Source organism: Dipodomys spectabilis, unplaced genomic scaffold (genome assembly GCF_019054845.1).
Source record: "Dipodomys spectabilis isolate Male_0828 unplaced genomic scaffold, ASM1905484v1 ptg000001l, whole genome shotgun sequence".
Classification (NCBI taxonomy): Eukaryota; Metazoa; Chordata; class Mammalia; order Rodentia; family Heteromyidae; genus Dipodomys; species Dipodomys spectabilis.
This window is the reverse complement of record NW_024870678.1, coordinates 14595193-14739371: the sequence shown is the minus strand read 5'-3', so window position 1 is coordinate 14739371 and position 144179 is coordinate 14595193. Positions and strand designations below refer to the sequence as shown.

Below are 144179 nucleotides of genomic sequence, written 5' to 3'. Positions count from 1 at the left end.
AATTATAATTGTGAAAAACCAGAGATGTGATTCACTCCATTTGGCTAGTTAATCAGCTTTTGAGACCTTTTTAAAACTAGTTTACTTTTTTGACCCACTTTGCATACATTCACCTGCTTGGGAGGGGTGCAGGATGGGTCCTGAACTGTGTCCTTAGTTAAGAGCATCTTGGTGTGGTTACCAGTGCTCTAGCTACAATGTCTATGGAGAGAATTTGGCATATGTTTTACTTACTAGTGTTCTGGAGTACCAAACCGGATGGTGGGCATAGTCTGCATCTCAGCTCTGTATGCAGACTACCTAAAGTGTTGTAATAGCATGGTATGGTTGGTATAATAAAGATTGTTTAAGGGTATCAAGAAGCAAGCCCTGACAAACAAATCCTCTTCCTTTTCTTCCTCCTCTTCTTCTTTCTTCTCTTATTTCCCATTCCCCTTCAGTTCTTCTCCCTTTCTTCTTCTAATAACAGTATATAATGAATTACTTATCACTATTGATATTTAAAAAGAACAATGCTTTCTACAGCATTTCTCATTCAAACTATAACTCATTCAAACTAGAACCACAGTGTCATTTAAGTTATTATTTGCTCTTCCTTTTGTTTGGTCTCTTATTTCAGGATATACTTTGTCAGGAATGTGAGATGATACCTCAATAATCAGGAAAGCTCAGAACCTTCCATCAGATTTCTACAAGACAAGTTGCAGACCCAACTGACATCCCCAGGGTGGCTCTAATCCCAGTGACAGACAGTAACAAGCCTGTGCATAAACTAGAATCCTCAGTCAGCGCTGCTGGTAATGTAAAATTGTGCAGCCACTTTGAAAAGCACTTTGTCAATTTTTAAAATGTTGAACAATAAAGTTAAATATATCAATGCAAAAGAAATAAAAAAGCCAGGCATGGTGGCTCACACCTGTAATCGTAGCTACTCAGGAGGCTGAGATCTGAAGGTCACAGTTCAAAGCCAGCCCAGGCAGGAAAGTTTGTGAGACTCTAATCTCCAATAAACCACTAGAAAACTGGAAGTGGTGTTGTGGCTCAAGCAGTAGAGAGCTTGTCTTGAGCTGAAGAGGTAGGGACAGTGCTCAGTCCCCAAGTTCAAGCCCCACGACCAGCCAAAAAATAAAAAATAAAAAGAAATAAAAAGTATATTCACATTAACATTTACCTGCAAAGTACACAGCAACTATCCAATGAGTCAAAAGGTGGAAGAATTATAGTAATAGATAAAGATATAACCATACATAATTGATATAACAATTATAGATATATCACAGTTTGCTAATGCACCCCTCAATTAGCTTGGCATGTACAAAGGAAGGAGAACTATTTAGCAGTAAAAAGAAATAAAGTACTCACACATGTCACATGAGTGAAACTTAAAGACCTTAGGGTAAGTGAGCAAGTCAACTTAAACATCATAAAATAATCTCAATGGTATGAAATATTCATTAAAGGCCAATCCATAATAACAGAGAATATGTTAGTATATTTCCTGGAGCTGGAATGGAGACTATTGCAATAGAAGAAGGCTTCTTTGAGGTGATAATGAGGGTGTGCTGAGGGTTGTACAACTATGCAAATTTACTGGAGAGTCTTAAGTTGTTCATATGAAACAAGTGACTTTTTGAAATTTTTGCCATTCTAGACATTGGATTTAGATTTGTGTTTTACTACTTGAGCCATGTCTCTGGTCCTTTTGCTTTTTAGCTTATTTTTCAGAGAGGATTTTATGCTATTGCTGAAGCTGACCTTGGACCATGATCCTCCATCTCTACCCCTTCAGTAGCTGGGATTACAGGCACCACCTGTAATGTGCACCACCACATCTAGTCTAACAAGCACATGTATATTATGCAAATTACAACTTATGAAGGGGGAAGGAAGAAAGGAAGGAAAGAAGCATGGAAGATAAAAGATGGAGGAGGGAGAGAGGTAAAGAAAGAGAAAGGGAGAAGAAGAAGAGAAATAAGATGCAGCTGCAGTGAAGCATCTCTCTAAGTGATAGTCTGGCCCTACAAGCACTACATACAATGCACTGGAAACTGAAAGACCAACACTAGACTTGCCTATTTCTGGAGAAAAGAGCAAGTTATATCACAGAGCTAAGGAAGTTCACAGATTTCAAAGGGTGTGTGTAGGGGGAATCTTTCCTTTCGTCTATTTTTGTAAAAGTACCAGGAGCTATAAACATCTTCTCTTTTATGGGCTGGTAATTTTATCCCTCATGACCTGTCTTTAGCCCTAGACAAGAGAGTCATTTAATTCCAGCCATGAGGACAGAAAGGTACCTCGATCTCTCAGTATGTTAGCCAGCAACCCTCTGTGGCCACATTTTCTCTCACCTGCTCCTACCATTAATCTTGCAAGAGAGGACAGAGAACTAGTAACCAACACAGTGAGCTGACCCGGAGGCCTCCAAGCAGTTTGCGATCCCTTGCTCAGCGCTGACGAGCAGCTTACATTCTGAGATCACTCTCAGGCCACCATCTTCTGAGATCCCAGATGTACACAGCTGGGGAGGAGACCAGACTCTTCCAAAACACTCACTATCTGTCCCAGAAGCAAAGGGAGAGCTCCTACAGGGTGAACCTCACAAAGCCTTGTCAAGTTGTGGCTACCCAGAATATAGTGTGCATATTCAAAGTCAAGCCAGGGAATGTTCTAGAGCTAAGTAAACCAGTAAGGAAGTGACCTGTGAGAGTTCTGTGTCCTTCAGTTGAACATCTGCACACCTGTTCATGTGTAGTTAGGGGCAAGCTCATTCTATCTGAAAACCTCCAGTAGAATGTAATGTGAAGTTTATGTGTCAGCAGTGTCACCTTTAAGCCAGAGCAGTACTGTATTGTCTATGTTAAGGAATAGTTTCCAAGAGAATATTTTTCTTCTTTACAAGTCAAATATCATACTGAGTGTGTGGGTTGGAGCAGAAAGAGAGGTGAAAAACATGAGATTGTTTTAGATGTCTTGTTACTTGCTTTCTCATTTTTGGAATCATACAGAGATTTCTTTAATTATGTATATACTAGAGGCTCCATGAGTGTTGGTTAGCTCAGTAGGAAATAGGAAAGCGATCTTTCACCTTACTCCCAGGGGAAGAATGCCAGGTGACAGACAGAATGGTGCTACATTTAAAACCAGCACAAGGTAGTGTGCCACTTCTTAAACAGACATTTGGTCAAATTGCACAGGAAGTACATAGAAGATTCTCCCTCTCCAGACACAGAGGCTCAGTCTAACTTTTCTGGAGGAAGGAACACAGGATAGATATGTCATATATTAATATATTCTGGTAACTTCAGTCTTTAGAAGCCATTACGCTATGTTCTCCACCTACTCTTACAGCAACTGCCTCCTTTCCACTGATCTTCTGTAGAGCAAACTTTCTATTCTGCACTGGGAATATTTCCAGAGAACTTTTGTCCTAAGAACCTATTAAACATACTCTTGGCAAAAGTCAGTAGAGACCTTTTGGGCTGAAATATAACAAATGCTCTTTTATCTTCCTCTAACTCAAGTTTGCAATAATGTCTGACACAATTCATTTCTGTTGTCTTCCTAAACCTTCTTCTCTAAGATTTAAAGACATTCGAATCTTCCTGGTCTCCACTTCCAGTGTTTGTCTTGCACTTTAAGTTGAAGAGTCCCATGGATTTTTATATTGATTTTTCTTTTCATCTTTAGAAAATCCCACCCATTCCTATGACTTCTACTGTTACAGAATGCTAAGAACTACAACATTTATTCATTGTCACCTTCATTTCTTTCCTGGTGTCAACTAGCACGACCAAATTCCTAGTTGAGTCCGGCACCTGGTCATCCACTAGGAAGTCAAACTATATAGTCAAAAATGGAACTCTTGTTTCCTCTTCTCTTCTCTCACCCCATTACCAAATCAGTATCTTCTCAAATCCCTTTCATGGCAGTGACTGTCCCAGGAGTGTGGCACCAAGACAATCAAGCGAAACTACAGAATCATGCCTTGTCTAAGTAGGGTCTGAGACCCAGCTTGCATGTCCCTTAATGGACCGTATGTCCTGAAGCAGGCCTGCTTGCATCTGTCTAGATGAAAGAGGGTATCTTCTTTTGTCAGAAGTACACAAGCACTGGTTTTACCCATAGAGACACCATGTTTATCCCTATAAAAGATCTGTGTAGGAAGCTATAGTCCTGTCATCTACCCAGTTACCATGGATGAAAACCTAAAGTCTTCTTTGACACCTACTAATCTCTCAAGAGAAAGTCCTAGTGATTCTCCGTCAGAGGTCACATACCAGGTTCATACCACCACCAGGTGTTCTGAACTTCACATACTCCTCCACCGCGTCACGAATTATCATCCCTGTTTCTTCTGATGTACTTTTTACTGAGTAGCCAAATTTATTGCTGAAAATGTCTCCCTCTTCCCTGTGTAAAAATCTTTTAATCATCCTATAATCCATGGAATTCATATGAGTTTTTAAAAAGATCAAACTACAAAGCCCTCTATGATCTAGCTCCCCACCATCCCTCCAACCTTCTCCATTTATGGTCCTCTCCTGTCCTCATCATGCACTGGAGATGGTCATCTTCTGTCAGTTCCCCAGAAAGCCAAGCCTCTTCCCTGCTTCAGAGCCATGCTACTTGCTCTCATCTGCCTGGAACATTTCTTCTCTGCTGCTCTTCACAGGGCTAGCTCTTTCTTAATCTTAAAGCCTCAATTTAAATTCCATCCTGTCTAATAATCTAAAGAGTGTCATTCCCACAGTACTTGATTCCAACACTAAGTTTACTTCATAGTACCCAGACAAATCTCTAGTTAATGTATTTATTTGTTCACTATCTGCTTCCCACATAAACTACAAATTCCTGAAAACAAATCCTTCTCCCCTCTGACATTCCAGACTAGCTTCTGAACTGGGGCTTTCTACATCCTAATAGGCACTTCAATTTTTTTCCCTGTTGAATGAGAAATGAACTGACCTAAGTTTGGAATGATAAAGAAGTTATCCAGATTAGATAGTGTTGGGAGCTATTCTAAGTAAAAGAAGCAAATACAGAAACTCAGAAGATAAGAGCTCAGAGCTGCTTGAGGAAGGCCTTTCGTCTGTTTGAGTAAGTACATAAATAAGGTCGAAATGGAAACTGCAAGCATGACTGAAAATAAGCAGACAGAGCTATTGTGTCTTAGACCCAACTGGAGAGAAACGTTCTGAATGAACTAGAAGAATCACAGCTAAGTGGCTCTTCCTACCCATGTGTAACCAGTCTTCTGATTTTACTCTCCTGTCATTGGTCCCTGATATACAGTAATTTCAAAGTAGGAATAGGCAAAGCACTAGGATGTTTCTTGATGACTTGTAACACCATCACTCATTTTGTTGTTGAATATATGAATGTGTATTTCTTTAGGGATTTTACTTTTGATTAGAGAACAGTTGCAAATTTAATATCAGACTCATGATAAGGAGAGAAAAGAAGAACTCATGTTCTGCTGGGCTGCATATCAGCTGTATATCTTAAGTAAGACAACATCTTCAGCACTTTTAGGTGGATGGACAGGGAGGAGTTTGGGGATGGTACCTCAGAGATTTGGAGAGTAGTGGTATACTTGTGTTTATTTGTTATCCCAAACTGGAAACTTGTTGTATACATTATGCAACATTGGGTTAAAAGGGAGCATGATTAGTTATATCTATTTGCTTGTATTAGTACAGAATGCCTCCAGAAGAATATACAAGAAATCAATACAGTAACTGCTTCAATGGTGGGATCTGAATGGATTGGACAGGGCTCAGAGATGGAATTTCACAGTATGCCCACTCTCTTTTTCCTCCATCTCTGTTAATCTTGTTGGTAACAAACGTATTTAAAAATGTTTCACTGTCCTTTGTAACTTTCATCTGTAGCTCAGGACTCTCACTTTTGCCTTACATAAAATATACAGATCACCTTCAGACACATTTGTCCATTTATGATTATTGTCTTTTGTATTACCTGGTTTGAAACTAGATTTTACTTTCTTTCCTGTCATTCAATGGACAAACTCTCTCTCTCTCTCTCTACTTCTGTTCCCCCTCCCTCCCTCTCTTTGTCTTGCCATGGGCTTCAGTAACTTTTTTGTCTGGTTAACCTCAAACCATGATCCTTCTATCTCTATTTCCCAAGTAGCTGGGATTGTGTGGGTCACTGAACTCAGCCTTCTCCTTTCTTTCTTGACAGTGCTTAAGTGTACTATTCCTATCCTTAAGAAAACCTCTCCCTATTCTAGTCCCCCTTAGCTGACACTTTCCTTCTTAAGCTATCCCATGTCTTCTCTCACTACTTCATCACTTGTGACTAAAATCATCATATATCACATATTATGGGATATGTTCTGATTGTGAGAACCAAAAGTCATGTTTGAAGACAGCATCACAGATATAAAGGATACAAAGCAAAGATGCAGTCTGGATGTTAAGGAATGATTTAATCTCCTCAAAGAGCCTGCAATTGATTTATCCTTAGTGGCATTCAGAATATTTCTACAGCCATAATCTTAAATGAAGTTTTGAAATAATTTGAATACCTGAATGTATGTGAAAGAGTCCAGGCTCATGTATTCACACTGAAAAACTTGATAAGCCAGAGTTTTTCCCATATAGGCGTACTACAAATTGATTTAACTATAGGCTTGACCCATGGAATTCCCTTGCACGCTGACAGCCATGAGAAAGCCCACGCTTGCAGTGTGACACTCCTCCTGAAAACAGAGCAGGCGCGTCTTGCCCTTTCTCACAGTCCTCGGCACTGCATGAAAACAAGTATGCTCTTTGTCAGGGCAGACCAGGAGAAGCATATGAGATCTCCATTTTCTTATGGTGTAGTCAAATAAAAAGCAGTGAGGATAATTCAATTTGAAATATGCCCAAGTGCTCCTTGTACCATCCCTGTGTTGTGGCATGCTTCTGAAGCAACTGAGGTCACAAGAAAATCAAATATGGAGAAAGGCAGCTGAGCATCCAAGGTCTGAAAGCACTCATTTATAAAGCTTGCTGTGGCTTCTCTTTTATTCTTCCTTTCTGCAATCATCACTTCAGCTCCTGAGTCAAAGAAACAAAAAAGAATGGTTATCAGTTCATACTCAGCCTCAACCTGTCTCAACCTATAAAGTAGCCATTCAGAGGTCTTAATATTTGATTCCCTTTGAGATACAATGAATAAGTAATCAGCTCCAAGAGGGTTTTAGTTGGAAAAAGGGGGCTTGGGCCACCATCCACCCCAAAAAAAGCCCTCAAAGGCCCTGCATGGGAATCTATAAAGTAAGGGTACTTTGTGCTATAGTCATCCTGTCCAAGAGATTTGGTAGAAAGTAGCACTTTCTAGGACCTGGCCAAACAGCTCACTGTTGCTCTTGGCTTTGGTCCCATGTGTTACTCTACTGGAGGACAGCATGTAGTAGGCACTTAGATGGAAACAATAAGGAGTGTGCTGTTTGTTTTTAATTAAACTGTTTTGTTTTGTTTGTTATTTTTATTTTATGATTTCATTAGCATGCAAAGGAGGGGGTTCACTGTAACATTTTTTTACGCACATATGAAGTGGACACATTTGAGTGGACACTATATATTTGTGTATATATGTATGTGTATGTATGTATGTAAGCATTTTCCAGAGTTAGACATGGAACCCAGAGCCTCATGCCTGCTGGACATGTCCTTCACTGCTGAGCTACACCTAATCCCTAAACACTATCTTTAAATGAATCATGAAGTACTGTACATTTTGCTAACTAGAATTTCCCTATTGTTTATACATCAAGATTAGAAGAACAGGCGGAGTAGTCACACTGCCTAAGATAGGATCACACTTCTGCCACGGTAGCGGTGGGATCATGGAAAGCCATTTTGCCCAGTCGTGCTTGTTTCTTCATTTGTGGTAGATGAGGATGGGAATAGCAGTCCTGACAGAAAGTACTCAATAAGCACAGTTATACGCAGTGGATGGCAAAAAGGATACAGAATGAAAATTCAACTGCTTCCCCCATGGATGAAATCCCATTGTAGCAATTAAAATCTATGTGTATCCTTCAAAAAACAATTAATATCTGTGAATGAGCTTTGGAGCCCAACAATACAAAACTCAGTATATAAAATATTGTTAACTCTATCATGTCAAATAGTCTGATGATTATTTTATTTGACCTGCGGCTAGGTATTACAGAAGCAATTATAAAGACAGACTAAGAAGGGGAAACCAGGACAAAATTTACACATGAAAAAAAAACCACCTGCTGACCTTCAAAACACCACTTCAATAGATATCTTTGTATGTTTATTGTTGAAAATATTCCTGATTCTTCTGCTTGGGAAAGCTCCCCAGTGATAATTTTTTAATCAAATCCATTTTTAGGATAGAACCCCCCCCCCCAGCCTCATATGACTAACATATACTAATTAAAATGTCTTCTAAAATGTGCTCCGATTATACATTGACTTTTTATAAAACTATTTATTGAAACAACAGCAGCAATAACAAAAACAACAAGTGCGTCAATTCCCACTGACTAGGGAGGCTGAGGCCTCCCTAGTGATCAGGATCACTTGAACCCAGAGTTGCCCTTGGGCAACAAACAATTTCCAGACCTTAGAGTTGATCTCTTCCTCCCAACTGTAAACAAAGCAAAACCTTCAAACAATACAGGAATGCTCTGCTAGAGGAAAAGCAGACGTCCTCCTTGAACCAGGGGACTTGCCAGAAATGGCTTGTGGATGGTTCTAGTCAGGGTTCTGGATATTCTTAACTCCAGGAGATGTTCAGCAGGAGGGAAAAGGAGACTATAAATACCTTTGTGCCATCCAAGATGGTACAAAATTGCTAATATAGGTTGGGTTGGGAGTGATGGGAGAGAATGATGAAAAGGAAGATATTGATCACTGATCAAGAGGTATTGTACTTATAAATTGATCTGTTGAGTGGCAATTCCTTTGGACAACTACTTAAAAGTCATAAAACATAATTTGAAATAAATAAAATGTGCTAGAAGGATAAATTAACTTTCTTTCTTTCTTTCCTTTTTTTTTTTTTTTTTTGGTGCAGGCCTAAGGCTTGAACTCAGGGCTGGAATGCTGTCCCTGAGCTTCGGTTTGCTCCAGGCTAGTACTCTACCAATTCAACCACAGCTCCCCATTTAGCTTTTTACTGGTTAATTGGAGATAAAAGTTTCATAGAATTTCCTGCCCAGGCTGGGTTTGATCCACACTCTTCAGATCTCAGACTTCTGAATATATAAGATTACAGATAGGAACCACAAGAGTCCAGCTAAATTGACATTTTTATTGTGAGGCTATCTGCATTCAAATAACATATTAGTTAACTAGAATTATATACTTAAAAGTAACTAGAATTGGACTGGGAAGGTGGCTCAGTGGTAGAGCGCTTGCCTTGCATGCCTGAGGCCCTGGGTTTGATTCCTCAGCACCACATAAGCAAAAAGAAAAAAGCCGGAAGTGGTGCTGTGGCTCAAGTGGTAGAGTGCTAGCCTTGAGCTGAAGAGCTGAGGGACAGCACTCAGGCCCAGAGTTCAGGCCCCACGACCGGACCCAAAAAAAAAAAAAGTAACTAGAATTATATACTTAAAAGTAAATACAGGATAGAGGGAAATTTTAAGAAAATTCATTTTAGTTTCACGTCACATCTGCCACTGATTTGTGACTATTCCCCAAATCATAACTAGCCCTAAAAGGAATTGTTAATGCAAATACAAATCTGCAGAAGGAATAATAGACCCAGAAAGCAATGAATGAATTATTCTTCATTCATTCATTCAGGAACCTTTGCTGCAATGCAGTACTAAAATTGCTTCTACAGTATCTGCTCCATGGGTTTCAGTGACCTGTTTTCTCAAGTGACACTTTTGATGGGAATGTGCATAAATTCCCATGTGTGCTTAATTTAATTAAAGCTACTCAAATTACTTTATAGTAACACCTCAAAATAGAAAATCTTCACAAAGCTGCTATTCCAATGCCATGTGAAAACTGTGCTAACAATATGTTTGTGAATAGGTATGAAACATTAGATATTGGTGAAATTGAATGATGTGCATTTATTATCATTTAATATAACTTTTTAGCTCCCTATAGTATTAGTTTTCTGGCAATGTCATCACTAAGTACCACAAATGAGTGCTTAAAGCAACAGCAATATATGACCTCATAGGTCTGGAGGCTGGAAGCCAAAACCAAGGTGTTGGCAGGTTTGTGATACCACCAAAGGAAGGAGACCTTTTGCTTCTTCCTGCCTTCTGGTGGCTTCCAGAAATCCTTACGTTCTTTGGCTTGTAATTGCTTGACAACTACTCTACTTCCAAGGGGAATCTTCTACTTGTGAAGTGCTGTGTCAGCTACTGTCCAAAAGTTTCTGCCTCTTTCTGAAAACTTTCCCTACAGATTTCAGATTTTCCCAGAAACCTGTTATAATCATGTAAGTCAAGACCTGGCAAAAATGTCTTAGAAAAGATCTATTTACCTCATGAAAATATCTATTTATTGCATATGTTTACATTAAACATAGACATTCATTGGTAGTTCTGTTTCTCTGGTGGAACAGTCACTGATACAATACTTAAAGGAGTGATATGCTTCTTGAGATCATCATTTGCTCATCTGTGAGCAACCGCACTACTGCCTGCAGTCTAGGGTTGGGGTTCTGTGTGTGGGCTCTGGATTTGGGCAGTTTGGGCTCAAAACCTGGCTCTGCTGTTCACAGATTCTATCACCTGAAAGTGGCACAATTTCCCTCCATGGATGCCTTTTTCTTATGTGTGAGAGGGTGAGCAATAATGATGTCACTTTGTAGATTAGGTAATACTTGTTTGTATTTTAAATAGTTTTAATACAAGCTAATAATTACACTAGTGGTCTGTTGCAGCTGACTTGTTCTGGCTCAAGAAGCCAATCAGGATAATCTGGTCTCAACCTTCCAGTCCCAAGAACTTTAGTAGCGGACATTGAAATGTGGTGGGAATGTTTACACCATAGAAACTGGCAGACACTATCAATCAAGGATTTTGTTCCAATTTTATAAGTAGCATAACATTGCTTGTAGCAGTGTTAGAGACACTAAGCCTCTGGATGTTGTATGGTCATCACAACTAGTATTGGGACTGGAGGACTAGCATCTAATTTGAAGCTAACTCATTCAAGCAATGACCCAGCTAAACTAAGGAGAGGCACCTAAAACCTCCCACAGTGGGTATAGCAGGTTGTTCTCAGCCAGGACCCAGAGACAGGACACTCTTACTAAAGCACAGCTCATATAAAATGGAGAAGTAGAGGAGGTCAGGATGAGCTGAGTGACGCCTTCTAGAGCTGAGAAATGCTCAAGGGTTGCCTATAGCTGGGCAAACCCAGGGAAGTTAAAGAAGTGAGAAATGTGGAAGAAGGGACTCACTTGTCAGATCTAGAGAGCAAGCCCACGCTGCACGTGCCCTTCTAGCACCTGCACCTATGCAAGGCTGCATGAGATTCGGATGCACCATCCCATCTACCACTGCAACTACTTGCTTTGCCCCTGGGGCATCCTGCAGGTCCTCAGTGTCTCCCCCTGAAGCTTGCTCGCCTCCTTACTCCACAGAGACCCTGTACTAGGGTCATCATTAATAGCTCACTTCCAGGCCCTGGCTTGAGTCTCTTTCTTCTCCATAGCTACCTTGCTAATCCTCAAGCTATATGTTTAAGACATGGACTGCAGATACTCTGGCACACTACTGTCCAGGTGGAACAGAGTAACACAACTTTCCCTTACCTAGCAGGTTCCTGTGATGCTGAGAGACAAGGAGGGTCCTGACATGGTTTACCATGAACTTTCCTCTTAGATGCTAAAAAGCATCTAGTACTGCTCCTCTGTGTGTGTGTGTGTGTGAGAGAGAGAGACAGACAGACAGACAGACAGACAGACAGAAACAGAGAGTGAGAGACAGAGAGACAGAGGAGGGAGGGAGAGAGAGATAGTTTTAGGCCCATTCCATGCCTCCTTCCTGCTTTATCCCATTTCTGCAGCCGCAACACATCAGTGTCACTTGGATATTTTGGCAACTCAGGAACCTTGTAATGATCTTGAACTTTTGTGCTGTACCACATGCCCTGCACTATGCCAGATTTGGCTGTTGAATCTCTCAGGTGTCGGTAGAGTCACTTCTGCCTGTCATGATCTTAAGTGGTGCCCTCCCAACCTGAACCAAAAGCTGGGATCAGATTATTCCTGAGCCAGAAAAGCATCTACACAAGGCCTGGGAACCCCTGGCCTCCCTCAGCCACTCCTGCTCCACAGGAAGCCTCCGGCATCTCTTTTCACTTCCCCCATCCCACAGAAATATGGCATTCTTCCTTTTTCCTTTCTTGGTGTTACAGAGGGCAGATTGGTTCCATTTGTGTAGAGGGCAGAAAGGGCAATAGCCGAGGCTGAAGATTTCTAAGATTGCTCAGCTTCCAATGAATAAGGTTTCTGTTGAACACTCTGGGGTGGGGGAAGCTCTCAACAAATAGTAGTTGTTATCATAAGTACATTACAATAGAAAAAATGGATAAGATTTATTCCTTGTATGGAAAAGGAACCCTTATTGTGACTCCATGTCCCTCTTTGTAAAAATACAACACTTCCTAATATCTGCCACAATAATTGTCATATTAAATTAAATCTGTAGTGTGAATAATGAAACCACACTTTATGTAGCACACAAGCTAGACAATTGACTGTCATTGTATTCCTGTAAGAAACTACAGCCAGTGACTTCGTTTCTCATCATTGTTTTAAAGATAATTTTTCCCACTCAAGAAGTTGTTCTACTCTTCTCATCTTAACCTCAAATATCATTTTACTCATGTGAAGGAAACACGTGAGAGCAAACATTATTTTTCAAGTAAAATATAACATTTTCAATTCCAGGACATTTTGAAACATCTTTTCAGAAAGAAGATTGGAAAGAAAAATAAACAGTCACTGGAAACATAAATATAAACAGATGGACTGAAATTGGATTATGTGCGAAAAAAAATCAGCCACTCCCCCCCAAAAAAAGAGAAAAAGAAAACACAAGGAAGAGTTAGATAATGAAAAAAAATTCTGAGAACAATCTCCTTTGCTCTTATGCAGGTGTTACAATCTCCAGCACAAACCAGACCAGATCCAAGCTGACACGGGCCCACGGTAAGAACATAGACCCACAGCATGGACAAAGGTCCTTGGTGGCCCTCTTGTACAGGTAGGAGTCTGATAGTCACCTCGGTACCTTCTCCATGCACTCTTAGGCTCTGCTGTTTCCTGGGTCTTTAAGATGTGAAATAAAACCTCAAGGGCCACTTTATCAAGGGCAAAAAAGCACAGTTAACCAAGGCCAGCAGTTATGCCTCAGCATTCCCATGAGAAACTCTGGATCCAGTATATCTACGTCACCAGAGTCTCCAAATGAGACGCTACAAGAGTTTAAAAATACCGGCACTGCTTGAGATTTCCTGGGATATATTTAGCTCTTTCGTCTCACAGTCATCGAAAAGAGTCAAAGGAAGGTGAAGAAACGAAGGCTAGGGGCCTGCTCCATCTTTTTCCTGTCTCCCACATCTCCACCTCGAGCCACCCCCAAGGTTCTTCTGGGCTTGTTTTCTCTCTCTAAGGAAGCTGCATCTCAAGGTACTCCTCCACCACCCCTGGACATCTGCTTGGCTGGTCTATTTTTTGCTACAAGCAGAAGACAGGAAGGAAGAGTTTGTTTCCTGTAAATAGAGGGAAAGAAAATTACAGCTATTATTGTTTTGACAACGGAAGCCCGCCCTGAAACTGGTACTACAGTTTATTCCTGACAGGCATCAGCACAGCCGTTAAGGGCTCTCTTAGAAATTCCTTCTAAGAGGTGCTGGAGGAAAGCTGAGAGCCTGGATGGCTTTGCCTTGGGTGTCTAATGGTATGACCATGTAATTCTGGGCTATCCTGATCCTGGGCTGTGGTAGCAGAATGCAGCCTGTGTTTTGATGAATGTTTTGCTGAAAGCCTCTCCCACCCTGAATGAGCATGCTTCATCTTGACCCTGAAGCACACACCACTTTATAAAGACACATACACCCGAGAGTTCAAATGCCTTAGTAAGGCATTTGGTATTTACTGTTGAACTGTTTTCCCCTGCTCTGTGCTCTCCCTAACTTCTTTTCTTTGGAAGATCTTTTTAAACTGCTTAAACATATATACGTATTATAGGAAGAGCTATGATTACCCACTATATTTCCTACCTCCTACTTTCATTTCTTTTGGGGGGGGGGTCCGGTCATGGGGCCTGAACTCTGGGCCTGGGCGCTGTCCCTCAGCTCTTCAGCTCAAGGCTAACGCTCTACCACTTGAGCCACAGCGCCATTTCCAGCTTTTTTCTTTTTTATTATATGGTGCTGAGGAATCGAACTCAAGGCCTCACGCATGCAAAGCAAGCACTGAGCCACCTTCCCAGCCCCCTACCTCCTACTTTCAATATTTAATGTATTTACATAATTTCTGGGATATATTTGACCATGAACCTCAGACATGCATTTGCTATTTTGAGATGTTTTGAAATCATCTTTTAACTGGTCAGTATTTGTAATTTTAAAATAAAGAAGCCAAGGAGGTAATTGCCACCTCAGGGTTGGAAGGCAGAAGAAAAATCTTACATTATATTAAATAATCTTATACTGTATTTTCCTATAAATGAAGATGGTTTGTTACTCAAAGGGAGTGATTATCTTCTATTAGTTGGAGAAATACATTTTATTTTGATGATTGAAGTAGGATATATATTTGTTAAAATATTTAGAAATGATTGTTTAGATTTATTTGATGAACTTGCAATAAAAATGAAAGACTATGAAACCAAATACTTGTGGTTTATGCTTTTAATCTAAGCTACTCAGGAGGCTGAGATCTGAGGATCATAGTTCCAAGGCAGCCCAAGCAGGGGAGTTTGTGAGAACTCTTGTCTCTAAATAACCACCAAAAAACCAGAAGTAGAGCTGTAGCTCAAGTGGGAGAGTTCTCTCCTTGAGCACAAAATCTAAGGTACAGTACTCAGGCCCTGAGTTCAAGCCCTAGGACCAGCATACAAAAAGAATAATAAATAAAAACTTACTAACAGGAGTAAGGTAATGGGATCATTTTTTTTAATGGGATCATTTTTAATCTTGGCTATCTTGATATCATACCTACCACTTGACTTCTGACTGACTGCTCCTTTAAAAAAAATTTTTTTTTAGCATTATTGTCTAGTCTGCCATCTGTTTCCCTATTCTATGTAGGCCTACAACTTCAATAATATCTTTGTGATTTCCTGATCTGTAATTTCAGGCATCATCCGTCACCTGTTTCTTTGAAACCATGATCTATTTGACATAAACATTTTCCAGTCCAATATACTTCTCAACTGTCACATGCGCGAAATAAGACTCTTCCCATCTGAAACCCAAGCTTTTCTATTTACTCAGCTAAACATTACCGGACTGCTCAATCAGGTTAATTGTTCCTAATCTTTCTTTTCCCTTTAGTTCACATATTGGATTGTGCAGCACTTTTTCCTCGATCTACTTCCACCTATAGCATCTATTTTGTCTCCGCATTGCGACTCCCCTATTCTAAACCTCTTTCTCTTTCACCTGAGCTACTGCAGAAGGCTCCCCTTTGTAGCTGTATCAGTTGCATATACACTTCCAAGCCAGAGTCATCTCTGAAGATGATAACAGGAACAAGTCATTGCTTGCCTAAGGTCTTTGAGTGTCTTCCCAGTCACATTCAGAATACAATCTAAATGCATTGTGTTGAGCTACATAATCTTGTCCTCAATCATCTCTTCTATATAATTCTGTGCTCTCCACTCATGTATTGTAGCCATCTTTCTCTTATCTAGAGCCAGCCCATCTCTACTGCTATGTCTACAATGGATGCCCTTCCCATAGCATTTTTGTATTTGTGGCTCCTTCTTGACATTTGGGTCTGTCTAAGCTTGCATGTCACCCTCTGAGAGAATACAGATTAATTCCTTTACAAATTCTATCATTACACTTACTGCCTGGTGATTTCTTCTTTGTTTCCTTGTTTATTTGCTCTCTTTCTGATTATATCTTTGGCTTATTTATGACGAATAAGGACAGACACACAGTCATTTCCAATGATACAGCTAAAGTGCCTAGTGGACCTGCTAGCATGCAGTGACGCTCATTAATTGAGCCATGGATGGGAGAAAAACGTATCACCAAGGCTCTAATCTTTCCTAGGATGTCAGGACATTTTTCATAAAGAAAGATGGTGCACAAAATAATCCTGAATGATGAGTAGCAACTAAGTAAAAATATAGAGAGAAGAGAGAAAAAATTAGACAAAAGAAAAAATAAGTCAACTTGTAGTTGTAGTCAGTCAGGGTGGCTCATGCTTGTAATCCTAGCTATTTGGGAGTTGGAGATCAAGAGGATCATAGATCAGCCTCGGAGACTCCCATTTCAACCACTAAGCTGAGCATGGTGATGATTTTTGTCACCCCAGCTCATAGAAAGCATAAGTAGGGGATTATGATTCAGGCTGGCTTAGACAAACCACTATCTACAAAATAGCTACATCAGAGAAGGCTGGGGCATGACTCAAGTAGTAGAATTCTTGTCTGGCAAGTGTGAAGTTCTGAGTTCAGACCCTAATACTGTCAAACAAATATATAATGAAAGTAACGAGTTGGGAGCAGTGAGACATTTGTCACATGACAAGGAACTCCTCTCAAAGGAGAAAAGCAATGTAAGCTGAGACTTAGCCAAGTACCCAGGCCTTATAAACCAAGGCTAGATTTACTCCAAAGGCATTGCAAGACCATTCTGCAGTTAGGCAGGTGGAAGCATAAGTTTGGCTTTCTAATACTGTCTTTCAGGCTGTGGTGTGGAAAAGAGGCTGTGCAGACAGCTATCTGGCTATTGTCTTTCTTGCCATTTGATGGTGCTGTAATCACCTAGAAAAGATGATAGTGATAGCTTAGACTAACCTAGTCATGAAAGAGATAGAGAAATTGAGCCAGACATGAGAGATATTTAGAGACTAAAATGTTTTAAGCGAGATATCGATCTGGGGTAAAAGTGTGACAGAAGATTGGCATGGTGGCCTTAATCCCAGCTACACAGAAGGTAGAGATGGGAGGATCATGGTTTAAGACCATCCTGGACAAAGCAGTTGGAGAGACCCTATCTTGAAATGCAACCTGGCTGTGCTGGTATAATCCCAGCTAAGCAGGAGGTAGTAGTAGAATGGTTACTGTTGAAGGCCAGCCCCAGCAGAAAAGCTCTTGAGATTCCTTCTTGATCATGGCACATGACTGTTAACCTATGTGGGAGGCTGAGATTCCAGGCCAGCCTAGACAGAAAAAGTCCACCAGACTCTATCTTCAGGGAGGGAAGTTGGACACACTGGCACATACCTGTGATGCCAGCAAAGATGAGAAGCCTTAAGTAGGTCTGTGACCAGGTAGGAAGTTCTAAAAGTTACCAGTGAATTTTAACCCTTATTTAGGGTCCCACTGGTAGTTAAATAATAGAGTTAAACTTGAAGGATCACTATCTTGACCAGAAGTTTTTTTCTAATATGCTTGTGTTACTTTAAACTAATTCTCAACTATTCCAGATGTTTGTACATATGTGCCTAAAGAGTCTGCAAGGTGGCTAAATATGAGCACAAAACAACAGGCAACAAAAGCAAAAATAGATCAATGGCACTACTTCAAACCAAAAAGCTCTGCAGAGCAAGAGTAAAGAGAAAAGTGACAAAATGGGAGGGGGAACCTGATACTAACCATACCAGTGATAAAGGGCTAATATCCAAGATATCTCTCTCTCTGTATGTGTGTGTATATATATATATATATATACACACACACACACATAAGATCTCTTACTACTAAGAAAATAAATCAGCTAAAAAATAACTGGGCAGAAGGCATGGTTCAGTAGTATCATACCAGCCTAACAATCAAGAAATTTGGAGCTCAAAAGTCAGCTAGAGAAAAACCAAAACCCAAACCAGAAAGAAACAAACAACAGTCATGCAAATTAGTTCCATGTAACATACTACGTCTGCAAAGACCTTATTTCCAAATAATCTCACATCCAGAGGTACCAAGGATTAAAACTTCCGTGTATATTTCTTGGAGAACACAATCCATCCTATCACATGAGCCCTGAGTGCTAACAGAAATGTGTGTGAACTTGCCTGTGTGGGCTCAGATTATGAGTGTGTGGGGACTCTGTGTGAGTCCGCGTATGCATAATGAGGGACTAGAACCAAGTTCTAATTCGCTGCTCTCTTCTGCTTCCTGGTTCATGTTTTTTGGTGGTTGCTTAGACAGCTTTTATGCTGTCCCATGACTCCATTCACAATGAGTAATGGATGGTTTCCGGGCTCTCACTCCCACTTTTAATGAATACCAACACTAATTAACTGACAGTAACATGTAGCTGCTCTTGGCTGCGTGCATCTTTCACTGAGGTCATAACGGCTGTTGGGATTGTAATTTATTACTGGGACTCTCAGTGTGAAGACCATTTTTGCAAATGCCAGAGCAATGCAAAGCCAGCCTTTCTTGGTAAGGTAATATGTTCCGTTGCTCCTGGGCCTTGGCATAAGGAGCATCCAAGTCACAATAGTTCCACTGGAATGTGGTAAAGATTTCCAAACACCCGACCATCTGCTGGGAGGGACGGATGACTACCATTGGAAGGACTACTGCTCAGTGTGCTAAAATCAGAAAGAGCAGCACAGCCCCCTGAAAGATCAGGGCAGTGTCATCATATGATGATTCATGCTGTTTGCCAGAGCATTGTTCTGACAATGACAAAACTGCATCTCAGGAAGAAAAAAAATCTCACCACAAAAGCAGTATCAAGGATTTTTGTTTGGGGGAATGGCAGACACCCAAGTCCTTGTGTGCCCTGCAGTGAATGAGGTCACCCCGGCAGCCCACTTTAAGACCCAACTCTGCACTCCCCATGAACTCTACCAAATTAGCTTTACATGGTGGAGCTGTCTTGCTTCTCTAGAGGATCAAAGTAGCTGGACCCAGGCCCAGTGTTCTGTAGATAAGCAGTCACAGGATACGTTTACACCCTGTCCTGCGCCTAGTACATCATACTGCAGATTCCTCTGTATTTCCCAGTTTATATCTATAGAGGGAACTCAGTTCACGTATTTCTTTCTATTATCTGCACTAATCTGGTGACATGAGATCGTTTATGTGCCCAGCACTCCTGTTACAATGCCTCTGGAACTGTGCAACTTTTTTTTCTCATGTGTGGAGCTACTGTTCCCAACCAAGTACTTTTATCCTTCCTGTAACAACCTTTGTAACAGTAACAGCACCTCCTTGTAACACTTAAAATACTTACCTCACTAGGACAGCGTGACAAGGGTAAATATGTCAGTATGACTTTTTAAAATGACATTTGAATTGTGCAAATCTCAAGGCTCTCTAGCCAAAGTAATAAATGACAATGATAGTGAAAACGATATATTCACATTAAAAAAAAAGAATGAAGATAATGTAGGATAGAATGAATTTTGGCTTCTTTGGTGGTTAGTATTACTGATTGATATGCCCTGCTGGCATTCATGCTGTCTTCAATTGTTCAATACACATAAACTAGACTCACTCTCCATGTATACAATACACAGTTAACATGGCCATAACTAACTTTCTTAATGTCAAAATTAAAATATCCAAACTATTGCCTCCCTCAATCCTAAAAGCCCTGTGAAACTACTTTTTGAGAAACATTTGAGTATCATATCTGAAAGTTAAAAAATCAGATTTATACCTGGGCATGGTGGTTTATGCTTATAATCCCAGCTACTCAAAGGTTAGAGGCAAGAAGACTGAAAATTAGGAGTGAGTGGAGCCAAACATAGTGGCGTGACTATGTCTCAAAAACAAAATAAAAGCAAAAGGGCTGGTGGCATGGTTCACATAGTACAACACTTGCCTGGCATGTACAAAGCACAGAAGAAGAGAGGGAGAGAGGAGAAAAAGAGAGGGAGGAGGAGAAGGAGGGAGAGAGAAAAGAAGAAAAAAGGAAAGGAAAGGAAAAGGAAAAGCACATTAAATTATTGAATTATTTATTTGCCTTGAGTAATCTGAATACTTAACTGACTACAAATGACTTTTGCTGTTTCCAAAAATTAAGCCATCCCTCTTATAACATTTACTGTTATACTTTTAACCTTATTAGATATCCATGGTTATAAAAGTGCAATGTGCTCTTTGTAACAACTCAAAAAGAAATATAGAAGAATATTAGATGCCAGGTGCTGGTGGCTCACACCTGTAATGCTAACTACTGAGGAGGCTTAGATCTGAGGATTGTGGTTCAAAGCCAGCCCTGGGCAGGAAAGTCTGTGAGACTCTTATCTCCAATAAACCACCAGTAAACCAGAAGTGGCACTGTGGCTCAAGTGGCAGAGCACTAGCCTTGAGCTGAAGAACTGAGGGACAGCACCCAGGCCCCAGAGTTCAAGCCCCACGACTGACAAGAAAAAAAAAGAATATTAGTAGTCTCCATCCAATGTTGCTCCCCTACTCACTCTCAGAAACTAATGAAATACCTATGATGAAGAATAATGTATAGCTATATGAATTAACTGGGATGGATGCCCAAGGTATATATTAAAGAAAAAGAGAAGCTATGCATAGTGTGACCTGATATATTCCCAATTACACACACACACACACACACACACACACACACACACACACACACACACACACACACACACACACACACACACACACACACACACACACACACACACACACACACATATATTGCAGAATATGTATTGAGACAGAGAGACAGAGAGACAGAGACTTCCCGAAGGTACAGTCACTGGGTCAGGCTGTATATATCACAGTTTCCATTGTTCCTACAAAGAAGGAAAGATGCTTCAAAATAGTAAAACACTACATACATTGAAATAATAGAAAAATTGAAATCCCAATCTATCTTGTTTCCAGGACAAGAGACTATGAAGCAACTATTTTCCAGTGTTCGGTGAGAAGATATTTGATTGTACAACAAGTAATCCATCCCAGTCATGGTGAGAAATGCTTGATAAAGTTGTTACGCTTCCATTGTTTCTCATCATTCTAAATGATGTTTCTCATCATGTCTAAATGAAGCTGGAAAATACAAGTAACCAAGATACATGCAGAAAATGTACTATAGCTACTATATTAAATATAACCCAGAAAAAAGTACATGGGTGTTGGGCAAAGTGATACATTTTAATTCTAGCACTCAGAACACTGAGGCATTAAGATTGAAGATTAAGAGCGAAAACAAAAGTACTAAGGATATAGCTCAAGTATTAGAGTCCTTGCCTAGCAAGGTGTTATGATCCATCTCCAAACACAGATTTTTTTCTTAAAAAAAAATCAGACTCTGCCTCAATCACCTGTGCCTCATACAAGAGATCAGTTATAAGTTTGATCATCTTATTTTAAGACCCTAGGGCATAAGATAACCTAAATTTAATATATGATTAGACCATGATAAACTCTTCATGGGAAAAACATAGCACTCGTTTTGTAACATTTTCTGAAGTAATTCAATAAATAACCCCAGAGTGATGTCTATTTTTCACTGTTGTCACTCTTTTAGGCTCATCACCTTGTGTCATTACAACAACTTGTCATATACTGGTAAAATGTACAATGAAAAAGACTATGTGTCAGTTTACAAAAAGCACCTTACATCACTATGCAATAATGCATTCACCATACACATGTTTTCTTTCAGCTCAATATCTTTATTACAATTTAGTGTCTCCAGACACATGGAGGGAGAAGAAAAGCTCTGCACTTAGTAAGGATGACCAATACTGAATAAAAGTTCTTGTGCTCCAGAAAGCATATTTATTGAGTGTGTCAGCATAAAAAACATCGGAGAGGACATACTAGTCATTGGTCAATGAAGGCATGGGTCAACATACAGGGCATGAGCTAGTGGCCATATTTCCAACAGAGATGGAGATGTGTAAAAGTTACGCTGGAAACTCAGACATGGATCATCCTCAGTGATTGTCTAGAATACTGGTAGACAACAAGTGGTCAAGGAAGCAAACAGAACTGATATTCAGTAATGATATGTCGTAATGAAAGATCAGCAGCGCAGTAAAGTGGAAAGATACTATCTAATCCAAGAAATAATCAATTAGCAAGTTAAAAGTCCAGATGCCAGTGGCTCATGCGTGTAATCCCAGCTACTCAGGAGGCTGAGATTTGAGGATCACAGTTTGAAGCCAACCAAGGCAGGAAAGTCCATGAGACTCTTATCTCCAATGAACCACCAGAAAACTGGAAGTAGTACTGTGGCTCAAAGTGGTAAAGCACTAGGCTTGAGTGTAAAAGCTTAGGGATAGCACCCAAACTCTGAGTGTAAGTCCCATGACTGACAGAAAAAAATTCTTTAAGTTTATTTTTAGATCTTCATTTTGAGATAGACTGATGTATTTATAGTGGAAGCCTGGTGCTCATGATCATGTTTAGGGATACAAACAAACGTTATGTGATAAATCCGTTCATCACATTACATTCCCTATGGTCCCCTATGGTGTATCTGTATCCATGTGATAGTAAGATCAGACTATACGGGGAACATATAAGCCTTTCATTTTCATTTAGTTTTTGTTGTCAGGGACAGACTTTCATGTGACATAACAATTATTGTTAAAGTTCAGCTTCAAAGATGAGCTATGTAATAAAAAAAATCCCAGGGAAATTTTTTCAGTCAAGATAACCTGCATACTACAAGTAAAAGGAAATAGTAAATGATGTGGAATAAGAAATACTTCCTCTCACTGTTAAGTTTTTAATCTGAAAACACAATAGTATACAAAGGTGAAGTATTAGCCCTTGAGCCTTGCTTTTTAAAAATCAGGTTTTTGTCAATGTTCCCACTATCCTCCCAGAGGACTGGGTTTTAGTTCTTAAGTAGTGTAGTCATTTACTCAGCATCCTCTGATAAAAAATAATAAAAAGTAGTTTTCCCCTGCCTAGCCAGGAGCACTTTACCAGTCTCTAATGTATTCTCACTTAGCATTCATCACATACTAGTATAATTAACTTCCTTCCTTCCTCCTTTGTATCCTCCCTCTCTTCCTTGTTACCTCTCTCCTTCTTTCCTCCTTAATTCTTTCCTTTCCTTACTGCTTGTCTCCTTCCCTTTATTCCTTCCCTCTTTCTCTCCCTTTCTCTTTCTTTCCCTACTTTCTCTTTTTCCCTTTATTTTTTCTTTGTCTTCAGCTGTATAGGCCAGTAACAACGTATTCTACATAGGCTCTAAGGAGAGGCTTAACAAGTCATTGTTGCTCCACCCAAATATTTCATGGAGTAACGTAGTATTAGACAGCAAATACACATGATTAAGTCTGAAAAAATATTAGATACTTCTGATTCTACGCTCTTTATAATTTTATAATTTAATTGAAGTCTGGTTACCTAGGAGCCAAAACCATTTGCCTCTGCCTTTGAGGACAGGTTCTGAATGTCAGAGGATCATGGTAAATTGGAAATGGAGTCAGATGAAAGTGGACTCAAATTAGTGAAGAAAATCTTCATGCTACTTGAAAAGCAGAAAAATACACTGCAAAAGTAACTACTGAGAGTAATTTCCTATGGAAAAGAATGACAGGGAAATATCACCAGTCTTGACCTCAGTGAATACAAAACAGCTATTAACGTAGCTTAGAAGGAGTGACATTATTGGGAGAGAGTGGGATTTTTCACAAGTTGGGCTGAGTGAGAGATAGTTAGGTCTTCTCAATACCCACCACATGAATAAATTGTTTCTTTCTCAAGATACTGGGTTAGTTTTCTTGAACCTAGATTCAGTCTTCAGGGGAAATCTAGGTCTCAAGAGGACTAGACTATTACCACAATAGGTTACTATAAAATGCACCCCAAAATCTCTTTCTCATGTGTTCCTGATCTCTGCACACAGTTCCTTTCCATTATGGTTCTAGGCCATGTGTGATATAATACAAAGCCCTCACTAGAAGCTGAAAAGATATAGGACACATCATCTTGGACCTGTAGAACTGTTAGCTAAATAAACCTTTTTTTCTTTTTCTTTTCTTTTTTTTGGTCCGGTCGTGGGGCCGGAACTCTGGGCCTGGGCACTGTCCCTTAGCTCTTCCGCTCAAGGCTAGCACTGTACCACTTGAGCCACAGCGCCACTTCCGGCTTTTTTCTTATGTGGTGCTGAGGAATCAAACCCAGGGCCTCTGGCATGCAAGGCAAGCGCTCTACCACTGAGCCATCTTCCCAGCCCCACCTTTTTTTTTTTTTTAATACATTATCCAATCTCAGATTCTTTGTTATAACAACATGAAATAAACAAAAGCAAATGGATATGAAGTTCCAATTATGCAAGATGAGTAATTTCTACTTAATTCACTTGAGGAATAATTATCAATGGCTACTAGCCTGGGGTGAAGAAAGGAAGAGTTTGGCTAAAGGAGAGAGAGAAAGAGGGAGAAAGAACTAAACATAAAAGAAATCCAGATCTCAGTTTTCATTCACAGGTAGCTGATCAATCACTTCAAGCCCATTGCTATTTGTTGCACCTGCAACAAGTGGACAGAGAGATTACAACACTGGGCCCAATTATGCATATCTGCTCTGCCCTTAGTCACATGGTTATCCTAACTGTGAGGGAAACTAGAAATTGTAATCAGCTCTTTGCACAGAAGGAGGAAAGAAACAGTGTGGCAAGCACTTAGCCACTATGGATCCAAAATGTCAGCCTCACTCTTTCCCTATTATATGGAAATCTTGACCCTTTCGTCATGAGAAGTGACTCTCATACCATTTAGTTACTGCAGCCAGCCCAAGTCTTCTCCTTTAAGACTCTATGACCTTCATTCTAAGTAACAAGCTAGTCAACCCTTCACACAGTACTCAGTTATAGACAGGAATGTCACAGCCATAATAAGAACTCTTATTCTGAAAAGGAAAGGTAGATACCTGGTCAAACTTCTTGAATTCAGCCAGGCTTATTGTAAAGTTCCTGCTTTACTATGGACTGAGAGAGTGCCTTCTTCTATTGCTCTTTGCAACTTCTCCTGTGGTCCTTTTGGTGGGAAAGATTTTCCTTGTCATTCTTCATGGTCCCATGTGAGTTAGGAGACTATGGTCTCTTTGGGGGAGAAAAGAAGCCTTAGAGTTACTTCATGATGAGGCCACATGGAGTCCAAAGGAAGTTTTCAGTGACAAATGGTGAAAAACTTGGTTCTTTTTTTTTTTTTTTTGATGTGGGATTAAGCTTGCTTTGGTTATTTAATTTTCTCAAAAACTTAGTAAATTATTGGTCCATTTGCTTCTAATCAGTTCCATGTGCAAATAAGCACTCCTGGTTCTTTCTCAGCAGTGTTTCAGCCTGATTTATGAGCAAGCTTTCTTGCTTGATGCAGTTATCTTTCAACTTACTGGCAGGTTCCCAGTGCTATCTGAAACAATAGGTGGGAAAGCCACATCTTAATTTGTTCTTTCCTTAGGGTCTTTCCTTACTGCCTCGCTATCCCTCAGAGCCTCTTTTTGTTCTTATATTTCATTGTCGAATTTTGAAGGTTTTTTTTTTTTAAGGACCAGTCAGGTTTCCAATACACTAAGTTTTAGGACTGATTTCCCCCTTATTTCATTTCTGTTTATAATCAGTTCCCTTTCTGATCTCATCTCTAATTGTAATATTTTGTCAATGGCAGTCGGTGGTGGTCAACACACACCATCAATCATTACTTCCAGTCACCTCCACTAGAGAGCTCATTCAACACAAACACTGTCTTCCAAGTTATCACCAGCAGTAGTTTTAACAGGTGGCATAGCACTGTGGAGCACAGATCAGTATATTTCCTGCCTCTTGTTCCAACGTTATCACTGCCCAACATCTGATCTTTAGGACAATGCCATGTAGTCTAGCCCTCCCCCGGAGCTAATTATATAATTAGCTAGGGTAGATTAACTTGTGTAGAACAACACAAAGTAAAGTATAAATAGTCTAACAAAATGAGAGTTTATTTCTTCTCCCTACAATTGTCCAATTTAAATGGCTTTGCTTGGACAGCTGTCCTTTAAGTGGTGAGATTGGGACCTAGACTCTTCTGTTTCATAGCTTTGCTGCTGGACAGAGCCTGAGTCTTCTGGCAGTCTGCATTCAAGGATCAACGGGTGGGAGGATCTGACCAGGCCTAAAATGTCATCTCATTTTAGCATACTTTTCAAAGGCCTACTGAATGATCACTCTTCCTGTGTCTTAAATATGTTGCCAGTATAATCATTCCTCATGATGGGGGTGCCCATTGCATTAGGAACAACTGAGGAAATTTGTTCGATTTCCCATCAACCCCCACAACTGCTTTCAGAACTTAACAATCTGATTTCGGTTCTTTTTCAGAATTGTGAAGAACGGGGCGAAGAACTGAAGGGAACCTGCCGGTCTCAGTGGACAGACAGGAAGGATGCTTTTGAAATGGTAGTAGACATCCAGCAAGGACTTGTTTGAAACCTAGATAGTATAAATAGAGAAAACAAGTAGTAGATGGAGTAACTCTCTAGCTGGCCAAGCACTGGCACTTTCTAATGCAGTGACAGATTTTTATTTCATGTTACCAAATTGTTCTTTGAAATTCTTATCTTTTACAAGAGTCTTTAAAAAAATCTCCAGGGCCAAATTTCTCATGCCTTTTTAGCATCCAGGATCTTATCTGTAGGGCTGCATTCACTCAACAAAGTGATGGAAATCATCGAAGTGTATCATGAGTTTTGATTTGAGGAAACTGCACATTTGGTATCTACATTTAACATTCAGCTAAAACTCCTTGAGAAATTCCATGGAGACCAGCAGGGTAACCTGGGCTGTTGGTAACCTCTGAAGGTCTGAAAGTTCCTTGGTGCTTATGTTCTCTCACTTACTGGACAGCTAAACTTCAACACGAGGAACATCACATTGACATGTCCAGAAGTGACTTTGCTCTCAGCAGAGCTGTATCGTTAGACTAGCATGTGTAAGCAGAGGGAAAGATAAAGAGCTTCCATCTACCATTTATGAAGCCTTCCCTCTGCCCGACATCCACAGTTTCCTAATGTGTGTGCCTTGCTGAAGGTCCTCTCTGTTCTTCCCATGAGAAAGGTTGAGAATGAGAACTCTGAAAATGGATGTTTCTTATAACAGAGTAGAGAAAACTTTGATAGAGTAAATACCGAGGTGTTTAGCATTTCTGTGAGATATTTTCATATAAAATACGATCTGCATTTAGATGAAACCATGTAGTAAACTCTACACAACAAAATCAGCTAATTTAGAAATGGTGGAAAATACATAAGAAACTTTCACAATGGGCTTCTCTCAAATGTGATATCTAGTAGGAAAGCTGTAAGGTGTGACAGCTCATTTATTACTATCTTTGCTTTTAGAACTCCAGTTGATTGTATTAGCCATTAATGATCTGCTTATTTAAGTTGCTCCTGTTTGAACTCCCATGCTTGCAATACCTGTCTCTTGTAGACGGTGACATTGGATGTGTCCTGCTTCACCTCTAAGGGACCATGGACAGTAACACCCCTGGGACTTTTTTAGCAAGTAATTTTAGATATTATGGGACATCTATTATCAATATAGATCTAGTTGTCAGTTGATTTTATGATGAAATGAATTTTGAGGAGCTATGGAAGAAAAGAATACATTTAAGAAAATACTACAAGGAAGCCTACTGTTAACCTGTGGCTAGTAAGACTTTCAAGTGTAGTGTTAAAATTCCGTTATGGCAGCTGTGGGGAGATAGAAACGAAGGCAGGAGGATCTCAAGTTTTAGGATAGCCTGTGTTACATAACGAGATTCTGACTCAAGGAAACGGGAATTAGAGATATAGCTCTATGGTAAGATACTTGCCTAGCAAGTGGTAGAATACAAAAGCTAAGCAAGAGCATGAAGCAGTGAGTCCAAGTTCTGGTACAAGCCAAAAATAAAGTCAAGATGATGACATAAAATGAATTTTAGGGGAAGCAATGTAAATGTAAAGTCAATAGCTCACATGTACTTAGTCTAAATTTAAATAATACTTTAAAATTTGTCTCATAGAATGTTACCACGGGGAATATATTTTGTGGAATAGCCTCATTTAGTAGAGAATCTGCCTTTATTCAGATGCATCAGTGCATTAAACTCAGAATCTATGTAACAGATTCCAATGCAGCCCCCAAATTAGTCACACAGAGAAATACACTATGGATTGAAATGCAACCATTTTTTTCTGTTTGTATGTGTGGTAGAACACAGAAGCTATTTTGTTTCACAAGTACAACATGATGGTTTTTATGGGGGAAGTGAAGAATAATGTATCCAGTGGGGGAGGAATGTAATTAACTTGAATCCAGAGTACCCGGAATCTGGCCAGAACAATAGCACAGTCCTGAAAAGAAATAAAGATTCTACTACAAACTATACTCCAAATGAAAACTAACATAGTTTACCCTGGATACTTGCTTTCTCTTCATTTTTTCTTTCACTTTCAAAGGAACAACAACAACAACAAATCCTGTAATGATATAGCCAGAGAGTATATCAGGGACAGCATGTACGGGTACTCACCAGGTGATAGGGATCCTCTTCATGATACCTCTCTGCTACACTGAACAGCCACACCTCTCCCAATTCCCCCATAAAATGCTTGCCGTTTGGTCCCATCATGGGCCTGCAAGTGGTTGTCAATGGCTTAGTGCATTTTCAGAAAAACATCCTGGAGGAGGCCAGAAGTCAAGAATAAGCTTAGGCACACGAGAAGGAAATTCTGGTGTCCCTGACTGTGGCCTGAAAAGCAGGGTGTGTGCAGGGAGCATTGGACTCAAATGTTGGGTTTCTCATGAACCTGCATTTTCCCCAATTTGAGAGGCAGACACCAAGATGAGCATCTCTAAAACCTGAAGAGCTAAATCCACTCTGTCTGAGTCTTCATGTGTCTGCCCACCCTGTTACCTTGGTTCAAGGCTATGGATATGAACCTGGGGGAAAACCAAAGTTTCTGAACCACTAGACTGAATAAGCTCCATAAATATGACAGGTAGATTGTCAGCTGCACAAGTGCATGCACGAAAAACACAGATACCTTCTGGAAGTTTAGGAGATGAAACAATGCATATCATCAATTAAGTAATGAAACAATGCATATCATCAATTAAGTAAAACTGAAATGATTCTGAGCCAAAGGAACAAAAGGGCTCTGATAATCAGCAGGACCATACCTGTGATGTTTGGCTGGTTTTTTTTTTTTTTGTGACAGTGTCTGTGGATTCACTGTGGCAGCGTCTATGGTGACACAATATACCAATTCACAGCAGCACGGGGGAACAGCTCACTGAGAGAAGGCCTGTTCTATTCTTTAGAGGTGAGTTGAAAACAAAAGGACTGAAACCCACCTCATCAGGATCAGAAATTATCCTTAATTACCTCTTCTAGGTTAAGGTGCTGATCCAGTTGAATGGTGGTTAAGTAAATGCCCCTAAATTTATTGGGGATCGTTAACATTTTTATCTTCCTTTAAACAACAAAGTTTCTTTAAAATTAAGTTTTCCTTTTATAATTATAAAGTTAGTATGTTCTCTTAGAGAATAATGTTAAGAATGTAATCTCCAAGAACTCTGTCATATCAAATCTCCCTGAGCTTCAAATGAAAAACCAACCATAATCAACAACCATTGGTATTTTAGTACTTTGAGGTATTTTTCTCATTATTTCTCCCATAGCTTCTCTTTCCATGTAAGACTTAAATAATCTCATGCTAGCAGTGTCTTTCATAGCATTAATTTTAATCACTTCATGGTATCCTGACATGTAGATTTACTTAGGGTTGAAAATTCACTTGCTAATTGTCTTCATTTTGAAGAACTAATTGTTCTTATGCTGTTTGACATTTTGTTATTTCCTAATGTTTAGTGTTATTGTATTTTTAATTGATTTGTAATAAATACTCTACTTTCTAATATTGTCTGAATTTTATATTACACTATAGAAGACATGAATGTATTATGAAGGTACACACAAAATATAAGATGTATGATAAATATAAGTTTTTTTTTCAGTTGTGGGGCTTGAACTCAGGACCTGGGCTCCGTTCCTGAGCTCTTTTGCTCAAGGCTAGTGCTCTACTACTTGAGCCACAGCACCACTTCCACTGATTAACTGAGTGGTTAATTGGAGATAAGAGTTTCACAGGGACTTTTCAGCCTCAGCTGGCTTCAAGCTGTTATCCTCAGATCTCAACCTCCTGAGTAGCTGGGATTATAGGCATGAGCCACCAGCACCAGGTTCAAATATAAAATTTTTATCCAATTGCTTTTCTAAACTCTGGATCAATTTTCAACATTATATTGCCATTGCATCTCCCTCCAGCAGCATAGAACACTATGGATTATCAGATGATCCATTTATTGGAGAGTAAGTATGGCATCCTGGCATTATAATTTATACAAATGACAAAAGCAATTCAATAAATGAATCATGCCACATTTTTCCACAGAAGTGTATTTAAAAGACCATTGTGTCTGATTGTTAAAAAAATATTTCCTAATGTTGCATCACTGATCAACACTTAATAAATATTTCTGGCAGTACATGGTTCCTAAGCATTTCATCTGCTTACCGCTCCTATTCAAAGTCAGTACAGAGGTGCCATCCACTACCTTGGTCCTCAGAAAGGGAACACTTGTGGTCGTTTATTGAAAATTTAATATTGTGTTTAAATGATTCCTTTTTAGACCTGAAAACTCTGTATTTATGTGTCATAGTCAATTCCTTGGCCATCTCTGCAGCCTCCTAGTAACTGGAAATGTTTCTTTCTATATTTATGATGTTTCGTTTTGATAATACATCTAGCTCTCCAAATGCTACATGTTGTATGTTTGCCTTTTAAAACTCACAGTTAACACTTGAATAGACTTCAATGAGGATTGTGCATTACCATCCAAACTAATTGTACTTACACACACACACAAGCAGAGAAAGCAAGCATGTATGAGGATTACAGGTTTGAGAGGAGATTCTCTCTACAAGAGCCATCCACACACCAAGTTGAGCAGGATGTGGGATTTTTGCCACTGACTTGTTTCCATTCACCATCTCTCTTGTGAACAGTAGAAGCACAATGGGCTGGTTGGTGGTCTGCGCCTGTCCAGCCATTGCTGGGAAACTGTCAGGATTACAATGTTCCTTTGTTGGCCGAATTGGCAGCGACGCCAAGGGCTGAATGGGCCACAGACACTGAACCAGTTATGACGATGCTTGGTGCTTTGCGACGGCGAGAAGCCCTCCCACCTCCCAGGCCGGCCACCCGGAGGCGACAGTATGGATGCAGAGATGTCTCAGTGCCCTTCCAACCATATGCTGCACCAAACTGGCTAATGGAAGACTTGGCGTCTTGATCATCCAAACACAGGAGAAGCTTCCAGGGCGCCAATATTTGCAGAAGAGAGCAAGCAGATTAAAGAAGATTGAAAGCACATCACCAGAATGAGCTCATGAAATGAGATGGGAGGACCTCACAGAAATTGTACCAGTTATGGGCTAAACCCTTAAGAGGAGGAAGATTTTTTTTAAGATAATAAATCAGACCTAGTCACAGGAAAAGGAGTTTCCTTGCTGACACGCATGGGAAAGAGGAGGCAGGCAGCCGAAAGTCTGACCTGATCCACGTAGGCTGTAATGAATTTTAAGTGTTTGCTTTATCATATTAAATCCCCTCTGCCCCCAAATATTCAGATTTTGATGCAGCTGGTGGAGAGAAGGAAAATGAACATGTTGAAGCAGGTATGACAAAGTGATCACTAAATCTTAAAGAAGTTATTTTCTCTGCCAACAGTTCTCTGCTAGCCGAGATTCCTGGTTTTATTTAAGAAATCCACTGCCTTTGAAAGCACACTGGGTCTTTTCTATAGCAAAAGATCAAATGATGTTAATCAGGCCGTGGGGTCTAATCCTTTAATGCAACTGTCTCTTTGCATTATAAACATACCAGCTATAGAAGCTGGAATGATTTTTATCTTAGCTTTTTTTTTTTTTCCTTCTTCTGCCTCTGTCTTTAAATCTTGAGTCTGGCCAATCAGTACTAAACAGTTTCTTCTATTTCCTTTCCAACTCCTCCTGAAGGGACAATTTATTGCTCCATCTTCCTCCTGAAGGGACAATTTATTGCTCCATCTTTTAATGAAAAATTTCAAAAGAGACGGTACAACCACCTCTCCTACTCTCCTCTGTGGTCCTTACTCTTTCAGTTCACCATCTTAGGCTATGTTTTAGTGGAAAGCCACATCCCAGGGAACTACCTGCAGCTAGCTCCTACTTCTTGCTCATTAAGTGGGCTGCTCCTCAGCGATTGGTTGTGTCTGATGGATTCAGTTCCAGTCACCACAGATGTGTTTATAGCTGCTATCAATCACTTTTCTTAAGCCAATCTTTGCTTCAAGAATACAGCCATCATAACTTGAACTCTGTGGCACATTCAGCCTGAAGAAGACTATATTAAGGCTGGGTTTCTAGCAATTGTCTTTAGATATTCAACCTTCCATCCTGCTGGAGCAATAGTAAGCTTCCACAGGGATTTAGAGCCATCAAGGCTGTGATTATTAAATGGGATGTGGTGATAAAGAGAGTAGCCTTGTCCAGGTTTACAAACGCTCTATGCTGAGATACTAGCATGCCTTCCATAGAATGCCACTGTCATAGATAGCCTGAAGCTGATTTCCTGGGAAAGTTGTGATGAAAATCATTGAAAGAGCCATAGAATTGGACTAAAACTTCCACCAGATCAGCTAAAATACATGTATTCCCTTATGTTGTTTTTTTCCCCCCCTCACTTTCTGAGACCTAATCAGGCCTAGCACATTGCAAATGCTCAAAAATTCCTGTTTATACATTTTTAAAAAATCAGTGAAGGTAATTTTATTTTTCAACAACTAGAATGTTCTAATAAGTGCACAGTCTTAGGTCGGCTACTGTGAAACAGTGAGTCCTCCATTTTTGGATGTGTTCAAGCATATATTCGGGACATTAGTGTAGACACGACCAGATCTGATAGTTTGGCTCTAAGCCAATAGAAAATGCCAGCACTTCGTATTTCACATTTTATATTCATATACAATGATCATTAATGCATCTGTTAAAAAAAGGAAGCAATGAAAAAATAAAGTCTGAGGGCCTAGGTAGTACCACCAACCCCCTCCCCCGTTTTTTCTTCAATGATCTTTTGGTCAAGAGCGCCACCTGTCGGCAGTACACCAAAGTTGCCTCCTGCTGTCCAAAGTTGGAGCCGAAGTCCACTGAAAAGTGGACAGCCCACATTACATTTTTTCTTTCCCCCCCATACTCAGTTATCTTCTACAACACAGCAGGGAAGTGCTTGAGATTCTACTGGCTGACAGGAGTTTTTTATGCCAGTATTTTTTTCACCACTTCTACTTAACCTACTTCTCCATATGTATCGTTCTTAAAAAAAAAAAATGGATCCTCTACAGAACAAAATTAATCTTCACATTTTATTCAGGTTAAGAATTATTCTTTAGGAGTGGATGTATTACCTTACCTATAATCCTAGCTACTTCAGCATGGAGAGGAATCTGGTTCAAATCTAGTCTGGCCAAAAAGTATGTGTGACCCCATCTCAACCAATAAGCTGTACTTGGTTGGGTCTATGGGCCTGGTTATTCAGGAGGCATAGACAGAAGGATCTGAGTCTTGGCTGGACCAGGTGAAAATTTAACAGCTTATCCAAAAGAAACAATGAAAACAAAACCAAAATTATTCCTCAGCATTTCCAAGATCTCAGTGGTCTTAAAGGCCTGTGAGTTGGGTTCAGCTTCTACGGTTTGGAGTGGTGCAGCCGCTTCATGTAATTCTCCTGTCTACTTCATAACCTTGGGCCCTGTCTTTTTTTTTCTATTATTTTTCCTGATCTGGATTCCCAAAATTGTACAGCTTAAACCACACTCCAAATTGGGTGTTTATAAAAATGGGTTGTGATATCTTCAGTGCATCTAAATAAAGGTTTTATTTTTTTCATCTTTGATGTACTCTACTTATACTAATAAAGGGCAGATTTCTTGATTAACATGTAAAACCACCGATATTGTTTTTTCGATAGACATATAAATTACAGAACATGTCCATTCTGGTGAAAAAGTTTAAAATAACTTTTGTCTTTGGTAGAAGTGTTGAAGTGCATGCCTCACACTTGCTAGGCAGGTGTTCTATCACTTGGGCTATGCTTCCAGTTCTGGGTTGTGAACAACAGGAAGGCTGAACTCCCTGTCTTTTTTCATTGTACCCAAGTGTCAAGTTGCACGAAGGATCCAATGATCACAAATGCTCCGGTTCCTGTTGTGTCTCTATCATCTGCTTGTGGAGTATCCTTGGAAAAGTCTGCTTTAGATCTCAAAATCCCAGTTTCTTTGCTCTCAGAATAAATGAAAACAAACTTTCTGGGTTTGGGGGCTTTGTAAGTCATGCCTGGAAAGTCCCTAACACACCATGAACCTCGCTGATTATGAATACTGATACCCCCATGGCCTTCATCTCTGTGGTTATCACTAAGATTCTCAAAGGTGAAAGAAAAACACGGAAAAGGGAAATGGTGGAAAACACAGAGAATCATGGTGAGAGCACAAACATTTGCTAAATCCAAATCAGCAGACATAAAATGTTTCATATAATTCCATGCACCAGAAATCACTAGCTTTTGCCATGCTGATGAAAAAGAACACCAGTGAGACAGTGCCACCTAACGGTGGGACCCTGAAACTGCTAGCAGTCGATCAGCATTGAGATGTGAGGCTTGCTGCTAAACTTCTAATTTCTTTTCTGTCTTTATTGAAAAGTCCAGAGTCAAGAAGATATGCACAATGCTTCCAACTGTGTTACTTTTTTCCCATATCTTTCTTTCTCAACCATCCTGAAGGGACTGTGGAAAACAGGCACAATATTTTCAGCAGTACTTTAGATGTTGTTTCTAACGTTTATGTTAATATTTCTCTGTGCATGCAAATTAGCTCATTAATGCCTAGTCAATAATTAACCCACATAGCAATTTTTTTAATTAGAGCGAAAAAGGATGGTGAGATTTTTTTTGACATTGGTAGATCAAAATGTGGCCTTGATCTCCATTCATCTGAAAAGAAGGCAGATAATGATTCAGTGCTAATAACAAAAGTTTTATCTGATGTGCATCCTTCAATTGCTTATTTCCAGCTGTTAAACTCAGTAGTGTTAAATGAGGAGCCCTAAATTGCTCCACAAGCAAACAGTTAAGGACTGAATCCTTAGAGGGGGAAAGAAGAAAGTGATCAGGTTTAATTATCCTTATATTATTCATTTAGAATAGACTTTATGAAGAGAAACTAAGCCCACCAAAAAGAAGAAAATTCAATAGCCCATGTATAGTATAAAGTGTTGTATTGTGTTTTCCTCCACTGTAAGGAAATTATAGTTTAAAGGTTGAACTTTGAGAATGGAAAGGCACTATAAAACTTTGATGGTCCAACTCCTTCTTTTATAGATGACAAATAGCTCTGTGTTTATCTGCTTCATATTTTCGTGACTTTGTGTTGTAACCTTGATTGCCTTGTTTGGGTTTGTTACAGAGCAGTCTGGCTCTATTAACAAGTCAGGTTGTAAAACACCTTCCACAATATGTAGTTTACTGGGAGAGAGCAGGCCTGGAGAAATGAGAAACAGCTGAAGGCGCATGCCAGACCATTGCTGCTCCTGTTTTAAAGGCAGTTTAAAAGTTCCAGTGAGGAAAAATGGGAAGGAACAGAAAGTTAGCAAGGAACAGATGTTGCTCAGCGGTGGCTCTGGTAGAGCTGGGTTCTAGCCTTGGGGAAAGGAAGGCCCATTCTGGCAGTTTGATTTTTCCCCCTCTTACTCCAAACCTTCCCAACCTCACCTAGAGATGACAGAAGAGAAGAGTATCTAGGTCCAGAATACCTTTGCTTTATGGAAATACCATGGCCCTTGGACCAAGACGTTTTTTCTTGTAGCAGTGATTGGTTGTGCTCAATAAATTAATATTTTTAAGACACTGGTGGCTCAGACCTCCTTTCCTTTGGCCAACAAGATTCAGACCCTTTAATGGGTCTCCTTTCTACAGCGACCTCCACCATTTTCTCATCACTGTGTCTAAGGGAAAGTCATTCTAGTTTCTGGGGATAAAAGTTGGATCAAATATAGTGTACACTCAGAAATCTTTCCATCTACTGTCATCATAATAATGGCACCTAAGGAATATTCCAAGAACTTAGAGATATACTTCAATGGACAGTTGAGAATCCTGTGGCTTTGTGGTTTGCTATTCAGTTTTTTGATTTTCTAAGTCAAGTCAAACTTCGAAGTGATTGGAGCAGCCATCTAATTTGACTGAGTTAATGATACCTTGAAGAATCTGGTAGATCCCTAAATAAAGATCATTGATGTGCTTTGCGTTGAAGAACATACCTACTTCATATTTCTTTCCAAATTCTAAAGTATCATTTCCTGGCAAGACAGTCACTTCAGATTCAACAGGTTCAGTTTGGCGTTGCTTAACAATGGGATATGTGTTGAGAAATGTCTTTGTGTTGTGTAGGCATCATAGTGTATTTACACAGATCTCTGGAGTACAGGTCAGTCACATGTTATGGACTCTTGATGTCCTCAAGAAATGTAGTGAAAACAAGGCGTGTGGGGATTCTGCTAGCACATCGTGGCATATGATTTACAGCAAACTTTGTTTTTTCCTTGTTTTGATCGGTTGTGGGACCTGAACTCTAGGCCTGGGCGCCGTCCCTCAAAACTTTTTTTTTTTAATAAGTAGAAGAGTATACTCTAATGACACAAAGGGAAGCGTCCTACATATAGACCAATCAGCATTGTCATTTATTAGAACTGTCTAGTGTTTTTCCCTGCACAGAACTGCATAGGTTATGCTTTCCTGACCACCAGTTAGCATCACCACAAACAGGTAAGTCATACATGGTGCTATGAAGTGATGATGACTATGAATTCACAAGTTGACAGAACATTTTAGTTCCAATAGCATCTGCTACAATTTTGGTATGAAATGTCCGCCCACTGGCTCATCGCAGCTGGCTATGCTGTTGGTGAAGGTGGTGTAAAGTAGGAGGCGGTGCCTAGTTGGAGGAAATAGGAAGCATGCCCTATAATGTCATACCTTGTCTTTGTCCCCACGTCTTCCCACCTCTCTCTACATTGCTATTCAACTTCCCTTCAGGCCTACAGTAATGACTCCAGTTGACCTTGACTGACCTTGGACTGAAGCCCTCTGAAACCATGAACCAAATAAATCTTTCCTCTCTTTAAATTTTTTCTCTCAGTTTTCGTTACAGTGAATTAAAAAAAAATACACTAAAATTACATGGGCCTACTATATGATGACGTATATGATTATGTATATTATTAACTGTCACTATGTCTGTATTTGCATAGTAGTGAACATATATAGGAACATTTTTAGTGTATGTGTGTGTGAGAGAAAGACAGTGAGAAAAAGAGACTTGGAACTTGAACTCAGGACTTCAAGGTCTTGCTCAACTTTGTCACTCACTGCTAGTGCTGTACCACTTAGGATGCCTCCACTGACAGTGTTTTGCTGCTGGTTAATTGATGATGTGTCTCTCAGATTTGGCTGGCTTTGAACCAGCATCCTCAAATGTCAGCCTCCTGAGTAGCTAGGCTAACAGTAACATATTCTAACATAACTTATCTCTGTATGATATGATATCCCCACCCAGAAGATCTTAATATTTGCCCATAGTTTTTTACTTCAGCTTTGGAGAGTCCCAGGACAAATGTGGATACTGAAAAATACATAAGCCATAGTGATTGAAGATTTGAATCCTGGCACAGCAACTTAACAGGTAGTTGATGATGAGCAAGCTATTTAACCTTCCAATTGCAAAAAGCAGATACTAATATTCTGAAATATTGCTCAGTGGCTAGCAAGGGTGAGACTTGCCTGCCTAGCAAGTGTGAGACTCTGAGTCCACACTCTAGTTTTTTGTTGAGAAAACAAAACAGAAACGGTAATGAAATACAGGCAAAATGTCTGGTACAAATTTAGGGGTCCAACCAAGCACATCTTCATGCTCTCTTCCTGAAGTCCTCTTTCTAACTTCTGCAACCCTCTGCCCCCAATGAGATGGCTCAACTCCTCTGTGCTCTAAGTGAGCAAAACTCTACAGTTTACCGTTGGTTGGTTCGTTTGGTTGATTTGATCTTTTTCACTTGGGCTTGATTGTTTATTTTTAGGGATGGATCTCAGTGTTTCTCACTAGCTCTGCAGTTTCTGCAGCTGCTCTTTCAACTGTGTTCCTGTGCCAAGCTCTGTTGGGACCACTTGCAATATTCACCACTTGCTCCCTTTGTAGTTTGCCATCTCCCCCCCCCCCCCTTAATCATACGTCTACTCTTGGCTTATGTGCTAATGTGGTTTGCCTTTTGTGCCTTTCACAAGATATTGATGTGGTTCTATTCCTTCTGGATGCCAAACCAAGACAGCTCAGAGACAAGTGTCTTGTTGGGCTAAATCCAATTAGTACTTTTGCTTTGATGATTTAAATGTCCCAGACTCCAGACTTGCTTTCCCCTCCCCTCAGTTTTCATATTTTAAACTTTTTTAAATCCCATTTAATGTTCTAGATTCTACGCCACTCCAGATGGACAAAATTATTGCAATTTGTGCCTCTGGAATCAATAAGATTTTGCTGCAATATTTAGAAAGGTAGCTTTTGCTGTACTTTACTTAGCCCTAACTGCCCTGGAATAATGACAATAAATAGCATCTCCTTTAGCTACAGTGGTTGAAAGGTGAATATTATCAGGAAGCTTTCCTATTTCTCTTTTAACATAATTTACTCTACACATTACAGCTGTTCCTCTAAATCTGCACATTTTACACTCATGAATGATTCAACTGTGGATGTAAACACTTGGGGAAAAAAAGGTATATGATGAACATACGTTCACTTTTTTCTTGTCTCTGTCTCTAATTAAGGGATCACATATATAACATAGCCCTTGTAAGTAACCCGGGGGTGATTTAAAGTATGCAGGAGAATTTGCAGGTGTCATATGCAAACACTCGGCCTGTGCATTCATGGATTTGGGTATCCATGGGGTATCTTGGAACCAATGTCCTCCGGAGGCCAGCAAAGTGGATATATTCAACTTTGCTGAGGTTTTACAGGAGTAATGTTGTTTATTTAAAGCGAGAATGTCACTATTCAGGACAGATGATTGTTTATTTCTTTGAGTTTGGGGATGGGCTGTGCTACCAGATCTGTGATACCTGAAGGTATCCTTGGGAACAATATTAGGCAATCAGGTCCCCTGAAATATTCACCCAGAACACCCTACCATACTCCCAATGATAAAAGCAAATAAATAGGATCAAACCATAGATTTTATCACTCTAGAAGGAGAAAGTCTAAGCCTAAACTCTAAATGAAATAGGTGAGAGGAGGAGAGTTAGAGACTCTTGAACAATTATGAAAAGCTGTCATTGTTGCCAATGTAAAACAAAAACAATTCTATTTGAAAGGGAATAAACATTCTGAACAAATTATGCATGACCACGGACCAGGAACACAGATTCAAGTTCCCTTGAATGACACCCCCATGCTGACAGAAGTTACATGAACTTTCATATAGGATGGATGTTATCTCTGCAAGGTGGGAAGAGCTCTTCAAAAGGCTCTTCATTGCATTTGATGATTGGTTTTTGTGGTTGTTTTGAGACAGGGTTTCTCTATGCTGCCCAGGCTGACCTCGAACTCATAACCCTCTTGTTTCAGCTTTCCAAATACTGGGATTATAGGAATGTGCTAGCACATCTGGGCTATTTATTTTATTTTTTTTTATTTATTTTATTTTATTTTTATTTTTTGTCGGTCGTGGGGTTTGAACTCTGGGCCTGGGCGCTGTCCCTCAATTCTTCAGCTCAGGGCTAGCGCTCTACCACTTGAGCTACAGCACCACTACCAGTTTTCTGGTAGTTTATTGGACATAAGAGTTTCTCGGACTTTCCTGCCTGGGCTGGCTTTGAACCGCTATCCTCAGATGTCAGCCTCCTGAGTAGCTAGGATTACAGGCATGTGCCACCGGTGCCCAGCACCTGGGCTATTTTTATTACAGTCTTCAGGATAGTGAAGGGGAAATGTTTATCCATTTTAGCTATCCACTCCAACAGTTTTATCGAGTAGTCATGAAGATTCAGATCACATAGAAAAGTTGATGGTATATGACCTAGATAACTTTCGCCCTTTATTTACAATATTCCATCTTTCCGCAATCAAGATGTTAGAGTACAGGTTATTGAGTATAGATGTGGCTACTATGAGAACTTCAATTCACATCAGATCATCCATGGAGACGTCTTGAGCATTCGGAGAAAATGATTATTTATTTATGTAATTAAAAATGTAGAAGCCAGGCACTGGTGGCTCACATCTATAAACCTAGCTACCCAGGAGACTGAAATCAGAGGATTGTGGTTCAAAGCCAGCCTGGGCAGGGAAGTTTGTGAGACTCCTATCTCTATTTAACCACTAGAAAACTGGAAGAGGAGTTGTAATTCTAAGCGATAGAGTACTACCCTTGAGCAAAAGAACTCAGGGACAGTCCTGGCCCTGAGATCAAGCCCTACAACTGACAAAAGATAAAAACAAAAACATCAATGTCATGTTTACACATGCCCAACCCTTACACTGTAACTCAGAGAATCCAGGGGTTGCTCTACCCAAACTGTCCTTGTTGTGCTTAAGCTCAGGGTACAAACAAACAAACAAACAAGATCTTCATTTCCCTCCACTTCCACCTCCTATTCTTGATTTTCTGGTTGCTCCTTTGAGCAAAAAGCCCTGTCTTGGCTCTTTAGTTAAAAGCTGCTGTGCCCTTTGACTCTTTTTGCTGACTGTAATGATAATGCCACGTGCAAGAACGTGGCAAAACAGAACAAAGCCAATCTCTCCTACACTACTTAAAAAAGGAATGACCATCCAGCGTTTATTTCTTCCTTCAGTTTACTATAAACCCAACACCAGTTTTCTGCTGATTATAACTCACCAATGATAAAAGAAATGGAATTTCAAATATTTTTTTAAATGGTGTCTTAAGTCAGGATCTTACTAGGTAGCCTAGGTTGGCCTAGAACTTATGAACCTCCTGTTTTAGTCTCCAAAGTGCTGGAAGTCCAGAACTATACTATCATGCTAGGCTATTTAAAGTATTTTCTTTTTGAACACATAGGCTATACTTTCCTAATCTCAGCACTATTGATATTTTGCACCCAACAATTCTTGTTGAGGGTGACTCGTGCCACTTTATAGAATTTTCATAGCAGCTTTGGGCTTCTACTCACTAAATGAAGTCCCTCATTCCTGCTCCTGTGAAAATCAAAGATGTCTTTAAACACTGCCAGCTATTGGTGCAAAATGACTGTAGATTGAGAACTAGTGATATGGACCAGATGCTATTCTTTTTAATCTAGAAAGGAACAGCATGCAAGAAGCAGGCAGTATTTATTTTTGTCTTGATTCCTAAATCATAGTCAATGAATGTGTTCTGGGATAATTTTCTCAGATCAATCTAAGGTCATCTATTCCTTAACTCAATTTTTCACATTAATAACAGGAATTAAAAAACAAACTCACACGGAAACAACCAAGATTCAGAACATTATAAGGGAATACTTCTCAAAACTTTATGCTAATAAGTTTGAGAACTTGACAGAAATGGGACCTCTTCCTAGCAAACACTGACATGCCAAAACTAAACCAAGATGAGTTAAACTATCTTAACAGGCCCATATCAAGCATTGAAATAGAAACAGCAATAAGAGACCTCCCAGCTAAGAAAAGTCCAGGACCAGATGGTTTTACAGCGGAATTTTACAAGGCCTTCAAAGCAGAGCTCACACCAATTCTCCTCCAACTCTTCAATGAAATTGAAAGAGAAAGCTAACTACCGAACACATTCTATGAAGCCATCATATCCCTCATCCCAAAACCAGGCAGGGACTCATCAAAGAAAGAGAACTATAGACCCATTTCTTTGATGAACATTGATGCAAAACTTCTCAACAAAATTTTGGCCAACCGACTTCAACAATTCATCCAAAAAATCATACACCACGATCAAACAGGATTCATTTCAGGGATGCAAAGCTGGTTCAATATACGCAAATCAATTAATATTATTCATCACATCAACAGGAGCAAGAATAAGAACCACATGGTTATCTCAAGAGACGCAGAAAAAGCATTCGACAAGATCCAACACCCCTTTATGATGAAGGTTTTGGAAAAATTAGGAATCCATGGAACATTCCTTAATACAATAAAGGCTGTATATGACAAACCTACAGCCAGCATTATACTCAATGGTGAAAAACTAAAGCCATTTCCTCTTAACTCAGGAACAAGACAAGGATGCCCACTCTCTCCACTTCTCTTCAATCTAGTATTAGAATGCCTAGCTACAGCAATAAGACAAGATACAGATATAAAGGGGATCCAAATAGGGAAAGAAGAAATAAAACTCTCCCTCTTTGCAGATGACATGATCTTGTATTTAAAGAATCCCATAGACTCCACTCCCCAATTACTCAAGCTGATTCAAAACTTTGGCAAAGTAGCAGGTTATAAAATTAACCCCCAAAAATCAATGGCTTTTCTGTATGCCAACAATGAGAAAAGTGTGGCTGAAATTAGGAAAGCAACTCCATTTGTAATAGCCCCACAAAAAATAAAATACCTAGGAATTAACTAAAGAAGTGAAGGATCTCTATGATGAAAACTTTAAAATCTTGAAAAAGGAAATCAACACAGAACTTAAAAAATGGCAAAACCTCCCATGCTCCTGGATTGGAAAGATTAACATCGTGAAAATGGCAATACTTCCCAAGGCTATCTACAAATTCAACGCAATACCTATCAAAATTCCACCCTCATTCTTCAAGGAAATAGAAGAGGCAATCCAAAAATTCATATGGAACAATAAAAGACCCCGAATAGCAAAAACGCTCCTCAACAGAAAGAACACTGCTGGAGGAATATCAATACCAAATTTCAAACTCTACTATAAAGCCATAGTAATCAAAACAGCTTGGTATTGGCATAAGAACAGACCTCAGGACCAATGGAATAGAATCGAAAACCCAGAAATGAACCTACAGACCTATAGCCATCTAATCTTCGATAAGGGAGCTAAAACAATAGAATGGAAGACACACAGCCTCTTCAGTAAATGGTGCTGGCAAAACTGGTTAACTACATGTAGAAAACTAAAGCTAGATCCTTATATATCACCCTGCACCAGATTCAACTCCAAATGGATCAAAGACCTTGAACTCAAAGCAGACACTCTGAAAACATTACAGGATGGAATAGGAGAAACCCTAGGTCTCCTTGGCTCAGGCCGAAATTTTCTGAATAGAGACCCGGAAACACAACAAATCAAAGAAAGGTTGGACAAATGGGATTGCATAAAGTTGCAGAGCTTCTGCAGGGCAAATGACATAGCTAGCAAGATCAATAGAAAGCCCACGGATTGGGAGAAGATCTTTACTAGCCATACAACGGACAAGGGTCTCATATCTAAAATATACTTGGAACTCAAAAAATTAAACCACCCAACAACAAATCCTCAAAGAAACAACTGCCCAATAAGTAAGTGGGCGAAAGACTTAAAGAGAAGCTTCTCTGAAGAAGAAAGAAGGATGGCCAATAGACACATGAAGAAATGTTCAACATCCCTAGCCATAAAAGAAATGCAAATCAAAACAACATTGAGATATCACCTCACTCCAGTTAGAACAGCAAAAATCAAGAACTCTAACAACAACAGATGCTGGAGGGGATGTGGACAGAAAGGAACCTTACTTCATTGTTGGTGGGAATGTAAACTTGTTCAACCACTTTGGAAAGCAGTATGGAGGTTCCTCAAAAGACTTCACATAGAACTCCCCTATGACCCAGCAATCCCACTTTTGGGCATTTACCCTAATGTTTACAAAAAAGACCACACTAAAGCTACCAGCACAACTATGTTTATTGCAGCATTATTTACCATAGCTAAGATATGGAACCAACCCAGATGCCCCTCAGTAGATGAATGGATCAAGAAAATGTGGTATATATACACAATGGAATTCTATGCCTCCATCAGAAAGAATGACATTTCCCCATTTGTTAGTAAATGGAAAGGCTTGGAAAAAATTATATTAAGTGAAGTAAGCCAGGCCCAAAGAAACATAGGTCCCATGGTTTCCCTTATTTGCAATATCTAGTATATGTATGAGTCAAGCGGAAAAAGTCAGAGAATGTGATGTTAGGAAAACGAACCCTCAAATATGTATTTTAATGTTTTTGTTTCTTTCATGCATGTGTTTCTAACGCATTTATAAGATTATTTCTTTGTTGCTTTGTATGTCCCTCCCCCACAGTGTAACCCCCGCTTTCAGTATAACATGTGGAGGAGATGGGGACAAACAAGTCGTTTAAGGATTCAGGTGGACCTGTGGCAACAATGAGAAGTACAAAATGTCATGTCAAAACCAGCTTTACAATGTCGGTGGGGGGGGAGGGGGGTTTGATTGGGTGGGGGGGAGGCTGGGAAGGGAGGTGAAGGGTAAACAAAGGAGGAGGCTGCAATGCTTGATAAGAAATGTATGCATTATCCTGCCCATGTAATTGTAACCCCTCTGTACAGTATGTTCTCAAATAAAATAAAATAAAATTAAAAAAAAAACAAACTCAGAAGGAAAACAATTTCAGTGTACTTACAAATTCCCCTAAGTGCACACAGAACCTGAAGAAAGCATCCCTCTAAAAAGACTTCTAATTTCAAATATCTTTTCTTCCAATTGATTTCAAGCAATTGATGATTTCTTTGGCATTGCCTCTACCTTTCTTTGGAAATAAATTGAATCTTGTTTCTTTGGATGCTACCAGAAAGCTACTGTGAAGGTGAAAAATTATTGTACTGAGACTTTGGAGGCAGTGGCAAAAATCACAACCTCAGTGGGGCGCTGGTGTCTCAAGCCTGCAATCCTAGTTATTCAGGAGGTTGCGATCTGAAGATCAAGGTTCAAAGCCTGCGCAGGCAGATTTGAGAGTCCTTATCCCCATAAGCTACTAACACAACTAGCAGTGGAGCTGTGGCTCAAGTGGTAGAGCACCAGCCTTGAGCAAAAGCAGCTTAGAGACAGAGTCTAGCAGACCCTGAATTCAAGCCTCAAGACCAGCAAAAACAATAATAAACCAAAAAAAAACCAAACCCTAAAATAACAACAAAAAACCCACTAAAACACTACACCTCCCCAACACCAAATGCTGAAGAATCCTCTGCTAGAGGACTGGCAGCCTCTGCCTTGGGGTCTTCCTTGATTCCATTAAAATCCAGTGGTCCTTCTGCTAAAATGCTTGTAGATTTCTTGCTTTGAGATAGAGTTCCTTACCTTCTTCCAGCGTCGCTGCTCCTACACATGGAAAGGCCTTGAGATCCTTCCTAAAAGGCAAACTTAGGATCTAATATAGCATGTTCCTTCTTCCAGCCCCTGAAACTGCCCCCCCCCCACACCCCCTTACACACTATGGAACTGCAATCCCTGTAGAAGTTGGATAGAATCAGTTAAGTGGAGTTGTGGAGTTTAGTAAACACAGATCTGCCTAGTTTGTAAAGTCAAGCATTGTGTTTGTCAACGATAGTAAAACACAAAGCCCGAGTGGCAGTCACCCAGGCCTAGGCACTTGGACAGAGGGACTAGAGAAAACCAGCCTGAGGAAGTAAGGATGTTAGAAGCAGGGGGTGGGGGATTTGAGAAGGAGGAAGAAGGGAAGAGGGGAGGGAAGGAGTGGGAGGAGGGAGGAGGAGGGAGGGAAGGAGGGGGAGGTGAAAGAAGAGAAAGAGGGGGGAAAGAGCAGGGAGGGGGGAAGGAGGAGGAGGGTAGGGGGGGAGGAAAGAGAAGAGCAGGGGAGGGGAGAGAAGAGGGAAGGTGAAAGAGGAGGTAAGACAGGAAGGGGAGGGTAAAGAGGAGGGAGGGAAGGAGGGGGGGAAGTAAAAAGGGAGCTGGGGGGAGGGGACAAATCAGGAAGGGGGAGTGAAGGAGGGAAAGAGAGGAGTGGGTGGGGCGGGAGGGAGCGGGGAGGGGGGGCGGGGAGGGGGGGAGCGGGAGGGAGCCGGAGGGGGCGGGAGCCGGAGGGGGCGGGGAGGGGGGGGCGGGAGGGGGGGGCGGGAGGGAGCCGGAGGGGGCGGGAGGGGGCCGGAGGGGGCGGGAGGGAGCCGGAGGGGGCGGGGAGGGGGGGCGGGAGGGAGCCGGAGGGGGCGGGGAGGGGGGGGCGGGAGGGAGCCGGAGGGGGCGGGGAGGGGGGGGCGGGAGGGAGCCGGAGGGGGCGGGGAGGGGGGGGCGGGAGGGAGCCGGAGGGGGCGGGAGGGAGCCGGAGGGGGCGGGGAGGGAGCCGGAGGGGGCGGGAGCCGGAGGGGGCGGGAGCCGGAGGGGGCGGGAGCCGGAGGGGGCGGGGAGGGGGGGGCGGGGAGGGGAGCGGGAGGGAGCCGGAGGGGGCGGGGAGGAGCCGGAGGGGGCGGGGAGGGGCGGGAGGGGCGGAGGCCGCTGGAGCTCCGGTCAGCGCGGCGGCCCGCTCGGCCCGCGTGCTCCGGGGCCGCATGGCGTCGGCCCCGTCGCTTCTCGGGGCCCGCCCCCTGCTGCAGTTTCTGCGGCTGGTGGGGCAGCTCAAGGTGAGCGGGCGAGCGGGCCGGAGGCAGCCGGGGGCCGGGCGGGCGCTCAGGGGAGGCCGAGGCCTTCCGGGGCCTGGGGCTCCGCCGGCCCGGACCTGGGGCCGGGAGCTTGCAGGGGGCCGCGCGGCCCGCCGCAGGGCGGGGGCCGCGGGACCTCGGGCCCGGGGTCCGCCCGTGTACCCCGGCTCTCCCCCCGCACCCCCGCCCGCCCGGCCCGCAGCCGGTGGGGGCTGGTTCCCCTTGGGGTTATCTGGAGGGGCTAATCCCAGAGATGGCTCCCCTCCCCCGCCCGCCTCCCGTCCCGCCCTCCGCGTGGCCAGGCCGAGGCCTCGCAGCGTCCCCGCGCGAGGTCCCGGCGTCCCTCCGCTCCGCCCGGCCACCCCGGGGAAGCGCTTCGCTCTGGCTCCGCGGGACTCAGACCTCGTCGCGGGTCCAGGGTCACAGCCTGCACCCAGAACTTCTTTTTTAATTTGTGTAGGATAGAAAGGCAGAGGCCACAGCGATGGTAGTTAAGGAAAGCAGGGCATTGTGTTGTTCCCTCCCTCCTTCCCTTCCTTTTTCCAGTAAGACTAGGAAAGTCCTGCTATGTAACCTGGGCTGTGCTAGAGTTTAAGTCCTCCTGCCTCAGCGAACTAGTGCTGGATTTACAGGCATTCAACCCCCAGCCTTATATCCTTATTTCTAAAAGCCATGGATGGATAGACAGACAGACAGATAGATAGATAATGGGTAGGCCATAATTATGCTTCAGATAGACAGATAATAGATAATGGGTAGGCCATAATTATGTTTCAGTGTCAAGAGTTTTTCTATACTTGTAAATTACTTTATGCTGGTCCACTTTTTTCATTCTTTGAGCTCACTAGTTTGTTTCATTTCAGATGTTGATCCTTTCGGTTACTTTAGTAAAGCCTTCTGAAATCACGACAATGGATGTCTCTTGAAGAGCACAGCTTAGTTAAAACAGTTGTTATTTTAACCGTTTTCTTTTCGTATTTGTCAGAGAGTCCCACGGACAGGTTGGGTATACAGAAATGTGAAAAATCCAGAGAGTGTCTCGGATCACATGTACCGGATGGCAATTATGGCTATGGTCACCAAAGATAACCACCTTAACAAAGACCGGTGAGCTCTAAGGCTTTTGATGTCTGTGGGTGTACACCATTGTGTTTGAGGCTTCTTTCTTCTTAATAGTTTATGTGTCAAGAAATAGAATTTGAACCCAACCACACAGACTCGGGATGAGAGAAAGGGGAACTCGAGTTGATTGCTTGAGTTTTTGTGTTTTTGTTTTTTTTTTTTTATTGCCAGTCCTGGGGCTTGAACTCAGGACTTGGGTACTGTCCCTGAGCTTCTTTTGCTCAGGCCTAGCACTCTACCACTTGGCCTACTGCGACACTTCTGGCTTTCCACCACTTCTATGTTATTAGATTCTAAAATTCTTCTATTGTTTTATATGCTATTTACTTTTACCTAGGTTCTTTTGAGAATAGTAGTATCCATTTGCAAGGTGACATTTTGGAATTGTATATACAGGATGTAGTTGAGAAAGGGGCATCCTTTCCTTCAGTCAATGAACAAGTGTTTAAAATGCTTTTGGAGCATGGGAAGAGAACTTCAGTCACACAGTAATGAATTATAACAGATCAGAAATGACTTCTGTAAAAGTAAGTTTAGAGTAGAAAACTAGCAAGGTATTATAATAGGAGGGGCTATCACCTTGGCTTGGTTGGTTTCATGGAGGAGGAGGCACTTGAGTTGAGCTCCAAAGGGTTAATGCAGGTAAAGAAGTAGAGGTTCAATGAAAAGGGTAAAGCCCTGACAGGTAGGAAAATAAAGGAGTATGAGAAGGACATCAATTTAATTGCAGTTAAAGGTTTGTTAGGGAGCCTGGGAAGTTACTCAGCAAACAGTTCTGATTTGAGGAGATTTTTGGCAAACAACAAATGAAGTGAGAAAAAAGCAAATGCAGTGTTCCCTGCACCTCATGTATTGTGTTGAATAGTCATATTTTGGTTCAGAATTGATGTAGGCTGGTAGAATATAATTACTTTGGAAAATTTTGTATTAAAATGTTCTGTGAGGGTAGTAAAAATATATTACATAATTTCAAAATGGTATAGAAAAAATACCTTGTAATGAATATAATTCTGTGTAATTATTCGACATTTCTTGCCTGGTCAGATGTATACGCCTAGCCCTGGTTCACGATATGGCAGAATGCATCGTTGGGGACATAGCACCAGCAGATAACGTCCCCAAAGAAGAGAAACATAGGCGAGAAGAGGTCAGTGTGGATTGTTGACTCTGTAAAAGACCACTAAGAGAACCTGTTGGTTCATCAGACATATTTGTAGTAAAGGAGGTCCCACTTAGCCACCCTCAGTGCTGGTGTCTTAGGAATGAGAGTCAGTCAGAATATGTTTAGAGTTTTAAGGGCCTAGCTAGTGAATATGGAAATGGATCTTCTAAGATGATAGGCAATTAGCTGGGATGGCATAGAGTTTCAGACTCAATAGGTTTGGGTCATTGGCTAGGATAGGAGGGAAGGCCTTACAGAGAGATTTGAAGAGTAAGTTTACTGTTTTAGATGGTTTATAGCCTTACCTTTCCACAAGTGGAAATTTCCTGGAGTAAATAGAAAATTGGGCTTTGCTATTCTCAACCTTTCATACAAAATAAGAATGTATACCTTTTGAACTCAAGGACATACAGTTAGGTTAACATAAGGCTTCAGTTCTCACTAGTATGTGGATATACGTACACACACACACACACACACACACACACACACACACACACTCACATTCGCAAACATGGTGTTCATTATCTTAATGGAAATAAACAGGACATAAATTATTTGTAGAAATTCCACACTAGTTTTTTAGAGCTTAATCAAGAATATAATCATTATTATTGTTTGGTGAATTTTAAACGTAATCCTTTAACTTAGTTGTTGGAAGGTAAGTAAAGAAAAATTGATTTGCATGCTTTGTATATGTGTAGGTAATGATAAAATATTCATTGTCAGTGTAAGCTCTAAACTCAGAACCTAGTGCCAAAAAGGAAGACATTCATGTATGCATATATGTGCATATATGCCAGTCCTGAGGCTTGAATTCAGGGCCTGGGCTCTGTCCCTGAGCTTTTCTGTTTAAGGCTAGTGCTCTACCACTTAAGCCACAGATCCACTTCTGGCTGGGCTGATTTGAGATCCTGAGATCTCAGCCTCCTTAGCAGCTAGGATTATAGGCATAAGCCACCAGTGCCTGGCTTAGGAAAGACATTTTTGAAGCAGGTGATGAAAATTTAAGAAGGCTTTTGAAAAATAGTACTGGTTTCCAGTTCAGGGACTATTGTGAACTACTTTTATTGTAGGACTTAGAGGTTGATCCTAAACTGCTTAGTAAAAGTGTTTATTGTGGTAGTTTTACAGTATAGGTAGACTTAACAAGGTTCTCAGAGCTGATGGAGAATAGAATTCAGTAGGCAATAGTCTTTTTTTTCCCTCCTAGAGGCAAGAGGATCCACAAAGAAATTGAGTTTTAATTTAAAAGCTCCAACCTACCCTAAAATAGGATCAATCTTAAAGGAAACGTGAAGAATGCATTTCTCTTCCTGCAAAAATACAGGTCCAAACTAGGTTGGCCAGTATGATAGGAGAAAGGGAAGAAGTGTAGGAAATATTTTTGTATACGAATTAAACTGTTAGGAATCAAGAATTCCTAGGCTGAGTGGATGAATTAATGCCTTCTACAAGCAATGTAGATTTGAAGTTGCAGAAGGCAATTGGCACCTGAACCAGAGGAGGTGTGTCATAAAGGATGACATACAGAAAATAGAAGGTGTGGTAGGGGACAAATCATTCTGAGTTACCAGAGGATCATCAAAGACTTTAACATGAGATGACATGGAGAATTGTGCCTGAGTGGAAGAAGAAAAGACAGCCTACCCCTCTAGAGAGTGTGTGTTCCATAGAGAAGTAAGTCAGAGCCTTCTGGAGTAGAACCGCCATCAAGAATCTCCAGCCACTTCAGGTGAGGAAGACCTACCAGTGTTCAGACAGGAGCAGAATCCTGGCCAGGGTTGCCCCATGGATGGACCCAGAGAACTGAGAAACCTGCTGCTGTCCTTGTGGATGTGGTCAGATGTTGGCTAGTGTGAAAACCTTTCTGGCCTCATTAAGACTTCTGTCTGCTGCCTACTCCTTCTGATTCACAGAGGAATAAATGTCATAGGCAGGAGGGATGAGGGAAATGTCTTAAAGAACATCAAGTTCTTGGCCAAGAAGGCAAGGGCTTGGAAAGCACTGGTGCTCCGTTGCCTGTTCCTGCTGCTGGTCAGGATTTGGGAACAGATAGGAAGATCTGGCAGGTGAACAATGCTTTATGCAGATGATGTTGATGAATAAGACTCAGCTTTCTGAACCTTGCACTAAGATAATTAAACAGTATTTCTTGGCCTGAGGTAGACATACATAATGAGATCTGGGAAGAGTCATTTGCCCAGAGGCTAGCAGATACATCAGTTCCTTTAAACTGAAGGAAAAAAAGGAAGAAGAAAAATGCTTAATAAACTGGGTGATTGTCTTAGAAGACCACTATTAAAGATAAAGCAGAATATATAATGAGAGCATAAATGATAAATCCAAAGAAGGAAGCCAAAAGCAATGCTTGAGTCTGGCTCCCTTCCTAAACATGATCTGGTAAACTTTATTATAACCTGAACTGATCGATGTGCCTTACAGAATTAGAAGGCTGAGCCTAGAGACTTCAACATAGAAAAGGTGTAGATTATATGCCTTTGCAAAGGGAAAATATTAAAATGGAAGTCAGAGTCATTCCATGTATATATCTGTGTGTTAAAGTGGCTAAAGAGCCATAAGATAAGAGGAAAAAAAGGTGACATTATGATAGCAGGATGGAGAAAATGAAAATTACGATGAACATTTATAAAGATCTTATTTGTGCCAAGTTATAAGTACTTTATATATACATATATTTATATACACACACATTAATAATCACCACCACAATGCTATGAAGGTACTCTTTTATAAACAAATGAAAAGACAGCAGGACTAAGAGGTTAAGTAACTGGCCCTAGACTCTACAGCTAGTGAGTGCCAAGCCTGGCTTGAAAATCTGATCAGGCTTGAAAGTCTGCAGCTAACCATTACACTACTCAGTTCCATCAGGGCTGTGTGTGAATGATGGGTGCTGCATTTACAGGAGTGTAGCATCTAGCAGGGGTGGTGATGGTCCACTTCTGTTTTGTCTTGTTCAGACCATATGGAGATCTCTGTACTGGCAGCATCATTTAGAGCAGGGAAGTAATCCTTGTCAGAGCATAGCTTTTGTGTTTCTGTGCAGAGAGTTTCAGTTTTGTTACTTTTATACATGTCATTCAAACAAAAGGAATGGGTAACCTTGTGTTTCTAGAATAGTTTAGAGAAAAGTATCTTTATAGTGACACTTTTAACTTACCAAAATGCATAGTATTTTCTCAAGTAATTTGCTGAGAGAAAAATAAGGAATAGTTCAAATACAGAATCAGTTTCAAGCTACCAAAAGTGGTGTGAGGCTATAGCTCTGTAATTGAATAAGCTGTTCAAAACAAATGTTACTTGGAAGACAAGTCGTACATAAATTTGGTTAACTGTAAGTGGATGGAATCTGTAAAATTTTTATTCTTGTCCCTTTGGGGGCATGTGAACCTCTTATTTGGCTTTTGTAGACTAGTTGCCAACTTAGATAAATATAAACATAATGAAAATAACGTTATTTCAGGAAGCTATGAAACAGATAACCCAGCTTCTACCAGAGGACCTCAGAACAGAGCTCTATGAACTTTGGGAGGTAAGTACATATGTTAGGGAACTTTTTATTGGTACTGAATTTATATGGATCATTGATGTTTCAATTGGCTTGGACAGTCTGTCTCTAATTTACTGTTGTTTAACACACATTTTGCATATATTTCTAGTTCAAGTTCAAGAACCCATTTCAAGTTCCTGTAAAAAACTAGTATCTGGGATTACCTGGCATACCTGGCTGCTATTTTCTTGATTTTTATAAGAAGTCTGTATAAGATCTCACTACTACTACACTACCATACTATACTACTACTATACTATTCTGTTCATTTTGTTGTGCAATTAGTTTTTGGAACTTTCAAAAGGAAACTTGGTTCTAATCATGTTTTTTTTCAGTTTCTTGTTTTGTTTTTTAAATTGACATGTAAAATTATCTGTGGGTACTGGTGGTGCATGCCTGCTCTCCTGATTAGTGAGGATGCTGAGATTCAGGGGAGTATGGTGTGAAGCCAGCCTGAGCAGAAAAGGTAAAAATATACAGGAAAAGAAGAGCTGGGGCCATGCTTCAAGTGGTGGAGTTCCAGCCATGCACACAGGAAGACCTGAGTTCAAACCCAAGTGCCAGCAAAAAAAAAGTATTTATTTTGCATGTACAATATTTTGAAATATGTATATGTTGGAATGGCTCAGTTAATCTAATGAATATAAACATTACTTCATATAGCATTTTTTGTGATGAGAACAGATTGTTTTAGAAAAAACTGATTTTTTTTTAAATGTAGTGTTAGAAAAATACAGTGACATTTTTATTTTTAAATATTTCCATACTCTTTCCCCTTCCCCATTTTTTACCTGTGTTTTTATCTTTCTTTTAGCTCTAGAATTCTTTAATACTGAATTTTGGTTCTGTTTCAAAATTCTCATCCTGTGAGTCTCTGTCCTGGATGGTTGTCTCTGGAAGTCAGACTGAACTTTACTGTGTACACCCGGTGCTCATCCAGTATAGGTGTGGGCAGGATCTCCCCAGGGATTCTTAGTGACCACCTGTTGGCTATTTGAGGCTCTCTTAGTGTCAGTCCTTCATGCTCTCACTCTTCTGTGCTTTCTGCCAGACACACGCTGATCTCATGTCTGCCTTGAGGCTGTGGGTGTTTTTATACACTTACATCACTTACATAAAGTTTGGAGTTCGTGGGGATATCATGCTCCTTGGTGTCATTGAAAAGGGTACTCATGGGATTTTTGATTTCACTATTTCACTGTTAGTTTTTCCCTCTTTCTTTGTCTCCCTTTTTATCATCTATATATTTACCCAGGGCATAAACAAGGAAGTCCCTTTCGACTTTCCCTCTCATTCCTTTGCTTATTGTAGTTGACTTCATCCCTTCCCACATCTCCCTCATCTTCACCGCCATGACTGCAGAACAGACATCTGCTAGGTACAGAGTTACAGTCTTACAAACTGTAGGCCTTGCAGTCTCTTGCTTACGAGCGCCTTTTATTTCAGCCTTTTCTTCTCTCTTTCTGCAATATTCAGTGCTATCCTCAGAAAGTACTGGCAGTAATTTCTCCAAATGCCTTATCTCCTCATTGGAAAATAAAATTAGAGAATATCACCATTTTTTAAAAGGGAAAAATCTAAAAATTGTATTTCTTCTTGAAAAATTTACAAAGTTATTAGAATTTGCTATTAATTATGCTGTGTTTCCTAGTGGTCACGAAGCATTTTTCTCATTTTCATCTTTCAATAGAAAAGAACCCTTTAGATTGCTTTGCTTGGAGGTCCTTTGGTTAAATCATGAACTTGAATTTATTTAACAATACTATGACTGAGACATGTACTTAAATAATTTTTTTTTTTTTTTGGTCAGTCATGAAGCCTGAACTCTGGGCCTGGGTGCTGTCCGTCAGCTGTTCAGCTCAAGGCTAGTGCTCTACCACTTCTGGCTTTTTTTGCTTATGTGGTGCTGAGGAATTAAACCCAGGGCCTCATGCATGCAAGGCAAGCACTCTACCACTGAGCCACCTTCCCAGCCCTAAAATGTTATTTTTAAGTGCCTTTGAGATAAAGCAAAATATATATTAAGTTTCCTTTTTAATGATTTACCTTTGTCATGTTCAACAAATTGAAATTGTTGCCTTTATAAGAATAAGACATCTAATAAAAAATGAGAAGCCTTTAAAAGATTTTGTACCACATCACCCTACTAAGAAAGAATGGCAGGCTTATTATCAGAACACATTTAGGGTAGTATTACAAATGAGAACTTTGTAGGGAAAGCAGTTGGGAACCCATTAGTCTTAGAAGAATGATCCTTTATAGCATCGATTGGGACTTGTGGCTGTGGGAATTTGTCATGCTCTAAGACGCAGATTTCCTTTTCAGTTCTATACTTCTTCTTTTTTTTTTTTTGGTCGGTTGTGAGGCTTGAACTCTGGGCCTGGGCATTGTCCTTAAACTCTTCAGCTCAAGGCACTCACTCTACCAGTTGAGCCACAGTGCTACTTCTGGTTTTCTGGTAGATTACTGGAGATAAGAGTCTCACAGACTTTCCTGCCCTGGCTGGCTTTGAACTGTGATCCTCAGATCTGAGCTTTCTTAGTAGCTAGGATTGCAGGCGTGAGCCACCAGTGCCCAGCTAAGTTTGAAGTTCTTAACTGTGTCTCCAGTACTTATAACTGGAAGGATTTAATTAAATCCACACTGGGGGGGACGGTATAAGTCCCTAAGGGATTTCCAGGTAAAGTGGTAGCCAAAAGTAAGTGGTAAAGGTAGAAATTTGCATAAAGAGGAAAATGAAGTCTGATATTATATGAGAAGAGAAATATAACTTTAAGAAGCCTAAGATAAGAAATCATCTTAAAGTTAAAGGGTTTTCTCAGCTGGATTAAAGAATAATGGTACTGAAATGAATTAAATAGGATGAAAATAACTGGGATGTGTCTACAATGAACAAATGGGATTTACACCACACTGGGCAGGGTATGTGGCATGATGAGTGCATCTTTCTTGGTGGATTGCTGATGGGAAGCAGTGATATTATGTGAGTTCTCTGGAGGTTTTGTATTAAGAAATGTGACTCTAACTTAGGTACCAAAAATAGAAGTTTCCTGGAACCCCATCAGGTAGCCCTAATCATGTTGCTTCAATTGTTCCCTTTCTTAGGAGTATGAGACCCAATCTAGTGCAGAAGCTAGATTTGTAAAGCAGCTGGATCAGTGTGAGATGATCCTTCAGGCCTTTGAATATGAAGATCTTGAGAACAAACCTGGATGCCTCCAAGAATTCTATGATTCCACAGCAGGTACTCAAATGCTACTTTTTAATGTTAAAAACATTTATTAAATGCTCATAAATATATTTAACATTCCTAGTGTGACTGTAGATTTTTAAACAGTACTGTAATTTTATTTCCTGTTTAATTTCAAGGAAACTGCGGTGAGAGAGAAGACGGGAGGAAGGGACAGAAGCAGAGAGAGAAGAGGAAGAGGTTAGGGAGGTTGAAAAAAAGGAAGAGAAAGAGAGAGAGATTAACATCAAATGCTATTTTCAACAAAACTTGTAGTTCGGCTTATTCTTCTCATTCTTCTCAGTGTAGTAACTAATGGTGTGTTGGGCCCCTCTTCTAACCTTATCCTGTGAAACATCTAAAAAGAAAATGGTGGGATGGCTGGTGAGACATTGATGGTACTTAGAAGTATTGCTAAGAACATGGACACAGTGCTGCTAAGATAAGCACAGTGCTGGGACTGTATTCGTCTTCTTTCTCTACCACCTTCAAGCTTTGTGACCCTGTGTGTGCTTGAAACCTCATCTGAAAAATGGGGATCATAATTGTTTTTTTAAGAGACTCAAAAGAGATAATGTGTATGAAAGGGCCTTGTGATTTATGAACAATTTATACTTACAGGGTCATGGAGATGAAGGAAGAAGTAGAGGTTTAACATGGGAAATAGGCTGGGTGCTGGTAATCTCATGCCTATAATTCTAGGTTCTCAGATCTCAGAGAATTGAGATCTGAGGATTGAGGTTTGAAGCCAGCCTTCACAGGAAAAGTCCATGAGACTCTTATCTCCAATTAACTACTAAAATAGCTGGAATTGGAGCTGTGGCATAAAAGTTCAGGGACAGCAGCCAGGCCCAAATTTAAGCCCCAGGGCTGGCACAAAAAATAAACAAACAAATAAATAAATGGAAATCATCAGTGTAGCCCAGCCGTAGAGTCAAACTTCTTTGGTTGAATCCCAGTTCTGTAAAAAAAAAAAACACAAAAACTGTTTAATAAATCCAATGAATTACTTAGCCTCTCTGGACCTTATTAGTTTGTCTTTAAAGTGAAGCTAATAATAGCATCTACTTTATAGAGTTGTTTCAGGATATACGGGGTTATTTCAGAACTGTACCCATCACTATGTGTTAGTAATTGACTTCATTTTATAGTTACCAGAGTAAGGTGCAGAACATACTATAGGAGAGGTGGCTGTTTTTCTTGCTCCCTGGATTAAAATTCACTCCTCTTCTATGGGAACCTTTCGGGGTCAGCTCAGCCTCCATCTGCAATGACAGTTACTTAAGGAATGGCCTTTCTCTGACCTTCAAGACCCTCATATGGCCTCATCAGATACAGGAGAGTCCAGCTCATAGATAGGATTTGCATTACAATGAAGTTGATTCAGTTTGCCTTTTCTCTTTTTTCCATTCCACTTCCTGTGCTCCAAACAAGGCCTCATTATTTCTATGTTGGACTATTGCTATCATCTCTTAATTTGCCAACAGGCTTTCAAGTTTATTTTTTGTGTCTTAGTATCCTCTTTTACAGGTATAGGCATTATCACATCTATTTTCATTTTTCAGTGCTGGGGATCAATCCCAGGGCCTCAGACATGCTAGGCAAGAACTCTACCATTGAGCTACACCCACAACCCTAACATCTTTTATTTTTTTAACTTTGTGGTTTTTCTTCTCCCCACTCCCCACAATACTGAGATTCGAACACTTGACCTGGCAGTTTTGCTCACTGACTTATCACCTGAGCCACGCCTCCAACCCTATCTTCTTTCTCAAAAAACCCAAAAAACGCTTGTGTTTTCCTTCTTTCTAAAATAAAATATCCTGATATTTTGAGTGAACTTAAATATCCAATAGTCAAAAGCAACTCATCTCTCTGGTCTCCTTTTCTTACCTATCAAAGTAACTATTCCCTTCCTGCTTAATGTGATCTGCACTTGATCCAGAGCTTGCCATACTATAGTTCACCTACTGATGCTTCTCTCTGACTCTCTCCTTTTATTAGTTTCCATTACTATAACAAAATACCCAAAAAATGTATAATGGACTCATTGTTTTGCAGATCTTAGTCCATAACTGATTGATTCTGTTGCTCAGGGCCTATATAGTAGGAGCTCATGAAGCAGCAAAGCAGCTAGAGCATGATCAAAAAAATGTCTCCTGGAAGGCATGATTCGATAGGCTCCCTCTCTTAAAGCTTCCACTACCTTCTAATAACATCATTCTGGGTACCAAGGTTTTAGCATTGGAGGGGCAGGGGTTATTTCTGGTCTAGTGTATTGACATTCACTTGGTGGGGCTTAGGACATTGTGGAGGCACCAACAAGAGCATGGGAGACATGAGCCTCAACACCATGGTAAGAGCTGTGTGAGAGAAAAGGACCAGTGTCAGAGAGAGGGTTTCAAGGAAAGGCATAACCTAAGGAGAAGGTATGAATTAGATAGGAAAGGGAAGGGAATGATCAGAAAATAGGTTAGGGAATACATAAAGTATAATGTAGATTGAACAGTAAGCAACAAATACAACAGGCAAGAAGAGATGGGAAAGAGATCCTGGGTTATTGTAACGCCCCACTTTAGCTACCACTGGCCTATTGCAAGCTTAGAGCTTGGGTGAAGCCCAAAGTAGAAATCTAGAGAGAGGGAGGCAGGGACAACAGAACAGATAAGCCAGTTGAGGTGAAGGGGTGTTTGCAAGAGATGTTTGCACTCTTGTTGGCATCCTGGGACAATCCAGAACCCCTACTTGAGGTTTTACATGTAGGTGCTGCATTCCTTTTAATTTCAATTTTGGAATGAGCAGATTGATTTCGGCTCTCTGGGCTCTCACACCTGGGTTTTCCCATAATTCCTGGTAGGGACATTCAGGGACTGCCTAGTGCAGTTTCTTCTGGCTGTATCCAATTGATGGTTCTTTGTCTGATTTTTTATCCTTATACTTGGTGGCACCTGGGGTGAGGATAAAGTGATTTCCTTTGGCCCCTTCTCAGAACCTACAGTCTCCTGCTTTAGAATAAAGCATGGGTCAAATTACAGAATAGAGCCCCCGATTAATCTTGAGATTACGCTTGAAGAACTAAATGTCTTCTCTTTTCAACACAGAAATGTTTTTTTCTCCTTTTTTTCAGGAAAATTCAGTCACCCTGAGATAGTCCAGCTTGTTTCTGAACTTGAGACAGAAAGAAATGCGAACATAGCTGAGGCCACAAACAAGCCTTTCTCATAAGCGCTGCATTCCTGAAATGTTTTCTTTCTGTTTCATGGTACTGTTTTGCCATTGTTAGTCTGCTAATTTCTCCAGATATGAGTCTGTTTATTTTCAATTGCAACAGAACAGGAAGGGGTCATATGAAATACCATGGATAAAGACTAGACAGGAGAGTTCCTTTTTTTTATTATGAACTAAATAAATATAAAATACTTTTGAGTTTTGGAATATTTATTTCAAGTCTTAAATCATCTTACTCTAACTTAATAATATATATCCCAGAAGGCCAGGCTCACTGAAGGGTAGAAAATTTGAGTCTTTCCTTTTTTTTTTTGTCAGTTGTGGGGCTTGAACTCTGGAATTTTGCTTGTTTTTGAGAACAGATTTCTCTGCTGATAGAGTGAGGAAGGGAGGTCAGAAAAGAAACTGTGGGTAATGTATTCTCCAGATATTTTATCAGATGATCACTTTCTTGAATTAGATTTTGAATTCCATGGAGATTGCCTCTGGCTAGTGACTGTAGATTTCTGTTCCTGATAACCCTGCCCTCAAATCCTTGAGCATTTTGGGTAATAACCTGGGACATAAAATTTTAAATGCCATGTACCTTTCTCTTTGTATTTTTCCATCTGACTTACAGATTTGAAGGCCTTGTTTATAAAAACATTTATCAGCAGGGAAGAAATACTAATAGGAGGATTGCTGGAGTCACTGAGCCTTAGACAGATTATGTATCAACCTGACTTCTCCTCATTTTACTTTCATGGCCTAAGTATGCCTTGTATTCAGTGTACAACCATTGAATAATATGTAAAGGAATAAGATCGATGAAAACCTAGTTGGTATTTTGGTGTGGAGCAATGAGGCCTGTCCCTTTAATGTACCTGACGGTTTCTATTGGAAGAAAGGAAAGCATTTGAGGCTGGCCTGGTAGAAATTCTAGGCAGCGTTTCTTTGGAAACTCTATGCAGTATCCATGGATACCCAGTCTGCAGGAAGCAAGGTTCATGATCTCTTCAGAAGCAATACATACATGTGTACATACAGTTGCTTTGCATGGAAAGGAGAAAGAACATGATGTTTGATTATTTTTGGAGATACGTTAATAGGCTAACAACTCCATCTATGAATATTGTGGCATTATTCTTCCACTTGGCATGAGAACAGGTAAATAAAACAAACAGGTAAATAAAATAATTTCAATAAAGTTCAAGTCTTTATAACCAGAAGTTTTATTTTGAATGTCTTGCAATTTTGTAAATAGCTAAGAGTTCACAGAAAATTTGGAACTCTGACTGGGTCATTCTATATACTGATCCCTTAAATCTTATCTCAGTTGACCATATTCTGTGGTTCCAAACCTTGTTTCTGAGGTAATTTGGCTTTTATACACACACATGCACATACACACACACACACACACACACTAGTGCTATGAGTAAAATCTTTTAATAAAATAAAGACTAATAAGAGAAGTTAGTTATTGAATCCACTGGTAATGTCTACAAATATTTGAATATGACTTAAAATTTTTTTCCTTTTTGGAGTATATCTGCTACTTCTTGGAATTAGTCTCCTTCTAAATAGCAACTCCTATAATTATGATTCAGAGTAAATAATTATTCTTGGGTTGAACTCAACAAAAAAGAACTCCTTGTTACTTTTTTCCCTCCTGTGGATTGGCATTCCACCAGCTGTTATGTAATTTTCAATGCTCTTGTATTTTAAAAAAAATACTGATTCCTCTCAAAGCCTCTGTGGTGCTATATGCTCCAATATATGCTTTGATATTCTATACCAATTGCAAAGGTGGAATGCTTTGTGAAGAAGCAGCTTCCACCCTAGCGTATTTTACGTGCATAATTTCAGTCTTCCGATTTAAAGATGAGAAACGATGGTTTCTGAGGGACACTCAGTGCTGCAGTTTGGGTATGGCATGTGTGTCCTCTGCACAAAGCTCCCTCCTTTTCAGATTACCTGAGTAGCTATGACTCAATGTAGATTGGAGAAAGTTTTAGTATTATTTTAATATCCTAGAGTGGCTGAGGTTATAAATACTGTCATATCCTCTTGTCCTATTCAAATTAGAAGTTAATTTAAAATTACATCTGTAAACTTATATCCTTTACAAACAATCAATAACCCTGAGGACTTGAAGAAATAAAAAAAAATCAGTCAGCATTAAAATCAATTATTTTAATGACTTAAATAAACATACATAATTGATGTTGGTAAGGGGATCACAAGCAGTTTGGTGACGTTTGTAGTCACCTGCTGCTGGAGAGTTGAAAAGAACTCAGAGCCTCACCTGCTGAGATGAAGAACTGAATGGACTTTACTCAGTCTTCAAGGACATGCATCTTACCATGGAAGCCAAGCAAATAATAGTAGCTATATGATGGGAAATATATGTTGAATTACACAGACAAGTATTACAACTAATTGTGTTCCTGCTCCAGTGTGGACATTTTTTTTTTTTAAGATGACGGTCGATAAATACTGAAGGATGATGGCTAAATGGTACAACGTCAACACAAATACGCACAGAAATCACTTTAGGAGAATTTCTGGAGATGCTGTTTGAATAACAATATCAAGACCTCCATGTTCCCAGTGGGATTTTGGTCTTCGGATCAGGATATGCTCAGGCAGAGATGGGTGGGACAGTGGCCAACAGCCAGCTCATGGATGCAGCTGCAGGCTGGCTGCACCTAGCACTGCAGCTCCTCCTCTGCCTGCCGGGGGCCTCCCGAGGTGCTCTGGGAACTGGCATGGGCTGTAGAGTTGAGAACCTCCTCAAAACTGCCTCCGCTCTGGTTCGCTCCACCTACTTTCGTCTGAAACAGGTAGATAAGAATGCAACCAGTTTATTATATGTATTTTTAACAGAAAGGTCAAAAACATGATTACTTTCAAATTTAGAAACTTATTAACCTTCAAAGCAAGTAAAGGAGGTAAAGAAATTAGTTTCCTTTAGCTAGTGCTAGAATTTCACTCATACTTGAGTTCTGAGATCAGATTCCAATGAAGTTTATACAGTTTTAGCAGTGTTCTCTTTATTTTTTGTACATTAAGATCCTAATACCTTCAAGAGTTATAATCAGACCTGAGTGGTCCCACTCACCAGAGAACTGATCGATCAAAGGGGGATTGGATTTTAGATATAGCTGTCCCCAAATTTATAAACATTTTTATGAGAGTTGAACTTAATTTTTTTACTTTCAACCTAGCAGGACAATTTTGAATTTCTGACAAATGTCCTTTGACAAAACGTCATGGCTAAATGAAACATGCTTTCTTTTCTCTGCTTCTAGAGTTGGCGTCTGAGCACTAGAAAGAAGGCAAATCATTGGAGTAAGAATATCCTTGTGTGTGTGTGTGTGTGTGTGTGTGCGCGCGCGCGCACGCATGCACTTTCAGTTGACTAACAAGAAGCATGAAACATGAATTTACATTTTAAAAAATATATGTTAAGTATAGCCAGGCACTACTATCTAATGCCTGTAATCCTGGCTACTTAGGAGGCTGAAATTGTGAGGATCATTGTTTCAGGACCCTGAGGTAGAAAAGGTTAACATCCCGTTCTCATTGGAGAGTTGAATCTTTGGTGGCACAAGCCTGTTATTCTGGCTAGGGAAAGCCTAACGTGGAAGAGTGTTACCCAGGCACACACCTAAGCAAGAAGCAAGATTCTACCTCGAACAACCAGCAAAATCAGGTTAGAATTGAAGCTCTGCAGTATGAGCATCTGTCTAGTAAGTACTAGGTCTTGAATTCCAAACTCCAGTACCACCAAAGAGGAAAGAAAAAGAATGTGTATGTGTATCTGTATATGTATTCACACATATGCATGTATATACACATACATAGATGTATCTATATGTACATGCACATATACATGTATTTTGAAAGATTCTTCACTAAATGCATTTCAGAATATTTAATGGTCCAAAATGTTCAATACAAGTCTTATCCATGTACACATTGGCCTTTTAGTAGCCACAATGTGGAAAAACACTCAATTTGGCACTAAGGGAAAGGAAGATATAGAAAGTAAAATGTTGCTATTGCTGAGCTGAGGTCACTTAGTGCCCTGTCACTGTCACCACCAAGGTCGCTCCCAGCCACATACACGCACACCATGGAGAAAGGCATCCGCAGTGTCTGGAAAACAACCAGATTTTAAAAATATCTCATTAAAAAACAAAACCCCTCAAAATCCAAAAACAGTTCTAATTGTCATGAAGTCCCTTTCTGCCACTTAAAAATGGTTGATGTGTCTCCCCCCTGCATTAAAAATTCCTTTCTTTTTTCTTTGTTGAGACAGCATCTCACTAGGTAGCCTAGGATTTTCTCAAATTCACAGTCCTCCTGCCTTAGCTGCCCACGTGCTGGGATTCTAGATGTGTGATCGTGTACTCTCAGCTAGAAAACTTTTTCTGAACTGCATGTTTGGTCGCAGATACTCAAATCAGCTGCTATAAAAAGCAGCCACAGACAGCACTGCACCATGTGAAGGAACGTGGTGATGTTTCCATATGACTTAAAGTCTGGACAGTGGCATGTGAATTTCACTTTTTTTCTTTCTTTTTGGCAGTGGTAGGGTTTGAACCCAGAGCCTCACACTTGTTAGGCTGGTGCTTGACTACTTGAGCCATGCCTCTAGCCCTGATTTTTACTGATTATTTTGGAGATTGAATCTATAGATTTTTTCTCCTTGGGCTGGCATTGAGTCACACTGTTTGAGATCTCAGCTTCCCAAGTAACTAGGGTTACAGGTATGAGTCACTAGCACACGGCTTGCAATTTCAAATGTCATAAACTATTGTTCTTGGTGTTTTTTTTTTCTTCTCCCAGCCATTACAAATATAGCTTACAGGTACATCAGAAGTATGCGACCAGCTGCATCTGACCCGTACCTTTAGTTTGTGGACCTCTACAAAGAGCAGTGACCCTTTTCATCTGAGCACTGAGAAGAGGCAGAGGGAATAGGGATGCTTTTAACTATGGGACTTTTCTAATTCTTTCCAAGATAAAAGGTTAAACTAATTCAGTATTGTCAAATGCAAAATTATATTTGTTTGCCTCTTTTATAAAAAAAATTCCACACCATGTAATACTAGATGTTTTCTTTGGGGCTTGCTTTCTTCTACTTCTTGATTTTCTCAAGTCAAAATGATAAAATAGAGATGTTTGTAAGAAGTCAGTTTTTGTAACCCCTTTGTACAGTATTTTCACAATAAAAAACTTACTAATAAAAAGATTGTCAGTTTGGCACAGAGGGGTGAACACAGGGACTTCCTGACAATGGGAATTTACTGACTACACACAGTAATACTTTAGGTGAGGACTGCAATACTTTGTTGAAGCAAAGACATGAACAATCAGCCTCTCCAGCACTATTCTCTTCATAATGGCTCTGCATTGAAGAATTTGTCATTTTTGTCACCAAAATTATAATTGTTCCTTAAAGAAAATTTCATTCCAACTGTCAAGTTGGCCTTCTTAATCTCTCACAATAAAATAGATGGAAAAAGGAAACAAAAGGAATAATGTATCTTGCTTATTGTTTTTAAAGATTTCAATTCATACCATAGAATATATTGTCAAAAAGTAGACGCACTAAAAATACTACCTGCTTGAGGTGGATGAAGAATAGTTGGCAAGGATAAAGCTGCTCATGATTCACTGGAATATGGATGAACATACTAATGGTGGTTTCACAGATTCTGGGTGTGCAAATCTGATGATATGTTTTGGGTGACACAGTGTACTTGTTGACCATACAGGTCACAGCAGAAGAGGTGTTATCAAGTAATACATAGCCAGGATGTCAGCAGGATTAAATTTTATACAATTATGATGAACTGAAAAGTGTTTCATAAAACATCAAACTGTAAATTACTGAATCGGTATAAATGCGACCTTGTACATGTCAGATTGCAGATGTCAGAAGTAGGCCTTTATAGTAGAACATTTTTCTTCGTATACATAAGTATGTTTATGAGTTCCTGTCTATGTGAGTGAAAAATGGGACACAGAGATCATCAAGGTCTTCAACTCAATCTTACCAATTAATGATTTATTCCCCCAGCAGGACACAGCCCCAAGACCCTTAAGTGAAGAATGTTGTAGTCATCTTGGAGGTTTATAACACAAAAGTAAACTACAGAAAACTATATAAAGAAAAGTGAAGCATAGCAAATGTTTAGTCTCAGATGGGGTAGGAAGGAATAAGAAATGTTAACTATTGAGGACATGGGAAGCTTTACATATAGCGTGATTATCAGTTATTCTCCAGTGCCTGAATGGGTAGGCAAAGATGAATTTGGCATTGGCTGTGAGATAGAAGTGTGTGGGATGGACAACCATAAAACAGAATCTGCTTTCAGGAGGTCTTGGCACAAGCCAGATTCTGGTGGTCTATTCCCATGAGGAGAGCATGGTGAGAGGCAAAGTGTATGCATGAGAGGCAGAGCATAGATCAAACACTTACATCACATGTGAACCATGGGCTTACCAGAGTTGCATAAAAGCAAATGAAAATAAGCGGAGTTTTATTCTTCTGTTGCTTCTCTGTATTTCCTTCTTCTAAAGAAAACCTAAAAAGTACAACTTCTCCTCTGTCAGAACTTCTCTGAGGAACAACAGGTGCTATCCTCTCTGGGTTGAATATGGCTGAAAACTAAGAACTGAGAAACTGATGTCTGCAATGTTGGCCTTTTGTTGTGATACTGGATGTTCTAGGCAAGAGATAAATGCTCACAACAGTAAATGTTCCACCCTTTACTAGGGTGAATTCACGGCTTCCACTAGTCCCAGTGCATTCAGTAGTAGCAGTGCTAACAAGTGGAGTATCGATACTACACAGGTTGAAACCGATGATGAATGAAGCTAATGAAGACATAGGAAAACCTGGCAATAATTTCATCCTTGTCCCTCAACACCTGATCACAGGCCAAATAGAGAAGAAGACCATGTGGAAGACGCTCCCCTAAGTAAAAGAACTTCCAGGTCACACTCACTAAAAGCATTTGGGAGCTGAAGTGAGGAATAACTTGGCACATTGCTGCACACTCCTCAGCAGCACACATGAGGGCTGTGTGATCAGTGTGTGCACACATGGCTGGTCTTGATCTGATTGAAGATCACATGTTTGTAATTTTTCAGGTAATAGTAGAATAAATGGATTTTAGTGATGGTACCAACATGCATTGTTTAAATAGTAACTTTCAAAAATAATCTTAATAATTTCAATAACTTTTCCCAAGGTTATTATTACCTTTTAAATCTACACTGATTTTACTTTTTATTCGTTTTCTTCTCTGTAGACTAACTTACCTGTGCTTAAACACAAAAATCTGTTGAATTAAAAAAACAAAACCTACCACAGAATGGGCATACTTTCATTTTATCTCCCATGGGCCCATGAAATGGATTACCATAAAATAATGCATGTGTGACTCAGCTTCATTTTCCTCTCCCTGACAGCCAACCACACTGTGCTCAGCATGTGAACTTCAGGGAGTGGAGGGGTAGGGCTGGCCATGGTAACACATGTGATCAGATTTTTGTTGCTGGTCCATATTCAAACAAGACCCATTACAACAATGAGATTACAAGTCATTATGTCGAAAACTGAACTTTACAACTTTGGCAGGGAAGGGGGTTGGGAGGGTGGGGGCTGCCGGGGGAGGGAGGGAAGTGGAGATGGGAAGGGATGGGAAGGGGAAACAAAGGAGGAGGCAACAATGTTTGATAAGAAAAGTACTCATTATCTTGCCCAAGTAATTGTAACCCCTCTATATGGTATTATCACACACACACACAAAAGAGGAACTGAGATATTCTGGAACCTTCCAGATTCACTCACTTGCTACTTTCAGACATATACCTTTACTTCTCTATGTAGTTTCTCACTTTGAGGGGGAGGGATAGCATTAAGAGATTAAGTGAACACAAACCCAGTTCCCCTTCGTTTGCAGTTAACCTCTGAGTGATTTATTTAGACAAGTCAAAGTATACAGTCACACTGGTGAACACTTTTGTTTTAATCTAGAGATTCCTATGAGAAGAAAAACGTTTGACTTTATGCTTAGCTACCTCAGCTGCATAGAATGCTGGTGGCCCTGTCTTACCTAGGGAACTAATGGCAGCTGTGACTAAGCTTTCCTGATGAAATGGACTCAGTCACATAAAATTAACTTTGTCTGTACCTTAAGGCTTGTGACAGTTGTCTCAACCCTCTCCTCAAATGATTTGAAAGTAGGAGAATTCCTAAAATAACAAAAAGAGAGAGAGATAGAGAAAGAGAGGTCAGCTCTAAAGACCTTGCGTCTTAGCAACCATGCTGTTTTGGTTTTCTGCTCCAGAGCTAGCTGTCATCTTGCTACCTATACCAAACATGTTTTAAAAAATGCATTTCACTTCTGCTCCAGAAATCAGAACCTGAGATTGAATATTTCTAAGTAAAATGGTTAGACACGCAACTGGACTAAACAACAAGAGGAAATGACTTGACTGTGACACTCCATAGTGCATTTACTAGTTAATTGTTTCTATCACCACATTCCTAATCTTGACTCAGTCTTTTGGTAAAGAATAGAATCTGTCTGAGGCATGCCATATTTGAGTATTTGTATTTTGAATTTTATTTATTTCAGTAAATGTCAGACAAGACAGAAATAGCTCAAAGGGAAAAAGATCATAAGGTTTTTATTACCATGCCTTAAAAAGTAATTATTTTGATAACTTACATAAAGTGGTCTTTCTAAAACTTAATGCATTCATTATTTTAAGTTGAAGTATACCCATCACCTAATGCCTGATCAAAATGATGTTGATAGAATGTATTGTTTTCCCCCTTAAACAGGAATCATCTATTTTCTTACTACTTGGACTTCACAGCCTATTGGCATTTTATTTGCATTTCATGCATTGTGTTTTATAACCTACATGACATCTTGTTGCTTTAAGAGTAAATATTTCTCAGTTGTCAGTGACTGCATTTATCCACATTTCAAATTAATGTCATCATTTCCTTTGAAAATGATATCACTAAGTTGAAAGAAATAGGAATTGAACTAGAAAAATGTATACTACATCTTGTATCTGTTAAATCTTCCAATAATTGCCATGCTTTTCAGGTCATTATTTGCATTGTCATTATTTTCATTCAACTCAATGTTATTGTGTTTGAGAAACCACTCTCTAGTCTACCCTGAGTAAAGAAAAAGTAAAATAAGAGGAATGGACCAACGAAACTGCATATAGAAGCATAACTATAAAAATACAAGCTTGGCCATATGGCGTGGGTTAAAGCATGACTTTAATATTATCAAGAGGTAATTGCCATAGAGAATTTTTTTTTTACTCAATTCGGCTTGATTGGGAATTGGGCTCTGAAACTACAACATACCAAATGGCCAAAAATATCCCTGCCATTTAGGCTGCAGGATTAACGATGGTGAGTTCTGAGTACGCAGGCATGACATCACAGCTGCAGGTGACTCAAACACCAGTCAAACTAGTTCTGATTATTCATGAAATTATACTCAAATGATTCAAAAGCATAAAGCTGAAGCACATCACTCCCAAGTCAGGCTTTATTTGACTGTGTCTGCTCACTCACACAACAGCTACTAGTTACACTGCCCCTAGGGGGCAGATAGTTAAGCCTAATGGTTCATGGGTATATGTTAGATATGAGAACTAGTTTCCTTCTCAAAGTCAACTTCAGGAAGACATTTGATCTAAAAACCACTAGATGGATTCCTATTCACAGAACAAGAACCAAGCCACTATTTTCCAAACCTTCTTCGGACACTTAGATTTAAAATTTGATAATAAAGAAGCTCAGAGTATGTCCATATGCAGTCAATGGTAGGGGGAGCAAATTATTGGGAGATGAGCTAAGCAATCTTGAATCTGTATCCCCTATTTATCACCAAAGAGCCAAACAATGTGGTTAAAGTTCCTAATCAACTAATTAACCAAATAACCACAGAGTACAAGAGATTTCAGCAGACATAATAGAATAGGCATTCTTGTAACTAAATTATGTTAAGAATGCATGTTGCAGAACAGAGAAAAATACTTAATCAGATTTAATCAGACCATACCCAACTATAAACTATTAGTATTGCAAATGACTCTAGAAAGAATTTGATTTACATGATCTCAAACTGCTTGCAGTAACTAAACTCTTTCCACATGTATTCAAATCACAAAGTATAAAATAAAGCAGGCATAAGACATATACTTGTGTCTGAACTGGGAGATGGTCCCAGAGGCTTAAGCTAGCCTCCTATCCCAGCAGTGTCAACCATTCCATTGGTGATGAAATCACAAATGTATTTTCACTTTGGCAAGCGTGCTGGGTATCTTTCAAGCCCTGTGCTAAGTGCTTCAGACTTAGCCTCTTAGCATCTACATCAAGTGGGTCTTATTTCTTGCAATGTACAGAAAGAGAAGTGGCAGTTGAGATAAATCACTTGTCTCTGATCACACAGGAGGATAAGCCAGTGTGTCTGGTCAAATGAATCATTACATTCTGTTAAGACTTTCTTCCTGAAGATGATCAGAAACACCATGGGGCAGAACATGGCACATTAGCAATTTCTTCTCACAGAAAGTAGGATAGGGGAGAGAAGCTCACAAATAAACACAATAAAGTAATATTTCATATACATCTTGCATTAAAAGTATGTAAAAGATTTTGTACACATTACCTCATGGCAGGCATACTTATGGAATGGCGAATGGAGTACCTTCAGGGCACAAACAGATTAAAGGGGGGAAAAAGAAGATAGCAAATTTAAGTACATAAAAATCTCTTGATTTACAGTTCTAAAATATCAGTTTCTGACATCTAAACTATTTTCTGCTCACCCAACCAAGATGATTATTTGTTTTCCTTGGGCATGGGAGGGGTTGGGCATGGTCAACTTCCAAAGGATCTGAAGACAGAGCAGGTGGTCCACAGTCACATACTATTGTATTTCCTGAGAATATGTGGTGTCCCCCTCTGGTCAGCCCAGTGGCCCACAGACATCATCTCCAAGTCCAACGTGTGTCTCACTCCTTTCTGATCAGAAAGGCAGCCAGGCACAAAGGGTAGCACCCAGGAAGTACAGCCTAGCAAGTGGAAGCTATTCCTTCCATGGTAGAGCAACTGACCTTTGGAATGTAGGAAGTATTTGTTCAAAGAAGCATATGCAACTAACACAAGTCACACAGCCCAACATGAAGAAAGCTCTTCCTCACTCATTCGGGCTTGATTGTCAAGAACACATAGCATAAATGTAAATGTTCTCGAGAATTTTGAGAAATGTATCCTCTTCATTGTAGAACAGCAGGCTCACCACCTCTCTACTTGCCTGCTGTTTTTCCACTGTGTCCCAATGAAGGATCAGGCAGGGCATAGGGAAGAAGCAAGGAGTCAATTTTCCTGGCCTGGTGTTTGCTTTCCTATCCCACTTTTCAAATTGGTCCCTGCTTTCTCTAATCCCCCAAAGCTAAAAGATCATGGATCAAATTGGCCATCCTCTCCTAATAATACCCACTGATACTTGGCAGCATTTTACCCAAACGAAGTAAGAAAAGGACAAAGAAACTCAAAGGTCACTAGTCTTATGCAAGACACTATATATAGAAATTACACTCACAAGATATTGTTAAAGGAAATCCACCATTACAAATACATTCATCTAATTGCCAACACATTTTTAGGGGAAAAAATTTGAAGTTCATAATAAGATTCTAGGTAGTTTAATCCAGACATTGGCAAACTTCGCAACACATGCATTTCCCCAAACGTTCTTCCAACTCCAGAAACATCAACACACTTCAAAGAGATTCTGAGAAATTCAGAAACTAGAGAAATGAAGTTTCTGTTTCTCACCTTCACTGTGTAGAAGTTTAGAACAAAAACAAAACCCACACTACTCTTGATTTCCACATGGTTTCCAAGGATCTAAGGATCTTGCCGATGAAGAAACGATGAAGAAAGAGATTTCTAAGAGATTTCTTGACAAGTGAGGTTGGTAGACAGGGTTCAGAAATTAAATATGTGCTTAAATAAGCTCAAACATAACAGCTATCTTATAATGAATTCCTTGCCTCCATTTACATTCTCTGAAATATAGTCCAGTGTTTTTGCGGGTGGTTGTGTGAAGGAAAGCAGGGAGGAGTGTGAGCCACAGATCTGCCCACACAGCCACAGGCACACAACCACACAGCCATACAACCATGAGGAGCTTACCCAATAGAGTGAGACCTGCAGCCAGGCAGCATGGGAAAGAAGAGCAGGGGCAGAGTTAGCATACAAGATTCAAAGAAATGACCATCCTGCCCCTTGTCCCCTTTCAAGAGCTCAAAAGGACAGATCAACTGGCTCCATTCACCCCTCTTTTTTGAGAACATACTTGGCCCCCTGAATCTACGAGTTGCTGGCTGGTTCTAGGATCCCCTATGGATTCTAAAACCTGTGGATGCTAAAGTCTTTATGTAGCTATCTAGTGTGCTATTTATGTATAACCTGCACACCTACTTTAAACCATGTCTAAATTACATAGACTATCCAACATAAGGTAAATATTACATAAATTTTATATCACATTGTATAGGGAATAAAGCAGCATACATAAAAATCTGTACACAATCAATACACATAAAAATTTTTAAAAATATTTTTAACCCACAGTTGATTGGATTTATGGATGTAGAACTCACGTATGTGGCTGGCCAACTATACTGACTAATTTGGCTTTGAGAAGTTTTTAGTAATGTATTATAATTTTTGCTTCTAATCATTTCCCCATGTTTATAGCAATATTCAGACTCTAATTAAACATTTGGCTCCTCCAGATAGCTCATCCCTACTGGATCATAATCTGACAAATTTGCTATGAATTACAGAGAAGATTCAGAAAACTCTGATAGCTTGTATTTCTTCAGTGTACCCTGCATTTAATGTGGCTTCACTGCATTTCATGGTTGAACATTTTGGTGAGGTAATGCATATTACCAATGCTATTCCACAGATGGCGAAAGAGACCAAGGGATGATGCCACAACTATTCCCAGGTGACATCTCATGGCCGTCAGGTTTAGATGAGAAGCTTACTTTAAGAAACAGAGCCTGATTTTTTAATAAAATATGTAAATTGATGATGCTTTTTATTCTGTTATTTAAAAGGCCTGCATTGAAGGTTTGTAATTTTTATTCATTTAGAAGTATTTTAACGAAGAAAGTATTGTTTTTCTTCTAAGGAATCTAATGATTATCTGATCATCTTTTTGGAAAGGCTCAGAATTTTATTCTCAAATGTTCCAAAGAAATGTATAGGACAATTAATACAAAACATAGGATAACTTGATGCTTTACATCAAAGAAGGATTTAAAGTATAACATCTGTGCTAAATTTTCATCTTCCCACTGCCATTTTATAAATCAGCATGCTAATTAGAGCAAAATGTCAAAACATAATAATTTTTTTCATTTAGGAGTCTACTAAATTGAAAGCAATTTAAAAATAACTTGTTTGAGATGAATTTAAAACTAAAAATTATTTGTAACAGTGCTTGTCTTCAGGGAATTGTCACAGACACAAATGTTAGAAAGTATAGTTTGGGATAAAAATAAAAATATGTTTCTGAATTATTTCAGCTCCACAGAATAATTCAGAACTGAATTTGAAAGTTTAGGGACACAGGTTACATATTTAAGTGAAAATGTGAAATGTGAAATGTCCACCACAGCTTTGTATATTTGATGCTTGGTCCACAACTAGTGACTCTATTTTGGGAGGTGGTAGAAACTTTAGGAAGTGGAGACTAGCTGGAGAAAGCAAGTGATTAGGAGCATGACTCTGAAGGTTATACCAGGTCCTCAGTCCCTCTCCCTCTGCTTCCTGTATACCATCAGATGAACAATCTGTCATCCGCTCCCACCGCCATGATGCTCTGTTCACCATTGGCGCTCAATTAAGCGCTAATGAATTGAGCACTGAACATTCTGTAAACTTTATCCCAAATAAAGCATCCCTCCTTTTAAATTGTTCTAAGTAGTACTTCAGCAGGGAAATGAAAAGTGTTGCTGCTACAGAAAATTGGTACCATTGAAGTGAGGTCGTTGCTGTGACTCAACCTCACAATGTAGTTACTAACTTCTTTGTTTATGGGGGGGGGGCGCAATCTGGGAAAGTTTGAAACTATGGGATAGATTTGCCCTAGAATGTTATAAATACTAGAATGATAATAGAAATGAGGACATTAGAGAATATTTCATGAAGTTTCAGATGGGAATGATGACTGTACTAAAAATTGAACTAGATACTGGCTTACCAAGGCTATCTGTATTTTGTTTGTGTCTTGAGACTGTGAGAGGCTGCCTTTAAAAGTAACAGTCTGATTTTTTTCTAGTTATTCTATTATTCCTTCCTTTTGGACTGGGAGTATTTATTCTGTCATCATTGTGTCCTGGAAGTATGTGACTTTCATTTTGATTTTACAGGGGTTCATAACCTTGAGTTTCAGAAGAGGCTTCTGACTTGGATTTTTGAACAATGTTGGAACTGTTCAGATTTTGGGAACTCTGGGAGATGGACTAAATGCATTTCGCATTATGATGAGATGGACAAGTACCTTTGGGAGCCAGGAATGGGATGTTAAAGTTTGAATATGGAAATATCCTCTACAGGCTATTTTGGGAAGTGGTAAAAATTTTAGGAGCTGGGGCCAACCAGAGGAAGTAGGTTACTAAAAGGCATGTCCTTGAGATCCTTAGTTCCTTTCTCTGTTTCTGCTTCTTTTTATTTTTAACTTTTTGTGCCAGTCCTGGAGCTTGAACTCAGGGACTCGGTACTTCCCCGAGATTCTTTGGCTCAAGGCTTAGTGCTCTACTAATTGAGCCACAAGGCCACTTCTGGCCTTTTCTGGCCAGTCCTGGCTGTCTTCAAACTGTGGCCCTCAGATCTCAGCCTCCTGAGTAGCTAGGATTACAGGCGTGAGACTGCTCCTTGTCTACCTCAAGATGAGTCATCCCTTCCACTATCATATCTGCTTTACCAGAAGCCCAGAATCGATGGAGCCAGGGATTATGACTGAGCCCTGAAATGGTGAGCAAAATAAATCCTTTTCCCCTTTAAGGTATTTTGTTCAAGTGTTCTGTTACAGCAACGCAAACAATAACAAGTGTGTTGTATATTCTACGGAGAACATTAATGAAAAGTTTAAAACTTGAAGAAAATGAGCTTATCCCATTTGTGTGAAAACAAAACAATGTTAAATCAGGAGAAATGACAACTAATACAGCCTGGACAGTATCTTGAAATAATGTGTGAATGTGAATACACCATCTAATTGCATATCTGTAACATAGTCTTCATTCTTCACTCTTTAAAAAACCAATGACTGAAGCCTTAATAAAGTAGAGCAACCTCTGGATAATGGGCACTTCCTAATTTCTTTCATGTGGGTCACCTTATAATGGAGATAATCACTTAATAAAGATAAAAACTAACATTCATTCAAAATGTGATACATGCCAGGGTCTCTTTGACCACTTTTGTAGTAACTCAATGACATTTTTTTAGATGTCAGAACTGAATTCAGGGTTTCACTTAAGCAAAACACGTGCTAGATCAGGGTCATACATACCCAGCTCACTGTTGTTACTCTTATTTCTGTTTTATAAACAAGAACCAAGGTACAGATGATATGTTTCATTTATCCTCTTAACCTGCCCTCTTGAAGCCCAGTTTCCTAGGAGCTAGTTTCAAAGCCAGGTTTTCTGGAAGCAAGTTTCTAGGAGCAGATTCCTAGAGTACTACCACCAAAGCCCCACTAAGGAAAAACCACAGAGAGGTATATTGAATGAGCTTCAGAGGTAGCTGGAAGGGGTCCTTACAGATGGAGAAATTCTTCTGGGAGGCAGTATTATATGATAATCTCAGTGTTCAAGTGAAAAATTTAAGCTATATGTACAGAAAATTTTATAAACATAGCAAATTATAATTCCTCAGATATCAACCAGTAATATGGTTTTTCCTATTGTTGTTTGTTTTCTCCTTTCTTCCTTACTTTTTCCTTCCTTCTTTCTCCTTCCCTCCCTCCCTCCTTTCCTTCCTATCTTCCTTCCTCACTCTTTCTTTCTTTTTTGGGCCAGTACTAACTAGGGCTTGAATTCAGGGCCTTTGGGTTCTTGCTTGGCTTTTGTTTTGCTCAAGACTAGTGCTCTACCACTTCAGCTATACCTCCACTTCTGGCTTTTTGTTTGTTAATAGGAAATAAGTTTCTAGGTTTCATCTGCCCTGGATGACTTTGAACCAGGAGCCTCAGATCTCAGCATCCTGAATAGCTGGGATCACAGGTGTGTATTATTGGCACCAGCTTGGTCTTTCCTATAGGAAGGGACTGCTTAGTAAATTTATGTAAGTGATTTAATGCCAGTGATATGACTTGCAAGTTTCCTTGTAATCAAATTAGGAGTAACTAATAATTTACAAGGTTAACATCATCATAATTTCTCTAAAAAAATCAATTGCTGTGATAACACTGTATTAGTAAAAATGAAAATAAAGCAATGCACTTATATTGATGCATGTCCTTAACTGTAAAAGTCTTTTGAGGGATATCAACCAACTTCAAAATAAGTTAACATTTTTAAACAAGCAAAGATATGAGAGTAAAAACTAAACAGGATAACTTCACTATATAAAAACTAAAATGGCAATAAAATATTTCTGTTATCTACAGTGAAGATATCTGGTTGAAAATTACTTTGTGTTCATGGTAGTTTTATGCAATAGTGAAATGCTGAAGATAACTATAATGTGGAAGATACTTATTTAAAAGATTTGCAAACACGATATACAGGATTGGGTCATTAAAAATGAAGATGTAAGCTGGGCACCGGTGGCTCATGTCTGTAATCCTACCTACTTAGAAGACTGAGATCTGAGGATCATGGTTCAAAGCCAACCCACGCAGGAAAGTCCATGAGACGTTTATCTCCAATAAACCACTCAGAAAACCAGAAGTGGCATGTGGTTAAAGCTGTAGAGCGCTTGCCATGAACTGAAGAGTGCAGGGACAGAGCCCAAGACCAGAGTTCAAGCCCCACGACTAACCAAAAAAAAAGTTGTAAAAAAAAGAACTATTTGCAATAAATAAATTGCTAAATAAATAAATTTCTAAAGAAGAAATGAGTAGAAGGAAAACCCCAATGGTGTCTTTTTAAAATGAAATGTAAGTGTTTTTGTATTTAGCACAGAAAAAACAACAGATAATTGTATTAAAAAAATGTAACCTAGAAGAGTTTACCACAGCATATTCCACTGAATACATATATTACTTTATCCTTTAAACCAAGCTAAAAACCAGATGCCAGTGGCTCATGTCTGTAATCTTAGCTACTGAAGAGACTGAGATTTTTTTCCACTGAACCATCAGAAAATCCAAAAAGGCACAAAGTGGTATAGTGCTAGCCTTGAGCATAAGAGCTCAGAGGCAGCACCCAGGCCTTGAGTTCAAGCCCCACCACCACCACCACCCAAAGCAAACAAATAAACAAAAAACCACCAAGACTAAAAAGATCAGAATATGCTGCTTTTGTTAAAAATCCTCTTCATCCTTGATCTACTTTAACTAGTGGAAAGGATACTTTTCGGAATAGGCCCCTTGGCTGACCAAGCAGAAAATGTCTTAATATAATCTTTTAGGTTTGGCAGCAATTAATACCATTTTTAGCCACCAAAGACCAGCCAATCATGGGCAGTGCTCCTTTGACAGGATTCTGTGGGTCTTTCCCATATACCTCATGTCTCCAAACTTCTTGCTGATGGCTGTCCCAACATTGCTGAAAGCTGCAGTTGCCTTCTGACCTGCATGACTCAGGGTTTCGTGTGTTTTCTTGTAGCTAGAAGAAATAGAGAACCATGGTAAGCAATACTGTCCAAGTAAACATTCATCTTCCTTCTTTCACCTCTTCTTTCTTTGGAAATTACCTTTTCTAAACAGACTTAGGAAGAAAAATGAATGATTTATAGAAATCACTGCATGGAGATGACAGGCGAATGACTATTGGTCAGAAAGAGAGTCAGGACATTAAATCTGAAGAATTTACATACATAATCCCAGACATGAATATGTAGAGCTTCATCACAAATAATGGAACTGAGAAGACAGCATTTTTGTTTTGACTCTATTTTTTTTCTTGAAAATATTTATCAAGTTTGTATCTTGGTATTTATAACGCTATCCACACTTAATCTCCTATCTTCACTATCTTGAATAGCTCCCAAAGACTGCTGAATAAAGTCCAAATCCTGCATCTAATATTCTAGGCTGTCTATAATTTAGCCATAGTTCACACATTCAGCCTCATTTCCTACTGTGATCCCATGCATACCTTGCTCTTGATACTCATTAAACAGATCTCATAGATTTCCTACCTCTGTGTTTCTATCATAATACTAATTCCACATGGAGTAATCTCTATCCATCCTACCTCTTGAATTTCTTCTTGGACTGAGCTTGAATATTCCATTCTTATGAAAATTCTCTGAAGTATCTTTCAGTTTCCCTTCCTCTAAATTTTCACAGCACTTTATCAGAACTTCTCGTCCAAGCATGCTCACCCAGGCCTTCTGGTATGCTTGTTATTATTATTTATTATTAAAATACTATTTATTGCCTTTAAGTAACCGCACAAAGGAGTTGTCATTCAACAAAACAACTTACGAATATAATGCATCTTGATCAATGTTACTAATTTGAATTTTTTCACTCAACCTTCTGAACCTACACTTTCCTCATTTTTCTTAATCTTGTACGATAGGCATTACATTTTAGATTGCATTGTTCCCAATCTTCTTCTCTTCATCTACTTCCCTCCCCTTGATCTCAACCTGTTCCTTTCAAATACCTATTTCCTGGCATTTATTTGGCTGACCTTTTGATTTAGCCTTTCTGAGGAACTACCCTATTTGAGTTCTCCCCTGAAGCTACCATATTTCAGTTAATACATTTGTGTATACTTGCATACCACCCTAAGTATTTAGTTTGTAAACTAATTCCCACTTCCACATATGAGAGAATGGATGTAACCTTTGTTTCTCTGGGCCTGACTTGCTTCACGTAACACAGCTTTTGCCAGGTCCTTCCAATTTTTTTTGCAAATAATGTAATATCAATGTTTTTAAAGGTATGTAGTAATGGTACAAACAGACATTTGCAAATGATAGCTGTGTCTACCAAAAGTAACCATACGTTTTGTTATTAATTTTGTTAAAAGGAAGTAGAAAGAGTACAAATACAACTAGTTACTTAACTTGTAATTTTAGTGTTTACAGCTGGGAATAATAAGGACACATAATAATATAGTGACAGTTAAAAAAACACTTTAAAAAAGTAATATAGTGACTTTGTTTATATCCTGTGGTCTCACTACAAAGACTGTCACTACTCAAGGGCAAGCAAGTCATTCATCTTTGTGCCTCCATCATCTGGCAGAATGCAGGAGAAACTCCATGAATAACTAGAATGAATGAATGGATGAGACCAAAAAGATGATCCTCTGACTCCAAGTGGGAGTAATGACATCAGAAGAAAAGAAGTGTAGAAGATTATAGGTAGAATGCATAGACTTGACAAGTGACTATAAATGACAAATAAGAAGATAAAAATCATTGTCCTCCAGCAATTCCACTTTTGGGCGTTTACCCAAATGATCAAACAAGGTCATACCAAAGCTACCAACACAACCATGTTTATCGCAGCATTACTTACCACAGCTAAGATATGGAACCAACCCAGATGCCCCTCAGTCAATGAATGGATCAAGAAAATGTGAGATATACATACATACATATATACATATATATATATGAATTCTATGCCTCCATCAGAAAGAATGACATTGCCTCTGGGAAATGACATTGCCCCATTTGTTAGGAAATGGAAAGACTTGGAAAAAATTATATTGAGTAAAATAAGCCAGGCCCAAAGAAACATAGGTCCCATGGTTTCCCTTGTTTGCAGTGACTAGTACATGTCTAGGACAAGCAGAGAAGGTCAAAGGCCATGTACATACGACCACATGAGATGTTAAGCAAAATGTACCCCAAGACAGGGACACAAGAGGTTTTTTTTTTCTTTCTTGCTAGTGTTTTTAACGTATTTACAATGCACTATGTGATTCTTTTGTTTCTTTTGTAGGTTCTTTCCCCATGGTATAACCCCTGTTTTCACTGGATTTGCTGCCTGTGTTCTGCATCTTATATATACATTTTTGTAATTTGGGGAGGGGAAGGGATATTGCAGAACACTTAAATGGGGATGCTAGCTGATTCATTGTGATGATAAGATGTACAGGACACTATACTCAAAACAAATGTTACAATGTCGGGGTTGGGGGTCGGGATGAGTTGGGGAGGCGGGGAGGAAGGGATGGTGAGGGAAAATAAAGGAGGGGATGACAATGCTCGCTGTGAAATGCACTCATTACCATATTCTGTAACCCCTCTTTACAACATTTTTACAATAAAAAATTCAAAAAAATCATTGTCCTGTAGCTTTGAACATGATGATAGGAAGGATTGTGATGCTATCCATCTGGACAAGAAATTTCTAAGAGTTCATGAATAAAGTCAAGGATCAAGGATCACAGATATATAGCCCAAAGAATAAAAAGCAATGAGCAAAAATTTGGAAAGATTTTAAAAATAGATTCATCTTTATGATATACATACTATTTTCTTCCACTTTATGGTGCCCCGAGGTTCATTGCCTCAAATCCTCCTGAAGCCTATACCAGTTTCATGAAACGATTTCATATCACATGCAATCAGCTATGAAGGAACTTCCTTCCCTGAAACTCCTTTCCTTTCCTACAGTCCTACAGTCAGTCACTCAGTCTTAAGTATACTATCAGACCCTGGCAAATGCATTAATACACACACATTCCTTGGCCTTCCCAAGATCTGAAATCACTTTAATGATAGGCTATCTTGTTAGGCTCTTTTTGTTAACAGGACCAAGTGAACTTATACCATAAAACACCATATATTATTTATTCACACCATGCCTGGTTTTCAGTTCATATAAAATATATATTATCTATATCATATGACCAAAATTAAATACACAAAATTAAATACACACACCTAACTTGCTGTTTATAAAGGGAAGTTAGCAAAGCTTTAAATGTTAAAGCTGAGAAGCCATCAGATGATAATGAGGCATGATTATGAAATGCCATGTGCTGAGAATTCTTCACAAGGGACAAGTTATTCAACAGGTCCCCTAGCAGCATAGCAGCATCCAGAACATTTCAATCAATGAAGCTCACTGTCTTTAAAAATGTGTGGTTCTAGCCTTAAAAATAGAGGATTTATTTACAAAAAATTATTTACAAAAAAAAAAATTCCTATATTCCTATCCTAGTTACATTTCTAAGATAGTGACAAAAGTATTCACAAAGTAGCCATTGGTTTAGGAGAGCAGTTCTAGAAAAGTGCATTGAAAAGTGAAATCAGTGCAGGTAGAAGTGAGCAAAGCACAGCAGAGATGAAATGTATTCATACCATATGGCCTGAGGTTTGGAATTAGGCTCCCTTCTTTGCTCCAAATCCATCTCCCTTTTTACCTTCCCCAAACATAAAGACAACAGCAAAAAAAAAAAAACCAAGAAAGCGAAGGCATTTGTGTATGTTTTTAAATTCTCTCAAGGCTAGATATATAAAAGACTGTCAAGAACAAGCATGACAACAAACCCTGCACACAGATGCTGCCCTGACCTGCTTCTTTATTCTTGGACTCTTTCTAGAAAGATCATGTGAGTTAGCCATGTCATTATTCCTATATATTGGGTCAGGTCCTATTCCAGTTTGAATCCAATTGCAGAGTAGAATATGCCCAAATCTTCATTAACATATCATAGACTTTCTTTTCTTTATACATCAAACTAACTAGGTCATGATGGCTTAATCAGAATGCAAAGTATTGCCGCTGTGAATCATGCACATCTAGTGCTTTGAAATTCTATCCAACTAACCTGGCCACAGCTCATCATTCCCTCATATCCAAATAGATATTCTTTTTTTTTTTTTTTTTTTGGAGATTTATTTATTTATATTTATTTTTTTGGGGGGGGTCCAGTTGTGGGGCCTGAGGGGCATTGTCGCTCAGCTCTTCAGCTCAAGGCTAGTTCTCTACCACTTGAGCCACAGTGCCACTTCCGGGTTTTGGGATTTTTCTTTTCGCTGATGTGGTGCTGGGGAATCGAACCCAGGGCCTCATGCATGCAAGGCACGCACTCTACCACTGAGCCACCTTCCCAGCCCCCCAAATAGATATTCTTAAAAAAATTTTTTTATTGTAAAGATACTGTACAGAGTGTTTACAGTTACATGAGTGAGGCAATGAGTACATTTCCTATTGAGTATTGTTCTTTTATCATGAGAAGTATAAATCTCATCTTGGAATGGAAGTTATAAACACTAACAGAGCCAGAATGCATATCATTCACAGAGATAAAGATTTTGTTCTCAAGGCTACGAAGGTAGCTCAGTGGTAGAAAGCTAGCTAGCTTTGAGCTGAAGAGCCGAGGGACAATGCCCAGGCCCAGAGTTCAGGACCCACAACCGACAAAAAAAAAAGACTTTGTTCTCACGCCTCTCAAGATAGGATTAAGACCCCCCTCTTTCCTTTCCCCACTTTCAGGGGGGAAAAAGGGAGAAAGATCCTTTCTTGAATTTATGTGATTGATAGACTTACTCAAGAAAACAGATTGATTCTTCCCTACTAGCAAAAAGTAGTTCACTGAGTCTTCATTTCTATTACATAGGAATGGGTATGGTATCAGTTCAAGGATGCAGCTAAGCCTCAATTTCAACCCAAACAATCAAGTGTTTAGTCCACAGGCCTAATCACAACTACTCTCACTTCAATAACATCACTAACAGTCACCAAGCAGGCCAAGCAAAGACTTCAGAGTCATCTTTGATTTCTCATCATCCACTTCCAGGCCACTTCCAGGAAGTTCTGTGAGACTGACTTCCAAATTCTACCCTATCTGTCCACAACTCTCCCTCACATCCTCACCTACCTGAAATAGAACACTTATCACCTAAGTGATTTTCCAGTTTCTACTACTCATACCTCTCCACAATGCATTGCACAAAGTAACCAGAGTGATCTTTTGAAACGTCAGTCAGAAATAATCACTTCCAGTAGCGTTGAAAGCTCTGGGAATAAAATTCTCACTAAGGACCCCCAGAGGCTGAGACCTCATTCCCTTGACTAATTTCTCCACACAAGAGATTTTATAAGCTAATTCTCACCTCAGGCTCTTTGAGCAACTTTCCCTCAGTTGGAAAGCTCTCTCCCAGATCATTCATAGTTTTTTGACCTTATGGATTTATTAGAATGTAACCCCTAGGAAATTATGCATCCATATTTATGAAGAACAGTGTGCAATGCGTTGCAGGAAATACTTCAGGATTTACGTGGTACATAAGGCAAAGGCATGTGTAGAAAATTCGAGTTGTGCTCACTCACAGAAAGGCCAAGTCTTATGAAGAGACATGGACGGCACAGACTTCCAAAAGCATTTTCTGTTCCTCAGTGGTGAAAACCAAGGTGCCCAGTTCATTTCTCTACACTTGGCAAGACACAATTCGGAATCATAAAGATCACTAATGTGACAGACTTCTATTGCTCCAGAATGAAGTTTCCCTCGGCTTCATCACTTCACCCATCTAGATATTCCCTAGATATTCTTTCTTGCCACTGAAGCCTCAGCTAAGCCACCCACAAGAGAATTTCTGTGTCTGGGGCTGGATCTCAGAAGCTTTGACCCTCTCTGGCACATCACACTATGCTGTTGTCACTTGCAAGAGGGCTAGGAAGTTGGCTCAGTGGTAGATCGCTTGCCTTGCATGCCTGAGGCCCTGGGTTTGATTCCTCAGCACCACATAAGCAAAAAGTAAAACGCCAGAAGTGGCGCTGTGGCTCAAGTAGTAGAGTGCTAGCCTTGAGCTGAAGAGCTGAGGGACAGCACTCAGGACCAGAGTTCAGGCCCCACGACTGGACCCCCCAAAAAAAAGAACTTGCAAGAATATCTTCCTGTCTCCATTGCATTTCTTACTTCCTGTTCTTTCCTCTTTTAATAGGGGATCATGTAGGAATCTTGTCCACCTTTGTTGAATCCTATTATCCTTCTGGACTAGATTTACCCCAATATAAATAATGCCCAATAATAGGCACTCGTTAAGGCTTCTTGATAAATGGCTGGGTAGGATCTCTTTATGGCTTTCTGGTCCCTGTGTGTGAAGAATAACTGAGGCCAAAGCATCAGTTCAGAGCCTCTGTACCTGCCTTCTAGCTCAACACCACTGATGAACTGGATGCTTTCCTTAACAGAAGGAACCTTCTCCCCTGCCTGGGCCTTCACTGGATTGTGTCATCCCCCCAGAAAATTCCACTTGCCCCTCTTGTCCTGATTATATTCTGACTCCTTCAGAGCTCTGCTTACACAAGAAACCTTCCCTAGGATTCAGGTACTACTCCATTCCCTCCTTCGCATTCTCCTAATATGCTGTATTTTTTTTCACAGTTAAAATCATTTAAAATCAGTTAAAATCAGTTAAAATCATTTAACTGTCAGGTTCATCAGCACAAGGAATCAATCTGCTATGTTCACCTATCCAGAAGCTTTATCCTCAGTAGACTCCTGGCTACATTACCAATTTGTTTCTCAAACATGGGAAAAGGCAATTATTGTATTCTTTCCTGTAGGAAGAGGCCAGAAGTCATTGGTGAACTTGCCTTGTGCTCACCCCATGTTCCAGGATGAATATGCTTCTGGCTGCTTCCTGTCTCCATCAGACCTATCATAATGACAGAACCTTGCACAGATATTTTCTGTTCTCTCACGATTCCTTTAGAAACGCAGTATCCCTGTCCCCATTTGGAGGCCTTTCCGCTGCTGTTAGATTAGGGAGGCCAAGTAGAGGTATCCTGCCATTCTTTTGCCAAAAGGAAATTCAGATCAGTGTAACAATGAAGCCTAGAGACCTGAATTAAACGCAAAAGCAATCAGACCCAAGGAACTCGACGTTGTTCAGCCTCACACTGTCAGGGCTACTCATCGGTATTAGCCACAAAAGTGCAAATGTGGAAAGACACAAATCAATGACAAATAAGCTTATTTAAACTAGGGCCTAATAGTCAGCAATCCTTCTCAGGATGGTTCATAATATGATGTAATATAACCTTAAACGGGTGCACATAGATTGTAATTGTCAGGTTGGGGACAGTTGCTTAGCCCTCAGAGATAAATGTATGAACTAACTCCCTAGCTATATTCCTATCTTACTCTAGACTGTGTCCTGACTCTGCCCATGGGATCCTTTGGGTACACAGAATAGAAGCCCAGAGAGCAGCAAGGTGAGGAAAAATTCTCTGTGCACATGGAAACCAAAGAAGCCACCCTTCAGAGATCACAGGCTCCTCATAGACCAAAGGCCTTGGATGTTAGCTCTTAGGAATCAGCAGGCAAAATTGGCCTCCTGAAAAATTGAAATAATCACTGTCAAATCTGTGGTATCTTTATGCTCAGGTAAAAAGTACTTCAAAGAGGAAAATTGTTTCTCATATAGGTATTAAAACACTGTTTTCACACTCCAAAGAATGGAAATAGGAAAGAAAAGGCATAATCTGAAGACAAAAATTTCTTGATGATGGAATGTGGGCTAACATTAAGACCCAGGAAAGTTCTCCATCAACCTCTAACCCTTAACAACCAACCAACTAAAAAAATCTATCATATATATGAGAACTTTCTTCCTTTTGGAACAAGAATACTTGACAGGAAAATATTCAAATAATTAGAAAAAATAAACATATAAGCTACAAAGCTCCATAGAAGTAGTCTGAATGGAATTAAGAGTTTTAGCAAAAAAAAAAAAGTTTTATTGTATGAAGTTTTCTTTAGAGTTGGCCTAATTTGCACTATTTTTAGCTATACTGGGACTTGAACTCAGGGCCTCACACTTGCTAAGGCATGTGTTCTAACACTTGAGCTAAGTCCCCAGTCCTGATTTGCAACATATTTTAATGATGAGTCAAAGCTCTACTTCTCTTTTAGAGATAATATGTTTTCCTTGTTCCAAGGAAGAAATCAGCCTTGTAATTAAAAATGAACAACAAAGCTAAGGAGGATAAAGAGATAGCAAGCTACCCAAACTTTTAAAGCTTTGTGTTGCTGTCCTCATACTTACGCAGTAGTGGTTTGCATGTCATGCCAGCTTTTGCTGAAGTTCTGCTTTAATTCATTCATCAGATTCATGCCGAGCTTTTGTTTGATCTCAACCAGATGTCTTTCTTTTGCTGACAAGACTTGTCTTAAGGTCGTAATTTCGTCTTCTAGCTACAGGTAGGAGAAAAATCAGTGAGACAAAATGTCAGACCGGATGAAGAGTGCATTCCCAAAAGCTAAGTATATGCAAGAGGTCTGCATAATCTTAGCTTTGGTATCACCAAAAGTTTCTTCTACACCTATGATACTCTAATAGCAGAAGCTAGAAATAGAAGTTTTAACCTTTGTTCTTATAAAAATAAACAGTACTCCTTGTAAAATGAATTCAGATTGTGCTAGGTGTGGCAGTACATGCTTGCATTCCCAACACTCTGGAGGTCAAGGTAGGAGCATTGCAAATTCCAGGCTAGTCTGAGCTACACAGGGAATCTCTGTCTCTAAAACAAAACAAAATTCAGATTACATGGCAAAATTTGAATAAGAAAACAAAAATTAAAACCACTGTAATCTATTAGAAAATAGCCACCATTTTTTCCTGGTTTTTATGTATCCCAATTGTCTAAGGGTGTACATAAAATAGTTTTTGAACAAAATTGGTTCTGTAATACACATTTTATTTTGTAATGCAATTTCTTTCATTCATTCATATTTGTTTACTTCTGCCAACCACAGATAACTATGCTGGTATGCAAATAAATTTGGTTGGCATTATGGTTTATCTAAGTTCAAGAAAGGAGAGCAGGACATGTGTAAGGAAATGATTTGGATGACTTTTTCTTGAACAATTTCATGGACATATAACAGACTGCATATATTTGAACGATTTCATGGACAAATAACAGACTGCATATATTTGGAATCTATAATTTTTAAATTTTGACATGTTTATCTACCTGTGTAGCCATTATCATAATCAAGGCAATAAACATAGATATCATCTCCCAAAGTGCTCTTTGTAATTTCTTTCTCTCTTCTTCCCCTAACCTCTACCTTTAACAGGTACCAATGACATTCTTTCACTAGAATTGATTTAGCTTTTCTTTCGGCAATACTGGTTTTTGAACTCAGGGCCTTGTACTAGGTGGGCTGGTATGCTATCACTTTAGCCACACCTCCAGCTTTGATTTTTGCTGGTTATTTTTGAAGATGGGGTCTAGTAAACTTTTCTGTATGCACTGGTTTCCAACCTCAGTCCTCCAGATATCAGCCTCTGGACTAGCTAGGATTACAGATGTGAATGTATGCCCATCTTCTCTACAGTTTAGTTTATGTAACAATGAACAAATAAGCAAAGTGGAGCATGTACGGTTACTAGAATGTTATTCAGCCATAAAAAGAAATAAGGAATAAAATAAAATTTAAAAAAAGAAATAAGGAACTGACAATGCTATAATATAGATGAAGTTTAAAAGCATTAGGTTAAGTGAAGGAAGCCAGACAAAAGAAGTCATATATTATACAACTTCATTTATCTGAAGGACTCAGGAGAGATAACTCCACAGAGACAGAATGCAGACTGGTGGTTGTCTGAAACTGGAATTGGGATAGAAAGCAACTGCTGAGTGTGAGTGCTTTCCTTTTAGGGAGACAAAATTCATGTTTTGGAACTGGATTCAGGCTGTGGTGATACAATACTGTGTGTTCATTCACTTTGAAATAGTTAATTTTAAGTTAAATAAACTTATCCTGATATAAACACAAAAAGCAAATTAATTGAGCTGAATTAGACAATAATCATTAGATCATTAGATAATAATTATTAGATAGTTATTTAAATAATCTCATCATTAGTCTAATCTATTATCTAGTTAATGAATAAATAATAATTCATTATATCAATTATAATAATTCATAAATGTACATTTATGTTGTAAACAGAAAATGTATGATTTTGTTTTATCTATGAGACTACGTGAAATCTGTAACTAGAACACAGAAGAAATGTTGTGATTAAACTGATCATCAGTACGATGTTTAGCATTTAGTATATTACAAGTACTGTTCCAAAGCTTTCCTTTTTCTGGCTACTCTTTCCTTTGAGTTTCAGTCACTAAGAACTAAAATTAAAGTTAAGGTCTCTTTGCATTAGCCATACTGATAAAAAGTAATGAGTGAACTGAGTGAACTGTTCACTCTCAGTTCAGAAAGAACACAAAGTCTTCAGAAAGGAGCTGAGAAAGGCCCAGAATATAAGTCAACTTTGCAAACCTAAGAGACAGCAGCTTGAGAGCATTGTGTGTTCTTGGGGAATCTCACACTAAATGAAGAGGAAAGAGCCAAAAGAGAGACTGAGGAAGCTTGAACATAGGGTTGCCTATTTGATGATGCTGTCTGGTATTTTTCCTGCTCCTATTAATACCTATTTTTCTTGAGTCATTTTATCTAGGGGGCAATGACAGCATTAGATTGTTATATAATCACATCTGACATTTTTATGCCAATACTTCATCTTTTCTGAAAGCTAAGACACAATGTGGAATGCAGCTTAGTGTAATTGAAGTGGATACGGAATGACAGTCTTGCAGAATTATTGATCGTTTATTTTAAGCATTAGAAAAATTAGACATTTAAAAACCAGAAAAGCAGCTGGTAATAAAACAGAACAAATATTTGAAAGAGAACAGTACTTTCTGATAGACTGATAAGATTTATTTAAAAAAAAATGCATATTTTACTTCTGGTATTTGTAAGTCCAAATATGTGGTTAAGCCACAAAACAAGCTAATTACAGGAATGCACATGAGGCATGACCACAGTGAGCTGAAGATCAAATTGGGTCAAAAGAGACTAATCTGAGGCTGAATTCACTCAAGACAAAGTTTCTGACACGTCTTTATTGTTTTTTGGTGGTATCTCCCACCAACAAAGGCAGGCAGACAATAGACTGGCCTCTGCAGAAAGCTTGTCCTCACGTGGCTAACAGACCCAGAACATCTTCCCTGCTTCAGAGAGGATTCACCTTTAACCAGGGGCCCAGGCACAGTATCTGTAAGATTTGAGACACAGGGGCTGAGTTGTCTCAAGGATACCTTAGTACTTCATCAGGCCAGTGGTGAGATTTCTAAGATGAATCTCACTGTTTCCTGTTGTAATGAAATCCTAGTATTGGAGATAAAATATGAATGCATCTGTGATGTAGGAAGGACCTGATTTGCCGCACGTGTGCATGCATGTGTATCAGTACACAAGTGCTTGTGAAAGGGTAGGGAAAGCAGATTTAGGAAAAGAAGAGCACAAAGTAAAGTGGCCTGAGGCAGAGGGAGAATAAATAGAAATGTGAAGAGGAAGAACTGCAAAGACTTGGCTCTTCACTGGCCTGCAGGCAGACAGCTATGCCCAGATTCCTCTGAAGTCATAATGCTAACCATGACAACCCGGGGAACTTCATCTCTGAGGAACCCAAAAATAAGAGACAGGAAGCATTGAAGCCTAATGCTCTTCCCAAAGGATGAAAACATGAATCTGGGTAACTTGAACATAGTTATCTTCAGAAGTCAGGCTCCAAAAGTCTTAGAAATCAAATCTTGGGAGAAGCTTAATGTTGGGACCAAATGAAAGTGGAATATCTAAAACCACTGTTAGATTTTTTTGTTTATATTCAGGGGACATCCGCTTAACACCAGTGCTTTGTTTTCTGATTATATATGTAAAATATGCTCACTGTTGATCTTTCAGACAATACAGCATTCACAAAAGCAAACTGATATTGGTAGTGGATGGATCGAAGTATTTTATAGTAGTTGGTCTGTTACAGAGGTTGTATTGGAGCTTAAACTTTACTGCTGCCTGTGAGAATGTGAGTTTTGGCTGAGTGTCAGTTAGCTAACACGTCTGCACAGCATAACTTCTAGATACTGCAGTAGACATAAACAAGTTATAAATCATTCTTATTTTGGACCAGAAGATTATATGGTACCCATCCATTGTCTATTAAGCTCGATTTTGGTCCTTGTACACTGGCACAAGTGGCCAATCAGTGGCCACGTGCATACCCAGCTAAGGATCTGGGTTACATGATGTAGGCAGGCACTGTGCTTACCAAAGTCACTTTTGATTCTTACCAAAGGAAAAGGTCTGCTCTTCCATTCTAAAGTGAAATTACTTTAATGGCAGGCACAGAAAAAGAAAGTCACCCGATCCTCAAACGTTTGTTTGTTCTAAAAACACCTGACCTTGTGGAAGTTAAGTACAGAGTAAACCAATAGTCGCCAGTGTTTACTAGAGTCTGGGGAGGGTAAGGATATTGAAGAGATTGGACACAAAATTACAGAGGACATCTCTTTTCTACTAGAATAGTTCCGCAAAACAGTTCCACAGGATCTAAATAAGCCAAATTACAACTTTTCTCTCCACTCTTAGAGCTTTATACTGTAAAAGTATATGTCCAGCAACTTTCAGACTAACTTTTTCATTAAAAACAAAACAAAACAAATTTCTAGGACTCCAGTGAATACTAAGTTGATCTAAATCAAGAACTACTCTTAAAAAAAAAAACAAACAAAACTTTTTCTGGTCACAGCTGTAAATGATTTAGTACTTCCATAGCATCTCAAAATTAAAAAGAAGTGCATAAATAACACTACTAATTACTGTTGATTAAGTAGCACAGCCTTTCATTTTACCAACAAGAGATGGAAAATTAGCATTACAAAAATACCTTAGGAAAAAACCAATTCATTTTGAAATGTACTCATTTATTGCATTTTACTGAATGAATGACAACATAATTGAGATCTGAAGATAGAAATAGCAATAATAGGAAGATAACTACTCATACCTGAACTAATTCTGCCCTGAGCTCTTCCTTCTCCTCTTCAGAGAGCATGCTAGAGAAGTCAGCACTGGCTACTGCATCCTCATCTCTTCCTTGCAATGGCTCGCTCTCCAACAAACCTTTAGGCATAATTGATAAAACATAATCAATTTTTAAAAAGTGAATCTGGCCAACTTCTTGTAGTTTAAAGGATTAGATACAATGAATAAATGTCCCATGGAAAACCTATGAGAAATTCCAGAAAAGAAAAAAAGTCTTCCCAAGTAGGTGATGAACTCCAAGAAAAGAAAGAATACTCTGAAAACCAAATGGAAAGAAAGAAAATGGAAAGCCATTTTGACACAGTTCATCATGTTCACATGCATTCATCGTGTTTACCTGTGTGACACAGGCCTATCCAAGGAGGGTGTAAAATGTGACATTTTACAACATTTCTTCCTTAAATCACATGATCCATGTCTAGGCCATCTGTCTTACAGTATAAACAACGTGGATAAATTAACAGAGGAAAAAAAGATAGAAAGCTATAACCAACCAACCAAGATGGAATTGAAACAAACATCTGTAAAGGAATTTATAATCAGGCACGAATGGCTGAGGCATGTAATCCTAGCTACTGAGGAGCTGAGATAAGAGGATCAAGGTTCCAAGCCAGCCCAGGGGCAAGAAAGTCCAAGAGACTCCTATCTCCAATGAATTACCAGAAAACAAGGTGTGGAGCTGTGGCTCAAAGTGGTAGAGTGCTAGGTTGGAGCAAAAGAGCTCAGGGACAGCACGCAGGCCCAGAGTTCAAGCCCCATGACTGACAGAAAAAAAAAAAAAAAGAAGAAGAAAGAAAAGAAATTTATATTGAAACCAAAATTCCATAGAATTAAAAAAATAAAAATGAAACAAGTTTAATCTGAGTCCCCTAAGTAAATCTATGTCCTCATAGGGCTGCATCTTGACATTCAGGTAAATTGGTGGTGAATTCCTTCTCCTCAGCAATGTTCAGGGTAATTCTTGAAACGCAGTGCTGAATGGACAAAAACCTCCTCCCCTCAGAACTCATAACCCCAAGTGGACGATGTGTGAACTTGTCATTTGAATGTGCACCAACCATGTGAATAGGCCCAGACAATCTAAAGTTAAACAAGGAAGTTAAACACAAGTTAAGAAGACTCTCTCCATTTTGGATGTCGTGATCTGAGGAATTTGGAACAGTGATGCTGAAGAAACACAATGCATAGTGCTTTCATTTACCAGACATTCCAGAAGCCCCTTTTCCAGGGACAAACACAAACAGGAGCTCAACAAAGGAGAAATCTCAGCTAAAGAATAATTTTGCTGGTTCACACCCAGATCTAGCATTGGTTTAAACAGAGTACACACACCAAGAAGTAGCATGAACAAATATTATAATTCTGCTACCACAGTATTTTGAACATAAAGACAGCTATTCTATTCTTTTAAGTGCAATAAAGCACAGAGAATTGTCTTAAAGATAATTTCCTTAGGTCTACTGCTAGTGAGGAACTTTAGAAAGCAGGTAGGCCTTAAAGAAACTGTCAAATGCTCCCACATGCCTGCTGAACCCTTCCTTTATGAGAAGTGCACTGTGGTGACAACTCAATCCACTTCTGCAATAGCAGCTTTAATACTCATGATGATAGAGCCCTGATAACCCAGTCAAGCTTAATATTATTTCATTTGGGATTAGTTTTCAATACACAAAGTTTGGAAACATATTAAAACCACAGCAGTAATTCCCTAACTGAGAACCATTTGATGAATAGTACCTAAAATGTTATCAACTATGAACCAAGAGATGAATTTTAGGTTAAAGTACTTATTTTAATCTTGAAAGGAAATCATACATATTCTTGCTGAATCCTATCAGGCATTCTTGCAGACTAGGTAATGGCTTAATGGCTATGATTGAAATGGAACAGACAGCTATAAATTAAAATGCTTACAAATTGTAATTCCACACCAGTGGTCATATGATATATTTTTGGCAAATAGTCAAAAGTTACAAATTTCTTGTAAACAGTAAAATAATCCTGCTCCATACTAGGGGATTAAATAAATCAAACAAAGGAGAAAAGTGTATAGTTTCAAAAAGCATACAAAATTATCCTGATTTAATAAAAGAAGGAATCCAGTAAAGCAGCTTAAATGAAAACTTATCATATCCAATGAGAAACTAAAAACTGTAATATTTATTACTTAATTACATTTTCTTCATAATGCTGGTAAAAAATAGCCTCAGGAATTTTTCTTATAAAACTTCAAAATATCAGAATTGGTGCTGTGGCTCAAGTCATAGAGCAGTCGCCTTGAGCTGAAGAGCTCAGGGACAGCGCCCAGGAACAGAGTTCAAGCCCCACGACTGACCAAAAAAAAAAAAAAAAAAAAAAAGAACTTCAAAATATCCATTTATTCCCTCAGGGGAAAATCACTGAGCTTATCTCCTTACTGTAGGATTTATGATTATCTTTGAGTACACAAAATTCCCCCACCCCCCAAACTGATACAAGTCAATTCTAGAAGGATGGAAATTAAAAGTAGAAAACAAGTTTGTTAGAACTTGACTTTCTGATAAACCTACTATGAAAACCTAAGTATTATTTCTCATGTACCTCCATTGTACAACTGCTAATTTTCATTTATTTCCTAGTAACATCCTCTAATCTGCTACTGAATTATGTTTCCTGTTGCCTTGGAGTTCTAGCAGAGGCTTCAAATGCAATACAATACAAAACAATACAACAGGTGTTTTATACCATTAAACCAAGGCTTGAACCATACTGTGGAACAAAGCAAGGGATTTAAAACTGCTCTCCCAAAGAAACATAGGTCCCATGGTTTCCCTTATCTGCAATAACTAGTATATGTCTGAGACAAGCAGAAGAGGTCAAAAGCTATGTACATATGAAATGAACCCCGAGATAGGGACACAAATGATTTTATCTTTCTTGTTATTCTTTTTAATGTACTTATAATGTACTATATGATTTTTTGTTTCTTTGTATGTTCTTTCCCCATGGTATAACCCCTGTTGTCACTGTATTTGATTCTAGTGTCCTGCATATAGAATATACATTTTTCTAATTTGGGGAGGGGAAGGGAAAAAACAAAATGCTGAAATAAGGATACAGGATAACCTATTGTAATAACGAGATGTACAAGACACTATGTTGAATATGAACTTTACAACTTTGAGAGGGTAGAGGGAGGAGTTAGGGAGGTGGGAAGGAAAGGGATGGTAGGGGAAAAACAAAGGAGGGGTAACAATGCTTGATAGAAAATGGACTCATTACCTTGTTCATATAACTGTAACCCCTCTGTACAGTATCTTTACAATAAAAATACATTTAAAAACTTTTCCCAGGTCCACGGACCTTTGAGAGTAGGCTCAAGAGGATCAGGAGACAGTGGCATTGTGGGAAACTTGCATGCACAAAAAAGGATTGATAAGAAAACAGACCATACTCTCACCTCCTAGAGGTCACAAATGTCACCATAATGCGAAATACTCCAGATCTATTCCTCACATCCCCACCGCCTACTATAGCATCTCAGAGTCAAGAAACCTCTTATAATCAATAGTGTCTTACAATTATGTGGTAGTATGTTCCTTTTTTATGGTATATAAAATGATTAAGTATCTTAACACCTTTGCCAACCTCATTTTCTAAAATAATATATATATATAGTCACCCTGAAGTACCATGACAGATTGTTTCCAGAATCCAACCAGATACCAGGATGCTTAAGTCCTTCATATACAATGGCCTAGTAATTTGCCTATAACTGATATATTTTTTCTGTGTTATTTCAAATCATCTCTAGATATATTAGATTTGTTAATTCATAAAGTCTAATACAATATAGATGCTATGCATACAGTTCTTATATGGTTTAGGGAATAATGCCAAAGGGGGAAAAATCTGAACACGTTCAGTACAGCGTTGTTAAAAATAATTTTAAAACCCAATTGGCTGTCTCTGTGGGCAAGCAGAATGGTCAGACAAGGAGGGGAAGGCATATATCCACATCTATATGATTAAAAATGAAATCACATTGTTTTGTACAAAATTTCGTTTTTTCCCATCTCATTCTTTTCCATCTCATTTACAAACTGACTACATAAATTGTTCTCACTTGGCCCTAGGATGTATTAAGAACTAATTTTTCCCTCACTAATTACCCAATTCATAACAGCATGCCTGCCCGGTTGTTATGTTCCTAAGACATGTTTTCATCACTGACTCACGGAAGAGAGCTGGCTCTATCCTGCAAAATTTATCATAACATTTTGATTCATGATTCATTGGCTGATTGCAAGATAGCAGGGACACTGAAAAAGAGTGTATGTCTTGGGGACAAACAAATCTTAGAAAGAATTTTAACTCAACTCTTTCAACTTTGCAACTGCATTAGTTGAAGCCTCACATCTGTAGAACAGGGATAATAATGCTATCCATGAGGGTAACATGTGAGGGGTTACAGTTGCAAAATGCCTAGCACTGTGCCTGGCATATAATAACCAGCAAAACCATGTTAGCTCCCAGTCTGATCATAATTGAATGATTTTCTACCTTGATTGGGACTATTTTAAAAGCCAGGTGCCATGAAAGAAAAATTAGATGGCATTAATGTGTCTTCAAGAAGCTAACAGGAAAGTTTCACTGTGATGAACCACTGACATTTATATTCTAGTGACATCCAAAATAATTTCCCTAAACTGCCGTGCTCTCTTTAGTCTGTGTTTTAGTTGAATCTTTGTTGCATTAAGGGTTCACTTGGCAATACCCTTTCTGGCCACTGCTTAAGGGACTGGAAAGGACAACTGACATAGAGTGTCCTCTGGATTCCTCTCTTGAAATCTGACTGCCACAAAGGACCAATAATGGAGTAAGGTTAAATCAGATCCTGGCAGAAAGGTGTAAGTAAGCTTAAATCTCTAGAACTGCCCTAGATCTTCCTTCCTTCCTGTCTTCCTCCTCCCTTCCTTCCCTTCTTCCCCCTCCCTCCCTCCCTCCCCCCTCCCTCCCTCTCTCCCCTCCCTCCCTCCCTCCCCCCTCCCTCCCCTCTCTTCCACCTGCCTTCTCTCCTTCCTGCCTGCCTTCAACAAAAATTGATTGAAAACTGAGTTATGCATGAGTCACCTGTCATTGGCCCTATCATTTTGCTGGTCTTAATGCTTGATTGACTTCTGAATTTTGATGAGCTTTCTCTTTAGTGTTAAACCATTTTTTTTTAAAACTGAGCTAGTTTACATGTCTTTTTCTTCAAACAAACTCTGATGTAAATAGAGATATAATATCACAAAATTTGGGTAAAGAAGAGTTCATTTTAGATTGTACCAGTTCTCACTTCCATGACTAGCTATGGCCTCAAATCAAATTTGAGCTCCAATTTGAGCTTTCAATAAATCATCCATTGCTTCAGGCCAGCATTCCTTAAATGCACAGAGGTCACTTCGTCATTTGTACAGTCTTTTACAGTCTGATATAAATGGTCTAGAAGCCTAAATTATTTGAACAATAAGTGTCTATTCCTTCTGTACTTTTCCAGTGCCCTTCACTTGTCAGGGGCCCAGGTGAGGGCAGGCAATCAGTCATCATCCTCTCATGCTGACCCTGGAGGGTACCACTGCACAGCAGCACTACTGATCCAGACTCTTGACCCACTGACACAGATGAGACAGTGTTAAAAGTTGGTCTGTGGTCTCTACATGGATTCTCAAGGCAGATCTTATAACTTAGGTCAGACCTTTCAATAGTATATCAGCCAACATGCCTCTTCATGTATAGTAGAAGACGTAGCAATCCTGGCTAACCTAGAAGAGCTACAGATCCATCTCTAATTGTAGAGCCCAATCAACTAGGCCCCTCTGGAAGGAGAGAGTTGAGGACAGGTTTCCTGGAATGTCCCACGTAGTCTGTATTTGGAAAATGGATACAGACTTCCACAAAGGTGAGCTTGCTTTTAGCAGGTGTGTTCTTTCCTTACTACAAGAAACAAGTGAGTGTTCTCCGCTCCAGCATTGGAGGGCTGAGCTCAACATGGCTGGCCCTATGCCAGGACTGCCTCCTGACAGCATGATTCTGTTTGGGCTATACTTTTGCACACAGCGTTCAGTGGTAATGTGTCTCCTAGTTCACTCCAGGAATCACTAGTGATTACATCTGAAGCCGAGGATACACAACAACTTGGGCTGTTTTCTAATAAACTAGGTAAATCCACTATGGCATTTAGCTGGACATAGGTAAAGTCCAGCCTCAAAGTTCAAAGTGATGGCAGAAAATAAGTAAAGGCCCCTTGGCAGTGTTGTTAGTACCTGTATGAGCTTACAGGGCCTGGCTGTGTTGTCCCCTGTGTCATGTCTTTTGTTTTGTTTTGTTTTGTTTTTTGGTTGGTCATGGGGCCTGGGCGCTGTCCCTCAGCAATTCAGCTCAAGGCTAGCACTCTACCACTTGAGCCACAGCACCACTTTGGGCTTTTCCTGCCTATGTGGTGCTGAGGAATCGAACCCAGGGCCTCATGCATGCAAGGCAAGTGCTCTACCACTGAGCCACCTTCCCAGCCCTGTGTTATACCTTTTTGATGAAATTTCTCATCATCCCATCTGGAATATAAGCACCTTCTCGACAGAAACTGGTTTTAGCCACCCTTGATATTTCCTCCCTACCCAGTCCCCATTTCCTAGAATGAGGATCTGTCCTATAGCATGATGATATAGGGCCAAACCACAGTTAAGTGCAAAACATACTTGCTCTGCCAGCACCTCTGATGGGAAGATATCTCTGCAAATATTAACCCAGGATCAGTACCTGAAAGTCACGCTATGGGGTGTAAGGGGAAAAAACGGTAATCATAGAATCTCAACAGACTGCAAGAGTGACACTTCTTCCTCCACCAAACCTCCTGGAAACTATCAGGTCCTCTTAGAGAATCAATTTCTTCCATTTTCTCCTTTAGCCCCTCTGTCTTCAATGGCTTACGCTAACCCCTTCCATGGCTAGCTCAATCCTTGAAACTGCATAAAGAACTGCTACTGGCAACTCTTGGTTGCTCTGTAAAGATCTGTCTTGGCTTAAAAGAAGTTAATGAAGGACCTAGACCTATACAGCTGGCAGCATAATAATGTACTTAAAACAATAACTTCAGAGGTTCTTCTTTCTGAATCTTTCCCAAATGTATACGGAACTCAGAAAAAGGACCTTCCCAGACTGCAACATAGCACTGCAGAGACTTTCAGCAGCAGCTCAATTACTCTCTTAAGGAGAAAAGTGGAATAAACGTGCTTCATAACCATACACATGAAATGCCATGGATGTTCCATATCTTCCTTTTCCTCTACTGAAGCCCATTCAAGAGGGGACATCATGAACAACAGTCTGGGACTTTTACTATCTTGCAGCTAACAAATTAGCCTGCCACAGCAGACCCAAGCCTCCAGGGTCACAAACTCAAACGTAGCAAGTAGCATGAATGTGACATTCAGGTCGCTTCCCTGTGCCACATCATGGAGAGGGTGACAGAGAGGTCTAGATGGGTCCTGTATACAAAGACAGTTTGCATCTTAACTGTATATCCCCGAGCTCAAAGAATCTAAATCTTTTTCAACAGGCAGGAAGCAAACTTGCCTACTCTTGGCTCTGGAGAAAGATATTGTCTTTACTATGTCAGACAATAAGCAAAGCTGACATACTAATGAGGAAGAAATTATCTCTGTCTTTCAAGGCTCTAACATCTTTAAACAGATAGTCCCCAAAATTAAGTCATTAAAACTTCTACTGATAAGACTTGCAAAACCAAGATAAAGTTTATTAATTTGCTCAAGCAAATCTAGATAAGGGACAGAAGACTTGAGGTTTGAATGAAACATGACTAGGTTATAGAATTCATGCTCTTGTGACTTCATGTAAAGACTAGACAGGAACTAAGGTGTGTCCCTATCATAATCAAGAACCCCATTATACTCAAGAGGCTCATCATACTCCCTTGGCTCATAATGACTGGGTCATACCAAAGACCAATGCTCACAGCATAGATAGTTGCAGCTTCCATATTGGAAAGAGTCTAGAGTAGACAACTTTTCTTATAGGACTTGCTCTTTCAATTCATCTGGATGTTGCTTACATGATATTGTTGACATTTGTCTATCCATTTTACTTTTCACTGCGATGACAACGATTCAGACTTTTGTCACACATCCTCACACTGCAGAAATCTTAGCTAAATTTCATCTCCCTGCTTGCATTTCTTTCCCACACCCAATATACACAACACAAATATTTTGAACATATCATTTTCATCATGTCAAAACCCAGTTCAAAAACCTATCAACAGATGGATATCCATTCCTTTGAGCTTGAATTTGAAATCATCATACATACAGCTGGCTGAAGTGATGAATGCAGCCAAACTGTCTATTCTTTACCCCCAAAGCCTTTAAACCAGACAAGTTGTTAAAGCAGTATTGCTACATTTGAGTTACTTTGTCACTTTTGAAAGGCTCGTTCCTCTTCCTCCTCAGTTTTCCTTCTTTTTTTGGATGAACCCTGCAAATTGTGAATAAAACTAGAATAGCAAGTTATCATTCCATAGTTCTTAATTAGTTTAAAATACTGACTCTTTTGACTTCTCTATATATCAGTAAGTAAGTATATACTTCATATTATTCTAAATTATACATAATATAAACTGTGGCATTAATTGCATTCAAATTGTCCTAACAATAGTAGTATATATTATAATTATAGCAAAGTAAGTTTATGTAGAAAATATTTCAGATACTGTCTTGTAAATATTTATTGTCCCTAAAATATGAAGGATGCATTAGTCACCAGTAATAGTATTGTTTTCCAAGCTTTGGTTTCATTTAATGCCACTAAAACCAGATATCATATCTGTAATGATTAGACTGAGAATCTACTGACCACTTGAATAAAGATTTTATGCTATTTACTGAGAGTGTTATTTAAAGATGTTTGCGAGGTTTGCAACAGATTAAGTTCTTATATTCTGTCTTTCCTGTTCTGTTCTAATACACTCCTTAGATAACAATCCAAACAGATGTGCATTCAAATTGACTAATCTCTAAAGAAAAATTTCAGCCTCAATAAAACCTGACTTTGTCTGAAGATGGAGGTGATATGCTACCACAGATAGAAACCAAGAAACATAGGGAATTATTTCCTTCCATTTCTCACTCATCCATGTGCAGAAAGTGAACACCTTCTGGCTGTGAGAACACATCCCTGATAAAAAATCCTCAGGCTAACTTTTATGACAATGGAAGTTAGTAGAATCTAACAGAATAGTAAGATAGAAAAAAATATGTTATTCCAAATCGTTAACCAAGTAACCATTAAAAGTTCCTGTATACACATAAACCTAAAAATGATCATTTTTATGGCCAAGATTTGACCAGGACTCCTTCTCAGGTTCTGGGATAAGAATTGGCTTCATTTACATAAGCCCCCCTGGTCCCATGTCCAATCCCTACATGCATGATGCTCTGGAAGACACTGAAACTTCTGAGAATTAGTGGTGATTGATAGGATCTGCTAACTTGATGAGTACAAAGACACTGCCCAAAGCTATGGGAGTGGCTGGCTTCAGATCATCAGTTCACTTGATGACAAACAGAAGATGTCCTGACAGTAAGACATTTTCATTACTATGTAGGAAAGGCTGGCCTTTCAGGTTGCCTTATTAGGCAAATACCACATTCAAGCTGTCATCTGTGGGTTTCTAGATCCAGACATTTTATTTGATCAGTTTATATTATATTCCCTTCATATTTACAATTAAATTCTAAATCCCTTTTTACTCACAAGTAAGTAAAATGAGAACAAGTAAGATGAATCAGGCTCTTCAGAATATGCTGGGAGCCTTCAGAATGCTAGTTGTAAATGGTAAAGGCACCCACAGCAGAGGTGATCAGCCTGGTGGGTGAACAAATCTGGGAAACTGGTTTGCTTAGCTGACTACAAGTATTTGTGATAAGTTCCATACACTTTATTGCTTCAGAATCTAGAGCAAAATGAAGAATGAAGTGGAAGGCAAAGATCAGTAGGTAAGCATTATGAGAGAGTTAGAAGACTTCAAAATATTCTGGCACTTAATATGTTGCATTTTAATTGCATGAGTTATTGTCTTTTTCTTCCTTTAAATCACAAGGTATTTCAGCCTTTGTATACTCCTTGCTTTGTTCACTCATAATAGGAACTCAATAAACACTTGTGGAATAATGTAATGAGCTATCGTGGCCTTACATATGTACCATTCAGCAAAGGAGGCATCTCTTGGAGATAAAATGACCAAGACTCATCGCCAATGTGATGGTCATAAACACCGGTAACAAACAACAAATGACAGATAAGTACCAATCAGCTCTCATCAATATGTCAACTTCGCTGCTACCATAGCTCCATGTTTGTGACTGCATCTTGCCCGTTCAGCATGCCATTAGACTGGAAGCTAGCTTTGATTCAATATTCTGTTCAAATGGATGCTTTCATCTTTTCAGGTTAAAAAAAATCCTAAATCCCTCCTTCCTTGAAAAAGTTATAAGTGACAAGACTAAGATATGCCAGACTTGTTCTGACAGGCAGATGTTAATTGCACTGGCAAGACAGCTACAGTGTGATCTTATAAACAGCCTGACAAGTTGAACATTGTTATTTACCTGGGGCCATTTATATTAGAATGGCATTACTTCATGTCACGTAATGGTTTCTAACATCTACATTAAGTTACGTTGTTTAAAATACATCAAAGAAAGGGTGCCTTGAGTGAATATTGTAGAATTTTTCTTAAAATACCATTTTAGAAGTAGGTCAAAGGAAAAAAAATATAGAAGACATCAGGCTTTCTGAAAGATGGACACAGAGAAGCTTAAGTTCCTTACAGGTAGTGGGGTCGTTTGCTCTGCCAAGGGCTGCTGCTGCACGTCACTCTGGTGGGGCCAGCCGGACTCACAACCAGAGGGAGCTGGCCAGACCTGGGCTTTTATTGCTGACATGAGGTCACGTGGCCTTCTCTGCTGGGTTTGGCATTTCAACCATCACATCCAAAGCAGGGAGAAACTAAGCCAATTTTTATTAAAAGATATAAAATTCACAAACCTCCTCTATTTATCTAAGCTCCCACATTCCAAATAGCAGATTAAGGTAGTTGGTATATCTTTATTGATCCAATTGTTTGTAAGGCACTGACACACAAAACAGATACACCCTAGCTAACCTGACAAGCCACACCCAAACAACCCCAAAATAAAGTCATAAAACATAGCAAACTTATGAATAAAAAACTAAAAACATAGCTATGGGAAAACAAAAAAAATGTTTAATGTTCCTTATGGACAGACTCCAGGAACTTCCTCTTGCAACCAAACCCCACATTGCATGAGGAAAAATAAAGAAGCTTATTGCCGGTGTGAGTACTTCAGGACAAAAGGCCAAACAACTACGCTTCTATATCTTCCTCCCTCTTTTTATTCTGCCCCTTTTTCACAAAAATAACATACGTAACTGCTCCTACTCACCTCTCCTGGAACCTCGGAAAAGATGTCAAATCTAACTAAAGGCAAAGCTCCAGATTCAACACAAGAAAACATCCAGTTCATATTACATGGAAACTTGGAATTGGGTCATAGCTTAAATGGTAGAGCATTTGTTTAGCAAGTGTTAAGTCCTGAGTCCACCAATAAAAAATTCATATTACATAAACACACTAAAGTAATCAATTATTCTGAATTTAAACTAACAAAAAGTAACACCCATTTCACTTTAAAAAATTCTGTTAAAAAATCCTCCTCTTCCTGTTCTACCTTTACCATTTTCTTTGTTTCATTCTACAAACGTACCCTTGACACTGGACTTTGAATTCACATTATTTTGTTACCTGAATCTTCCTTAGATACTCAAGCAGAAGCTGAGAAGTCCTGGTGTTGTCTTCATCTCCTGTCATCCTCCAGCAGTGGACAGACATATACCTATGTCCAGCTCTGCTGGACAGGCCACATTCCATCTCAGGTCACTCCTCAAATGCTCACTCACCTTTGAAATTTCCCAATCACCCAGTAGGGCTAGCATCAGAAAACAGCGAAACCAGTCCATTAGCAGTGGAAGGTATGTATTAAGAGCATGAAAAAAAAATGCAATTGTCCCCAAGATGTATTTAAAGAAGAGGTAAGATGAAAGACATGCTCAGACAGGCCCCAGCTTTATTTTTACTTTCTTTTTCTTTTCTTTCTTTCTTTTTTTCTTTTTTTTTTTGGTCATGGAGCTTGATCAGGGCCTGGGCACTATCCCTGAGCTCTTTTGCATTCTACCATTTTGAGCCACAGCACCTCTTCCACCCCCAGCTTTGTTAAACTTTCTATTCTTTCTACAGTATCAAGGTTGGAGCAGGGATTTGAGAGTAAAACTATGATGTAGCTACCAATGTAGCCACCAACATATGTAGGCTGACCCCATGTTGACTGAGACTGAAGTGAAACATAGAGGCCTGAAGCTGTAGAAAGTATTTCATCAAAGGTCTAGGTGGTCTTTCCCTACTATTAGCAAATCAGTTCAGTAACATTTAGTTTCCCTAGTTTCTCATTTCAAATATTCAACATTTAAATAGCGGCTAACATTTCAAAAAGCTTCTCTTTTCCTCCTGAAATCTGGGTAGGAAATTAAATGTTAAGAGATGAAGACTAGATATGGTTGTTCATACCTATAATCCCTACTCAGGAGGCAAAGATGAAGAGAATCAGTCTGAAGCCAACCAGGACAAAATGTTAACAAGATCCTATCTCATTCAATGAGCCAGTTATGGTTGGTTTATACCTATAATCATTGCTACACAGGATGAACAGGTGGGAGGATCATGGTTTGTGACATATTCAGACCAAAAGAAATGAGAGAACCTACCTGAAACATAACTAAAGCAAAAGGACTAGGAGTGGGGTTCAAGGGGTAGAGTGCCCAAGAGTCTGAGTTCAACCCCCAATTCCACAAAAGAGAGAAGAAAATGGGATGAAAATACATGTTTCTGAATTATGAACTGTTTAGCAAGAATAAAATGTACAAGTTAGACATCTAAAATAGATTGATGACAAGATGATATGAAGGCCAAATTAAATATAAAAATACATCTCTAATAATAAAGAAAATGCACATTAACATTACAAAGGTATACAATTCATTGTCTAAATCATTAGCAAAACTTGGATATTAGCCTAGAAAGGTCATATAGAAATGAATTCTTTATATGCCACTTCATGTACCATTGGGCTCTGCCCCATGCCAGCAGGGGTAGGGATGTTGACATGCTTGTGAGATTCAATCTATGGAGTAAAATGATAGAATAAGGCAAAGGTACCAACTAAAGCACTGTTGGACATGATAGACAATTACAGAAAGGGAAGAAAGTACAGTATCTGCACAGCCACAACTTCTCAGTTATGCAAAATAATCAATTGAACCAGTATATATGACTATGAGGAACTTTTTTTTTTTATTGTGAAAATACCATACAGAGGGGTTACAATTACATGGGCAAGATAGTGAGTATATTTCTTATCAAGCATTGTTGCCTCCTCCTTTGTTTCCCTACACCAACCCTTCCCATCTCCCACCCTCCTACCCCCACGACCCCCTATCTCACCCCCCTACCTCTCCACCCCCCACCCTGCCAAAGTTGTAAAGTTCATTTTTTGACATAACGTCTTGTACATCTTATTGTTGTAATGGGTCCACCTGTAAACCTATTTAAACAGTTTGCTTTTTCCCTTCCTCTCCACAAATTATATCAACATTAAATATAGTGAAAGCAGGGCTTATACCCTGGAGGAGGTACATAGAAAGCAACAAAAAAAATCATCTTATAAATAAAACAATCACAAGAAAGAAAAAAAAAAAAACATTTGAATCCTTATCTTGAGGTTCATTTCGCCTAACATCAACTTGTCTGACAGTTTCTGTTTGTCTTAGACATATACTAGTTATTGCAAATAAGGGAAAGCATGGGACCTATGTGTCTTTGGGCCTGGCTTAAGTCATGTAATATAATTTTTTCCAAGTCTTTCCAATTCCTAACAAATGGGGTAATGTCATTCTTTCTGGTAGAGGCATAGAATTCCATTGTGTACGTATACCACATTTTTTGATCCATTCATCTACTGAGGGGCATACGGGTTGGTTCCATATCTTAGCCATGGTAAATAATGCTGCAATAAACATAGTTGTGCTGGTAGCTTTAGTGTGGTCTTGTTTGTGATCATTTGGGTAAATGCCCAAAAGTGGCATTGCTGGGTCATAGGGGAGCTCTATGTGGAGTCTTTCGAGGAACTTCCACTTTCCAAAGTGGTTGAACAAGTTTACACTCCCACCAACAATATAGTAAGGTTCCCTTCTGTCCACATCCCCTCCAGCATCTGTTGTTATTAGAGTTCTTGATTATAGCCATTCTAACTGGGGTGAGGAGGTATTTCAATGTTGTTTTGATTTGCATTTATTTTATGGCTAGAGAGGTTGAACATTTCTTCATGTGTCTATTGGCCATCCTTCTTTCCCCTTCAGAGAAGATTCTCTTTAAGTCTTTAGCCCACTTATTTCTTGGGCAGTTGTTTCTTTGAGGATTTGTTGTTGGGGGATTTAATTTTTTGAGTTACAGGAATATTTTAGATATGAGACCCTTGTCCATTGTATGGCTAGTGAAGGTCTTCTCCCAATCCACGGACTTTCTATTGATCTTGCTAGTTATGTCCTTTGCCATGCAGAAGCTCTGCAATTTCATGCAATCCCATTTGTCCAACCTTTCTTTGATTTGTTGTGTTTCTGGGTCTCTATTAAGAAAATTTCAGCCTGTGTCAAGGAGACCTAGGTTTTCTCCTATTCCATCTTGTAATGTTTTCAGAGTGTCAGCTTTGACTCCAAGGTCTTTGATCCATTTGGAGTTGATTCTAGTGCAGAGTGATATATAAGGATCTAGCTTTAGTTTTCTACAAGTGATTAACCAATTTTGCCAGCACCATTTACTGAAGAAGCTGTCTTTCTTCCATTCTATTTTTTTTAGCTCTCTTATTGAAGATTAGATGGCTATAGGTCTGTGGGTTCATTTCTGGGTTTTCAATTCTGTTCCATTGGTCCTGAGGTCTGTTCTTATGCCAGTACTAAGCTATTTTGAGTACTATGGCTTTGTATTAGAGTTTGAAATTTGGTATTGATATTACTCCAGCACTGTTCTTTCTGTTAAGGATCATTTTTGTTATTCAGAGTCTTTTATTTTTAACTATGAGGAACTTTCGTAATATACTATTACACAAAAAGAAACCAAGTGACTGGGTCAGTTCACATACAAGCCATTTGGGGAAGGAATGACACTTTTTCTCTGTGAACATGCCTATCATCCATGTGCTTGTTTCAACATAGAAAAGCAATGCAGCAAGCTGGGCTTGGACATCAAGATGATGATCACATTCTTTATTGCAGACAACTTGTGATATTGATTACAGGTTGAAATAATGGTTTGGATACATAGGGGTAAATAAAATATAATGGCAATGAAGACCAATTTGCTTCTTGCTCTTTCCATCTTTAAATAAAATTATCAAAAAATAAAAAAAATTAAAATATGTGGCTTGCATCATTGCTCTGCTTTGAGTTTCAAGGTCTCATACACCCTTCTGTTAGATTTGGGCACCATTCTTGCTGGGGTCAAGGTCTCTATTGGATTACAGAAGTCATGGAGACATAATGTACTTATCCCAGTGACTGTGACCAAGTATGGCCCAGGGAAAACAACCCTCATTCCTGCTGGCCCCATGTGTTCCTTGTATAACTCAGACCAGACTGCCAATGCACTGGCAGGGGTTGAGCTGGTTCTTCAATAGGAGGAGATAAGGGACAAAGGCCACTCTTAACTAGGTCCAGAGAAGTTACAAGACTTTTCCATGGAGCACAGGGCCCATATACTCAGGGCTGACAGTTGTACTTCCTCCTGCAAGTATCCACCAATAACCTCATGAAGACACATAAAATAATTAGTGACTCTGCTGTATATTCCCCTGTATTTCTTGGCAGTTAACAATATACACATAATGGTTAATTTGAAATATTCTCTTCTTTTGTATTGATGTTACTAGGGCTTTCAACTCAGAGCCTTGAGCCCTCTCTCAGCTTTCTTTTTCCCAGCTGGCGCACTACCACTTGAACCATGTTTTCCACCTAGCTTTTTTGCTACTTATTCTGAAATTAAGTCTTGCGTACTTTTCTGCCCTGGCTGGCTTCGAACTGCAGTCTTCACATCTCAGCCTCCCGAGTAGCTAGGATTATAGGTGTGAGCCGCTGTCACCTGGCTTACATTTATATTTTAAATTATTATTATTATTAGTAGTAAAAGAAGATTCTAGAAGTCTACAATCTTAGAGACAGACGTAAAATATTCTACCCTAGTAAGTTCTGATAAGAAAATATGTAAATCCTGGATGTTTGTATTTTTTTAATCCTGGAAAAGGAACCATTGGTTAAGGAATCCAATGGTCTTATAATTATGATAGAAATAGAGAGTTTCCTAACTTTTAACCCAGATTAACCAAATGCTTCATTATCTCTTTATAGTGGATTCAGAGAATATTTGAACACAGAACATCAGAGAGAGGGTACTATGATGTTTAGCAACATTAACTAGGTCGTTCACTGAAGTATTAATGAAGACAACTTTGAAAAATGGAGTATATCACTCATACAAAAAGAGATTACTTATATACATCTTGGATAAATCCAGGCTTCACAAAACATTATTTTCCAGAAAAACTAATGATAACATAAACCTCAAAATAATCATTAAATATCATGTTATTAAAACTATATACAACTATAGTTTCAAATTTCATATCAAATATTACAAATACATGTATTTTCTTTACATAGGAAAATACCGTATGGAAGAAATTACCAAACTTTCACATTAAGAAAAGTGAGGGAAGGGGGGAGTAGGGGAGGGATAGATGAGAATGTTGAAGAGGGTATCATTGATCAAGATCAGGCTTCCCACTTCCTTTACCACATAAACATATACACATTGAGTATTCTGGCTGTATCTGTGCTTTGTTACTTTTTCATTCACCTTTTTCCCCTCCTACTATTCTTCCCTTCCTTTAATCTCATTTCAGTTTCCTAATATTCATTTTGTTATAAGCTGTTAATTTATCAGAAGATTTGCTCCATGGAATTTCATTCCTGCATATAATATCTTTACTTTAATCAACTAAATTGTGTATAAAAACATATGCCTCTGAACATATTGACATTAACACATGGTTCTTCTTGGTTCTATGTGCCATGAAAATGGAGTAAGTTAGTAAATAATACATATCTAGCAAAAATATTTTTAGGCTATATGATTGGTAAAAGTTATAATCAACTGAATTCAGCCTTTGAATCTTCAGTCTATAACTGAATAGTTAGAATGCCTTGTTTTAGACTTGTTTACATTACTTTCTCTTTGGAATTCAAGAGAAATATCCATGTGTGTCAAGGAAAAGCTTTCTCTCATTGAAATCACATTTTATTTTCACAGCCCTAGATTCTACAGGTCTGATTCTAGACTCTCCAGGTGTTTGTGTTGAAAGAGGTCAGTAATCAAGCATGTTGACATGTTCTCATTCCTAAGGAACATTAGATAACTTCACCACTTTTTTTTTTCTGCTGGTCCTGGAGCTTGAACTTGGGGCCTAGGTGCTGTCCCTGAGCCTCTTTGTGCTCAAGGCTAGCGCTCTACCACTTGAGCCACAGTGCTACTTCCAGCTGTTTCTGAGTAGCTTTCTGCCTGAGCTGGCTTCAAGCCACAATCCTCAGATCTCAGCCTCCTGAGTAGACTAGATTACAGGTATGAGCCACTGGAGCCTAAATAACTTCACCACTTTTTTTTCCCCAGTGCTGGGGCTTGAACTCAAGGCTTGGGCACTGTCCATGAGCTTCTTTTTGCTCAAGGCTATCACTCTACCACTTGAGCCACATTCCCAGCCACTTCACTACTTTCAACGATAACTCTCCCATTATTCTCAACTTCAGCACTGGCAGTTTTAGCTGAAGAATTTTTTGCTATGGGTGGCTGTCCTATGCACGTAGGATGTGTTATAGTATATCTGGTCTCTTTGGGCCCATTACCAACCATACCTCTCTTCAAGTGTCAGCATCAGAAATGTCTCCAGACAACACCCAATGTCTCTTGTGGAGGGAAACTACACATAGGTGAACAGCACTGAGAAAGCTTTGCTTGGCTGTAGAGGCAGACTGTATCCCGAGTGATGACTCCTGAAGTGTCAGTCATGGTGCCAGTGGTTTATGCACATTAGTTCACATAAGTAGTTACCATGATAAGGCATAAATTATCGATAAAGCGACTGATGTTCCCAGAAAGAAAGAGGTGGAACTGAGTTGCCCTGCTTTTTCTGTGCTCAGGTGACCTGGCTCTTCTGGTTTAGAAACTAGCCACGCACTCATGGTTACAAGTTTGGAAAAATATTTTCTTTCTTTCATTAATCCGAGCACCACTGTGTGCAGAGAGAATTAGGAAACAAATCCACCTAGTGCAGAGTGGAAAATGAAAGCCAACTTTGCAGTTGTTCAATTTCTCCTGTTGGCCTATACTGCCTGCCAACACTCCCCGAGATACTCACGCAGAAGACAGAAAGGGAAGATTCTAACTGCTTTAAAGAGGCAAAAGGGCTGTAAGAGCCTCTCCACAGCTGACAGCATCTGGGTACACCTCTGCAGTATTCAGGATGCGCTGGCAATGGACTTTAGATCTGATCCTAAAGGAAGCAGATCTTAGGTTCCTCTGAAAGAGCAAAGCAGAGATCAAGATTGCTCAAGATCACACTCAGTTCACACAGAGGCCTGGTCCCTGGCATGAAGCCCAGGGTGTAATCCTAGCTCCTGGCAGTGCTTTAACTATGCTGACCTTGCCCAGACCTTGCCTTGAGAGCCAAAGGCTCAGGAAGAGCTCCAAAGCCACAGGTCTCATAGCTTGCACCAAGCATATGACCTGAAGCTGCTGCTGCAGCCTAACTTTCTGCAAGTGAGCAGTTCTTTACCACACGTGTGTGCTGTGACACTCTACCTCCTTCTTTTGCTTGTTTTCCTGTGGAGACCCGCGTGATTCTACTGCTCCAGGGTATGAACATTAAGTACCTTTTAGACACTTAAGACCAGAGAGTGAAGTCCCTCACTTTGAGATCCACAGGGCTCCAATCTCCGTTTTGACTTGAATTGCCACTTCATCAACTACTACGTGCTCTTTGCAATCTACTGATAATCAGAACCCAAACACTCAAATGTCAAGAAACATAACTAGCTACCAGGTTATAAATTTCAGGGATACATCTCAGTTGAGAGCAATTACTGAAAAGATGTCTTTGTCTCACAAGGATAGCCCAACCATAAGAAAGTATTATAATTTTATGGTATTTTATAAACACCAAGTTTGTGTGTCTGCTTAGTGTTTTCTATGATATTTTACCTTATGCAAAAAACAGACTTGTTTTTAAGTCCTTTCAATCCTCCACATGTCAGTCTTCACATTAGAGGCTGGCAGGCAGAAGAAGGGGATCTGGGGATAAAAATATTTCCCTATGATTCTCTCTGCTAGAAGAAGATCTCGGAAATGAATGCAGAACACTAAGGGAAACTACCTTTCTTGGACTTCTCAGCTTGTGGACTGAGAAATGTGGGGGTTGTGAGAGACAATGGAAGGAACAGAACAACCAAGATTTAGAAGTGACATGATTTGAGGCATCGGAAGACAATGTCCCTTTTCTAGAAGAGAAGGGACCTGTCTAGAGACATCATGTGGAGGGGCTTGATCAGAGCAAAGGGGTCCTAGCTGTATCCTCAGCACAAATCATCCTAAGTCTATTTTAGGAAACAAGGAACATAAACACAGATCCTCATGGTTTAAAAAAGTGTTCGGGAACTCTTTCTGATGCCAGTGGGAAAGTCACAGCATGCTCCCGGTGAGCAGCAGCACAGAACTGGCCAGACAGCTCTGAGGCATTGTCTTTTTCTTATTCCTACCCCATCATTAAAGAGGGAGACAGCTCTGGTACTACGGGGGAGGAATGCGAAGGCGGAGTCTGTCACTAATTGGCTAAATGGTGGTGGGCAAGAATCTCACTGAGTCCTCCCTCTATGCCTTGAGTGCCAGATAAGAGTGACAGCATGTCATCATGACAAGCCCCTTCAGATTCCGGTGTAGATGCTGATAATCTAGTATCAAATACAGAAATATACGGGAAAAGAGGAAGTTTCTCTTTCACAGAAACTTGTTCTATAATTGTAGTGAAATCTGATAAACGCAAACATATATCACGATAGATAAAATAAGCATCTATTTCAAGCTATCAAAGGCCAGTGGTCTTTATTAAGCTATCAGAAAACATAATTCAATAGCCATTCAATGTGTAATGCATTTATTACAAGTTGTTGGCCTTGCACTGAAACAGAGGCTTTCAGTCTATTTTCGTTTATTTGTAGGATATTTTGGACAGGTGTACATATTATTATTAAAACAGTATAATAAAACCCAGTGTTTAGTGGGTTTAGACAAAGGGGTGGTGGTGGTGAAGGCATGGGAAGTAGTGGAATAAAATGGAGGAGGTAAATTTGTAGAAAGTACAATACACTCATCTATGAAATCATAATAATGAAACAGCTTTTCATATTAATGTATGCTTGTATGCTAATTTTTAAAAAGAAATGAACAAGACTATTATATTTTGATTAGATGTGGTAGTGTATGTATGTAATACCAGCTGTCTGAGAGACATAGGTAGGAGAATCATGGTCTGAGGTAAGCCCAGGCAAAAAGTAGGAGACCTTAGCTAAAAAAATAACTAAAGAAGAAAGGCTACGGAGGTATGGCTCAAATGGTCACAAGCATAAGTCCTGAGTTCAAGTCCCTATTGATACTTTAACGTAAGGAAGTAGTAAATAAAATTTTGAGCCTGTCCCAGATGTTTCTGTCACAAACCCAAGTTTATGCTTGATCTTATTTCTTTTTTATGAGAATCAAAAGAATTTAGGACACAGGATTGAATTTTATATCAAAAATAGTCATTGTTTGAACTGTTTGAGGCAGCATCTCACTATGCAGGTTAGGCTGGCCTGGAACCCACTTCTGTAGTTATGCTGGCTTCAAACTTAAGTCTCCTACCTCAACTTCCCCAGTGCTGGGATTACAAATATGCGCCATTATGTCCAGTAAAAACAGAGTCTTAAAAACAACTGCAGCTTTGAGAAGTAGAGAAGGCTTATCTTTCCTGTTGACTTGAGTCATATGATGATTCATACATTTTAAACCAAACTTAAAAGCACTAGGAGGTCAGTTTGGAAGATCTGTATATTTGTAAGCACTGCTGGTTGAAGACCCCTGCTTTAAATAGTATGTGATATGAGCAATACTCTCACCATTGCCCTAAACTAGGGCTTAGAGACATGCTGCTTATCAGAACAGCAAGCCACTGTCTCCTAGCCTTGAGACTCATGATAACCACATAAGCAACAACTCACCCGAGTGAGTTACTGCTCTCAGCCTACTTTGGGGTCTGTCCCTGTGCAAGACCAACAGACAAGGGCTTAAGCAGAGAGGGAAAACCTTTCAAATGTTCTGGTCTTGAGAAGGAGTTGCCATAGGAAATTTCAGAGGAAAAAAGTTTTCTATGGCAAGATAATAGTTCAAATGTTGTGCTAGATACATCTGTTGAGTTTCACATGTTCATTTTGGTTGTCTGAGATGGGGTCTTCCTCTGTTGCACAGGCTGGTCTTAAAGACTGGGCCTTAAGGGAACCTCAGCCTCCTGAGGATTTCTGGTATATTATCATGCCCAGCTATCTCCTTAGATTCTAAACAGCCCTTCCATTGACCCATAAACAGAAAGCTCAAAAATGCTGACATTGTGCATTGTTGGTGGGAGTGTAAACTTGTTCAACTACTTTGGAAAGCAGTATGGAGGTTCCTCAAAAGACTCCACATAGAGCTCCCCTATGACCGACCCAGCAATCCCACTGTTGGGCATTTACTCAAATGTTCATAAACAAGACCACACTAAAGCTACCAGCATGACTATGTTTTAAAGCATTATTTACTATAGGTAAGATATGGAACCAACCCAGATGCCCTTTAGTAGATGAATGGATCAAGAAAATGTGGTATATAGACACAATGGAATTCTATGCCTCCATCAGAAAGAATGACATTGCCCCATTTGTTAGGAAATGGAAAGGCTTGGAAAAAATTATATTAAGTGAAGTAAGGCAGGCCCAAAGAAACATAGGCCCCGTGGTTTCCCTTATTTGCAATATCTAGTATATGTCTGAGTCAAGCAGAAAAGGTCAGATACGTTGATGTTAGGGAAATGAACCCTAAGATATGTATTCAAATGTTTTTTTTTCTTTCATGCGATTGTTTCTAACACATTTATAAGATTATTTCTTTGTTGCTTTGTATGTCCCTCCCACACAGTATAACCCCTGCTTTCACTGTATTTGATGTCGGTATAATTTGTGGAGGGGAAGGGGAAAACAAATTGTTTAAATAGGGATACAGGTGGACCCATTGAAACAATGAGATGTACAAATTGTTATGTCGAGAACTTTACAACTTTGATGCGGGGGGGGGGGGTGAGGATTGGGTGGGGAGACAGGGGGAGGATGGGATGGGAAGGGGAAACAAAGGAGGAGGCAACAATGCTTGATAAGAAATGTACTCATTGTCTTGCCCATGTAATTGTAACCCCTCTGTACAGTATTTTCACAATAAAAAAAGGAATAAAAAATAAAATAAAATAAAATGCTGACATTGTAGACTCAGGGTTTCTTCCAGATCTTTCCCTGTTGTCAGTTGCCATTTCTAATTAACTATAAACCATATGTTTAAACTTATAGTAACACTCAATATGAATTCTATAATTAAGGATTAAAACTTTAGCTCTATAGACTTTGCCAGGCAAAAGGGCCCAAAGCCTGGTAATAGCAAATTTTTTCATTTATTTCTTTTCAAAAGAAATTTTCACAGATTTCTCTGTCTGTTTGAATCATGATATCTAAACAAGTGATCTATAAATCAAAGTGTCAGTGTTACCACAGGAAAAACAAAAGCCCTTTGGACTGTAATCTCCAAAACTTGGGCAAGACTTCAACCCTCCAACTCTCCGGCTCATGAAAACGTACTGCATAAGGAATGTAGTTCAACTTGCACCTAACTAACATAACACTGACACTGGGAGTGGATAGCTTTACCTAACTTACATATTTAAATACATAAATATATATACACATATTTTCATTACTTGTGTTTTATTTAGTTACTCTCCATGTACTTACACATTTTCATATAAAGTTTCTACATATACACATATAATGCAGACGTTCTGAATGTATATGCATTACATAAGCTATATGCATGTAAAATGTAGATGGAAAATCTATTTTCCATTCTTCCCCAGCACACTGCAGTCATGCAGTGCCACCTGAAGCTAGTTGATCACAGAGAGGGTTGCTCAGGCAGGAAGTCACAGAAAAGAGCTTGGGGGTTTTCAGCCATTCTTTAACCCACTGATTCTCAGGTATTTCCTGAAAGCTCTAGCCCACCCCATCAGGATCACTGACTGGGGTGTGGAAAAGAGCAATGATCTTCAACAGTAAGGGCAGATACTTTCTCAGGAATGCATCAACCTCAGTCAGGAAAGCACCTCAGAATAGGGAAGAAAGATAGAGGGGTGGGAACTGCAAATACCACATGAGCAATCTGAAAAGTGTTTAAGTCCAGAATTCTGCTATACTCCACTGGGGTCAGACCCAAGCTATAATTCTCATCCCCCCCAGGCTGAGAATCAGTACGATTTAATACAGCCTTTCGAGTGAAAGCTAGACCTGGCAACACAAGTAGAAACTGAACAGCCCTGGCCATTTCGAGGAAATACTTCTATCTCAAATATTTATCTGGAGGAGTAAATAAAATTCAATTACATAAACTGTTGGGTACAATGTCTAATACATAAAGAATAGTCAACAGATGTTGGCAATGTTTTTATGAACCAACCAAACATACCTAAGCTGTTCAATCAGCCTCCATATAATTAAATACTTGCCACAGAAGACAAAGATGCTCATAAAATCTTTCAAGGAATCAGGTGGGACACCTATGATGGAGCCTGCTGTCACTGGGATGGCTGCACAAAAGCCTGGCTTTCATAATAAGGCATGCATGTGTCTGTGAAGGCCAGGAGAGAGAGATGAGTACATACAGCAGGGGTTAGGCTCAGGCCTGACCAAAGCAGACAGAGTCAAGTGTTTAGTTACTATTTGGAGGCATTGTAAGTATTTTTCTACTCTCTGAGTTCTTCAAAACTCAGAAAAATGGGGTCAGCCCTCGCTGGCAAGTAAACCAAGGGAATAAAAATCAGTGCCTGTTTCCTTGGAAATGAAGATGGTATCTGGCAGATTCCTTATGAAGGTGATTGTACCAAACGTAAGCAGATGATGAGCTCTCTGGCAACAGCACAACCCCTGGCGGCCAGGTGATGTCACTGCAGGTTTTGCCTCATTAAACAAGGTCTAAGTCACACCACAACTGCATGACCATTTCTCTTCCCCGGTAATAGTCTGTCTTCTAAGTTACCAGCTCTGGCATACTGAGATCATGCCAGGAGTCAGGGGATTTTTTGTTTCCTACATTTTCAAAACCCTGAATGGTACCCATTGACTCAAAAGAATTTCATAGAACTGACATTAGCTGAGTTCTTAGGGCAGATGTTCATATGACTAGGAGACAGTTGAATTCCTACAGCTAAATGGCTGGCAACCTGAGGCCTAGCTAAGTTATAAAGAAAATAAAAATTTCCACTTGGAATCAAAGACAAACCTCAATCCCACCCTGCCCCCTACTATTCAACAACAAAGGCCCTGAGGAAACAATAGGAGAGGACAATTTTTTTCTTCTCTAGTAGCAAGTTACAGAAGCTATCAGAAAAGCTGGTAGTTATGTAGTAGAGATATAAAAGTCTTTCCTTAAATTTTGCTCAAATCTTTTATGATTCTACTTAGATTCTATCTTGGAATAGCAAGCATAGTATATGCCATTCTACCATGTAAATATGGGTCCTTTTTCTTTTTGTTGAATTTACTTTGGATTTTTTTTAAACAAAAAAGTCAGGAGCCAGGCACCCATGGTTCATGCCTATAATCCAAGATACTCAAGAGGCTGAGATCTGAGATTTGAAGCCAATGAGACTTTGATCTCCAATTAACTACCAAAAAGCCAGTAGTGAGTTGTGGCTCAAGAGGTAGAGCACTAGCCTGGAGCAAAAAAGCTCAAGGGCAGCACCCAAGCTCTGTGTTCATGCCACACAGAGACACAGACACATTCACAGACACACACATTCATTCACACACACACACACACACACACACACACACACACACACACACACACACACACACACACACACACACAAACACATGTTCATCTCAAGTGTGTTGGTATTCAATGAACTGGAGGGAAGAAAAAAAAACACAGTAGCTTAAAGGCCCTGAGGACTCTGAAATACTCACATTCCTTTTTTGCTTGCTCACATGTCTTTCTATTCAGTTGACAGGGAAACACATCCAATGTCTGTTTGATCTTATATTCAATATCGTAAGCCTGTTTCTCTATTTTGACAAACTTCATTTGTGAAAAGCCAACCAAATGGAAATAGAGTTGTTCCTGAACGTCTGTGCTACTGAACAAGTCATACTTGCTAACATTGCTTTATTCTTCACCTAATTTTACACATAGTGTCTCTTTACCATCTGCCTTTGAAAAGGGAAAGGGACTGAAACTTATTTTGACCGAACTTGGAAAAGGGCACTTGATCCCTCCTCATATAGGAAAGGAAAAGCACAGCTAGGTTCAATGAACACAACAAGCAGATGCAAGTGCCAATCATCCAGAAGAAAAGGAAACTATGAATACCATTAGGAATTTTTTAAAATGTTATTTGAGCCAGCCATACTCTAATAACTACAGCTACTAGGGGGACGGAAGCAGGAGGATCTCAAGATCAAACCCAGGCAACTTCTTGAAACCCTGTCTTAAAAGAGAAAGGAGCAAATGGTTTAAAAAAATTAAAAATTAACCTAAAATTAAGAAAAGTGAGGGAAGAGGTGGGTTGGAAGGGGTGGGTAAGAATGCTGAAAGGGGAGAGACATTAATCAAGATGCATAGTATTCATAAACTGCTTTGGTAAATGGAAACTCCTTTGCATCACTACTTAAAAATAATAAAAGTATTCAAAGAAAGAGAGAAGGGAGAGAAAGGAGGAGAGGAAGAGAGTGTGGGAGAGGCTTAAGAAATAGAGAAGTGCATAAGACCCTGAGATCAATTCCTACTATAAACTACCCCCTACCCAATAAAAATCAAAACAAAGAAAACCACACAAGTATCCAAACAAAATACAAATAGCAAGAAAAAGGAGCCACCACCAAAACACAAACTAGACATCAACAAAGAACTATAGTTTAAGAGAAAAATGCATAGTCTGAACTCAAAATTGTTTCCATATAAAACCTTAGAATAGCAATCACTGCAGTCAAAACATAAAAATGTACAAGAATGAATGTCGCATATTGTTTCCTTTGGTCCAGAGAAGGAGGACCATCTGTTAAGTGCACAAAATCACTAAAAACATGCTGACAGAACAGTGGTGGTTCTCAGACATGTTGCTTTCCCATGATGGATTTGTTTCCATCACTTGCTACCTTCTTTAGTACTGTTTCCAGAGAATAACCTAGAAAACACATTACAGAAAGTGAAGGACTAAGGACACTATTTGGTATCACTTGTCTTATATTTGGTCAAAGAAAGGCATATTAATCCCCTACCTCCCATAAATATATAGTTGGCAGAAATGGTTCAAGTTATGACCAATATAGTTCATCAAAACATAGTTCTAGTCTGCTACTTTCGGTTAGTTTGAGGTGATTGTCTTCAGCTACAGATGGAAGTGGTAACTATTTTAGGAAAAGGTATCTTTCTGCTCTTTCTCAACACTTCAATGGGGAGGAACTCTAAGAAAGGAAGGGAAGTGTCAAGACCTATAACTTGATTTCTTACATCTTACTTTTTGTTCTGTGCTTTGTTATCTGTTAAGGTATGGTGACTCTTGCTTTTCCTTTATATCCTTATTTATGTGGTACATATTAACTACACTTGAACACAGAATGGCTCAATTTACTTCAAATATTTCCAGAGTCAGGAAATAAAATCAAGTTTCTACACCATCAGATTTGGAACAACTTCAGAGTGAACAGAAAATAACAATGAGCTTGGGGAAAAGAAGCTCATGGAAAAGTACTAAGCAGAGAGAGAGGCTGCCAAGACTCATCTCTGCTCTTTGCCCATGTGATAAATTATCTTTGGACAAAATCCATGAAATCAAAGGCATCTGATGTTAATCATCAGGAAAAAATAAGTTAGATTAATAAAATAAAATTAATGACAGGATGTAACAGTCTTGCTTTTCAAGTGAACATCTGAAAACGTTTCCTCATTTAGACATGATAAAAGATGCTACCGGTCAGTTTTATTTTCCACCTTCTGTTTGAAATTCTTTGCCCATAATCAAGTTAAATATAACATCATTTTCCTTTAAGGTCAAAATCTGAAGGTTTTAATTCCTGTGCTTCTGTACACTTCTGAGTCCACTTAGCCAAAAGGCGATTAATAATAAGTACAGTAATGATTATAAATAATATACACAACTGTTGTTTCAGCATAGAAAAATTTCTATTTGAGCATGTTATTTTAAAGTCTAAGTTAGAACGTGAATCCAAGAAAGCTTAGGGCAAAGGTGTAATAAACTGAGATGCCTTCTATTTATACCAAGATTACTTGCCTTCTTATGACAGCTCCAACTAGTAGAGAAAAACATTACCATGGCATATTCCATAGCCCTAAAAAGCCATCTACTTCCAGTTTAAACTAATTCTCTAGAAGTATTGTAATACTTTTGCCTATTATAGACCTAAAACCATCTTAAAGACTTGACAATCAGAATGTCTTCCATATAACCTAGTCCTATTGGTGGTAGGAAATAAAGAAACATGGGCCCAAGAACGATTTGATCCCATGGGTAACTATCCAGTCAGTCAAGTGGAAATCTGATCATGGAATATGTTTTTCATAGAAGATAACAAGTTACTGCCCCATTTAGCTTGGATCTTACAATATAATAAAGTAGACTGAGGTCTGAGGAGTTTAGTGTGGAGCCAGCCTGGACAAACAAAATTACAAGATGTTCATCTCTAATTAAGTAGCAAAAAACTAAAACTTGGTAGATTGCCAGACCTAGATGAAGAAGCTGAGCGAGACAGAGGGTGGAGACCTGAGTTCAAGCCCCAGTGGTGGTGCAAATAATCACAGCCACAATAATAATAATAATAATAATAATAATAATATAGAATAGAATGGAAATCACAAGTAACTGCAGATAATATTTCATGAAATTTTGTTTCTCTGTCGTCATGACATACATACATGCATGGGTGTGTATTAACATGACACAAGATAGTGCTTATTCCGAAGCACTTGTTAGATAGTTAGTTTTATGGTTTAATACAGTATCTGTTTTTACCTGCCATCAGTATCATTCTTTTCCGACAATGCAGAGGTGGGAATGAATAGGATGAGTGAGGGGTGAGGTCACTTTCAGCGATACTAAGCATGCCAGTTATTCGAGGAAGAATCAGGAAGAAGACAGACCCACTGAAGGATGCAAAGGTGTCGGTCCACTTGGCTAACAACATGTCTATGAGCTTATCTCAACAGAGATGAGCAGCGCTGTAAAGTTTCCACTTGAGTCATGGCTTTTTTCAGCATTGGGAACTTGTTCCAAACGGAAGGCTTTGTTGGAATGCACAGTGTACTTTGGTAATGAGGAAGGCTCTTATTTAATAGGTGATCCCATAAGTCTGGCATCTTCTCAATGGAAACTTACCAATCAAGATCTCTACTAATGATTCTTCAGTGTAAATGCTCTCTGAATCTGTCTCTCTGACCTTGGTTTCTTAATGCTGAAAGACCTTGGTTTCAGTTCTAGTATTTGAGAGTGATTACATGCATGATGTTCTCTCTGAAGAAGTAAAGTACAGGTTCTGGATGAGGATTATAAATGCTTCGTTTCTTGGCAATGTGCAGATGTACATGTGTATACATACATGTATATATGCATATGTGAATATATACACTCAGTTCATAATTACATACATAGGTGGACTTCTTGGTTACTGTTTGACAAAAACAGTACATTTCTACACATCCTCTCCATCTTGCTATTCTCACTTATCAATTTGAATTGAATACATGTACCAAATGTCTCAGCTATATCTCATTCTCGACAATGGCTGCTGACTATCTCACTACAGCCAAAACTTGCATGCATTCATATTTTGTCCTTTTTCACATATTGCCCTTTTGATAGATTTTCTACTTTAGATTTTTTCTGAGGATTATGTGCTTTGTATAATCAGTGATAGAGTGAATACTCTTTCCGCTTGTATTTTTACAAAATGTACTTTTAGTTTTTCAAAAGTTTCAAGAGAAAAACTTTAAATTAATAGATGCTGCCCAGTAATTTTCCAAATAAATAATCACAATTCCACTTTTGCCTGCAATATGTTGCATTTCTCTTTCTCCATCTTTATAGCAATTGGAATTATTATACTTAATTTTTTGCTTACACATTAAATCTGAATTAAATCTGCTGAAATGTGAATTTCCTTAGAATACCTAACTTAAGAATCATGAAAAGATGATTGTATTACAGTTGCATTTGCTCTTCTATAAATTGCCCATTCTACCTATTTGCTATTTTCTATTGGTATATCAAATTAGTAGATGTTTTCATATTGTATTGATGTTAAAACTACTAAATATGTGATGAAAACCTTTCTCCCAGCAACTGTCTGTTGAATTTGATTTGACATAAATTTTATGTAGAATAACATATCTCTTTCTTTTTCTCTTGTATCTCTGCATCCCCTGCTATTTGATAACTACATTACATACAATCATCTCATTTTTCCATTCATACTTATATTATTTTCATATTTAGTATTTTGATTCATTGAAAATTAATTTTATGTAAATAAGGGGAACCATGGGACCTATGTTTCTTTGGGCATGGCTTACTTCACTAATAAAATTTTTTCCAAGTCTTTCCATTTCCTAACAAATGGGGTGATGTCATTCTTTCTGATGGAGGCACAGAATTCCATTGTGTGTGTGTGTGTGTGTGTGTGCGTGTGTATGTACATATATATATATATATATATATACATATATATATATATATATCTCACATTTTCTTGATCCATTCATCTACTGAGGGGCATCTGGGTTGGTTCCATATCTTAGCTATGGTGAATAATGCTGCAATAAACATAGTTGTACTGGTAGCTTTAGTGTGGTATTGTTTGTGATCATTTGGGTAAACGCCCAAAAGTGGGATTGCTGGGTCATAGGGGAGCTCTATGTAGAGTCTTTTGAGGAACCTCCATACTATTTTCCAAAGTGGTTGAACAAGTTTACATTCCCACCAACAATGCAGTAGGGTTCCCTTCTGTCCACATCCCCTCCAACATCTGTTGTTATTAGAGTTCTTGATTTTAGCCATTCTAACTGGGGTAAGATGGAATCTCCATGTTGTTTTGATTTTCATTTCTTTTATGGCTAGAGAGGTTGAGCATTTCTTCATGTGTCTATTGGCCAGTCAAAAGCTATATACATATGACCAGATAAGATGAAGTAAAGCAAAATGAACCCCAAGATAGGAACACAAGCGGTATTTTCTTTCTTGCTATTGTTTCTAACATATTTACAGGGTACTGTGATTTTTCTGTGGCTTTGTATGTCCCTCCCCCATGGTATAACCCCTGTTCTCACCGTATTTGATGTTGGTATAATTTGGGGAGGGGAAGGGAAAAAGCAAAATGTTTAAATAGGGATACAGGTTGACCCACTGCAACAATGAGATATAGAAGACACTATGTTCAAAAATGCACTTTACAATTTAGGCCGGGGGGAGGGGGGTATAGTTGTGAAGGAGAGAGGGAAGGGATGGTAGGGGAAAAACAAAAGAAGAGACAACAATACTAGGTAAGAAATGTACTCATTACCTTGTTCATGTAACTATAACCCCTCTGTACAGTATTTTCACACAATAAAAAACTTAAAAAATTAATTTTATGAAGTACATGATGAAAATCAAACTGTATATTTTTCAAACACTCATTTATTAAGTAAGGCCTCTTTCCCATGGGATTTCATGCACTAAATTGTAGCAAAATTTAAGGTCTTTGCACTCTATTGTGCACAGTTATCTATGGTATCAATTCCACACTGTTTTGATGAATGTGACTTATGACACACTAACTGATCAAAGGAAATACCTTCCAGTTGTTTTTATAACAATGCTTTGTCCACCATTACAAGTTATTCCCCTTTAGTGAATAAACAATACTAAATCCAATTTCAAACTACCTTCAGTTGGCTTCAAATTCCACTACAATTATATAATTATCAATTCTTCTGAAGTTTTATTATCTCCTTGGTTCCATTTTGGTTGTTTATATTTTGTTGTTTCCTCTGGTTCAGAGTTCTGCTTAGGCTTGTTTCTTGGCAAAATTCAACCTGCTGTCAGTATACTTCTGTTTAAAAAAAGAGTTATATTTATGCAACTACACACATTTGCTTTTCTAATGTCTACAAGCTGCTTTTTTACTATGACAGAGTGGAGTCTACTCCACTCTACTCCACTAAACACACACTGTGGGGTCCCTAAATCCTAAAATATTTACTCTCTGATCTTTGCAGAAAAAAACGTTGTCAGTCCTTGGATCTACATTAAATTTTACTCTCAAAAAAAGTATACATGGTATTTTTTAAGCTGTTAAATTTTTTCTGAATTTTAACATTTCTCTTTTTCATTTCTAGCTTTTTTTGAAATACATTTATAAGGGGCCTGTATATTCAAAAATTAATTTTAAATTATCTATGATTTCTCCTATTTTTCTTTGTGCTATTTATTTTCACAACTCTTTGCTTCCACCATTTTAAATTTGTCTTCTATTGTTTTTTTATTACTAGCTTTTTTCTTTTGGTTTATTAGTGTGCCTCAATCTATCTGCATCATCAAACTATATGCAATTTATTTCTTTTATTTATTTATTTATTTTTAATTTAATTTAATTTTATTTGTGAACATGCTGTACAGAGGGGTTACAATTACATGGGCAGGATAATGTGTACATTTCTTACCAAGCATTGCAGCCTCCTCCTTTGGTTTACCCTTCACATCCCTTCCCAGCCTCCCCCCTCCCCCCCCAATCCCAATCCTTCTCCTTCCCCCCCCTTCCCTCCCCCTCCCCCCGCACCCATGTTGTAAAGCTCCTTTTGGACATGTCAACTTGTACTTCTCATTGTTGCAACAGGTCCACCTGTATCCTTAAACAACTGGTTTTTCCCCATCTTCTCCACAAGTTATACTGACATCAAATACAGTGAAAGCAGGGGTTATACTGTGGGGGAGGGACATACAAAGCAACAAAGAGATAATCTTATAAATGCGTTAGAAACACATTATGCAATTTATTTCTATCTTCTTAAGTATTACCTTTTATTCTCTACAATCTCTCTATGTCTCAGAGACTTTTCAGTACTCTCCTGTTTTCTACACGGTTCCAAAACTCAGGTTGATTTTATGTCTGGACCAAGTATGTTTTGTAATTTCCAAATTGTTAAAATTTTTGAATTGTATTTTAATATTTATTTCTACTCATGTTGGCAATAATTATGGAATGTAGTCTATGAAAGCTCTTGGAAGTTTTGAGCTGTTATTTGGTCCAAGTTTCAACTAATTTTCCTAAGTTTCATGTTAAGGAAACTAAAGGAAGGACATAGAATCTGTCATTTTAAAATAGAGACTTGATAGAATTAGTTTGTACATTGAGTCCTCAAGGTTTCTCTGCCCTTACTGAATACTTACTAATTTAAATATATCACTATAAAAGGTGATTAATGGCCAGCTCTTCCTGTCACTGTGATTGATTCAGGTTATTTATCTGTGGCAGAATGCTAGATGGCCATACAAGCTTACTACTTTACAAACTGTGCCTCTGTTTATTACTTTATGGCTTCTTTCCAATATAAATTATTTCTACTTGTGCCTTTTCTTTGTCTTGTGTGTGTTTTTTAAGCTGTGTTTTTACTCTTCCAACTCTAAATATATGCTGCTTAAAGGATTTTTATTGTAGCCTAACTTGGTATTACATGTTTTGTAAACCTAGATAGTTGATATATCAATGGGGCAAAAACTTGAGATTTGATCTGAAAATACCTTAAAAAAAAGACCCAGGGAGTGGTTCAAGTGGTATAGCACTTGCCTAGCATAGGTGAGGCCCTAATTTAAATCCCTGTTCTACACACAGGTATTAATCCTTTTACATTTTGATGTAATAATGATGTATAGTACTTTTTTAAAACTTTTAAAAACACTTTTATATTCCAATTTACTTGACTTTGTTTTCTTTACTATTTAGCTGGCTTGATCAAATTTCTGTTCACGTCCTCTTTTTCTCTTGTTGATTTCAAAGTTGTTGCTTTCCCTTCACAAATCAGTGGATTAGAATATTTGAAAACAAATTGTCTAATAGAAATATCAAAAAAACTTATTCTATTTGAACGAAACACCAACTATCTCTTCTCTACAGACAGACATTATTGCTGTACTGCTTCCAGTTTCCTGGTGCAGGACATAAGCTGAGAATCCCTCTTCCTCCTATCTTCCCGGACCACCACATCCTGGGAGCTAACCTCTTAGAGCCAGAGGCTCACACCTCACATTGATCTGGTCAAAGAGATGTCTTCTAAAGAGATTTGTGAGATAATAGCCATTTCTGCTTTGCCACAGGCTAGTGAGGCATTAGTGGCTTTGCCTGTCTTTCTGTGGCTGAGCTCTCTGTGGTTTGCTTCCTAATTTCACAGTGTCAAAATGCAAGAAGCAGCCCATCCATTTTGCAGTGCCCATACAGCCAATGGCAGGAGCTGCCGCTTGGCACCACAGGCTCACCAATGCTAGTAGCTCCTCAGTTACCAGCTGTGGCAGCAGCAACAGGGGACCCAATTCAGAGGAGTATCTTTGGCATTTGGTCACGAAAGTCTAAAGTCTACTACTTCTACCACACAATGATTCTGAGGTCATTTAGCTTGGCTTGTTGCAAATCCTTCTTGTTTAAAATCAATGGGTGAATTCTGTTCTCTGCAACCTGAGCCTGAGCAACAGAAAGTTTCCATTTCTACCCATAGAACTTTTTGGTATTACTGCAATAATAATTTAGTACTTCGAATTTTCGATTAAGTTTTCCTTTTAGTTTGTCTCTTCCATATCAAGAATTGGTACTTAGTTCTTATTACACGTTCCTCATCACTATCATTATCTAATTAGAATGAATCAACATGAGTGTCAATCAAGTTGCCAGGAACTGGGCTTTGCAGAGAAAAGACTGTTAATGGCAGGTTCCTTCCATTTCTACCTTCAATCAGCTCTGCTGTCTTCTAGTTCCATATTAGTCACTTTCACGGATTTTATAAATGTTTTCCAAATTTATTCTCAGACAATCCAATGATGCTTCGTTCATTTTTATCGCAAGAACTTCCTTCAGCTCTTTCAGTGGAGTCACACAGAAAATATCAACTACATCATTGCTTCTATTCAGGGAACTTCCCTGAGCTCTCTTTATCTAGCTATGCTTCATTCAAATATGTATCTCCTGCCACTTCTAACTACTAACGTGGCTCCAAGCACAGCCCTGCAAAGAATTCTGGATGGCATGTCTCAGGACAATCACCCTGGAATCTGCCTGGTTCAGTTTCCTTCATGCTCTTTTAATAGTGTTTTCCCAACATCCTTTTCATTGCTATGTTCTTTTCATTTCTATTTGTTATATACATATTGGTTATATTGGAAACTCCTCAAAAGAGGAGAATCTGTCTTTGTGTTTGTTTTCACCATTCAGAGAAAACTGTGCTTATCATAAGAGAATCCAAAGACAATAATTCATGTGTCTTTAATCTTTACCATATATGTGGGGATTCATGCACAGAATATATAAACACACCATAAGTTTTGAATACTTGGCCCATAGGTTACTTAAATTCTCTAGGTCTCTATTTACTCACCTGTAAAATGGAGGTGCCATCACTCATATGTAGCTGTCTTTTGGAAATTAAAGTTTTATATGGCAATGCATACTTAGCCACTGTCCAGGTTCCAAAGCCTGGAAGTTGGAAGGACCATGATATCCAATAGCCAATCCAAGGCTTCTAACATCCTGAGTTCCTCAGCTTTCATCAATCAAGGTGACTTACTGTCTGTCATACAGTGTACTCTAGAAGCAAAGGCTACTTTAACAGTCTCTACCCAAGCCTGGAACATCATCGCAAGCCAGATGGCAGCTTCACTCCCTGTCTACCTTCAACCAGCTTTCAAAAACCACCTCCTCAACACTCCTCTGCTACTATTAGAGTGGGGAACCACTCATCTGCACCTTATGTGCCCTAAAAAAATGCAACTCCCACGACACTTGGCTCACGACTTCAGCTCACGACTCCTGGAAAAGGTAGCTTGTCTCTGAACATCATGAAAAGTGACACTATACTGTGTCACTTTCTCCAGCATCTGCATACTTCACCAGGGCCTCTGGGTGCTCTTGCTGTAAGTGCATCCAGCCAAGTAACACTCATTTGCAGGTCAATATATATGCCGACCTGCCCTCCTAAGTGACTAGTTTCTAGAAAGTACGGCTTCTGCCAAGTTCTGCAAAAATGGGAGAGTCTTTGAGACAGCCTTGTTCATAAGAATTGACCCAAAGGGGTGATACTGACAGAAGATATCTGGGATAAGATAGTCCAAAGAAACCTTCCTAGTTAGGTTCAGATGCTCTAGAATCATGTTATTGGTCCAGATAGTCTGTAGTCGCTGGAATTCAGTGCAGCAACTAGTACTAACTCTACCAGTTCTACAGGAAAATCCTAGGAGAAGAAAGACATTTCCCAAGATCCTTGGCTCATTCAGTACTCAGGTAAAATGGAGAAAGTCTGAATTTCTACAGTTATCTGTGTTGACATATTCTACCATCCATCATTGCATCCCCAGAATCTAGACATTGCCTTGCACACTGAGGATGCTCACAAATGTTTGTGACCATAATTTTTATTATGCAACACATATATTTCTATTTAGGCACCAGGATTAACTAGTCAAGATTCATTATGGTTTCACAATTTAATATTGAAATCTCCTGATGTTAGTGAAGTCTTACTTTGGTTTCCTTTCTCTGTATTCTAAGAAACAGCATGCACATACCAAAGAAAATAGCTCATGTGCCTCTTGAAACCATTGTTGAACTCCTCAACAACCTTAGTACTTTATTTATTTATTTATTTATTTTGCCAGTCATGAGGCCAGAACTCTGGGCCTGGGCACTGTCCCCTCAGCTCTTCAGCTCAAGGCTAGCGCTCTACTAGATGAGCAACGGCGCCACTTCCGGCTCTTTCTGCTTATGTGGTGCTGAAAAATCAAACCCAGGGCCTCATACATACAAGGCAAGCACTCTATCACTGAGCCACCTTCCCAGCCCCCTTAGTACTTCATTGAATACTGGTCTATACGATTTTTTGTTCTTATAGATTATTCAATTCACTTGGTCATTCCTAAGTCCTAAAAAGACACTTTTTAGTCTCACCTGAAGTCTTTCAAAAATTTGATTTTGAGATAATTCCCTGTTTTAATCATTTAAATCACACCAGATTTACCACTCCATTCTTTACTGTAAATTAATTACCATAGCAAATAAATTAATTAAGACATCATATATATGTCACTGAGTTCATTGTCACAATATTTTCACTTTTTCCAAATCTTAAAGAGAAAAATCACACAGTTAGCTTGAATCTCACTTCTAAGTTTATAATTAATCATTGTTTCTCCCTCTTCCAGTTCTGGCTATGTAATCTGTGTAAAAACACCACCAGCCTCCAGTACAGCACCAGAAAATACTGTAAGTTCTCACAATTAGATGTATTGAAAAGGCTTTGACAGTTACAAAGGGCTATTATGGTAATAGCAAGTCATTTGGCTGCTACTCTGTGGGTCCTCAGAACAGGAAGCTGGTGTGATTGTGTTCCTTTATTTAAAAGTACTCTGAGCAAGAAAATAGAAAACATTCTTGATACCTCCATAGATCATTCAAAAGGACCAGGAATCAAGTGGTTTACACAGAATAAACAGTCCACTTCACATTTTCTTGTGTAAGTTGAAATCCCAGAATAGGGTAATTAACCATTTTCTTTATGTTCTTTGATCAAGAAACAGCTAGTTCTTAAACATATAGTACACGTGTATTGAAAAATCATGTAGCACATTGTATTTGCAAATACTTACGTATCAGGACCTTCAAAATTAAAGTAATATTTTTCTGAAAAAAAAGTGTTAGGGTGGATGTGTAGCTCAGTGATAGAGCATGTGCTCAGCATGTGTGAAGTTCTGGCTTCCATCTCCAGCACCAATTTCAAAAGACGTCATAAACCACATACAGCATTAAGTATGTCCAATTAACCACAGCAGGTGGTAGGTAATTCTGGGAAATTACTGACTTTCAAATAAATTTGTCTTTGAAACTGTAACAGTATACGCCTGCACTTCTTTTCTTTCCTTCCCTCCCTCCCACTTTCTCTCCATAAACCACTATAAGTTACAACACTGTATGATGAAGTAGCATTTATAGGATACAGGAATAAACTTGGGCCGGTGCAGCATTATTTATAAAGATAGAGGAAAAAGGAGGCATTTGATGGCTGTCAGGGTTAAATCAAGGTTAATATATACAGGACTTTAACATCCTTGAAGTGATGTGAGGGCTTCCAGTTTCTCTTTAGAGATGAGGACAGAGTAATTGTAAGCTCAGATAATGCACTGGTGGGGACATAGTCCTCATGTAACCTCAGGTGTACTGACAAGGTAGCAACTCTCTGTTGAAAAATAAATTAACTGATAAAGTCTTCACTAGGAAGAAGCGGAGTCACCCACAACCATCACTCTACTACTCTCCCATATACAATACCCATCCTTCTCTATCACCTTTATCTTCCTAGCTTTACCAAAAACGTGCATACTACATGTTTTGCTAACTTTTCATTGACTTTGCCTCTTCTCTAACACGCTAGCTTCATAAAGCCAGAAATTTTCATTTTCTTTGCTAGTGTTTCTCTAAGTATTGATTGCCTGGTACACAGATAATGTAGATAATTATTGAATGAAGAAAAAAATGAATCAAAACCAAAGAACTAGTGTTGCTGTTGAAAAGCATTGAATGTTTTACATTATATGTGAGTGAATCTGGCCTATAGAGAGACCATTACTTATAATCGCAATTTAAAATATTCAATTAAGTAATTAATTTAAACTTGTGATTTAAAGTGAAAATCTTAATTTGTTAGCAATAGTGAAACGTTAAGAAAAATTTAAATAAATTCATTGTAGTTACATATTGAATGGAAAGATGTATGAATTTTAAGTACTGGAAATATTGGTCATTTAGTAACAGATGCTTAGATATGACATAGAAAATTGTATTAGCTAAATGCATATGTCAGGTAATAACACAATCTGTATATCATATTATCCAAAAATACTTTTAAAGGTGAGAAAAGCAGGGCAAGATGTCAGATTAGAAGTATCTGCCATTTTGAGTCTGAAAATGTTAATATTTGATATGTAAAATAACCCCCCAAATAGTCTGTTCAACAAGACACACAGTGAATAGTTACTCTGTGCTACAGATCATGACATGAAGAACTGTTTGTGAAGAGAAAGGACCACTGGGTCTCTGGTGAGGACAACCCCAGTTCTTCTAGTGTTACCATACTAGCCTATGCCAATGACCTAACCCCTCACTGCCTTCCTTCACAAAATGTTGAGTCTCTTCTCACTCTAAGTTACAACACTGGGCCTTAAGGACAGAAAACAGGTCCAAAAGTCAGTGAGGGATGAGAAAATGACTGCTTCCAGTGTGGAAGTCAGAAGATCACCAGGAGTAACATAGATGGGACTGGAGAGATCAAAATGAGGTAGACAGATACCACATCAGCCAGCTCTCTAACACTGGAAAGCAGAAGTGGGTCTGGAAAATGTGAAGTCAGAAAAAAATAGCCAACGGTGACAGAGCCAACAACACTGACCAAGAATGGATTTTTTTTTTTCACGGTGTGAAGGAACAATACTTCTAAGGGTAAAGAAATCAGTAGGTTTCACTGGATGCAGTTTCATGCCACAGACAGTTCAATAGCATAGTGTTGTTGTCTATCTAAGACCTGAGAAAAAACCCAGGTGATTGTGGGAATTATTATATCTATTTGTATTGAGACTTTTCTTGACACCTTACTTGAAAATGAGCTGTTACAACCACAAGCTAATAACTCAAATATGCATTTTATGGAATCCATTCTGAATTCTATGAGACTGAAAGAATGCCCACATATTGTGTTATTTCTGTAGGCAATTTTCCCCTGCTGAAAAAAATATTAACAAAGCTAAAAGTATGCTCTATTGAAAGGTCCGAGAAATGTGGAGATGAATGGATTAGCAATCATCAATATTTCAAACTCCAGCAGACTATTTATCAGTGAGGACTTTGGGAGCTAACCCAGTCAAGGAAGGAAACTGGCATTTTACAAGTTTAATCCAATAACTTCTTGCAACATACAGAATATAAACTCTACAAAAGTAGTGAAGTAAAATTGTATTGCCAGATGTGCAAGATAGATGAATATGATCTTAAATTATTATAGCTTTTATTTCTAGCCATGAAACTAATGTGCTTGGTTAAAATAATTTTAACAGGTGTTGCCAAACTGCACTGAAACTCAGCTATCCGGGCAAACTGTACTCCTTGTAAGTCTGGGTCCTCTCCTTCCTTCAATCTTCTGCTGTTAGAACCTCTGCAACCGAGACAGCCAGGAAAACACGGACAGGCAAAACATGTGGCTCTTTTATACATCTCACACTCTAATCACTGAGTTTCCTTGGAGTTTGTTTCATGGAGATAGGGGAAAATACCTAAATACCTATGTGCTTGGAAAACATCTATTAGCTATCCAGTGACTTCAGTTCTAAAACTCCCATAACACAAAAATTTAGACAAGCTAGGTAGAATTTACTAGTGATATCATAAGGAAAATCAAGAGTTGGCATCTCTTGTTTTAGGTTTCTTGTTTCAGTTCCCATGCATCTCTCTCTCTCTCTCTCTCTCTCTCTCTCCCCCTCTAAGGCTCACTCTTTGTGGATCCTTTCCAGCCTATATCTGCCCCGCTCCATACTTCCCTCACTCTCCTTTTCTTAGAAGCAACTTCTACGTCAGCTTCTCCCTCTATGTTGATATACCTCAACGCCTAATCTCTTCAGAATTTCATCAATGGGGACAACATTAATATCACTCTAACACTGCTTTCATTTTAGGAGTTCTTATAAGAAATTATGATAAACATTTTAAGATAGAATTCATTTCTCAAAAAACTGAAAGGTTTATCTGCTCTTACCTTCTGACAGAATTACATAGACTGCTACTTTCACTTGACATCACTCATTCATTAATCAATTCATTTATTGCTTTCCCAGGAAGTATTTATAGATCTCTCCCATCAACCATTCACACTGAGGATTTAACAACCAAATTCCCTGCCCTCCCTCACAGAGATTATTTGCTAGATATGAGGAAAAGAAAGAAATAATTATATAGTATAAAATGCAATAGAGTGATAGAAAGAAAGGCAGAATAATTTAAAATATACATATGTATGTAATATGCATCTATACATGTTTGCATACACACATCTGTATATATTAAAAGTTTTCACTTACGCCTTAATTAGCTTTTGAAACATCATCTAATTTCAGCAGAGCTAGCTCTTTATTTGTCCTTAGGAACTTCTCAGAATATACAGAGACTCCAGCATGCTGCTAAGCAACAGACACCAGGATGATCAAGTCCTGCAACCCAGAACATTCACCTTTCTCCACAGACTGTGCACGTCTTCTGTAAGCCCGCACTATTATCATATCCAAGCCTTAAGAGACCAGAAAGTAGATAGGCTAATTGAAAAGATAAACACTGCTGACATTGCCGCCTCTTGGCTGATTAGACTGTTAGGAGAGACAATGAAATGTGAGCCAAACATTGAATATACTTGCTCTTCCTCATTGTTCTCTTAGCAAACTTTCAGTGTGATTTAATAGGTAAAAGTTATATTTCAAATACTATACCTGATCTTAACAAAATGGCCAAGAAGTGATAAATTCATGCTCAGAAAGAATTTTGGATGTGGGCTAGATGTCCAAATTCCATCAACTAATATATTTCTTTCTAGCTTCAACCAACTTGTCTTTCCTTAGCTCCAGAAAGTTATTTTTAGTTTTATGGTAGATAGTGTATGAAAATCCAAAGAATTTTTGGTAAGTGAATATGTTTAAAATAGCAAAGCAAGCTTGACCCCCTAACTGCTCCAACAAAAATAGGAGAGTAAGCTCACCAAGGAAGGATTTTAATGTGTTCACATCTGTTCCCCAACACCCACTCCAGAGCCTGGCACAGGGACTGCTCAATGCAGGTTTAATGAGAACTTATTAAAGGAATCACTTTTCTTTTTCATTGCTATAACAGCACTCAAACACCATCACGAGGATTTTACACGTCTTACCAAACTCAGTCATCACAGAACCCACCTGGGCAGCCCCATTTCCACCACTCTGTGTGTGAACAAAGCCAGACATCCCTAAGTGCTAAGTGTTGAGTTCAGTGTTAGATATATTTATATCTATATCTATCTATATATACATATGATGTATATGATGTATATATATGACATACAAATGATGTAATATATATATATATGACATATCACACACATATGTGAACCACCCAAGTAACACCAACAGTCAGCTAAAATGTCGACTGCCCCAGCATTTGGAATGTTGAAGGACAGAGAGAGGAAGAGAGGGATGAAGAAGGGAGTGAGGAAAAGAGCAAAAGGGAAAGCAAGTAAGTACTGATCTGTTTCTCCAGACTGAATGGCACTAAATCCAAAGCAATTACATGGGATTAGTATGTCTCCAGCATACAAGACAGGTCCTGATACAATGAAATATTTATTTTCTCTCAACCTTGGGGAAAAGGCAAAAAGAACAGACAATGATCTGAAGACAGAAGTCAATGCTGCAAAGGGAGAAGCCGTTCACTATATGAGAAGACGGGTCCTGAGAGGAGAGGAGAGCTCTGGCAGGAGGTCCCAGGACACCATCAGAAGGGAAAGAGGCCTGAGTCCCTGTGGGACTAGATAGATAAACAGAACTCACTGGTGCTGAGTTGTTTGTGTTTCTGAAGTCAAAACTTCAAAATGCAGTTGTTTCTGTACTCTCATGTATTGTGGATTCTTGGCTCATTACAAACAAGCCAGAGTAATGGTGAGTGCGCGAACTATGAGATGAAGTTAGTTACAAAAAGGTTTGTGCTCCACTAACAAAGGCCTCAAGTTGGAGTTGCATCTAACTGAAAGATTTGGGATAAGATATAAAATGTTAGGGCTTGATATCATTGATCTATTTCATCATCTCCATTAAGGAAACAGAGCAGTAACTTCATAATTAAATATATAAGTCAACATAGAAAAACAAAAACACTGTGGCTCAAATTCTTTTCAAATATATGTTTGTATATCGTTTCACATCAGTGCTCTACCTCTGTTTACTGGTATTCAGCGCCATTGTTTTCCTTAAACACGATTTACTTTTCCAGTATGTACGACTGTGTTTGTAAACAGAGTGCTCACAAATTCCCTACCCTGTTATAGTTTGCTATGAAGTATCTCCCCAGAAAGGCTCATAAGTTAGAAGTTTGGTGCCCAGCTAGTGGCACTAGTGGAGAGGCCATTGGATCTTTAGGGTACTAACTTCATCAGCTGATTCATCTACTGATGAGTTCATAATAAACGGCTCATGAGGAAGTGGGGTTTGGTTGGGAGAAGTAAGTCACTGAGGATGTATCTTCAGTGTATGCCTTGCCACTGGCCCCTTCTCATTGCTCCCCTGGCTTCCGGCTGCTAGGAGGTGAGCAGCTTTCCTCCTCCAAGCCCTTCTACCATGATGTTTCTGCCTTGCCCCAGGTCTAGGAACAAGGTATTGAACTTTCTGAAATGATGAGCCAAGGTAAATCTTTCCTCCTTTTCAGTTGGGTCATACAGATATTCTGTCTCAGCAACAAAAAGTAATTAACACAATACTAAAATATTTCCCAGGGTCTCAGGATTCTCTCCTGTATACAACAATCTATAAAGTATAAGTGTTGAGCATTTCATGAGCCAATTGCTTGCTTTCCAATAGACAGCCCCCTCATAGCTTCTGCAAAAAACACATTTTACAAAAATTCTGAGTGAGCAGTTATTTCTATACATCCTCTAAACTATCTGAACAATACAGTATACCCTAATCCTAAGAATATGCTTCTTTTTTGAGGGAGGGTGTTGTTGAGAATGGGCCACGAGGATCTGATGGAGCTGCATATTAATGATTGGAATCATGCCAGATAAACAGCAGTCCAACAATAGATATTGCTTTTCCTGGTGGTAATGGCTTTCATGTATCCAGTAAAAAGAAAAAATAAACAAGTGGTGAGTGCTGAAAGCAATCAGGATAGGCTACCCCCAAATATGCCACTCCATTTTAAGAATGATTTTGAGCTGATGGTATTTTAGTGGCTGAAATCCCTCATCTGCCTGAAAGCATTCCTCAGCCCAAAGGAACTAAATTCTCAAAACTCTTCTCTCCTAGATATTGTTACCAACTATGGCATCTTAACCATTCATTTCTCCAAAGAGCCCATTTGGTTTTAAAATGAAAAGTCATTTCCTTCTCCCAATCTTGCTCTTTCCTCTAGTAATGATAGTTAATAAACTCTCAAATCTCTCTACTCCTTGGGGCAAGCATTCTGTCTGTGATGGGCTGGTGAAAGTAAAAATTTCAAAAGCAATACATTTGTAAGTCTTTCCTCCTTTCCTCCTCAATCTAGTGTCAGTTTAATTCACAGCCTTAGACAGTTAACCTGCAGCCAAAAGGCAGTCTTCTCTCATGGTGCAGGCAAGAGTCAATCATTTCAAAAGCATGTTTCAGGTAGCATGGTTACCTTGGAACTTACTATGGGAGGCCTGGGACATTAAAAGAGAAGTAACAGGAGACAGGACTATATATCCCTCCTGGAACTGTTGAGCAAGAGAAATCATCTTTCCCTAGCTTCTTTATGTAGTAATGTTAGAAACATTGATAAACAACAAATGTAACAATATGGGATGTTTATTGACATTATGTATAGACAACAAAGGTTTTAGCTTTTATTTTTTGCTACTTTCAACTCATTCTTCCAGAGACACAGAAACTAAGATAACTGGAGAGACTCCCCCACCCCCACACACTCCCCTCATCCCAAACTGCCTTTTTCTTTCAAATGAACCAGTTCAGCTTCCGTGTTCCCGGACAAGGACACGGACAAGTGGTTCTTGCTATTGACTGACCAAATAACAAAAAAAAAAAAAGATTTTCTTCTTGAAAGAAAAAAACACATTTTCCAATTTCCAAGGGTTTGAACAAGATTCATCTTTTAGATATATGTCAGGAAATATGTAACTTCTGTAAGATACAAATAACTGAAAGATAACTTTGGAGATAATCTATAGCATCTACATGCTTTTTAGTACAATATACTATCTGGTTATAGTCAAGTGACATTCAGTGTGTGTGGGGGGGGGGGAGAGGAGTATCAGGGCTTGAACTCAGGGCTTGAGCACTGTCAGCTTATTTGCTCAAGGCTGGCACTGTACCACTTGAGCCACATTCTGGTATTTAATTGGAGATAAGATTCTTGGGGCTTTCCTGCCAGAGCTGGCTGCATGATCTTCAGATCTCAGTAGCTAGGATTACACGCATGAGCCACTGGCCTTGGGCAGAGCAACATTTTTGCCTTTTGAGAAAGTAGTAATAGGCTAGTGAGTAAGAGAATTCTTGTGGATTTGTGCTTTTATTCTGGGAATTTCTCTTCCTCGTCATTAAAATGCAAATTTATAAATGATCCACACTGGGAGAAGCTATTTAAAATGCATCTTTCCTTGAAGAACCAGTGATTCCTTTGAGTCAATTCCAATGCATTCAAATGCTCTGCTGCCTTCCGGGGTATATTTACAATAACTCTTAATATAATGCATATATTTTAAATAAATTACATTTCATTTGGTAAACATTCAATGGAAAGGAAAATAATAAATTTGAAAAATCTACATCTTGTAGTCATCTGTCATGTATTCTTAATTGCATCTTAGCTGAGGAGAGTTGGTAAGTGGCTCTAGGTGTCACGGGGGAATCCAGGACTGCAGGAATGGTCCATCTGCCTACCTGCAGAGTAAGCCAGGCCAGTGGCGGCAGACACCTCCTTCTGCACATGCCACTTGAGAGCATGATGTTTTAACAGCGATTGCTAGGGTCGCTGAAGTACAAGTCATCTGACTGTTCACTCCCCCGCCCCCAATTTCATTAGGTATCTTCTTCAAGTAGATCATACGCTGATACGCTTGAAAAAAAATGGCTAAGTGAATAAGACAAGTTCATGTAAACAAGTAATTAATTATAATGCTCATGAGACAATACAAATCTTTCAAGGGAGGTATTCCTTGTCATTTGTCTTTTCAAACAGCACCTACAAAATACAGATCCTGCTTTCCAGAAACAAGGACATCGATTCTGCAACTTTCCTTTTGAAAATACTGAGATTACTGTATGCAAAGGAACCCTGAGTGCCATATGTTGGAAGGGTTCTGTATGTGATCTGGATTTTCCTGCTTGTGGGAAAATTCTACAGTGCTTTAAAAAATCATGCTGTGTGACTTTTACAGAATCCCTCATGTTGCAAACAAAACAAAGACAGCTAGCTGTGTATAAGTGAGCATACAGCCCCCAGCTCCCAACTTGCCATGCGATGGTGAGGCTCATTCTCAAAGGCCTCTGGCATAAGAAATCACATTTGAATTCCAGGACCTCGGTTCTCCCCACCTAAGTAATGAGTAATTCAATTAAACATTGACTTTTTAAGACCTCTTTGACCATAGTGTAATTGCTATTTGTAACTCTGCATTCAGACTGCTTAGGCATATCAATTTAAGGAGAGAGTACAGAGTAATAATTAAAATCTCAGGGTTTGGAGTCAAACCCTTTCATTTCCAATCCAGGTTCCAATATGTCTAAGCTGTCTGAGATGGGAAAGTTATATAACTATGCTGTCATTCAGATTTCCTAATCTAAATTTCTTATCCAAATTGAAAGTAACATTACATTCCTTGCAAGGGTGTTGTACTTATTAAATAAGATGATGGGATTTTTACAGTGCATAGCAAGGTATCTGGCATTTAAAAAACCCCACTCCCATGTGGTTATTATCACCCTCAATATGAATTCGTTCTAATTATCACCCTAAAAGTCCCACTGAAGTGGAAGTGTGTCATCTCATCAGTTCTAGGGGTTATTACTTGTAGGGATGACTACAAACTGTTCCATGTCTCTCCCTGACAAAATGATCCATGTCAAGTTCATCTTTTTTTTTTTTTTCCATTTTCCTTTTTTGGCTTTTTTGGCTTTTAGACATGTTCTCTTTGTGTAGCAGGCTGTGTGCTTGAATTTGCTATGTAGCACAGGATGGCCCTGAACCCTTAATCCTCTTGTGTATAGGCATTTTTGAGTACAAAGATTATTTGGGAAAGGTTGGATACATTGAGAGATGAGGCAATATAATGGTTAAGCTGATGCTCTGGACTCAAAGGAGTTAAAAATGAGGATATTTACCCCAGAGTGGTGATATAGGTTTCAATAAAATAACGCAGGCAAAGTTATTTGCATGTGTGAAGAAAAGCAACAGTAAACATTTATGAAGTGTTTACTGTGTGGTGGGCTCTATTTCACCACCTTGCATTAAAAAAACATCTCCTCAAATCCTCATTTCAGCTTAGCACATTGCTACTATTACCCCCATTTTACAAATGGGGAAAACATGGTGCAAAGAAGCCAATAACTTATTCATGACCTTATGCATTATAAATAACAAGATAGGATTAAAATCAAGACAGTTTTCCTTGATTCCAAGATTTCAAGCACTGTGGAGAGGATACCCTGTTGCTCCCAGAAGGGAGTCTATGTTGAATATTTGTTATTACTATCATAATCAATAAGATGTGTTGAAATATTTAAGCAAATCAATATTTGTTGAAATATTTATTATTTACCATATCGTACTGAGTAGCCAATCTTATCATAGGCCACCAGAGCAGCTCTTGCTTATAAGATTTTGGAAGCAACATTTCAGAGTTGCAAATTGGAGTAATAAGAAACAAAGTGTATGACCAAATGTCCATATCTTCACCTACTTCAAAATTTGTATTTACAGATAGTTTTGAAGACATTAGGAATACTCTTAATAATACCTTTAAAATAATGAATCAAAATGTGTACCAGCTTTCATACGTTGAGATTTATGACTGCACTGCCTGCAAACTAAATATAATATGTAAAACAGAAATTTTCCTAGGAAAATCTGATCCCCATAATCTAAGAGTCTTGGCTAAACATTTTGCTATTAGAGGGAAGGATTACTATATTATTTTGTAACAAAAATACCATACTTTCTCTACAAAGTAAGAATTTGCTTTCCATGTAGCATTAATAAAAATGATACAACTGTATATTTCTACATTCATTTTGTTATTTATAAATTGCATGTATTTTCTATATTCATTCTATATTGATATATTCATTTTGCTTATAGCCTTGTTTCTTTTCTTTCATCTATTTCTAATTTATATTCAATTGTTTTGCTTTATATGTCTGTATAAAGTACCTCCAGGCATTCCTGGAACAAGTTGAGAGTAAATAAAGGTCCCATGAGCAAAGTGTAATGAAAGGTAATATGACACTGCCATTTTGATAGGATTTGCAAATGGGTAAGAGTAATACAATATTTATTCATCTATGTCATTCTATGACTTTTGAGGATTATACGGAGTTAATTGTGTGAATAGAAAAACTAGCTATTATAGTAGGTTGGAATGACTGCCCCCAAGGATGGTAGGCCTGAAACCTGTAGATATTAATTCATATGGAAAAGGGGTCTTCACAGACAGTAAGCTAAGGATCTTGACATGGCAAAATTAACCTGGATTAGGCAAGTGAGCCCTTAATATAAAGCACAGTGTTCTTGTGAGAGAGAAGCAGAGTCAGAGAGCGTGAGAGAGAGCCACAGACAGAGGAAAAAAAGGAAGTGTGATCACTGAAGCAGAGATTGGTGATGGCAGCCGCCAGGGGTAGAAGGGACAAGGAGCAGATTCTTTGTCAGAGAATCAACAGGAAGCTGGGCTCTGCAGTCCCCTGACTTTGGCCCACTCGAAGTAGGTTTGGACTTTTGGGCTCCAGCGATTGGGAGATAAACTTGTGTTGTTTCTTTAGCCACAAAGTTTGTGGTAGTTCGTAGCAGCAGTGACAGGAATGAGCACAACTATTGAATAGATACAAGTTGTTAAATGAAAAGACTTTTTTTCCTTCTACCTTTATAGCTTTTGCAGAAGGCAAGCATCAAGAAACTTATTTTCATGTCAAATAATAAAATACTAAAAATATCAGTTTAAAGGATCAAGAAGGTTTTATTTTTAAAGACCTGCCATGTGTTTCAAAACAAATGCTAAATCCCCAAGCAACTCTCCTTCCTCTAGATGTTTCCCAACGTACTGTAAAGGAATGTGCCCAATAATTCCATCACAAATTGAAAAATACCATGAGTTGAGAATGCTCCTCATCTACGACACATCATTGCTTAGCAACCCTTCACAGTAGAGGGTCAGCTGTTTCCTCCGTGATGATGTGGCTGACAGGAGCTGTGGTTGGCTGTCTCTGTCCAGCATTCAGAGAGAATACTGTCAGTTTCTCATTGCTGTCACAAAATACTTGAGAGCAAATGAAAGGAAGGAGAGATTTATTTTGGCTCATAGTTCCAGAGATTTTACTCTAAGGTGAGCTTGCTCCATTGTCGTGGACCTGTGGCAAAACCCCACAGTAGGCATCAAGGGCTTTGTGGCAAAGCAAAAGTGCTTACTTTTTGCAGCTGGGAAGCAGAGTACAAGACAGAGAGGGGGGCAGGGACAAGACACCCTTCAAAATATTCAGAGTGACCTTCTTCCACCCAGGCCCAACCTCCTACCCTCTCCCTATAATGCTATTAAATTATCAATGGATTCGTTCATTGATTAGGTCAGAGCCTTCAGGATTCAAACACTCCTTCATGACTGGAACAAACTGGCAGAGTTTAAGCCTTTGACACAAGAGCCTTTTGGGGGACACTTCCTATTCAAACCATACTGTGTTATCATAAGCCTGGGAAAAGATCAAAACTCTGAGTGCACTACTGAATGGGTGGCCATTTTTGCATCACCTTAAAGCTGAAAATCCTTACGTCAAACCTTCCTAAGTAAAGAGCTATCTGCACTAATAGTATGAAAGTAAAGTTCTTCAGCATCAGTGGGGAGCAACTGGAAAGGCTGTCCTGTGAACTGCCCATTCCAGTCTCCTCCAGCTCCCTCCCACCGAGTCACCCCACTCACATTCCCCCCGTACTGCATCTACCCACTCCCTAGAACGTCTTCTAGGGATCTATTATTTCACAGAACTGAAGAATGTATTTGCAGATTTGATTTCGTGGGACTATTTCTAGGATCTGCTCTTCTATGTGCAAATCAACATGTGGAAAGGGCTGGGAAAGTGGCTCAGTGGTAGAGCGCTTGCATGCCTGAGGCCCTGGGTTCGATTCCTCAGCACCACATAAGCAAAAAGAAAAAAGCAGGAAGTGGCACTGTGGCTCAAGTGGTAGAACACTAGCCTTGAGCTGAAGAGCTGAAGGACAGCACCCAGGCCCAGAGCTCAGGCCCCATGACCAGACCCAAAAAACAACAACAACAACAAAAAACCGTGGAAAATGGTGACACATCTCTGCTTGTCTCTAGATGAAGGGGCAAAGAGAGAAAAGAGGCAAAAAGATACACAATCCACTGTCCAGATAATTTTAAAACAAACCCTGGGGCAGCTAGCAGCATCCATCTCAGAAATCACAGGATTCTCTTAGGATCTAAGAAGCCAACATTCCTTTGCTCTGTCCCACCCACAAAAGTTCCATCCTCAAGAGGAGGATGGGGGGGGGGGGTGGAGGGGAAGAGTAACAAAGGGCAGGAGGGGAAGACGGAAGTTTTATTTTTCCTCTGGAAGCCATAGGGTTTGAACAGGAATAGATATTCACAGCACTAACTTTCCACTCGTTACCCACTTGGCTGTAAATAAGGGATTCTCTCTGCATTATGAGGATGAGAACTCTGTCCACCTTCTGGGACACTGTACAAGTGAAACGAGTCAGTGCACAGGAAGCACTGGGAACAGAGATGGGACACAATAACGCACCTGTGCTATTTCAGCATCACCCACAAGGCCTGGGATCTTTTATGCTCTCGTGGCACTGTGTGGCCTTATTTCCTACCATTAACATTAGGCAATGTGACATTCTCATGTGTCCTACAACCACCCAACAGATGTGTTCATCTTCCTCTACCGTAAGTACTATAAAGCAGAACGCAAGTCTGTTTTTGTGTTTCTTTGTGTGGTGCTTGACAAAGGAAAATTGCTCTGAAATATTTGCTTACAAGGAAAGCAACTCAGTGACATTAGAGATTTCCAATCTGTTGTTTTAGATGTCTTCTTTTTTAACTTACTATAATTCTCTTCTGCCTTCATAGAATAGTAGAATCACCTGGGAAGTTTTTAAGTGTAGCCAGTGCCCCAGGGATTCCAGTTGGATTGCTATTGGGTCAGCCAGGGTCCACTTAGTCCAACCTGTCTCTCTATAGCTACAGGGTCTTTATTCTTGGGTTTAACCAACCACAGGACAAGAATACTTGAAAAAACATTGAATATGTACAGATGCCTCCCCCACCCATTGTCATTAGTTCCTGAAAATTCAGGATAACCATTTTTTTACATCACATTTATATTGACTTAGATGTTATAAGTAATCCACAGATTTAAATATATGGGAAGATACCAGTAGGTTCTTTGTGAATTCTGTACCATTTTATACAAGAGCCTTGAGCATCCCTGGATATGGGGATCTTCCGGGGATGGCAGTGCTGGAACCAATCCTCCATGAATATCACGGGATAAATGTATGTAAGATTCTCCAAGAACTCTAGTCTGCACGCCAGGATGGGAAAGTCTCGTGCTGTTCCTGCCTGACTTCAAATGTGAAAGCTTCCAATTCAATCTCTGCTTTTGAACTGAACCAATAAATAAAGAGTCTCTGCTTGGACAAAATGGTAGTCCTGTTTCTGACCTTTCTCCTAAGGCTCGCCAGTGCACTTCCTTGTACACTCAGGCTTCAGCAAAGACCTCTGTGAAGTCGGTGTACCACCACGCCCGTTCCCACGTCTCAGAGGCTGGCCATCCTCCACGTGTGGCCAGCGTCTTCACCCTCTACCACCCCAGCACATCATCCCCCCGGCCCTGCTTCCAAGTAGATTCCTGTGAGGTGTGCCCCCTGCTATTTTCTCTCAGTAATTTTCCATTACTGGCCTCCACGTTGCTCACTGGGCCGTACGCATGCCCACTTGGCCTCCTCTACCCTGTTGGAAATGGAGTCTAATCCGTCTCACACTCCAAGACCCTTCCCAGTGATCTCCACAGCTCTTCCCATGTCCCCGAATCTGCCCCAATACAGTCGCTCTCCCGTTTAGATAACCCGGGGAAACACTGGGGGTGGCATCGTCCTTGGCCGAGGGAACCCGTGAGTGTGGCTCTTGCTGTTCAGACAATGGCAGTCCTGGCAGCAAACCGGTTGGGTGACTCCAGGCCCTGGCACTCTCTGCCAAAAAGCTCTCATTCAGGCTGCTTCTGCCCCTGGGTCATGAACCTCTTTTTTTCCTTCTTCTTCTTTCTGACATGCTGTTATGCATATGGAAAGGCACCGCAGCATTCCTTAGTGTGTTGAATGGTGGCCATATTCGTGTCTGAGGCTGGACTCCGCAGCCCACTCCTGGGGGTTGCTCCCCAGGGTTGAGTTGTGACTCAGTTTCTTCTTACCTGGCTCTGGCTCCACATACACCCACCTCTGACCCCCCCTACCCCCATCCATTTACTCTCATTCTCGAATGAGCCCAGAGTTTTCCCCGACCCCAGCCTGTCCTGTGACCAAAGACGAAGGCGCTGCGGATAGCCCAGGAGTGCGGGGGGGGGGGGGGGGGGAGTGGAGGGCGGGGCGGCACAACCGTGGCCTTGGGCTCCCCCCCCCCCCCCCCGCGCACTGGGACAGATGGGGACTCAGGTGGTGGGAGAGGTGGGGGGGGTCGCTTCCGAATCGCAGCAAACCTGGGAACAAGTGCCAATCTGCGGCAGGTCAGGGGTCTGGGGTCGCTCCCTGGGTCTCCTCCACGAGGGAGATGGAGAGAAGCGCGTGTTCTCGCCCCGGACAACAGGTTTGGGGGGGGGGGGTGCCCGCCAAGGGTGAAGAAGTGGGGGGCGGCGGCGATGGGCTGGGGGAAGAAGGAGCGCGGGGCCCGGCGCGTTTCCTGCCGCGGGCCGCCGGAGGGTCGGGTCGGGTCGGGTCTCCAGCGCCTGGCTCACCCGCCGGCCCCACGCCAGCCCTGAGTCGGGCGCCCCGCCGGGGTCCGCGCGGCGCGCGCGGGAGGGCCCCGAACCCGTTGGTCCGTGTGCAAAGTTAGACGGGGCAAGAAGAGCGGCCCGCCGCGCGCCGGGGCTCCGGACCCTCGGGGGCGGCGCGGGAGGGGGCGATCGGCGAGCACTCACCTTGTGCCTGCGCCTCCATGGTGCCCGACTTGGAACTGAGCGCGGCCCGGAAGCTCCGGCGCTTCGCCGCGCGGAGGGCAGCGGGTGGGGGGGACGCAGCTGGCCCGGGCCGCTCGCGCCCTCTCCCAGCGCGCGCGAGTCGCGAGCCCGGCGTCCGAGTGGGCGGGCGACGGCGGGCGGCCACCACTGGCCGCCTCTGGTTACCTCCGCCCCTTCCAGTCCACCTGCTCCACACCGCGCGGCGCGCGCCGAGAGCTGGCGGCCGAGCGCCGCCTGGCGGCCACGCCGCACGCGCGCCTCGCCCGCCGTGCGCTCCCGAGGCACCCAAAGGGCCCACATACAAATGGACCCTGAGTTGCTAAGTACCAGCACCCGTAGATCCCAGGAGAGAGGGAGTGTGGATAGACAGTGCTGAACCATTGCTCCTAGTGAAGATAGGGTTAGGGTCCTGCAAGGTTTGAGCCCAACGTCTTTGTTGAGTGATCCATGTGTAACTTGGTGTTTTATGTGTGTGTCTGTGTCAAGACACTTTTCTGGGCTGTCTCTGGTTGATTTCATTAACGTGAATCACATAAGCATATGTCTATTAGATTTTTTTCCCTTTGAGGCACATCACAACTTTCTGACACCTAAGAATTCTAAGCAGTGCTTCTCTAATTGTATGAGGAGGGAGATGGGGCATTGTTTGTATACGGCCAGGTCAGGCATGGACACACACACCAAAGACAGCCCCACAGAAAGGTTTAGTTGAGGGCTGGGAATGTGGCTTAGTGGTAGAATGCTTGCCTAGCGTGCATGAAGCCCTGGGTTCAATTCCTCAGTACCACATAAACAGGGAAAGTTGGAAGCGGCACGGTGGCCCAAGTGGTAGAGTGCTAGCCTTGAGCAAAG

General features: G+C 39.5%; 2 protein-coding genes across 6 annotated transcripts; one reads left to right on the top strand and one right to left on the bottom strand.

Annotated features, from left to right (window-relative positions):
- The first annotated feature begins 46702 nt into the window (after positions 1–46702).
- Hddc2 (HD domain containing 2) lies at positions 46703–61607 on the top strand. Its single transcript, XM_042698638.1, has 6 exons — positions 46703–46821; positions 47825–47946; positions 49006–49108; positions 52611–52679; positions 55803–55941; positions 59054–61607. The coding sequence occupies exons 1-6, from the start codon at positions 46750–46752 to the stop codon at positions 59149–59151; spliced, it is 603 nt and encodes a 200-aa protein (XP_042554572.1). The 5' UTR covers positions 46703–46749; the 3' UTR covers positions 59152–61607.
- On the bottom strand, positions 59202–143450 carry Tpd52l1 (TPD52 like 1). Of its 5 annotated transcripts, none has more exons than XM_042698211.1 (7): positions 143289–143449; positions 90233–90348; positions 85418–85566; positions 76951–77052; positions 69864–69902; positions 67350–67410; positions 59202–61970 (listed from the first exon to the last, which is right to left on the bottom strand). In XM_042698211.1, exons 1-7 carry the CDS (start codon positions 143305–143307, stop codon positions 61845–61847), a joined length of 612 nt encoding a protein of 203 aa, XP_042554145.1. In that variant the 5' UTR covers positions 143308–143449; the 3' UTR covers positions 59202–61844. The 5 variants fall into 5 exon arrangements, with proteins under 5 accessions (XP_042554145.1, XP_042554233.1, XP_042554391.1 ...); XM_042698376.1 differs by lacking the exon at positions 59202–61970 and adding an exon at positions 63997–65735 and having other exon boundaries at positions 143289–143450; XM_042698299.1 differs by lacking the exon at positions 69864–69902.
- Positions 143451–144179: the final 729 nt, after the last annotated feature.

Bases quoted from the DNA above. Each gene is read 5' to 3' on its own strand.
- Hddc2 (XM_042698638.1), top strand. From the start codon at position 46,750: ATGGCGTCGGCCCCGTCGCTTCTCGGGGCCCGCCCCCTGCTGCAGTTT. The intron at 46,822-47,824 runs GTGAGCGGGCGA...CGTATTTGTCAG, and splicing joins GGCTGGTGGGGCAGCTCAAG to AGAGTCCCACGGACAGGTTG. The intron at 49,109-52,610 runs GTCAGTGTGGAT...ACGTTATTTCAG, and splicing joins AGAAACATAGGCGAGAAGAG to GAAGCTATGAAACAGATAAC.
- Tpd52l1 (XM_042698211.1), bottom strand. The intron at 69,903-76,950 runs GTATATGGGAAA...TGTGCCCTGAAG, and splicing joins AAGAAGTTTGGAGACATGAG to GTACTCCATTCGCCATTCCA. The intron at 61,971-67,349 runs GTACAGACAAAG...TACCTGTTTCAG, and splicing joins CAACTGTCACAAGCCTTAAG to ACGAAAGTAGGTGGAGCGAA.